Source organism: Saccopteryx leptura, chromosome 3 (assembly GCF_036850995.1).
Source record: "Saccopteryx leptura isolate mSacLep1 chromosome 3, mSacLep1_pri_phased_curated, whole genome shotgun sequence".
Classification (NCBI taxonomy): domain Eukaryota; kingdom Metazoa; phylum Chordata; class Mammalia; order Chiroptera; family Emballonuridae; genus Saccopteryx; species Saccopteryx leptura.
In genome coordinates, this window is record NC_089505.1 from 225,776,875 (window position 1) to 225,921,053 (window position 144,179).

Below are 144,179 nucleotides of genomic sequence, written 5' to 3' on the forward strand. Positions count from 1 at the left end.
GTGGGCCTGCAGGAGGGAGGCCTCCTCTCCTGAGCTGCAGCCTCCAGCTGGGAGCCCTCTCCCCCTTTAGGCCCCTCCCCCCGCCCCCGCAGGCAGACAGGCTCGCTCACCTTTTTTGGCAGCTTCCTCTGAGCTACACGGAGTCTCAGGATCAGAGTGGCAAGCCTAGAGGGCTGCTCCTGCCAGGGTCCAGGACAGGGTCACTGAGGCCGTACTCCCCTCACCCCATTTCCCACCACCAGCCCTGACCTCAGACCCCGGACATCTGACCAGCCAGCTGACACCAGTGCCACTCTGACTCCAGCATGCACTCATACGGAAACACTCCCAGCTCCAACACTCACTCGGCCTGGAACCCTAGGCCTGGGCCCTGGCCTCCCCAACCCGTTTCCTCCTCTGGAAAGTGAGAGGCCGCCACCTAGCTCACAGGTTCTCCTGAGGACTCAGTGTCACATTACTGTCATCATTGTCCTCGCCCTCACTGTCCAGGTGGAACAGGGAAGAAAGCCTTGCAGTCTTTTCCTCCCTGAACCTCATGATCACTCTGTGAGGTCAGCAGCATAGGATGGTCATTCCTCCATTTCCCACAGGAGGAGACAGAAGCCATCAAGGGACAGTGACTGGCGCAGGGCCCACAGAGGAGAGGCCACTGGCCCCTTCCAGCCAGAGGGGCAGAGGCTCGGTCCCATCTGACCTCACCTCACTCCCAGCCCCACGGACCAGAGCCTTGTCCTCTGGGCTCTCTGGTTGTGGCCAGGCGCCCGTCTGGGCCAAACCGTGGATGGACAGATGTCTTAGGAGTCTGGTTGAGCATCTCCTGCTCACCGTACCCCACTGGGGTCTCTGCCCACCAGTTTGGACCCCGGGCCATGCCAAGCCTTCACCTCCCCAAGGAATGCCTCAGGACCTTCCCCTGCCCAGCAGTCTTTCTTCACCCACTCAGGGACAGGACCCCCGAGGTGCCCCATCTGACTGTCCGGGTGGGAGGTGACAGGATCCTTGGCCTCCATGTTGATGTGAAGCTTCTGAGGTCTGTTCAGGGAGGACCTACTAACAATGCATATTCCCTGGATACCTCTCAGAAGCCACCTGGGGCGTGTTATTGCCCACTGGGCCAGGCGAGAATTCTGACTGGGACTGACGCAGAGAGGGCTAGAAGGGCAGTGGGAAGTCACAGACCGCACACTCTCTGTCTCTGGGCCAGCAACTGGGGCCTGAGGCCAAGCAGTCTTTTAGTTCATCTGGCCCTTGGGAATCCCCTACAGTGCTCATCCCTGGGCAAGCAGGGGGCCCAGCCCTTGGAGGTGTGGTGAAGACAGAGGGAGCCACAGGGGCCTGGCTTCCTGAGGACAGGCTGGCTGCTTTAGGGAAGAAAAGTACCCTGCCCACCCCACCCACCAGGAGCCTGGAAGAAGCTAAGTGCCAGTGGGAGGGCCCAGCTTGGGAGCCAGAGACCCACTCAGCCTGCCCGCTATGCTCCCAACCTGGGACAGCTCAGCCACCACCGCTTCATGCCACGACCAGGGCCTCCTGCCCGTTGAACTGCCTCCCACCTGCCCACAGACCAAACAGATCCCTCTACCTGTTAATCGGGACAGACAGGGTGAAAATTCTCAGAGAATCCTCAAGTAACAAACTATCAAAGCCACATCCTGCAAGTCCCCCGTCCCTCCCACCCTCCTCTTTCCAGACCTCCAGCCTCTGCTCTACCTCTATGAGCAGTCCCCTGATCCCTGAGCGGTCTTCTTCCTTACACAGCTTTTGCATTGTATAGCTGTTCCTCCTGGGGAGGGGGGGGAGGGTTGGAGGGAAAGACAGTTTAGAAATACTGCGGAAAGGCAGTGTGTAAGGGTAAATTCCTTTTGGCAGTCTAATGTTTCAAACCGCAGAGGAGGGTTTTCACCTCTGAGCAGGAATGTCTCCGTGGGACTGGGCGGGCTCTCATGTTGGACACCTGGGCCTCCATTCCCATCTCACTGGGAAGCTCTGTTTTGACCAGTTTGGGGTTCACTGGGCACAGGGTTCTGGTGCTATAGACACTTGAAAATCTTCAGTTTGGCTCAGTGCAGTCTCCGACATTTTAGGAAACTGATTTCTGCAGCAGAACTGGAACCCTGAGGTCCCAGGGAGGCTGAGCGACCCCGCCCACCACCCAGTCCTTGTCCCCAGAGCTGGCTGCCCCCCAGCAGGTGTCAGCTGTTGCGGGGACACTGGGAGACATCTGGGGGTTCCTCACCCCCATCCTCCTATGGGGAGAGGCCTACCCACCTGGAAACCTTCTTCCACGTCTTCTGTAGACGATGGACGGACGTGCTCCGCAGGGCTGAGAGAATGGCGTGGAGGGAGGAGAAGTTCCTGAGGGCTCTGCACTCCTGGGGGAGGGGAGAGGAGCTGGGAGGGAGCTCTCGCTTCCGTCCCCCCTCAGTTGACACACCGCCTGCTGGTAGACGGATGCTCAGGGTGGGCTCATTTCAGACCCAAAGACCAACACTCACAGACAGGAGGATTTTAGCTCAACCAAAGGGCAAAGCCAGTAGGAACTGAAATTCCCACGAATGGGACCTGTGGGTCAAGGTCAGCATGCCCCTGGCAGAAAGGACTGGGCGCTCAGAGCTCAGACTTCAGCCCTGGGCACTGGGGAAGCAGCAGTGGCGTTGCTCAAGGCTCCGGATGGGGTCTCCGCCGGGCCGTCCACCACATACCTTGGCCACCTTAATCCAGTGCTCCACCACTTTGGCCCTGTCCCGGGCCTTCATGCTTGGGTCCCCAAGGCAGGTGGTGATCACACAGGTGACCACACAATTAAAATGTTTAACAGTGGCGCACACAGTGGATGTCAGGTGCTCCTTGCCAGGCTTGTTCCTCTGGGACCACATAGATGCCCGGCACTGGTGGGGCACTACCTTCTTGAACAGCTCCTGGGGAGAAAGGGGAGTGTCACCCAACCCTGCCACACCCCAGCTCACTGTCCCCAGTCCCCTGCAGGGGCCACTGGCCAACACTGAAGCTCAGGAAGCTGAGGAAGAGGCCTGAGCCTTGGAGTGCCTGGGATTTATTTTCTGTTCACCAAGGGCACCAGCACTGTGTGACCCAGGACACAAGACAGGTTGGAAAAGGACAGGAGTGTCTTCCCCCAGCCCATCTTCACTAGCTCCAAGCTCCAGGATGCAGCTCCAGGATGCAGCTTCAGTCTGCTCATCCCAAGGGCCCACCCTCCAGCATCCCGATGGCTCCTCTGGTCTGAATCCCCAGTCAGATCACACTCCCCTGTGGTGGCTACAACCACAGGCTTTGTCTGTCTCCCTTGTAGTTAAGTGCGGTACACATCAGGTGCCTAATAAGTGCGAGGCTGTTGAGCCTCCTGGCAGATGGCTGGGAGACCCATGGACCTCGCTGCACACAGTGAGCTCCCCTCCCCACCCAGCAGAACAGGACCCACCCCCAGCTTCCTGTCTGATCTGCCTCCTCTCATCTGCTCAGCCCCTCTGCGCCCACGCATCCTGTGAATGTCCACTTCCACTGTCCGCAGGTGGACAGCGGAGGCATGGGGGTGGAGAAAGTTGCCCAGGACCCATGGGTGGTGATTGGTGGAGCTGCGATTTGTTTCCAGATCGTAGGAGACTGGATCAGGACAAGGCGGCTCGGCAGCTGACTGCAGAAGGAGGCCTGTCCCGCCCCACCCTGAGCGCCCAGGTGCTCACCACGTCCATCGCTGTCAGTTGCTCTGCCACCAGTCCTGGAGGGAAGGTCAGGATGTCACACTTCTCCTCCCTTAGCTGCTCAGTGGTCACAGCACAGGGGTCTTCTGGTGCTGGAGATGGAGCTGGCTCTATTGTTGTAACTGGGATCAGAACTTCTGGTCCCGAAGGCCCCAGCTGGAGAGCTGGCCTGGGGGCTGAAGGTGAGGTCAGTGCGTGCTCCAGATCTGGAGGTGGTGGTAGAGGTGACACTGGCTTCAGCCCTAGCACAGCTGGACCAGGCTCTAGCCTTGGAGCGGGCCCTTCCTCTGGCTCTGTGTTCTGGAACTCTGGAGGTGATTCTGGAGCAGGGTAAAGAGACAGGTTCATACACACGCTTGACTTTCCCATGCTTTCCCAGAGACAGGAAAGATGCCCTTACCTTTAGGGGAGCTGGCCCATGAGTCCGCCGCATTGCACTCCTCCACCCCACCCCACCATCTTCCCAGACTGCAGTCCCCTCACCTTCCAGCTCTGCCTTCAAGGGCTCTAGATGTTCCAGCTCTATGCAAAGAATTCGGACATGGTCCTCACGGAGTGAGATAGGGCAGATGACCTCCACGAAGGCCTGCTTCACCTGGAACCAGGGTGCAAGCAGGGGCTGGCCAAAATGTTGTAGCTGGTCCGGCCAGGTTCCCATCACAGAAGCAATGGCCCTGGGGGAGGCAGGTGGGCAGCAGAGTCAGATACCTGGTCTGTCCTTCCACACTGCTCTCCCACGGCACCCTTCCTTGGAACCGGGCCCTTCTGTAAGCCTGCGGCGGCCTCTCCAGGGAACAGCCCAGTGCCACCCCGACCCTGTGGCTGTCCTGGGAGCAGCAGGCCTACTGATCCCACAGGCTTAACACAGAATCTGTGTGAGTAGTCTCTTCTTCCCACTGCCAGTTCTGAAGGTCCAGTACACTGCCCACCCCAGCCCTCTCTGCGTCTGGGCATCAGGACTGAGGATTGAGACAGCTGTGAGCAGGCTGCTCACCTCAGTTCTGTTCTGAGCCTGGCGAGGGTGGTCAGGTGATGGATGTGGAGGAACTGGCAGAGCGGGATGGGTCTGTGGTGGGCATGGGACTTTAGGGGACAACTCATCCTAGCCTCCCCTCGGGTCTGGGGGCCTTGGCTTCATTCACAATTTCCTTTGACCCTTGTCTTCCTGGAGTGGCAGCTACCAGACCTCAGCCCTCCCTTGGGAATCAGCAGGTGTGTAAGATCACCGTTCTGCCAGGCACTCCCCCCTCCCAGTCCTTGCTCTGTTGTCACAGGAGGCCTCCTTCTGGACCCAAAGACCACTCACTTTTTCATTTGGTCCTGTGGTATGTCACCCCGATCATTATAAGGAGGTATGCCTCCAGATGTATAGAAGAGCCTCATGGCATCAGATCTGAAGGATGGTGGACAGGACCTGCGAATGACGTCTATTGTGACTGTCCGACTCTCTGACTAGCACTGAGGCCCAGGGATTGTGTCTGCTTATTCACCGAGTTGTGCTAAGTGTCGACCAAAGTGCCTGATGATAGTAAGAGCTTACCACACATTGCTGAGGAAGTGAACTCCAGCCAGGGCCCTCCCAGGTGTCTGAGTGGTTCGGGGCCCCTGCGATCCCCAGAGATCCTTAATCTGGCTATACCAAGGACCAGGACAAGAACCAGCTAGGTGAAGTGTCGAACTGCTTAACAGGTTGTTTCCCATGGGCTTTTCCAAACTCAGATGCCACAGGCCACTGACAGGTGAGAGAGGTGACTGTTCTCAGGGGTGGAAAGAACGGCCACAGACAACCGCAGCACGTCCAGCAGCCCTCTCTGCGGAGCCAGACGTCAGGTAGCACCTGCCATGGCTTGTCCCCACAGTGGTCCCTACAGGAACCCTATGAGGTTCGTCCTCTACCACCCCACTTTTCAGAGGAGCACACTGAAGCTCAGACACATGTGGTGACATTTTCAAGACACAGAACTAGCAGTGGGCAGAGTCACCACTGTGCCAAAGAAGGGGGCGTGCGCTCACCTAGTAAACAGCTGGTCCAGGAACTGCTGGGCTCTGGAGAAGGCCGGGTGGATGGACATGAAGGTGGAGATGTGGAAGACGTCTCCCCCTGGGTTACCTGGTACAGATGCCACCACCATCTCCACAGTGCCCTCCTGGAGGGCCCGCATCCTGCAGCACTCACGTAGGTTAAGGGTTACCTCTTCTGCACACTGGGGGGGGGGGGGGCGTGGAGGGACATCCAGTCAGTGGCATCCCTATGAATCACCAGCAGGACTGAGGCTGGAGCTCACCCAGTAACTCCCAGGCCTCGGGGACATTTGTAAGAGGAGGGACAGGAGTGCCCACATGGAACAAGGTTCTGGGTTTTAAAAGTACCATTTAAGTTTAGTGTGACCTTTTAGGCACCTTTTTAGCCGAGAAACATCAGACCTCCTTGTATTGATAGTCTGTATGGAAAACACTGTCCCCACAAGTCCTCAACAGACATCTCCTTATGGAGATGAGAACACAGAGGCTTAGGGATGTAGAAAGGCTGCTCAGGGTCATGCAGGTCAGAACTGAGGGCTGTCCTGCAGGATGTTCCCTCTCAGCTACCTGAGACTTATCTCCGCTGACACAGACAGAAAGGGTGTGGGGAACCTTGTCCCTCCCCAGTTTAGAGAGCATGTACAGGATAGACACAGCCTATGAAAACCACTGCCTCCAGAAAAGACATTTATTTCTCCTCCTTTTATACTAAAAGGTATCCTGAGACCCTCATCATTGAGATCCCAGATTCCACAAAGAAGCAAATGCCTGGAGAGTCCAGACTGGAGAAAGCCGATGACCAGACAGGAATCAGAGCCCATGACTCAGGAAGGAGAAAACCCAGGTGGCGGCTGAGAAGCAGAGGTGCCTCAAAGTACCCACGAGGCAACTGCTAATCAAGGGACACTGTGATTGCTTCGACAGCTTGACGTCAGACAGGTGAACATGGAAAAGGAGGGGAAATCCCTGGGCCAGGCTGGGAGCAAGGCAGCAACTGTCATCAGCAACTGCCGTTGTCAGTGTCATTGCTAGTGCCTTTTTGATTTGGCAGCTGTCTGCAGCTGTGAAAAATTTACATGTCATGTCCTTCCAAGAGCAGTTTCAAACATGGGCAGATATTTCCACCTGAGGACAGTATATATTTTGGGCTGAATTGTGTCACCCAAATTCCAAGACGTCGTAACCTCTCAAATTTTAGACCATGCCTGTATTTGGATATATAGTCTTTTAAGAAGTAATTAAGTTTAAATGAGTTCACTTGGGTGGGTCCTAATCCAATATGACTGGTGTCTTTTGAAGAGGAGGGGCAGTCCATGTGACACAGAGAGAGAAGATGGCCATCTACAAGCCAAGGAGAGACCCCTCAGGAGAAACAGCCCTGCCGACACCCTCATCTGAATTTCCAGTCTCCAGAATGGTGAGAACAAGAATGTCTGGTGTTCACACCACCTGATGGGGCCCTGTGCTATGGCAGCCTGAGCAAACTCACACAGGCCGTTAGGACACACTTAAGTATTTCCGGCAGCACTGCTGAAATGGCACCTCAGCTGAACTATGTCAAGGTCCGGTGGCTTTGAGAGGCTGTGATAAATGTCCTTCCTTATGGAATATTATGAACACAAGAGAAGCCACAGCTCCTGACCTGGCAGGGCCCTGGGATGCGTTTTGAGAAACATAGAGAATAGCTTATCCCGTTCGCACCCTTTATATGTGTGCTGATGTGTAGACTGGGCGAAGGTCTGCAAGAACCGTGGAGCTGACTCCTGGGGCAGGTAGTGAGAACAACAAAACAGCAAAATGCAGGTGTGCTCGTGGTCTACGGTGAAGTGAGACAACATCCTTTTTTCCTATAATGTTCCTACAACATGTGAGAGTGTCTTCCTACTATCCCATGTTGTTGGTGGGAGAAGGGGAGTCCCACATTCCTTTTTGCATGGGGCAATGGGAAAGCCCTGGGGGTCCCCAGGGAAGTCCTCAGATTTGAGTCTGGAGTCCTCCCTGGTCATCTTGGGGTTCTGGTGTGGGCCTGCTCTCACCTCAGACCAGTACTGGTTGGTATTGGGGGCCTGGTGCTTCTGCACCTGGTACCAGGAGTTGGCGTAGGTGAACCCATCAGTCAGCTCCTCCACGCTCTCCTCCTCGGTTGAGCTCTACAAAGACAGAGCCCGGTTCCGGGCCAGGAGGGGTCAGGAGCTGTCTGGGCATTCCCACTGGGGGACACCCACCACAGATTCTGCTGTTCACATCAGACACACAGGGGCCTCTGCAAAGATGTCCAGCCAGGGGGACACGAGATGACAGACACCTCGAGAAAAATAATTAACAAGTGAGTAGAGGAGCTCAGTCCCCAGCACTCAGCCTCCCTTCCTGCCAGCCATGACCTGGGCAATGAACATGACAGACCTGCCAGGCTTCGGACGCCCAACGACCTGCTGCTGCCTGGGACTGGCCCCTCAGCCCACCCTTTCCCTCACCACCTCCAGCACACACACCAGGATAAGGGCTATGGTGTGGGGCTGCCCAGAGAGGATCCCAATTGGGGCCTGTCCTGGACTGGCCTGCCCCGGGTTGCCCTCTATTACCTGAGGTTGCCTCATGCCAAATGGCCAGAAGCATCGGAGCCAAGGTTTGTGCCGAAATCTACGGCAAGAGAAACACCCCTCTCTCGGGGCTTTCCTCAGCCCAGAGCCTCGGAAATGCGGTAGACAGCCACAAAACATCCTGCTCTCTTGACCGTCGCCAGTCAAGTGAGCTGGACAAGGGTGCCTGGTTACTAGATTCTAAATTCTGTTGGGGCCTGTCACCAAGGAAGTGAGGTTGCCCCTCAAGGTTCCATTACCTGGGCCCCTTCCTCCAATCAGAACCACCCAAAGCCCGTGGTGGGCTGCTGACCGCTCAACCACCTTGCCCATGTCATCTCTCTACCTCTACACCGAGATCCAACACAGCCCTCCCCACAGCTCCCTGGGAATGTACCAGGTCCCCAGCTTTGAGGACAGAGCTGAGCTCAGACCTCTGGAACTTCTGCTCTTTGGAAAACTCAGTTTCCTTACAGATGCTCACATTACCTTCCATTTGAACCAAAACCAGATTCTGCTGGTGGCCCAGCTTTCAGGACAGCCACCTTCAGCAGTCACCAGTCTTCCTCCCACCCTATAGGTATCGAAGGGCCCAGAAAACAAGTCGGGATCCTCAAAGATTCCCACAGGCAATTGCAGTCACCCCAGACAATAACTTGGCATTCATCACTACCTGACAACTTATTGTACATTCAATCATCTTATTTATTTTCATCTCTTAATCCCAGTAGACTCATGCTCACCTGTGCCAGGAGCTTAATAAATATTTGGTGAATGAATGATTAAATGAGGCTGGTATTATATTTTCCATCCCAGTTTATAATTGGAAAGATGAAGACTCAGAAACATAATGAGTTGGAGTCACTCAGGGAAGCTGCAGGAGTCACACTCAGGTCCTCTGACCCCCGAGGCGTGCTCTGCGAACCACACCCCGAGCACCGAGTCATTGCGATCACAGAGAGGGTCCTCTGGTGTTCTGGGAACCACTCTGGGTACAGGTGCCTCAGGGCTTAGATCCTGGCTCTTCCAAGTCTAGGCTTTGCATCATATCTCTAACGCTGGCTGGGTTATTCAAAGCCGAGCATGGACTAAAATCCTGTCATGCCTGAATAAAAGTAGCTGAGAAATCAAGGTAATTTGCTCGATCCTTTGTGTCTGCAGCTAATGTTTTCATCATCCTACCCCTTCCAGACCAGACACCTCCCCCTTCCCAAGCCTGCCTTTGATTTCGAGGCCTTTGGGAATTTGCAGAGCAGAGCTCCCTGAGGTCAGTACACCCTTAGAGAAGCCATGTTCCTGGTCGGAGGGTGAGAGCCCACATATGCAGGAGCCTCTCTCTGCTGCATTCTGATTGAGGGTAACCTTGTGGAAAGGGGCATGGTGCCAGAGTGAGGTCCTGGGCTCTGTGGAACTGGCTCCATCTAGTGGTGGGCATGTAAGCTCAGCATCCAGGCAACACTGAGCAGGAGGGAACATTGCTGACTCTGCAGGTTGCTGACTCCCACCCCGGTGTCCCCGGCTGCTTGGAGAAAACCCACTCTCCCAGTGCAGACGCTTCTCACCCATACCGGCACGTTCCATCCATGTCTGCAGCCAGATGATTATGTGGTCACTAGGTGGACAGGGCTGGTGCTGAGGGTTTTGAATTAAAATGAAGTGGCCACTTCGGTCTGGTTCAACTGCATGGGCCTTTAGCAGAGCAATGTCACTGTCCCCCTTGTTTAGCACAAGCCGCTCCTCATTCCTGTCCCTCATCAGCAAACATTTCACTCCTGCTCAGGGCCTACAGGACTCGTCTCTACTTCTTTTGGGAACCAGGCTTACTGTGGTCTCTGGTCTTCTAGGCCTGGTAGTCTCAGCTCCTTCTTGGGAGGGATCCCAGGGCCAGTCCCCTGAGGGCTCATGAGAATGACCTTGCTGAGCAGGAGGGTCCCACCAGGGTAATGTACCTCCGCTCTTCCCACTGAGCGAGGGCTGCTCTAGCCTGGCCCTCCGCATGGCAGCAGGGGCATGGGTTACACCCTTCCCTGTAGTCCTCCCCAGGCTCCCCTATGGATCCGCTGCCCCAGGCAGCCCCAGGGATCCCAGGGAGCACTCACTCTTTCTTTTCTGACCTGGCTTTCATTCTACTGAGCCCTACAAAAAGTTCAGAGCCGGCCTGGGTTCATCTTAGTCTTCAATCTGCGACAAGAAGGCTGCAGATGTTTTTCAAGCCTCAAAACTCTTATTTTACCTAAACATGGGAAGAAAAAGGGAAAGTTGAAAGGAGGAAAAAGAAAACGTGGCAATGAATGTTAGCATCAGAGATTTACCGATTATCTAAATATTACCCTCACCACACTCCCTGTTCTGTGGAATAAAGAAAATAGAGGCACCAATAAGCCTTTGTAAAATTGAGATTTTATTAAAAAGGAACAGAGTTTCAATCACCAAGCCAACTATTTACAAGATATTTTCTGGAATATTGAGAATAATACAAATGATCATTGTGCAGGGGTGGAATCCCTGCCTGGTCCGGGGCTGTGGGTCTAGCATCCATCATCCCTGCCCACCTCATGCACACTTAATATATAGCTCAGGGGACAGGTTCCCAGATGTCTGGGGACTTATCCAAAGTCACAGACTGCGTGAGAGGTGGTTCTGCGGTTCCCACCAAGTCTGGGCAAGTCTGGCACGGCTCCTAGGCTCTCTCGCCATGGAGCCCTACTCAAAGTAAGATAGGCAGCCGGAACGCTGTTATGTGCTAAGACCCTGAAGTGATGTGTTGTCTTATGACTATTGATTTATGTACAGATGGTCTATAGAAAATAACGTTTTGAATGCTTACACTGTTTAAAGCATAGAGCTACAACTCTTTACAATAGAATTGAATCTCCTCCTTGTAACAAGAGTCACATGTGAGCCTCAGTGGGGTTACTAAACTTGCTCAAAGTTTCAAAGTTGACCACTGGGTTGACACCATGCTGAGGTATACCCAGTCTCTCCAGAAGAACTCTCAGCTTCTGTCAGTTCCCAGTCAGTTCAGTGGATAGAGCATCAGCCTGGTGTGCGGATCTTTCAGGTTCCATCCCTAGTCAGGGCACCATGAGAAGCAACCACCTGCTTCTTTTCCCCTCCCTCTCCCCCAACTCTCTATCATTGGGATACTTCAAAAGTAACACAACAATGAGACAGCACTGTATATCTACTAAACCTGCTAAACTCTAAAACAAAGACAGTGACAATTTCTGGAGAATGAGGATCAATAGAAATGCTCATTCCTCGCCGGGAGGATGCAAGTACAGCTACTTTGGAATATAATTTGGCAGTTTTTCTCTGAAGCAACACAAGCCTCACCTTATGATCAATAATCACACCTCTAGTAAAAGAAACTCTGAAAAGCCAGTATTAACCCCATGTGTTTCTTAATTATTATTACAAAACTAATTAATAGAAGTTTTCAGAATTTATCTGTCATTCTACCTTGCATGACAGTGATAGAATTTATGTACTTTGGCAGTCTAACGAGTCTTTTAGAGCATCTTCAGAGAAACGGCAAAATTCACCATGCATGTTCATTTGATCAAAAACATACTTGTCTTAAGCTATCAGTTTACAATAAATCTTTCCATGAAACACAACTAAGATCCAGTCTTGTAAAGGTTTGTTTAGCCATGTCATTGTTGCTGTGTATATTAAGTTTCTTTGATGACGCTTTAGTTCCATGGGATTGAATACTCTGAAAAATCTACCTTCTCATAGTCACATGAAGTTCTTTAATACAGTATTCTATAATGTCATATTTCAAACTGACCATGAGAAAAAAGGAGCTTCGTGCTGCTTCGGGTTTACCATCCTGGAGATGGGTAAAGGCACTGTGAGTACTGCTGGTGGATGGACCAGGCAGAGAGCCTGATTCATGGCTCTCATTCACTGGTATGTGATATTCCAGTTGGGGCTGCCTACACACAGCCACGGGGATTTGAGGGCACAGCTCTTGAAAGAGATCACAGAAACCTAATTGGACCTGTCAGTGCACTTCTTCTCTGCTCATTTTCAGAAAACAAAACTTGTTTATTTCCATAACTGTGCTCTAGAAATTTTATTACGACATGATGCATGCAAAAATTAAGGTAAGCCTACAAGTATTAGTAAGGAAATCTCAACACATTACTAAAAGTTTAAACAGTCCAGTTCTATTTTGCTTGATTTATTCAAAACCTTCTATTTCAAAAGCTCCAGCCCAGAACCTGGAGGTACTCTGTGGAAATGATACCATCCATGTTCTCAAGGTGGCTGAAGGCGTAGTGACCATGAAGGACAATGGGAAGACACACACTTTCATAGGTCTTACCTTCCTGACCCATGAAATCAGAGGATTTGAGCATATGATTTCTAAGGTGTCCTTTACATAAAGAATATTCTGAAGAAGCAAACAAATAACACAACCTCTTGTTCTAGCCATTCCTGACAGCAGAATTAGCTTTACCTTAAGTTGTATATTTTTCAGATAGTTTTAAACTTGAGAGAAAGGCTTATATATGGCACATTATTTAGACCTTTCTGTCATTAGTTCCAGAATTTTGCAGTGTGGCTGTGTATGTGTCCCAATGAGACAGCAGGTGTCTCCTACCTGGAGTTGTGTATGACTCAGCACTCCAGATGGCGCCAGAACCAAAAGCAAGGAGATCACAGGCTAAGCAGAGGTGACTAATGAGCTCTATAAGAGCATTAGAGGTGCACCCCAGGACCGAGAGAAGACAACCCAAATCAAGACAAGACAAGACAATCGGGGAGGTAGGAGTAAACACGAGAAGGCAAAGCAGAATGGGATACGGATATAAACAAAATATTTGTGAACTACCAAAAAATTTTACACAATAAGATGTAAAACCAATGAACATTTATACAACTAGCAGAATAATATCAAAATAAACCAAAATAAAAATGATATTTGAAAAAAGATCAAAAAGTTCATCATTACATCAGAAGACTTGACTCTATACCTTTCAAAAACTGATCAAGTTGAAATGAGAAAAAGGTTAAGTATAAGAAATACATGTAGAAATATAAGGAACGTATCAAGATAAAACATAAAAGAATTAGAAAATAATCAAAACTGGAATTCTTTTTAAATATTTGTTTTTTATTGATTGATTTTAGAGAGAGAGAGAGAAAGACACAAACAATGATTTGTTGAGCCCCTTATTTATGTATTCATTGGTGTGCTACAGGGGGAGTGACAATACCTGAATTCTTGTTTTCTGGAGAGAAAGAGTTCAATCAAGGGACAAAGCGCAGCCAGAAAAGGGAGACTTATTGGTCGCACAGGGAGAAAATCAGAGAAAAGGGGGCCTCGGAGGCAGATTCAAGCGTTAGCCCAGGATGAACTACTGCTGTCCTCTGCTCCCCTGGTCCCAAGTCTTCTGGGGTCCCTTCAAGCTTAGGAGAAAGAGAGGAGCAAGGGAAATGTGCCTGGTGGGGAAGAAGAGAAGAAAAAGGAGGGGAAAGGGACAGGCCAGCATGAATCCCAGAAGGGAGAATACACTGACCTGAGTCCTAAGGCACTTTAAGGGAGATTTTAGGGGAGGTCCCAGAGGAGGTTCTCAATAGAACATTCATCAGCTCTCCGGGTGTGGCTTTTAGGGTTGCATTCTTCACCGATTGGTAGGTGCCAGAGCAGAGGGTCTCTAGTCGATGCAGCTGGTCCTGAAGTCAGCTGTGGCTTTCCTTTGGTTTTGCTGTGTTTCTGGGCCTGGATCTGAAGCACAACTGATGCTTAGATGTTACCTCTAAGGGTTGATGCTTAAGCGTTATTCTCCAGCTTTCTCGTTTGTTCTACCTCTAAGGGGGTCTAAAACCACATGCCAGTGATATGCCAAGGGAGAAAAGGTCAGGGGAGGATCCGAATTCCACCACCAGCTGATAGGAAATCAGGGGATCTAAACTGCATGACTAGCTAAGGGAGGAAAGGTCACCCTGGAAGTAAGGTCCTTGTTTTCCTAGTTTTGTCCATTGCTAGGCTTTTGGGGATTTCTGCCCTGGTGGACTTCTGTGTCTGGCCTATAGTCCTTGCTCTTCTCATGTCTGTCTAACCACCTGCCACATTACATTTGGTTCTTGTATGTACCCTGGCTGGGGATTGAACCAGCAACCTTGGCATATCGGGATGACATGGTAACCAACTGAGCTACCTGGTCAGGGCAAAACTGGTATCTTCATAAATATGATTTAAAATAAAGATAAAAAGAGTTTAGCAAGAAGTATGAATATAACACCAAAACTACAGAATAATTCCCCAAATCAACCGCAAACATAAAACTTAATTTTAACAACCTAATTACTTTAAAAAGGTATACAAATTTTTTTAAAAAATTTCTTTACAGAGAAAATGATAAAACTTTAGTGCAAGCCATCTTGTGGATACACAATAGGGTAGAACAGAGCTGATACGTGATGAGTGGGAGCGCTGCAGGCAACGGAGAGGAGGGGCTGTCCTGACGGGGAGTGAAGGTGTGGAATTCCCGAGTCACGGCACACAAAGGAAACAAACGGATCAATTCCAGGTGATAAAAAAAAAATTATGGAGGAAAAGAAAACCTTTAAGCCTTTAGAGGAACTTATGGGAGACTATTTTTTTGACACTGAAGTAGGAAAGGATTTCTTAAGTGAGGTTTAGAAAGCATTAAATACAAAAGAATGATAAATTTGGCTACATTAACTTGAACTTTTGTTCAAAGGACATCATAAAGGGAGTAAGAGAAAAACCATAAATGAGATTTCATGCATTGTATAAAGACACTGCAATATGTAACTGAAAAAAATATGAATGCATGTCAAGACTGCCTTTGAGGAAATAAAAAACAGAAAAAATGTAGAAACAGGGCAAAAGACATCTCAAGGAATTTCAGGAAAGAGGCAACATGAATGGTGACTAGACATGTAAACTTAATTAGTAAGCAGAGAAATGCAAATTAAAACTATAATAAGAGACTATTTATATCAATCAAATGGGAAAAATTTAAGAAATCGAACAATAATTGGTGTTAAATATGTATACTACTGATAGAAAAATAAGCTTTAACAACCATTTTGGAAAATAATTTGACAGTAAAATTAAAAGTTATATACGAGTATACACTGTGACTCATTAATTTCACTCCATAAATATAACTTAGAGAAATTCTTGCTACTATAAATCACGATGCCTCTATAAGAATATTTACAGGAGCACTGTTCAAAAGAGAGAAGAAATGAAAATATTCCAAATGTCCACTAAGAGAATAAATAATGAGTTATTTGGCAAATGATATAAAACAAAGTAATGAATGAATGATAGCTAGATTAATGAAAGGATTATTCTAAGAAACAAATGTGTAATGATAAAAACAAGCCACCTAAGAAGATATATGGCATAATGTAACTTTTATGAACCTCAAGAATAAGCAAAATTAAACAAGTATGCTGTTTAGAGAGATATATGTGGAGTTCCGCTTTAGTTCGGGAATAATAAATCCAAAATTCAACTAGAGGTGACATAGGCAGGAAAGAAAGTAGAAAAAATGTTTGGTGAATAAAAACCAGGAGCTAACAGTTCATGAGTACATATATTCCTTTGTACATATCAAATATAACAACAACAACAACAACAACAAAACCCTGAATTTTGGTGTTAAAAGAGGTGAAAGTGAGTTCCGTTTTTGATGAGAACCAACTAGGTTGTCTTAGACCTAACTTCTCATTGGAACAAACAGAAAGGCTGGACAAAGTATTTTTAAAACATCAGTGTGGGCCCTGGCCGATTGGCTCAGCGCTAGAGCGTCGGCCTGGCATGCAGGGGACCCGGGTTCTATTCCCGGCCAGGGCACATAGGAGTAGCGCCCATTTGCTTCTCCATCCCCCTCCCTCCTTCCTCTCTGTCTCTCTCTTCCCCTCCCGCAGCCAAGGCTCCATTGGAGCAAAGATGGCCCGGGCGCTGGGGATGGCTCCTTGGCCTCTGCCCCAGGTGCTAGAGTGGCTCTGGTCACGGCAGAGTGACGCCCCGGAGGGGCAGAGCATCGCCCCCTGGTGGGCAGAGCGTCGCCCCTGGTGGGCGTGCCAGGTGGATCCTGGTCAGGCGCATGAGGGAGTCTATCTGACTGTCTCTCCCCATTTCCAACTTCAGAAAAATACAAAAAAAAAAAAAACCAAAAAAACCAAAAAAACAAAAAACAAAACATCAATGTGAAGGCAATAAAGAGCTACCAAAGCTGTAAAAATTGACAAAGTTTCAAAAGGAGAGAGAAATCAGATTTGAGCTGGGTGTTTGGCTGCTCTTCTCATATACACTAGAGCTGACTCTGACAGTGGAAGAGGCTGAGAGGCTGAGCAAAGCCTTCATCCCTGCCACAGGCTAGACCCAATAAGGAGTAGGCCTCTTATTAAATACACTAGCATTTTGGATGAACACAAACAAACACACCCTAAACTAAAGGTGACCAGAAAAAAAATCAGCTTGTCAAAAACTGAAGCCCAGCTTCCAATCATTGCATTCTTTGTAGGAGGAAGGTGATGTAACAATAGCTCAGCTGCCTGTCAGAAATGGAAATAAATCTATTATGGAATTATAAAATTATCCAGAGCTTCAAGTGATCTCTACAATGTTCAGTACACAGAGTCAATGACTCAATCAAAAATAACATGTGTAGTCCCGGGGGGTTGGCTCAGTGGTAGAGCCTTACTCTGGCATGTGGAAGTCTCAGGTTCAATTCCCAGCCAGGGCACACAGGAGAAGTGCTCATCTGCTTCTCCACCCTTCCCCCTCTCTTTTCTCTCTATCTCTCTCTCTCTCCCTCCCACAGCCAAGGCTCCACTGGAGCAAAGTTGGCCCAGGCACTGAGAATAGCTCCATGGCCTCTGCCTCAGACCCTAGAATGGCTCTGGTTGCAACAAAGCAACACTCCAGATGGGCAGAGAATCACCCTCTAGTGGGCTTGCTGGGTACATCCTGGTCAGGTGTATGTGAGGTCTGTCTCTCTGCCTCGCCGCTTCTCACTTCAGAAAGATTCCAAAAAAATAAAAAATAATATGTACAAGACAAGACGACCAAAATCAAGGGGAAAAAAACCCAGGAAATATAGATAATGAAGCTAACAAACAAACTTGAACATAATTAAAGATGTTCAAGGATGAAATGACAAGATACAGAATTCTGGAACGGTAATAAAAGCTATAATAAAAATAAGGAAATGATCAAATTAAAATATATAAGTGCAATTAACAATTCAATACATGGGCTTAAGAGAAGATTAAAGGGGGCGGCAAGATGGTGATGGAGTAGGTGGACCTACCAACTTCCACCTCCCAGAACCAAAGTGGATTACAACTTAATTTTAAGAGCCATCATCTGGGAAAACCAACTTTGGACTAAACTAAGAGGACCATTTAACCAAGGAACACTGAAGAAGCCACACTAAGACTGGTAGGAAAAGTGGAAATGTGGAGAGGGCTGCCCAGCTCCTGGAGCAAATGGCAGCCCAGAGTGACTCGCATGGCAGGAAGCAGAGAGGGGAGGATCCTGGGCCCCAGGAAAAAAGTCCCAGCCTGCAGCCTCAGAGCCTAGAAAAAGCGTATGGACAGCATTCAGCTGTGAAACAAGTCAGAATACTGTTTGTGAGAAAGAGACAGATATTTCAGCACCAGGATTCTTCTTAAAGGGACTGTGCAGAAAACCTCTTTCACAACCACTAACTTTGAGGGACAGCCACCCTAAACCCTGGGCTGAGTAACCCCCCAAATCTAAAGTGAATATTTCCCCTGGAACCAGCAATAGCAGCAAAGGGAAGCAGGACACAAGCCAAACAAGCTCTCCCGCGGCACTCAGAGCAGAGTTGCTTAGAAGGAGGAAGCCTTCAGGAATACAGAATTGAGTGCTGAGGTCTGAGCAGCAGTGCCCCCGTCCAAACTGCTGAGAGCTCACAGTAGGGTGGATGGTGGCGGGACGTGGAAACGTGGTCCCATCGGCAGGGGCAGAAGCCGGGCCAGCTACGACTGAGGCCTGGCGAGAGCTCACTTTCACCTGGCAAGAGCGGAAGGGGTGCATGAAAGTGGTCCAACCGGGCTGCAGGTCGGATGAGCAAGAGTGGTCCTGCCTTCAATCCCACCCACAGGGGAAAGGCGAAAGCCAAGGAACTGCAGAGACCGGCCAGCTGAGTGCAGATGCAGAGCACCGCCCAGCCTATGGAGCTTGCAGCCTATGCACGAGCTCAGCTCTGTCCGTGGGGTGGGGCAAAAACCTGGAAACAGGCAGAGATCCGCAGCTGAGCATAGGTGCATGAGGCCCCACCTGTGGTGCCATGGTTTGCAGCCCTACCCAGGGTGGCGGGGTGAAGGCTGAACCTGCAAGGCTTGTAGATTGGGCACATGAACACAGAGAGGTGGAATCCAGAGCGACTGCCTCAGTGGGCTGGCACCAGAAAGCCCATACCCTAATGCCCAAGGCAGCAGAAGAAGGAGTGGCGGGCCTGCAGATAAACCACACCTAGGGAACACAGAGGCCACACCCATTGGACTCCTGTATTCACACACTTATTATACACAGACATAATGGGAAGGCAGAGAAATACAACTCAAATGAACCAAGAGACATCCCCAGAAAATGACTTGAAAGAGTCAGAAATAACCAAATTACCAGATGCAGAGTTTAAAATAATGATTGTTAGGATGCTCAAAGATCTAAGAACAACAATACATGGACATAACAAACACCTAAATAAAGAGATTTGCAAGTTTAAAAAAGAACATTGAAATAATAAAAAAGAATCAGAAATGACAAATACAATATCAAAATGAAGATCACAATGGAGGGAATTAAAAGCAGGATAGATGAAGCTGAGGATTGAATCAGCAAGTTAGAGGACAAGATAAATGAAGGCATGAAAGCAGAGCAGAAAAAGAAAAGAGACTCATAAAGTCTGAGGAAACTCTAAGAGAGCTCTGTGACAACATGAAGAGAAATAACATCCACATCATAGGGATTCCGGAAGAAGAAGAAGAGAAAGAAGAAGGGATAGAGAATTTGTTCAATCAAATCACAGCTGAAAACTTCCCTAAGCTGATGCAGGAAAAAGTCACAAAAATTCAAGAAGCACAGAGAATTTCTTTAAAGAGAAACCCAAAGAAATTTACACCAAGACACATCATAATTAAGCTACCAAAGCTAAGAGATAAAAAGAAAATATTAAAAGCTGCTAGAGAACAAAAAGCTATCACCTACAAAGGAACCCCCATAAGGATGACATCCGACTTCTCAACAGAAACACTTGAGGCCAGAAGGGAATGGCAAGAAATATTCAAAGTAATGCAGAACAAGAGCCTACAACCAAGACTACTTTGTCCAGCAAGGCTATCATTTAAAATTGAAGGAGAAATAAAAAGCTTCCTAGATAAAAAAACACACAGACACACACAAAAAAACCTCAAAGAATTCATTACAACCAAACCAATGCTGCAGGAAATGTTAAGGACCCTGTTTTAAACAGATCAAAGGGGGAAGAGAATATAGCAAAAGAGAAATACAGCTTTAAAGAATAAAATGGCAAGAAACAACTACATATCAATAATAACCATAATGTAAGTGGATTAACTGATCCAATCAAAAGATATAGGGTAGCTGCGTGGATAAGAAAATAGGACCCACACATATGCTGTCTACAAGAGACATATCTTAAAACAAAAGATGCACATAGACTGAAGGTAAAAGGATGGAAAAAATACTTCATGCAAATGGAAATGAAAAAAAAGCTGAAGTAGCAATACTGATATCAGACAAAATGGACTTTAAAACAAAGGCTATAGTAAGAGATAAAGAAGGCCACTACATAATGATAAAGGGAGCAATCCAACAGGAACATATAATCATTATAAACATCTACTCACCTAATATAGGAGCACCTAAATATATAAAACAGACTTTGGTAAATACAAAGGGCGAGATCTACAGTAATACTATAATAGTAGGGGATTTCAATATTCCACTAACATCACTAGATAGATCCTCAAAAAAGAAAATTAACAAAGAAAGAGCAGACTTAAAAGACACACTAGATCAACTGGATTTAATAGATATCTTCACAACCTTTCAACTTAAAGCAGCAGAATATACATTCTTTTCAAGTGCTCATGGTACATTCTCTAGCATAGACCACATATTAGGGCACAAAAGCAGTCTCAACAAATTTAAGAAGATTGAAATCATATCAAGCATCTTCTCCGATCACAATGGCATGAAACTAGAAATTAACCACAACAGAAAAACTGAAAAATACTCAAACACTTGGAAACTAAACAGCATGTTATTAAATAATGAATGGGTTAACAATGAGATCAAAGAAGAAATAAAAAAAATTCCTAGAAATGACTGATAATGAGCATACAACTCCAAATTTATGGGACACAGCAAAAGAAGTACTGAGAGGGAAGTTCATAGCATTACAGGCATACCTTAAGAAGCTACAAAAGCTCAAATAAACAACTTAACTCTGTGTCAAAAAGAACAGCAAGTAAACCCCAGACATAGTATAAAGAAGGAAATAATGAAGATCAGAGAGGAAATACAAGGTCTACCGGAAAATTCTGTCCGTTTTTGGAATAAAACAAAATACAAATTTTTCTTACCATCAATAAACTTTATTAAATAATATAATTGCCATTATTATTAATGATTTTTTGCCAGCATGAGGGCAATTTGTATATCCCATTTTGGAAAAATGGTTTCATCTTTTGATGTAAAAAATTGAACCAGTGCTTGTTTGATATCTTTTTCATTTTTGAATTTTTTTGCCCTTCAAAAAATTTTGTAAGGACTAAAACAAGTGATAGTCGGAGGGTGCTAAGTCCGGGAAATATGGTGGATGCAACAGACATGCTTCTGTAGCATTTCTTCCTTGTTGCAATTCGTAAAAATTACAGTGGCGTAAATGAACTTTATCAGTAGCCATGGGTACACTATCGGTTCACACATAAGACTAACGTGAATCAACTTTGTTTTAGTTAATTGCTATGTTGGTATGTATACATTAAGTGATAAAAATAGAGAGGCACACATGCGCCAAATAAACATGTGCTTACGTGTCGAAACTTGTTGTGATAGAAATGGACAAAACTTTCAGGTAGACCTTATAAATGACATAGAGGCTAAAGAAACAATACAGAGGGTCAATAAAACCAGGAGCTGGTTCTTTGAAAAGGTAAACAAGATCGATGAACCTTTAGCCAGACTCACCAAGAAAAAAAGAGAGAGGACTCAAATGAATAAAATTAGAAATGAGAGTGGAGAAATAATAACTGACACAGCAGAAATACAAAGGATTGTAAGAAAATACTATGAAGAACTGTATGCCAAAAAATTAGACAACCTAGATAAAATGGACAAATTTCTTGAAACACATAATCTTTTAAAAATCAATCAGGAAGAATCAGAAAACCTAAACAGACCGATTACAGCAAATGAGATCAAAAGAGTTATCAAAAAAACTCCCAACAATCAAAAGCCCAGGGCCCGATGGCTTCATAAGTGAATTCTATCAAATATTTAAAAAAGAACTAACTCCTATCCTTATCAAGCTATTTCAAAAAATTCAAGAGGAAGGAAGACTTCCAAGCTCCTTTTATGAAGCGAGCATTATTCTGATTCAAAAACCAGACAAAGACAACACAAAGAAAGAAAATTGTAGGTCAATATCCCTTAAGAATTTAGATGCTAAAATCCTCAACAAAATATTAGCAAACCAAATCCAGCAATATATGAAAAAAATCATACACCACGATCATGTGGGATTTATTCTGGGGAGGTAAGGCTGGTACAATATTAGCAAATCAATCAATGTGATTCATGACATAAACAGAAGGAAGGAGAAAAACCACATGATAATTTCAATAGATGCAGAAAAAGCATTTGATAAAATCCAGCACCCACTCATGATCAAAACTCTCAGCAAAGTGGAAATACAGGGAACATACCTCAACATGATAAGGCTATCTATGACAAACCCACAGCCAACATCAAATTCAATGGGAAAAAAATAAAAGCAATCTCTTTAAGATCAGAAACAAGGCAGGGGTGCCCCTTTCACCACTCTTATTCAACATAGTATTGGAAGTCCTAGCCACAGCAATCAGACAAGAAGAAGAAATAAAAGAAATCCAAATTGGAAAAGAAAAACTATCATTATTTGCAGATGATATGATATTGTATATAGAAAACCCTAAAGTCTCAGTCAAAAAACTACTTTACCTGATAAATGAATTTAGCAAGGTGGCAGGATATAAAATTAATACTCAGAAATTAGAGGCACTTTTATACACCAACAATGAATTGTCAGAAAGAGAAATTAAGGAAACAATCCCCTTCACTATTGCAACCAAAAAAATAAAGTACCTAGTAGTAAATTTAACCAAGGAGATTAAAGACTTGTACTTGGAAAATTATATAACACTGATAAAAGAAATCAAGGAAGATATAAACAAGTGGAAGCACATACCATGTTCATGGTTAGGAAGAATAAACATTAAAATGTCTATATTACCCAAAGCAATTTATAAATTCAATGCAATACCAATTAAAATACCAATGACATACTTCAAAGATATAGAACACATATTCCAAAAATTTATATGGAACCAAAGAGAACACAAATAGCCTCAGCAATCTTGAAAAAGAAGAATAGAGTGGGAGGTATCACACTTCCAGATATCAAGTTATACTACAAGGCCATAGTACTCAAAACAGACTGGTACTGGCATAAGGACAGGCATATAGATCAATGGAACACAACTGAGAACCCAGAAATACACCCACACTTTTATGGACAACTGATATTTGACAAAGGAGGTAAGAGCATACAATGGAGTAAAGACAGTCTCTTTAAAAAATGGTGTTGGGAAAACTGGACAGCTACCTGAAAAAAAAAAATGAAACTAGACCACCAACTTACACCATTCACAAAAATAAACTCAAAATGGATAAAAGACTTAAATGTAAGCCATGAAACCATAAGCATCTTAGAAGAAAACATATGCAGTAAGCTCTCTGACATCTCTCGCAGCAATATATTCACTGATTTATCTCTATAGGCAAGTGAAATGAATGTCAGGATAAACAAATGGGAGTATATTAAACTAAAAAGCTTTTTCACAGCTAAAGACAATAACCGAATAATAGACAAACTACACAATGGGAGAACATATTCTACAATACTTCTTGTAAGGGGTTAATAATCAAAATTTATAAAGAACTTGTAAAACTCAACACCAGGAAGATAAACAATCCAATCAAAAAATGGGCTAAAGAAATGAATAGACACTTCTCCAAACAGGACAAAAAGCAATGGTACATATATACAATGGAATACTATGGGGCCATGAAAAAGAAGGAAATCTTACCTTTTGCAATAACATGAATGGACATGGAAACTATTATGTTAAGTAAAATAAGCCAGAAAGACAAAGAAAAATATCATATGACCTTACTTATTTGAGGAATCCAATGAACAATGTGAACTGAGGAACGGAATTGAGACAGAGGAGAGATCAAGGGACTAGAGGAAAAGAGGACAGAGGGAAAGCAGATGATAGGATGGGATAAACCTGAAGGGAAGGGGGGAGGGTGCTATCGGGAGGAGGCAAAGGAGATATTGAGGGGAATACAGGGGAGGGGGGATGCATTCAGGGCAACACTAGAATCTATGTAAACACAATAAATTAAGATCAATAAAAATTTTTTTTAAAGAAAGAGAAGATTAGACAGATCAGAAGAGAATTAGTGACTCAAAGGCAGTCCAGATGACAACAAACACTAAAGTATGAGCAGGAAGAACAGCACAGAAAAGACATGTCAGACAGCTGGGTCCCAGCCAAAAAAAAATATGCTGAGCATGTATAATTAAAAATGTAGAGAGAAAAGAGAATATAATAAAATTAGAAACCAACTCATAATAGAAAGAATTAAAAGCATTCATAACATAAAGACAGAAAACCTGCAAAGGAACCAGACTGTCAGCTGACTTCAAGAGAAATGATTTTAAAAGTGCTAATGGGATAATATGTTGAAATCATGGAGGGGAACGTGCTCGCTTCAGCAGCACATATAAAAATTATGGAGGGGAAGAAATATGTCAGTCTAGAATTCTAAATCTGGAAATAATGTCCATCAAAAAATGAAGGCAAAATATACATACTTTCAGACAAACAAAAATAAAGAAATCACTAGCAGCAACCCACACTAAAAGAAATACTATTTTAATTATTTGGGTAGAAATGAAATCACCATATAGACTGAAAGGACTGAGAAACAAGAAAAAGAATCAAATATGTAGTTAAACCTAAATTAATATTAATAGTATAAAATAACAATGACAATGGTCCTGTGTGAACAAGAACATGAAAATCATCAGGAAATAAAGGGAATCAAAGTATTCTAAGGCTCCTTATAACCCTGAATCTGCTGTCCTGAAAGTTGAAAACAGACTAATTATACTGGCCTTCAGTAAATCAACAAAGCATTCTGTAGTCTCTAGAGAAATTGTAAAACAAGCCAGTAAAGAGGAATATAAAAAAATTAATCAAAAATAAGGCAAGGAAGCCTGACCAGGCAATGGCACAGTGGCTAGAGCATCAGCCCGGGATGCTGAGGACCCAGGTTCGGTAACCCCAAAGTTGCCAACTTGAGTGTGGGGGACCATAGACATGACCCCATGGTCGCTGGCTTGAGCCCAAAGGTCATTGGCTTGAGCAATAGGTCACTGGCTCAGCGATAGCCCCCCTTTCGCAGTGAAGTCAATACAACAAAACAATCAATGAACAACTAAGGTGCCACAATGAAGAATTGATGCTTCTCACCTCTCTCCATTTCTATCTGTCTGTCCCTGTCAGTTTCTCTTGTGCACGCATGTGCATAAAAAAAAATAAGGTAAAGAAGAAGAGAAAAATAAATATGAAAATAAGAGAACAAACTGAAAAATAAAAATCACATGACAAATTAACCCAAATGATTATTTACATTACCTGTAAACAGACTATTTCTATTACAAGATGAAGTTGACAGAATATATGTCAGAACTGGGTTCAGTGTATTGTTCTTTATATGCCATTTAGAGAAAGTTTTCAAGTCCTTTCTTAGTTACTATTAGTTCATCTTCCCCGCAATATTGGAAATGAGTTAAAAATGTTCACTGGCAGGCACAACTTCTATCGTTTTGAATGTTTTGGTCAATACATGAGGAAGAAAAAGAAATAAAAAGCATTAAGAATGGAAAAGAAAAAAACGAAGGTGTCATTATGAACAAATGACATGATTGTAAAGGGAGAAAACCCAAAAGAACACAAAAATTAACTAACAGGATGAAAAATTGTTTTAACAAGATTTCAAGATACAAAGTCAATATAAAAATGAAGTAACTTTATATGTATATGCCAACAATATGCAATTAGAAAATGAATAAACACTATGTTACTCACAATAGCATCAAAAAACATAAAATGCCTAGGAACATACTTAAGGAAGATAAGCAACATCTCTATACAAAAATTTAAGAAACATTACCCAAAGAAACTGAATACTGCCTAGGACATATACCATCTTCATGAATTCAAACATTCAGGATTATGATGCCATGTTCATGTAATAGAAGGTGGTATTGAAATGGTGAATATTATCTCCAGTGTATAAATCAACACAATTCCAATCACAATTCCAGCAGGAGTGTGTATATATTGAGGTGGAGAACTGACAAGTTGAATCTAAAATTGAAATAGAAGTGTAAAAGGTTCAGAAAAGCCAAAACAATCTTGAAGAAGAAAATGATGAAGTACTAACACTAGTAGTAGCAGCAGCAGCCACAGCAGCAACAGTTCCAATAATGACATTTGGAGGACTTAAACTACCAGATAGCAAAACTTGTTGCAATGATTAAGACAGTGGGAAACAACAACAACAAAAAAACGTAGAATATGTATATATGGTTTAGAACAAAAGTAATAGAAAAAAGCAGTGGGGAATCTTCATAATCTTGGTATTGGCAATGCATTCTTAGATGCAAAATTAAAAGCACAAGCAATGAAGAAAAAAACAGATAAATTATATTTCATCAACATCTAAAACTTTTGTGCATGAGAGGACATTATCAAGAAAGTGAATCCATCAAAATGAAAAATCAACCCACCAAATGAAAGACAATATTTCCAAATCATGTATCTGATAAGGGGTTAATACACAAAATATATAAAGAACCCATACAGCTACTTCAATTGCAAAAGAAAATAAACAATCTGATTAAAAAATGGGCAGAGTATGTAAATAGACAAAGACAAACAGATGGCCGATGGCCAAGAGGTGCAAAAGAGGAATGATATAGAAAACTTGAAACACATGATTAACAAATACAACCTAAAAAACATATATGAAATATTGTATTTAGGAGGAAAAAGTAAAAGACACAGTTGAAGAACAAAGCCAGAGGAACAAGCAAACACAGGGCTCTGGTCAGCTAAAACTAAGCCACAAACCATTAGGGATCAAATATACACAATTATCTTTTTTTGGAAAAGTTAAAAATTCCTTAACTTTTTATTCCTGGTACCACTACCACAACTTACAGGGCAATATAACTATTGTGATGAAAAGAAAAAGACAAAGCTACAACACATAAAAGATCTCAGGAATGTACATCTAATTGACACTACATCACATTAATCAATAGCTGCAGTTTGTGGCTATGACAGCCATAAACAAGAAGGATTTCCTGTGTAAGCTGCGGTAACTTTTCTGACTATGGGTCATTGTTCCTTCTGTGACATATTTCTACTGTTCCTCTAACGCATTTGGGACGACTGTCTCAAAGTCACCTGAAGCTTTCCTGACAATTCCTCTCTCTCTCTCCTGCTAAGAACTGTAGCCCTTCTCTGCTGAGTTTTTAGAACCTTCTACCACCATCTCCACCACTGCCACCACCAGATCCATACCCAGCACCATAGGGACTGCCTGAGCTCTTCACCAAAACTGCCCTTTTTCATAGGTCCATAATTTGATTCCTGTTGTCCACTGTAATTTCCAAAATTATTATTGTTCCCACCACCACCACCACAGCTACCACCAAAATTCCCCCCTTCATTGTAACCATGATATTTTCTACCACTGCCACCATACCACTTCCTTGGTTTCCAAACCCTGGTCCATCGCCATCAGCACAGCCTCCACTACTATACCCAGGACACCGCCAGAGTTGCCACCATTACCTCCAAACTCAGTAGATCCACCATCACCTCCTCCATAACTAGCTCTGATGCCACCTTTACCACCATAGTGTTCTCCACCACACTTTCCACCACGACCAGTTATACCACCACTTCCTGAGTTTCCTCCACAACCCACAAAGTAGCCAGGTCTACCTTCAAGGCCTCTTTGCATTCAGCAGACCGCGTTTCTTGTTCTGAAAGGACGTTTCACTTCACAATTATGCCCACTCATAATATTGTATTTCTCAACAATGTTATCAACTGTATCGCGATCATCAAATGTTAAAAAAGCAAATCCTCGGCCTGACCTGTGGTGGTGCAATGGATAAAGCGTCGACCTGGAAATGCTGAGGTCCCCGGTTCGTAAACCCTGGGCTTGCCTGGTCAAGGGACACATGGGAGTTGATTCTTTCTGCTCCTCCCCCCTTCTCTCTCTCTCTTTCTGTCTCTTTCTCCTCTCTCTCCCTCTCTGTCTCTCTCTCCTCTCTAAAAAAAAAAAAAGAATAAATAAAATAAATTAAAAAAAAAAAAAAGCAAATCCTCTTTTCCCCCCCACTCTGCCTGTCTTCCTTAACCCCTCTAAGTTTCAATCTTGCCGTACTTTTCAAAGTAGTCTCTCAAGTTGTATTCTTCTGTATCTTCTTTAATACCACCAACAGAAATGCCCTCACTGTCAGATTGGCACCAGCTTTCCAGAATCCTTCCAGAAGCAGCTCTCACTCCCGCTGCCCACCGCCAATACCGAGAGGTCCACGCCCTGCGCCACCGCTTCAACACGACCGGAAGTCACAGACCGGAGACCGGGGACGCTTGGTGTGGGGGCTCTCCTCGCCACCCAGTCTGTGATTGTGCCCCCTGTCTGAAAATGTTCTCTTAAACTCTCATCTTTAGTTTCTCAGCTCAGGCAGCCAATACGCAGCTTTCTCAACTGCTCTGGTTCCTGAGGTCAAGGCCTCCTCCCCTCATGGCGGCCGCTATGGCGGAGCCGGGCTATGCGACCCGGCAGCAGTTCCACCTCGGTTTTGTGACCCGACTCGCTTCTCCCAGCTCAATATGTGTGTACAATTATCTGGACTGTTATACCCACAAGCTATTTTTCATATCCAATTAGTTTAAAAGTATTAATAGCATTAAAATATGTGAAGAACAAAGATGGATATGAAACGTGGTATTCAGCTACACTTTTCAAGAATTAGAACTATTTTAAGAGGAGAAATTTTATCCCATATTTCCTTTAATTCTCCAAAGAACCTAGTACAGTGCTGAGCATACAGTAGACACAAAATCAACGGCTGACTTGAAGGGAGGTATGCCATGCCTGCCCCAAGGCAGGTGACGAATGTGTCTTCTTCATGTCCTTTCTCTTGACTGGCTCAATACTGGGAACCCAGGGCGACTTAAAGGGATGCCATTAGTCAGAGAGTGTGTGTGTGCCTAAGCCACCAATCGGAATGCAGTTCAGGCACCCTACTGGACTATTTTTTTCAGGAGCAAGAAATAAGCTTTTTTTGTTGTTGTATTTTTTCGAAGTTAAAAGTGGGGAGGCAGTCAGACAGACTCCTGCATACACCAGACTAGGAGCCACCCGACATGCCCACCAGGGGGCGATGCTTTGTCCATTTGGGGCGTTGCTCCATTGCTGCCAGAGCCATTCTAGCACCTGAGGCGGAGGCCATGGAGTCGTCCTCAGTGCCTGGGCCAACTTTGCTCCGATGGAGCCTTGGCTGCAGGAGGGGAAGAGAGAGACAGAGAGGAAGGAGAGGAGGAGGGTGGAGAAGCAGATAGGTGCTTCTCCTGTGTGCCCTGACCATGAATCGAACCCAGGACTTGCACAGGCTGGGCCAACGCTCTACCGCTGAGCCAACTGGCCAGGGCCAAGAAATAAGCTTTTATGATGTCTAATTAAAGGCATTTTTTGTGAAGTTTTATAGCATCAAATGTTGAATACTATAATTAATAAAATGATTTTACTATTCTCATAGAATAACTAACCATTAATACGCATTTTGCCATGGCAAAAGAATTAAGCTCCTCACATAGTCATATAGAACAATATCTAAAAGGTATTGTTAATCTTTAAAAATTTCTATTTACTTTAGTGAAAGAGGAAGAAAGAGAGAAACAGGAACATCAATCTGTTCCTGTATGTGCCTTGACCACACATCGAACCAGCAACCTCTGCACTTTTGGAAAAGGCTCCAATCAATTGAGCTCTCTCTTCAGAGTATATTGTTACATCTTTTAAATTGAATAATCAGAAGAGTGACTATAGTATGCTATCACTGGCATAAAGGTAAAAGGACATAATGTGTGGGTGTCTATATTTACACTATTTGCATATGTATACAATCTCTCAGAAAAGTACAGTAGAAACTGATAACATTGGTTGCTTCTGGGAAAGGGAACTGGATAGCTGGGGATACAGGAGTGAAGTGGTGGTACTATTTCTTACATATTTTACTATTTTTTTTGTTGTTTTAGTCATTAAAGAAGCATATATTGAGCATGAACTAATATATACAGTGGTACCTTGTGATACATACAGACCAACATATGATTTTTTTAAAGATACGAGCTGCGACTTGGTCGTATTTTTGTTTGAGATCTGAGCAAAATTCCAAGATATGAGTCGTGATTTAGGAAGCTGCCGCTAGTTGGCTCATTGGCACTTGGGTCCAGTATTGGCAGTTTGATATACAAGGTGACTGACTTATGAGCTCGGTTATAGAACGAATTAAATTCATATTTCAAGGTACCACTGTATATGTCAAGCACTCTTTAAAGCACTTGAGAATCGTTAATAAACAAAACAGAGATTGCCAACTTCATGGAGCTTATGTTCTAGCCAGGGAAAGTATTATTTTACTATTTGGATATTTGTTTTGTATCTTTTGATTGTGAAGCAAGTGAGTATACTAGCTATTAGAAATTTTAATGATACATTTTAATAAAGAAATTATGCTCTAGACTTCCATATTGAACACCTAGAAATCTAGGCTTGAAAAACAATACAAAACTGTTTTTTTCCAAAATGTGAGGGTAATATGAAGTTTCCCTTAATCAAAAGTATATTTAAATGAATTTACTTCTTGCTATTATCGATGACTTCTCTCAATACTTCCATTGCACATTTAAATGCCAGCTTGTTCTTTATAATAGAAACAAAATCTCACAGTGTAAATAGTTGTTTTCAACTAGCTTATTATAATGACTGTGATAATTTTCCACAATAAAATTATAAAATCACTTCTGAACAAGCAAAATTAAAGGTCGGAAACTGGATTAATAGTAACCTCAGGAAAGTCAAACAGCTCTATGAACCCTTTTCTCAGACAGCCCAACAACCTTGTAAGTGATAGTAGGAGGATTATAGGTTAGATTCTTGTAAAGATGAAATAAAATAGTAGACATAATATCAAAATGGAAATAATATTACCTAAAAAGTCAACTTAACATCAGCACTGTCCTCATCATCATTAAAGAGAACAAAAAGGAGATTAAGAAAAACAAAAACTTTCTATAAATCAACATGAATTAATGGAAGTCATTCTCAAATACACACAATTTAAAATAGATTATTTTCTATCTACAACAAAGATTCTGTTTGATAGATTTAAAAAAATGACTTTTCTTTCTACTTTAGGTCTTTAACATAATGTACATAAAAGTATGAAAAATTAGAATAAATGTTTATAAGACAAAGGTCACCAGTCAAAGTGTTTCTAGTAGGTAACTTCAGCATCATTTCCAAGTTTTTTGTTTTGTTTTGTGACAGAGACAGAGAGACAGGATTGCTTTCTCTTATGTGCCTTGATGTGGGAGGCTACAGCCGACCGAGTGATCCCTTGCTCAAGCCAGTGACCTTGGGCTCAAGCTGGTGAGCCTCGCTCAAACCAGATGAGCCTGTGCTCAAGCTGGTGACCTCGGGATTTCAAACCTGGGTCCTTTAGCATCCCAGTCCAATGCTCTCTCCACTGTGCTACGTCCTGGTCAGGCCTTTTGCATCCCTCCTTTGGTGAACCTAACAATGTTAGGTTCGGTCCTGGCCCTCTTACCAAAAAACCTCTACTAAGTAGGTTAAACTTTAAGTAATCTGGCACCAGAACAGTTCTGGTAACTCTCCACGTGAGCAAACTTAATTGATAACCCACATCCCCTCATCTAACCCCCCACTGAGACAACCTCCTCAGGAAGGGATCCCCTTACACAAGCCACCACTGAGACAACCTCCTCAGGAAGGGATCCCCTTACACAAGCCACCACTGAGACAACCTCCTCAGGAAGGGATCCCCTCACCCAACCTCCCACTGAGACAACCTCCTCAGGAAGGGATCCCCTCACCCAACCCCCCACTGAGACAACCTCCTCAGGAAGGGATCCCCTCACCCAACCCCCCACTGAGACAACCTCCTCAGGAAGGGATCCCCTCACCCAACCCCCCACTGAGACAACCTCCTCAGGAAGGGATCCCCTCACCCAACCTCCCACTGAGACAACCTCCTCAGGAAGGGATCCCCTCACCCAACCCCCCACAGAGACAACCTCCTCAGGAAGAGATCCCCTCACCCAACCTCCCACTGAGACAACCTCCTCAGGAAGAGATCCCCTTAGCCAACCTCCCACTGAGACAACCTCCTCAGGAAGGGATCCCCTCACCCAACCCCCCACTGAGACAACCTCCTCAGGAAGAGATCCCCTCACCCAACCTCCCACTGAGACAACCTCCTCAGGAAGGGATCCCCTCACCCAACCCCCCACTGAGACAACCTCCTCAGGAAGGGATCCTCTCACTCAACCCCCCACTGAGACAACCTCCTCAGGAAGAGATCCCCTTAGCCAACCCCCCACTGAGACAACCTCCTCAGGAAGGGATCCCCTCACCCAACCCCCCACTGAGACAACCTCCTCAGGAAGGGATCCTCTCACCCAACCCCCCACTGAGACAACCTCCTCAGGAAGGGATCCCCTCACCCAACCCCCCACTGAGACAACCTCCTCAGGAAGGGATCCCCTCACCCAACCCCCCACTGAGACAACCTCCTCAGGAAGAGATCCCCTCAGCCAACCCCCCACGGAGACAACCTCCTCAGGAAGAGATCCCCTCAGCCAACCCCCCACGGAGACAACTTCCTCAGGAAGGGATACTCTCACCTTACCTCCCAAAATAAAGCATATACCACTGACCCCACCCCAAAAATTCACACCAAAACTAACCTGGTTAAACCTTGCTCACTAACCCTATGAAAGCTTAAATCCCCAGACCCATTGGGCTGATGCCGCCAGGGTCTCAGCCCATCTGTTCACAGATGCATAAAGAAATTTCTTATAAAACTCATCAGGCCTGTGGGTCCCTCCTTTGGTGACCTAACAAACAATACCATCAACTAAAACAAAGACCTGTTTCAGATTTCATCAGTTTCTGTTTTGTTATGTTTGGGGGGGGGTGTAGCTCTATGAAATTTTATTACAGGTTATGTACAGAAAGGGAACTGTTCCTTTACCCAAAAGCAGCTCATTCCTGCTACCCCTTTTAGGAACATCTTCCTCCAACCAAACCCCGCCAGAGCTGGCCTGTCCACCACCACTGTAACGGTGTCATTTTGAAGCTGTTATATAAACGGAATCTTACAGCATGGACCCTTTGAGATTGGTTTGTTGACTCAGAATAATGTCCCTTAGACAAAGGACCTCTTGGTTTGTGTCTCTTAAAAATAACTCTTAAATCAATAGAGGAAAACCTGGTATCAAAGGGACGAAGTGTGTGACCTTTCTGCTAAAAGACCTGTTTGCTCAGAGCAGCCCCCACAAACAGGGCTCTTCAGAGGCTTCTTTAGGTCGCATTCACTCAGTCAGGGGTCAACAAGGTTTACTTGGGGCTTAATTTCAAGACAGAACTGTGCCTACCTGCAAAGATCCCAGCTCTACATCTGCATGTAACCCCCCCACCCCCACCAAAAGGCACCTCAGGTCACAATGGCCTCAGCACTTAGTTCCTGAAACTCGAATTACTGACAGGGCTCAAGAATCACACGAGAGGTCCTCAAAATTAGAAACAAGTATAAGTAAGGATACTGTTTTATGTCATTCTTTTCTGACATTACAAAATTCAGGTGCTTGGGCACAGCCCACAGTGGCTGGTTGGGTTTGACTGACAGCCAGCACAAGTCCTATGTCAGAAGCTGCATTTGGGTCCAGATCTCCCTCTCTGTCTGCAAAAAGGATGTAAAAACCCCTGTTCTATTGATTTCACAGAACTAGTTAGTGATATATATGAGAAAAAGAAATAAGACTTGAAGTGTAAAGATAACCACATGAATGCAAGTTACTGTACAAATGCAAGTCACTGTGTCCCTTTGTTCCAGGGAAAGGACCTAAGACATGGATGGGGCTGTTTGTCATCCGTTTGGGCATCAGTTCCTTCATTCAGTCAGACAGTTCTCTAGTGCCAAGCACTGTGCTGGGTGATGGAGCTAAGCTAATAAATAATTAATGTATGGTAATCACACTGATTAACAACCGAGGGGCAGACAAGAAAATGGCTCTGCCCCAGGTGTCGGGGCGGCACTAGAGTCGTGGAAGAGGCACCCTGGGTGCACAGACAAGGACAGGGTGTCCAGCGAGGTTTTCAGAGAAGTAACACATAAAGGTACAAATACGTCTCCATAAGCAACAGCAAAAAAGTTAAAATAACCTAACTGTTCATCAACAAAGGAATGGTTAAGTAAATTATGGTCCATCCACTCATGACAACTGTCACAAACAATGAGACAGGCCCATGAGTACTGACATTTGGAAAGAGGTATTTGGCTTGGCCACCTGTGTGTGTATGTGCGTGCATGCACACTCACATATATGAGGACATTTTAAGAACTGGGAAGGGCCTGAACGGAGGTGAACCAAAGGTTGATGGTGGATTCTGCTGCACAGGGCAGTGAAAGTATAGAGAAAAACGGGGGTCATAACAATCTGCTTTGTTATGTCTACGGTTTGAATTTACAGTGAACATGTGTTCACATATCAATGGTTATTTTTACCAGAAGGAAAGTCGCTTATATACACACACATATACTTATAGGAAAAATAACAAAGGAAACACATCAGGTTCCTCCTGTTCAGTGAACAAGCAGATGTACCAGGAGGGTGACACACCTTAGTTCCATGAGGTGAGAGCATGGAAACTCTATGCTCAGGACCCTCCCTGTGAGCAATTAACTTTTTTTTATCTTATTAATGATCTTACTATTACTTGGAAAATGCTATTCCTCTGAAAGACAAAATTCTTTCAAAACACGAGGCCCAGCAAATGAACTAATAAAAAGGGTTTGGGCAGTGAAAGTTTTGAGAACATCTGACCTGGTGCCTCTAAGCTCTGTTGTTTGTGTGAGTTTGGGAGGATAGGTATTTGCCAGAGGCAAGGAAGAGAGGCATTTTGTGTTGTTGTCACTCATACTAGAAGGGCAGCATGGACGGGCCACAGCTTGGAGCGTGGGGGACTGGAGTGCATGGGGAAGGGAGAAATGGCCTTGGACTCCTCTCTGGCTCCTTCTCAGCTGCACAGACCGAATGCAGGCTGCAGAATCCAGGGCGCTGCGAAAGCCACTCCAAGGTAGTCCAGCTCATACTCCTGTCACTAAGGTATTCTTTTATTTGGTGACACGGCTGAGATCAAAGCCATTGCCTTAGTAATTATTGTTCCAGGACAAACAGAGGCTTGATGTGGCCAGTTCTGCCTCCTACAGCAATTTACAAAACCAGGCTTAACAACTGCCACTTACTAGTTGCATGCCCCGCAGCAGCTGCCAGGCTCAGCAGCCAAGTCAGCTGCAGGGAGGAAGACCCACCTGGGGACGGTGGTTCCAGGTGATCTGATCTCGTTCAGGGCACTCAATGCCCCTGCCAGCAATGTACAGAGCATCTCAGACACTGGCCCCTTCCTGGACTGAGGAGCTGCTCCTTTGTCTACGTGTCAGCTGGCAATGAGAGCTTTCTGTGCACAGAAGTTTAAAGTAAGAAAAGGGCTGACAGCTGTCTTCCCAGTGTGCAATTTACTTTTAAATAAAAAACTTCTTTGCAATAAAACTGTAATGGTAAGTTTAGCACTTTCCTGACTTCTCTTAGCTGTTCTAGCACGTTACCTAACTGGAGGTGGTCACTGGAACCTCCACATTTACAGTAAAAAGTGCAGGTAGCCTGGGGACACACTGTAAAACTGACTTAGCATTTGAAACACAAATCAATGTAATTTATAACAAAGAAAAACCATAAGAACATCTCAGTAGATGCAGAAAACAAAGTTGATAAAATCTGACACCCCTCATAATAAAAATGAAATTTTCAGCCAACTGGGAATATGAGGTAACTGCTTCACCCCAATGAAGGGCCCTTACAAGAGCCCGCAGTTAACACCCTTCTCTGTGACAGGGAGCAGGTATCCACTGTCACCACTTCCATGTAGCATCTGCAGGATTGGTCCTGGCCAGGAGACAGGACCCAAGCTCCAGAGATAAAGGGCAATAGTAAGACTGTCGCTACTGGCAGGTGATATCACTGTCTACATAGAAAATCCAAGAAATGTACAACAAAAAATTCAGAACTAATAAGTGAACATAGCAAGGATATAGAATATAAGATCAACACAGAAAAATTCATTTATTTTCTATATATTAATAGTGAAAAAATGGGAAATGAAATCAATGTTATTTACCAGCATCAAAAACAGAAAATATTTAAAAATAAATTTCACATATGATACATAAGATCTTTACCTGGAAAACTATAAAAAATTACCAACAGCAATTAAAGAAGACCTAAATAAATGGACAGACCATGTTCATGGATTGGAAGTCTCATTTCCCTCTTCATGGGTCTCCAAACTTTTTACACAGGGGGCCAATTTACTGTCCCTCAGACCGTTGGAGGGCCGTCACATACAGTGCTCCTCTCACTGACCACCAATGAAAGAGGTGCCCCTTCCGGAAGTGTGGGGGGGGGGCGGTTAAATGGCTCAGGGAGCCCCAGGAGGCCAGTGGGCCGTAGTTTGGGGATGCCTGCATTGATCTATAAATTCAATACAATTGCAAACAAAATCACTGCAGAATTTTTATAAAAAATGTCAAGCTGATTCTAAGATTTATACAGAAGCAGATAAAAGACCCAAAGTGACATTTGACCAAAAAGGATATATAATTGATCAATAAGGACAAAAATCCTTTCCAAATCTAATTCAAAATTAGATATCAGGGAAATGAAATTCAAATTAAAACCATAATAATTTACCATTCCATATCGCTCAGAATGTCTAAAATTATAAAGATGAACCACATCAAGTGTTGGCAAGGCTGTGGATGGAGCACCTGGAACACTCCTCCACTGCCGTAGGAAATGCACTGTGCCACGACCCTTTTGGGAAACAGATTCCTGGTGTCTTTAAAAGTTAAACACATGACTTAAATGTTGCTCTTCCAGCTAGCTATTTATCCACGGGAATAAAATATATATCTCCCAAGATACTTGCACATAAATATTCATAGCTGCTTTATTCACGGTAGCCAACAGTCCAAACATTCCAAATGTTCAACAAAAAAATGGATGACAAAATATAGCACCTTCATACCAAAGAGCATTATTGGCAATAACACATAAGGCACTACTGACACAATAACATGGATGAATCTGAAACACTGGACCAAAGAAACGTGATGATACAAGAGAATTTTTTTTTCTTTTTTTATTAAGTGAGAGGTGGGGAGGCAGAGACAGACTCCTGCATGTGCCCCAAATGGGATCCACCTGGCAAGCCCCCTACTGTGGGATGCTCTGCCCATTTGGGGCCACTGCTCCATTGCTCAGCAACCAAGCTACTTTAATGTCTGCAGTGAGGCCACGGAGCCATCCTCAGTACTTAGGGCCAACTTGCTCAAACCATTTGAGCCATGGCTGTGGGAGGAGGAGAGATAGAAAACAGATAAGGGGAAAGGGTGGAGAAGTAGATGGTTACTTCTCCTGTGTGCCCTGACTGGGAATTGAACCCAGGACTTCCACACACTGGGCCAATGCTCTACAGCTGAGCCAACTGGCCAGGGCCACAAAAGAATACTTTACAATTCCTTTTATTTGAAGTATGGAATGAGGCAACACTAATCTGATGACAGACATTTGAACAGTGTTGCCTGTGGGAAATGGGGACTGAGCAGTAGGGAGAATGAGAACCTTCTGAGGTGATATATCTTGATTGACGAGTGGTTACAGGGGTGTTTACATGTTTCAAACTACTGAGTTGTGTCCTTAAGTTCTATGCATTTCCTTGCATGTTGATTTTACCTCAATGAAAATAAATTTTCTTTATGGGACTTTAGAGCAACCATCCTAGAAAGGATGAAGTGTGATTTTAAAATTGACTTTCGAAGTCACTGATGATCAGCTCCTTGGAGAAACTGAACGAAAGCTCAGATAAAGGTAAAAAAAACCCCATAATATTACTGGTGGAATCAGGAATTATAAAACAATTCAAAGACAAAACCTAGGGGCTGGCATTCATGGCTGTTCCATTCTTTCCATAAACATTTAGTGACTAGTACCATGAGTCAGGCAGTGCCTTGGGAGAGACCAAATCCTTGTCCTTACTGAGCACGTTCTCTCTTAAGAAAAGATATAAACAGGTCACTGTACCGATAAGTGCAATAAGGAAGTCCACAAGAGTTCGTGACTCAGCATCAATCAAAAGGTGGGGAAAACCTAAAATAGGTAGGACTGACCAGAGAAAGCTTCACTGAAGAAATAATATTTGAGTTGTGTCATGTAACAAAGGGCAGATGGAAGAACACTGTAGGCAGACAAAGGAGAGAGTGCAAAGGTGCTGAGGCAGGAAGGAGGGCGACGTGCATGAGGAAATGAAGGACAACCAGTGCGACTGGTGCTTAGTAAGCAGATGAGCCAGGGCTGGAAAGTTAGGCGGAGGCAAGAAGGACCCTTGAGTGACAATTTAAAATAACAGGAAGCCATTGAAGGGTTTCCAGCAGGCAAGTGACACGATCTGCCATGAGGAGGAAGGATTAGAGTGAGGACAAGGCTGAAAGCAACAAGAGCAGCTAGGAAACTACTGCAGTGGTGTTGACAAGGGCTAGGAGTGACATGCACCAGGACACTGCAGCAGAGACAGAAAAAGACAGAAATGGATGTGTGTACTGTAGAAGCAAACCTGATGGAACTTGTGGATGCATTCACATGAAAAATGAGAAAAAGAAGGACAGGCAAATGGTGATAATGCTAAGATGAGGAATTTAGGGCAAAACAAGTCTAGAGGAAGATCAAGAGTTTCATTTTAAGACGCCTGCGTACCCAGCAAATGGAAATGCCAAGGAGACAGCTGGCTTCATGAGTGTGAAGCTCAGGAGAGAGGTCTGGCTGTAGGAGCAGTCTGAGGTCAACTTCACACAGATGGTGCTGAAGTCAGCGGCCCAGAAGAACTTTCCCGAAAACATGTCTCAGAGGAAGCAGAAGTGGGTCCAGAACTGAGCCCTGGACGCCACACACTCAGAACTGCCACAGGCAGAGATGGAGCAGTGAGGTGCGGAGAAGTAAAAAGCCCCTTTCCAGGAGACACCACTACTTTCTTAGTGACTAAGACACACTCTGCATATGGAGGAGGTCCAGAGTGCAGGGAACAGGAAGGATTGGGGATGTGCGTTCACAACTAGTCACTCCAAGACGGGCTTCAGGGGTAGGTGGATTGTTCTGAGCCAAAGGCAACTTTAGCCTTGGGATCAAAAGAAACTTTAGCCCCTCCCTTCGCTACCCAGGTAACTTGAATTAGGGGCCCTGCCCATAAGAAGAGATTACCAGAGATAACCTCTTTTGAGTTATCCATATGCCAGGACAAATTTCTATTTTCTGATCATCTGGCTCTTCCAGCTTCCAGCATTAACCTTTTAAAGCCCCCGAGGCCCCTGACCTCATCCCAAGTTCAGTAAATCTTATTTACCCCATTGTTCCCTTTCTGTCTCTGATCTCTCCTGCATGTGGGGCCTCTGACTCTCTCACAGATGCAGGGTCCGTATACATATGTATGCATTAAATTTGGTCATTTTCTCTTACTATTCTGACTCAAGTCTATTTGATTATGAGACCAGCAGGAAGAACTTGAGGACAGAGGAAAGGTTCCTTCTCCCCCACATTGGTGGTACCCTGGCCAGATGTTGCTGAAAGATGCAATGGGAAGAGCCAAGAGGAGCCACCAGCTCTCGCGGCACAGGAACACCAATGCTGTTGGTGCTAGAACACAGCCAGAGCAATGAGAAAATCAGGGCACTTCTATTCGTATGGAAGTGACCAGCAAAGCAGCCACAATCCAACGATGACTCACTAACCACAAAGGCCTCCAGGACCCATGCATCTGCCTTGCTGTCAAACCTCAATGCTCTCTAACATCAGTGGTTCTTGGAGTGTCAGATCTGCCAGGCCTGCTAGATAGGGCCCAGTAGTGACGGGAGGTGGGAGTGGGCTCCACTGCCTCAGCTGGGGCATTCCTGGTGGCTTCCCCACCTGGCCCACGGGCACCCCTGGAGTGCCCTCAGCCACTTCCCAATCCGGACCTGGGAACTCTCACACCCAAAATGCCTGCCTATCACCCCACCTACTGGTCCTTCACCTCAACTGCCACCTGTTTTCATCCTCCTGGCGCACAACAGTGCTCAGCAAGCTGGTGCTCCCTTCCACTGCTCAAAAGGAAATACAGAAACCAGCACAACTCACCAGGAACAGTTAGCACAGACGGGGATTCTTTTGGCCGTTCATTCACACGGCTGCTGTTTCGGACCCAGAAAATGTTGACGGGCTCTGGCGGGCCCACGGCCTGACAAGTAAGGTTGAAGGCAGTGTTTTTGGTGACGTTCATGCTCTCGGGCTGCCTGGTGAAGTGAGGAAGTCCTGCAGGGAAAGTTCAGAGAAGGATTGTTTCAAATCCACAAGCAAAGCCAGATCCCTAAGGAGGATCGAATCTACCAGAACTTGGCTACAGGAGATGTCTTTCTATACCATCTCAGGTCTGAAATGCCCGTCCTCACCTCAAAGCTGGATGAGAAGAAAAACAGGCTAATTTCTACCAGTCTAGCTCCAGCTGACCTTCTAGGACACGTTCCCAAAGGGGCTGTAATGGTGACTCAAGACTGGTTTTACCAGAAGGAAAGCCTGGCCGTTTCAAAATCAGGCGTTGCTTACACTCCAGGGAAGGTTGGCAGGTTTTCAGGATTCCTCATCAAAATAAACAGTAAAAACCAAGCCATGCAATGTCTGCCTGCTTTTGAGGACAATCTATTGTGTGTGAGGCTTTGAAATGAGTGACATGAGTTATAAAATCTGTGCGTGTGTATTGGGCTGAATGCCTTTTAAAGCACATCTCATGAGAACATGGTAGACACAGCTGCACAGTCTCAGTCCTGAGCTCTCTGACTCGAATTCCAGGGTTAAGGCCAGAAAAAAAGGGCACTTTGGGAATGTGTCATAGTAACCCAAACAGCTCGCTAATGTGGGGCACGTGCCAAAAATTCATCAGGTTAAACTAACTGTTGTCACACATTTAAATTGTGTTCTTCTGGGACTGAGAAATCACACACCTGGTGCCTAAAAAATGGGAAAACATTTTTCCTGCTTCAAAGTTTTGAAAAACTCCATTTGGACTTAATGTGTCCCTGCCCTGGGCATTTTTCTGAGATTCTGACAAGTCAAGTGTCTTCTAAATGTTTTCCCCAGATAAACAGCAAAATGTAGGACCCACCGCTCTACCCACAATGCTGACATAACACTAACTGTCCAGTCTGGGGTGGGCCACGAAAGAAGCTCTAAAACAGACCCCCTCAGGCCCGCCGCCCTCAGGCCTCCTGCAGCGTTAGTGTGTATCAGGTTCGCCTTTGCAAAAGAACAGGTAGGAGAGGAGCCTTTTTTTTTTACTAGAAGAAGTTTCCAGTTGAACTTCCCTGAAACGCATTTCACCTGCTCTATAGCCTGTGATGAGGAGGGTCAGGAGAAAGAAAAGAAAGCTGTTCCAATGGTGTACTGATGGGAATCTCAGGAGCTAAGGGGCAGGGACCCTGAGGGCAGCACCTGGGTGGTGGGGAAGGCCCTCCACCCAGGCACCAGGGTGGTTTCTTTCTTGACAGGTACTAGGCATGCAAACCCAGAGACCTCGATACCTGGGCTCACCTGTGCATCAGCTGGAGTTCAAGTTCCTGCAGGGCAGAGATTGCCTTCTCCTCATCCCTCACTCGTCACCTCCACTGAACCCATCTCCTGTCATGCCATGGAACTGCACTGAAGCAAACACCTGACAAATCCTAGGGCCCTGAACAAGCTGCTCACCCTGCCCAGGAAAACCACTCGCCCTCCCTGGTCTCATCATCCACTTACACAGGCAGGAAAAGGTGCAGAATAACAAGCAAATTGTCACCTGACCAGCACTGAGAGCTGGATAATGGAATGCATGTGCTCTCTAAAAAAATGTTAGTAACTTTTGGCTCTCAGATGCTCTCTCACAGATGGAGCCTCATCAGACCCAGCAAAGAAGACCATGACTGGAGAAAAAAGAGAAAGAAGAAAAACATGGAGGGGTCCACCTACCTAGCAACCTGAACCCTGATATAACTTATTTATCCAAAGCAACATAAAACCCACTGCTCAACCTACCAAGTGCTGAGGCCTAAGGCTCAAAAGAGGCAGGAAAAATGACAAGGTTAAAGGGGGCCCCGTTGACCTTGGCAACAGTTGGCAGCCACCAGGGGTAAAGAATGACAGGTAGGAAGTGAACCCCCCAGGTCTTGAAACACGGGACATTTAAAATATATGTTTCCAGTATCATTTTGCAAACTCCTATTAATTAGCCCATGCTAAACAGAGCAACTACATTCCATGTCAGTCAGAACTAGGGGACCAGGCTGCTTGGGTTTTAACATCATTTCCATGTACTTCTAGGATCCAGGAGTGTGACAGTCATCTGTCACCTGCATTTCCTGATGTGCCCATCCAAGCGGTTCCCACTGACTGAGGATACTCTGTCTTCCCTTCTCACCGTTGCCGTGTAGGAGAAAATGAAATCTGGAGCGCATCTGATGAATGAACATTAAACCTGGGGAGGACCCAGGGCCAAGGAAAGGCCAGATCTCTCCATGCTTTAGGGCAGGAGCTGAATGTCACAATGCCTAGAAGTCACCAGGAAAACAGGAAAAGACAGAAAGAGACCTCATAGGACACATATCTCCAAATCAGGGGCAGACCCTCCTCCAATCATCTCTCTGGACGTAATGCTGACAAGGAGCTGAAGTAACAGGCAGAGAAGCTCTGTCTGGAGTGGTGTCCTGCCCACCGTGAGCACTAACGAGCAGCTGATTGGTGTGCCCCAGTTTCAGCGGCTCCTGAAAACTCAGCTGGCTGACTAGTCAGTCTGGCCTTCTTCACATTTCCAAGGGAAACCAGGTCATAGCTACTGCAAAGGGGGTCTTTTCCATGCAGGTCACAAGTTCACGTAAGAAGAGGTGACACTTTTTTCAGGCAAGGCCCGGTATTCCACAAAGTGGAGGATAAGATCTGACAAACTGAGGACACCCTGTGCTTGGAAGACCTGGCTCTGGGCCTGGGAGCCCAGCGATGCAGCACACTTGACAGATGACTCATGGGGCCACAACCAGGGACAACATGACAGCCAAAGACGGATGCTGTGTACGGGCCCAGGAGGCAGCCCGAGGTGCAGGGAGCCCAAGAAACCATCGGGCACAAATGACAGGTTAGCAGAACACCTTGGGCTGCAGAAGTCAGACTGCACAGAAAGTGCAGGAGGACCTGCAGCCAACCAGCGAGGAAAACTGAGACCAGGACCAGAAAGGGGATCCCGAGGGAATGTGGTCAAAACTGTCTGCAGTCATTTGTGGATGAAAAAAGGGTTTCTATGGAACGTGACCTCACAAAATGACCTAATTCTAAATTCCTAACTGGTGTGTCATGGTGGGTAGTCACACCCCAGGCATACAACCTTTTAGTTAAAGCTTTATCTTTGCCTTAAGAAAGCAATGTCCATTGTTTCTGTGTATCTAGGTTAACACACCTTTGAAATAAATTGTACCCAACCCTAAGAGAGAACATAATCTTTTTTAACTACCCTGTAATCCAATCCCTCCTGAATTTCTCTGCCTTCGTGTAATCTTCCTTCCTTCATGTGATCTTCTTTCCGTTCCCCCCTTAATCTTAAGTGCCTAATAGAAGCTGTAACACTTTTATTTTGCGCAGCATCTGAGATTTTGCTCCCCAGAATGTTGTCAGTTTCACTCAAGTAAATTCTTATAAAAATTCTCACAATTCTGGTCAAGATGGTGGCATAGATAAATGAAGTTTCGACTCCTCCCACAACCGTGTAAAAATTACAAATACACTACAGAACAACCATCAGGCAGGAGTGCCTGCAATCTAGCTGGACAGAAGTCCTACAACTAGTGAATTAAAGAAGAAGCCACGTGGAGACTGGCTGGAGGGGCAGAGACATGGAACGAGCTGGCCCCACACCCACGCGTGGCAGATAAAAATTAGGAGGGATGCCCAGGTTGTGGAGGTCCCCCATGAGGAGGAAGGGGTCCCAGCCCCACACCAGGCTCCCAAGCCCATGGTTCCAGTCCTGGGAAGAGAAGTCCTCATAACTTCTCAATGTAAAAACCAGAGGAGGTTGCTGCCGAGTGATATGGAGGCTGTTGGAGTCCCAGGCGTTCCTCTTAAAAACGGCCCACACACAACTTACTGAGACTCACTTGCTCTGAGTTCCAGCGCTGGTACAGCAGGGACATATCTGGGAATTGTCTGGCATCAAGATGAGAGCTGAAAGGACGGCTTTCTCCCAGACACAAGTGCTGGCAGAGGCCATTCCTTCTTTTCCGGGCCCCCCTTCCACAGAACCAGCAGGCAGGCACCATATCTGAGTCTCCATCAACCTGGCTCACACTGTTCTCCCTGCCCAGGTGATATCCTGAGACCCCACTCCACCCAACTTGAAACCCACCTAAGCCATTTCTGCTGTCTTTTCCATATAAATGACCTCTCACAGCTCATGCTTCAAACTTCCCTAAAATCTCTCAAGGAAGTAGCTTCTGGCCTCTGGGTGCCCCGCACACCTCTTGCTAAGCAGCCCCACATCTGGCACTAGCAGCAGCTGGTGTCTGTTTGTCAGTTAGCCTCACCCAGGCACCTCTTAGCCCAGCCCTAGCAGCAGCTGTCTGCAGATATCTTTATAACTTTGCTGGACGGTCCTGGGCAGAACACAGGCAGTGGGAAACCGTGGCCTGCACACCTCCTGGTATGCCCCAGAGACAGTGCACCCAGCAGACAGCTTCGGACCACACCAGATTACAACCCAATCAGCTCCACAAGTGACTCACTCAAGGGGTAGATCTGATGAGCACCAAAGCCCCACTAAAGCAAGTCCTGCTCTGTGAAGTTGGCCCCTGCACAGCAGTTCCTCCGCTAGAGTCCCAGCCAGTCCTTGCAGGGAATCAGCCTGGTGGTCAATCCCCTCCCAGTGATGTGACAACAGTAATCAAGGCTCAACTACAACAGGAGGTTGTGCACAGCACACACAGGGGAAAGGAGACACACCTAGAGCCCCCCAGCTCAGGTTACTATAGATGCTGGCCACCAAGCCCTACAAGACACCTATTACATAAGCCACTCTCTTAAGACTGAAGACTTAGTAGTTCTATCTAATACATGAAACAAACACAGGGAAGCAAGCAAAATGAGGAGACAGAGAAACAAATCCCAAATAAAAGAACAAATGAAATCTCCAGGAAAAGAATGAAATGAAATGGGAGGCAAATAGATACACAGTTCAAAACAATGCTTATAAGGATGCTTAAGCAACTTGGTGATAACTTCAATACCATTAAAAAAAAAAAAAAGAAATAGTCAGAAATGAAGGATACACTAACTGAAATGACAAACACATTACAGGGAACAAACAGTAGAGTTGATGAGTTTTCAGAGATTTGGAAAAGAAGGAAGCAGAAAACATACAATCGGAATAGCAAAAAGAAAAAAGGAGACCAAAAAATGAGGATAGGATAAGGAGTCTCTAAGACAATTTCAAGTGTATCAATATTCACATCATGGGGGTACCAGAAGGGGAAGAGAGAAATTGATTAAAAACCCATTTGAAAAAAGAATGATGGAAAACTTCCCTCACTTGTTGAAGGAAATAGACATAGAAGTCCAGGACGCACAGAAAGTCCCAAACAAGATGAATGCAAAGAGGCCCACACCAAGACATATCATAACTAAAATGCAAAAGGTTACAGAGAGGAAATGTTTTTTTAAATTTTTCTATTGATTTAAGAAAGAGAAGACAGTAAGAGAAAAGCAGTTAGTTGACTATAAGGGAGTGCCCAAAAGACAGTCAGCTGATTTTTCAACAGAAACTTTACAGGCCAGAAGGGATTGGCATGAAATATTTAATGATGAAAAGCAAAGAACTACAACCACGACTATTCTACCCAGCAAAGCTATCATTTAGAATCAAAAGACCTCCCAGACAAGAAAAAGCTAAAGGAGTTCATCACACCAAACCAACATTATAAGAAATGTCAAATGTTTAAATGCCTTTCCTTTAAAAAGGAAAAAAAAGATTAAAAATATGAATAACAGGCCCTGGCCAGCTGTCTCAGTGGTAGAGCGTCAACTGGCATGTGGAAGTTCCATGTTTGATTCCTGGTCAGGACACACAGGAAAGGCGACCATATGCTTCTCCTACCCTCCTCTTCCCCCTTCTCTCTCTCCCACAACTGTGGCTCAACTGATTGGAGTACATTGGCTCTGGGCACTGAGGATGGCTCCATGGAGCCTCTGCCTCAGATACTAAAAATAGCTTGATGGTGAGCATGGCCCCAGATGGGGGTTGCCAGGTGAATCGTGGTTTGGGTCACATGAGGGAGTCTATCTCTCTATCTCCTCTCCTCTCACTTAAAAAGAATATGAATAGGAGGTGACGTCACGGAAATGGCGCCGTGAGCAGCGCGTCCGACAGATCTCCCCAAAATCACAACAAATTTATCAACTAGAAACAGGAAAATTTATCTTCGGAGCAAACTGAAAGCAAAAGGACTGTTATCACTCGTATCTGAGAGACGAGGGTGTGGAGGAAGCTACCGCAGGGACGTTCATTCAAGCCGCGAGAAAGTGCGCCGGTGGTAAGTCATCCCGCACTCGGAAACCCCCGCCGCCGCCGCCGCCGCCGCCGCCGCGAGCAGTGGGTCGGTTGCAGAGCCAGCGGCAAACAGCCGCTGGCGCGCTCCCGGTCTGATTGCAGACCGAGCATTGCAGACCGAGCACCGCTAACGTTCCCAGCGGCCCGCGCACGGGGAGCGGGAGAGGCCCCAGGGCGGTATTCCCTACTTGGGAGATTCTCTCCACGGGCGGGGCACCTCACCCAGCCATTCAAGCTAACAATCAAGCGTTGGGGGAGGGGCGCGCGCAGGCAGCCTGAAATACCTTCGGGAGCACAGCTGCGACCCAATTACTAAAATTAACTTAACCTGTGGAATCTGCGCACCCTCGGTTCTAATTGATAAGATCTCTCTCAGTTCACCGACCCAAGACAAGAGGCGTGATATTTTTTGGTGCCTCTCGCTAAAGGGGCGGGGGCAACTTCTGATTGATAGAGCCTCCATATTCAGGGATAAACGCTAACAAGAAGGACTTGGCAGATAATAAGATCTATACCACACTAGTCGCAAGCAGAGACTAGTGCCTCTTTTTACCGGCCAAAACAGGCTACAAAGTGTGGAAAGCCTGGGTTGAGAGGTCCAACGGAATGCTAGGCGCTGAACAATCACCTTGACAACAATTGACTCCCACCCCCGCCTGATTACACTGGAGGCCCTGACTGTCAGAGCCCTTCCCAGAGCCTTGCACTGAGTGGGGATAGAGTGGGGATTTCCCAGCTCTTTGAGCCTCTTACTCCCCAGGCAGAAGCAGTGGCAGCCTTGGGGCTGGATCGCCAGGCTGCTGGTTCGGGAGGGGGGGACTGGGAGAGAGAATCCACGAAGGTGAACTCTCTCGTCGTTAGACCCTGCAGACGCCGGCAGGCCTTGACTACCAACAAGACTAAAGCCAATTGTGTGACATTGCCATAGAACCCCATCAACTGCAAGTCCCTGCCTGGGTGTGGCGCAGGGGCAGGGCCTGGGGTGCAGAGTCGCCGACCGGGAAGAGGAAGAGAGGAGAAGGAGGAAGAGGTTGACATCTCAAAATCAGGAAAAATCCACAGACTTTGCAGCTTGTTCCACTGTTTGTTGGTTTGTTTTTTTTTTGTAGTTGTTGTTGTTTGTTCCTTCTATCTTATTGCCTTTATTTCCTCCACCTCAGCCCTTCTATTCTCTGCCCATCTTATGCTTCCCTTTTCTTAAACTACACTACCCATAAGTGTTACATTTTATTTCTCTCCTTCATCCTCACCCTCCTTTGGGGTTATACTCCAGGACACTTAATTCTCACTCTCTCCTCTTTTGTTTTTTTTGCCTTATTTTGTTTTTTTCTCTTCCTTTTTTATTTCTTCCTTCGTTTTTCACTTTTTCTTATTTTTTCCTTTCTATTCGTTTTTTCTTTTCTCGTTTTACTTTCCTCCCATTTAATCCTCAATCACGAACAAATTAGTTAATTTGGGACTCAAGGTTTTTTTTTGGCTTTGTCTTTCTTTTTCGGTTTTGTTTTTGTTTTTTTTCTGGTTGGTTTGTTTTTGTGGCATTTTGGGTCCTCCCAACCCAAGGTCTCCATTGTATTTGGTCTTTGCTCCACTTAATACAACGTATTTTTACTTATTATTTTTATTTTTTCTTCTTGATTATTCCTTTTTTTTGTCCTTTTTTCTGGTTCCCTCTTGTCCCTCTCATTATATCTCTTGGTTGACCGTCACCCGCAGGCAGATCAACTTATGCTTGTCTAAGATTTTCTTCCCTTTTTTTTTTTTTTTTTTTATTTATTTATTTATTTATTTTTGCCCCCTTGAACTCTTCACCGCAAACCAGGCCCTCCATTATAGGCACGATATTTCCCTGAGGAGGGGAGAGGAGGGAAGGAGAACAAAGAAAAAAAAAAAAAGGGGGAAATAATAAATTATTACTGCTTTTTTTTTTTTTTGTGGGGTGTTTTACCCTTTGTTTTTTTTTGTTTTTTTTTGTTTTTTTTTTTTGTTTTTTTTTGTTTGTTTTTGTTTTTGTTTTTGTTTTTTACTTTTTACTCTTTATTAATTCTAATTAGTGCTATCAACAAGACCACCCGCAGATGCCAATAAGAAAGAGGAAATCGAATATTATGGATACAAAAGAAAGAGAGGTAACACAAATAGATGTGGAAAAATCTATGGAGAAAAGACTTAACATATTGGAAGCCTTGGAGCTAAATGACAGAGAATTTAAAATAGAAATCTTAAAAATACTCAGAGATATACAAGAAAACACGGAAAGGCAATATAGGGAGATCAGAAAACAACTCAATGAACACAAAGAATATATTACCAAGGAAATTGAAACTATAAAAACAAATCAAACAGAAATGAAAAACTCAATTCACGAGCTGAAAAACGAGGTAACAAGCTTAGCTAGCAGAACAACCCAGATTGAAGATAGGATTAGTGAAATAGAAGACAAACAACTTGAGGCACAACAGAGAGAAGAAGAAAGAGACTCAAAAATAATAAAAAACGAGAAAGCCCTACAGGAATTATCTGACTCCATCAGAAAGAATAACATAAGAATAATAGGTATATCAGAGGGAGAAGAGAAAGAAAATGGAATGGAGAATATACTCAAACAAATAATAGACGAGAACTTCCCAAGCCTGTGGAAAGAACTAAAGCCTCAAGTTCAAGAAGCAAACAGAACACCGAGTTTTCTTAACCCCAACAAACCCACTCCAAGGCACATCATAATAAAGATGACACAAACCAATGACAAAGAAAAAATTCTCAAGGCAGCCAGGGAAAAGAAGAGTACAACATATAAAGGAAGGCCTATTAGATTATCATCATATTTCTCAGCAGAAACTCTACAAGCTAGAAGAGAGTGGACCCCAATATTTAAGGCCCTGAAAGAGAGGAACTTTCAGCCAAGAATACTATACCCATCAAAGCTATCCTTCAAGTATGAAGGAGATATAAAAACATTCACAAATACAGAAAAGATGAGAGAATTTATCACGAGAAAGCCCCCACTCCAGGAAATACTAAAGGGGGTTTTCCAACCAGATTCAAAGAACAAAAGAAAACAACACCACAAGTAACAGCTCCACCAAGAACACAATAAAACCAAACTTAAACTGTGACAACAAAGGAAAAAAAAGGGGGGGGAGAGAATGGAGATTAACAGTAGCAAAGGACGATGAAGTGCAGAAATACTTATAAGATAGGGTACTACAATGAATATGGTAGGTACCCTTTTCATTACTTAATGGTAACCACCCTTGAAAAAACCACCACAAAAACACATGACTTAAAAAAGGTAGCAACAGAGGAAAGAAGTATGGAACACAAACAAACAGAAACAAATGATAGAAAAACAAAAGAGAAGAATCAAACTAGATACAAAACTAACAGAAAGCAATTTATAAAATGGTAGTAGGGAACCCACAAGTGTCAATAATTACACTAAATGTAAATGGATTAAACTTACCAATAAAAAGACACAGAGTAGCAGAATGGATTAAAAAAGAAAATCCAACTATATGCTGCCTACAAGAAACACATCTAAGCAACAAGGATAAAAACAAATTCAAAGTGAAAGGTTGGAAAACAATACTCCAAGCAAACAACACCCAAAAAAAAGCAGGTGTAGCAATACTCATATCTGATAATGCTGACTACAAGACAGAAAAAGTACTCAGAGACAAAAATAGTCACTTCATAATGATTAAGGGGACACTGAATCAAGAAGACATAACAATCCTTAATATATATGCACCAAACCAAGGAGCACCAAAATATATAAGACAGCTACTTATTGACCTTAAAACAAAAACTAACAAAAATACAATCATACTTGGAGACCTCAATACTCCGCTGACGGCTCTAGATCGGTCATCCAAACAGAGAATCAATAAAGATATAGTGGCCTTGAACGAAATACTAGAACACCTGGATATGATAGACATCTACAGGACACTTCATCCCAAAGCGACAGAGTATACATTTTTCTCTAGTGTACATGGAACATTCTCAAGAATTGACCATATGTTGGGCCACAAAGACAATATCAGCAAATTTAGAAAAATTGAAATTGTACCAAGCATATTTTCTGATCATAAAGCCTTGAAACTAGAATTCAACGGCAAAAAAGAGGGGGAAAAACCCACAAAAATGTGGAAACTAAACAACATACTTCTAAAAAATGAATGGGTCAAAGAAGAAATAAGCGCAGAGATCAAAAGATACATACAGACAAATGAAAATGAAAATACGACATATCAGAATCTCTGGGATGCAGCAAAAGCAGTAATAAGAGGAAAGTTCATATCACTTCAGGCCTATATGAACAAACAAGAGAGAGCCGAAGTAAACCACTTAACTTCACACCTTAAGGAACTAGAAAAAGAAGAACAAAGACAACCCAAAACCAGCCGAAGAAAGGAGATAATAAAAATCAGAGCAGAAATAAATGAAATAGAGAACAGAAAAACTATAGAAAAAATCAATAAAACAAGGAGCTGGTTCTTTGAAAAGGTCAACAAAATTGACAAACCCTTGGCAAGACTCACCAAGGAAAAAAGGCACAGGACTCAAATAAATAAAATCCAAAATGAAAGAGGAGAGATCACCACAGACATCATAGATATACAAAGAATTATTGTAGAATACTATGAAAAATTATATGCCACCAAATACAACAATCTAGAAGAAATGGATAAATTCCTAGAACAATACAACCTTCCTAGACTGAGTCATGAAGAAGCAGAAAGCCTAAACAGACCAATCAGCAGGGAGGAAATAGAAAAAACTATTAAAAACCTCCCCAAAAATAAAAGTCCAGGCCCAGACGGTTATACTAGTGAATTCTATCAAACATTCAAAGAAGACTTGGTTCCTATTCTACTCAAAGTCTTCCAAAAAATTGAAGAAGAAGCAATACTTCCAAACACATTTTATGAGGCCAACATAACCCTCATACCAAAACATGGCAAGGATGGCACAAAGAAAGAAAACTACAGACCAATATCTCTAATGAATACAGATGCTAAAATTCTAAACAAAATACTGGCAAACCGAATACAACAACATATTAAAAAAATAATACATCATGATCAAGTGGGATTCATCCCAGAATCTCAAGGATGGTTCAACATACGCAAAACGGTTAACGTAATACACCATATCAACAAAACAAAGAACAAAAACCACATGATCTTATCAATAGATGCAGAAAAGGCTTTTGATAAAATACAACACAATTTTATGTTTAAGACTCTCAACAAAATGGGTATAGAAGGAAAATATCTCAACATGATAAAGGCCATATATGATAAACCATCAGCTAACATCATATTAAATGGCACTAAACTGAAGGCTTTCCCCCTTAAATCAGGAACAAGACAGGGTTGTCCACTCTCTCCACTCTTATTTAACGTGGTGCTAGAAGTTCTGGCCAGAGCAATCAGACAAGACAAAGAAATAAAAGGCATCCATATTGGAAAAGAAGAAGTAAAGGTATCACTTTTTGCTGATGATATGATCCTATACATCGAAAACCCGAAGGACTCCACAAAAAGATTATTAGAAACAATAAACCAATACAGTAAGGTCGCAGGATACAAAATTAACATACAGAAGTCCATAGCCTTTCTCTATGCCAACAATGAAATATTAGAAAACGAACTCAAAAAAATAATCCCCTTCACGATTGCAACAAAAAAAATAAAATACCTAGGAATAAACATAACAAAGAATGTAAAGGACCTATATGATGAAAATTACAAAGCATTGTTAAGGGAAATCGAAAAAGATACAATGAGATGGAAAAATATTCCTTGCTCTTGGATAGGAAGAATAAATATAATCAAAATGGCCATATTACCCAAAGCAATATACAAATTTAATGCAATTCCCATCAAAATTCCTATGAGATTTTTTAAAGAAATGGAACAAAAAATCATCAGATTTATATGGAACTATAAAAAACCCCGAATAGCCAAAACAATCCTAAGGAAAAAGAATGAAGCTGGGGGCATTACAATACCTGACTTTAAACTATATTATAGGGCCACAATAATCAAAACAGCATGGTATTGGCAGAAAAATAGACACTCAGACCAATGGAACAGAATAGAAAGCCCAGAAATAAAACCACATATATATGGTCAAATAATCTTTGATAAAGGGGCCAACAACACACAATGGAGAAAAGAAAGCCTCTTCAACAAATGGTGTTGGGAAAACTGGAAAGCCACATGCAAAAGAATGAAACTCGACTACAGCCTGTCTCCGTGTACTAAAATTAATTCAAAATGGATCAAAGACCTAAATATAAGACCTGAAACAATAAAGTACATAGAAGAAGACATAGGTACTAAACTCATGGACCTAGGTTTTAAAGAACATTTTATGAACTTGACTCCAATGGCAAGAGAAGTGAAGGCAAAGATAAATGAATGGGACTACATCAGAATAAAAAGTTTTTGCTCAGCAAGAGAAACTGATATAAAAATAAACAGACAGCCAACTAAATGGGAAATGATATTTTCAAACAACAGCTCAGATAAGGGCCTAATTTCCAAAATTTACAAAGAACTCATAAAACTCAACAACAAACAAACAAACAATCCAATAAAAAAATGGGAAGAAGACATGAATAGACACTTCTCCCAGGAAGAGATACAAATGGCCAACAGATATATGAAAAAATGCTCAGCTTCATTAGTTATTAGGGAAATGCAAATCAAAACTACAATGAGATACCACCTCACACCTGTTAGATTAGCTATGATCAACAAGACGGGTAATAGCAAATGTTGGAGAGGCTGTGGAGAAAAAGGAACCCTCATTCACTGTTGGTGGGACTGTAAGGTAGTACAACCATTATGGAGGAAAGTATGGTGGTTCCTCAAAAAACTGCAAATAGAACTACCTTATGACCCAGCAATCCCTCTACTGGGTATATACCCCCAAAACTCAGAAACATTGATACGTGAAGACACATGTAGCCCCATGTTCATTGCAGCACTGTTCACAGTGGCCAAGACATGGAAACAACCAAAAAGCCCTTCAATAGAAGACTGGATAAAGAAGATGTGGCACATATACACTATGGAATACTACTCAGCCATAAGAAACGATGACATCAGATCATTTACAGCAAAATGGTGGGATCTTGATAACATTATAAGGAGTGAAATAAGTAAATCAGAAAAAAACAAGAACTACATGATTCCATACATTGGTGGAACATAAAAATGAGACTAAGAGACATGGACAAGAGTGTGGTGGTTACCAGGGGTGGGGGGAGGGAGGACAGGGGGAGAGTTAGGGGGAGGGGGAGGGGCACAGAGAACTAGATAGAGGGTGGCGAAGGACAATCTGACTTTGGGCGAGGGGTATGCAACATAATTTAATGACAAAATAACCTAGACATGTTTTCTTTGAATATATGTACCCTGATTTATTAATGTCATCCCATTACCATTAATAAAAATTTATTTAAAAAAAAAAAAAAAAAAGAATATGAATAATAAAATGGCAATAAATACATGTTTCTCAATAATTACTTTAAATGCAAACAGATTGAAATGTCCCAACCAAAAGATAAAAGGTGACTGAAAGGATAACAAAAGAAGACCCCTACACATGCTGTCTACAAGAGACTCGCTTCAGATTGAAAGACACAAAGACTGAAAGTACAGGGATGGAAAAAGATATTTCATGAAAATGATAACAAACAGCCCTGGCTGCCTAGCTCAGTTGGTTACAGCATCATCCTGAAGCACAGAAGTTGCTAGTTCGATCCCCAGTCAGGGCACATACAGGAATAGATCGATGTTCCTGTCTCTCTCTCTCTCCCTTCCTCTTTCACCAAAATCAATAAATTTTTTTTAAAAAATTAAAAAAAGAAAATGATAACAAACAAACAGAAAGGTGGGGTAACAATACTTGCCCCAGGCAAAGACTTTAAAATCAAGGCTATATCTAGAGACAAAGAAGGACCCAGCAATTTCACTTCCAGGTATTTATCTGAAGAAACCCAAAACACTAAATCAAAAAGACATACATCTGTATGTTCACTGCAGCATATGTACAATAACCAAGATATGGACGTGACCTAAGTGTCCAGCAATGGATGAAAGGATAAAGAAGAAGTGGGGCTTACATTCAGGGGAATGTGACTCAGCCATGAGAAAGAATGAGACCTTGCCATCTGCAACAACATGGATGGAGTTAAGGGTATTATGCTAAACGAAATAAGTCAGACACAGGAAGACTAATGCCATTTGATCTCACTTATATGTGGAATCTAAAAAACAAAGTAAACAACCAAGCAGAACAGAAACAGACTCACAGATACAGAGAACATTTTGATGGTTGCCAGATGGGAGGAGGGTTGATGGGATAGGTGTAAAGGGAAAGAATGAAGACATACAAATTATTAGTTACAGAACAGTCACAGGACGTAAAGTACAGCAGAGGGGATATAGCCCATAATATGTATTATAATAACTGTGTATGGTTGTCAGATAGGTACTAGTAGATTTATCAGGGTGATCACTTAGGAAGTTATATAATGTCTGATCACGGGCTTAAAGACCTGAAACTAAAATAATACTGTATGTCAACTGTAATTGAAAAAGAAAAAATTTATTTAAAGTTTAAAAAAATTTCTCTACAAGTCTGGACATTTCTTTTGTTGACATATTCATGTCAGGAAGAGCTTAGCTGTGGTCTGGGGAGAAGGACTGCATGCCAGCATTAATTAGCAAGTCCACATCCATTGTACCTAAAGCACAGGACATATTTTTCACAAAGAATACTGTGTGTTGTTTCTAGACCTCCAAAGAAAGACTCCCTCACTGAAGGCAGGGTCAGGTGGGCTGAGGAGGATTGCTGTCCCTGACGACCTCACTGTCCCCAGCAGAAGCAGCAGGCAGTCTCCATGCAGGCTCAACAGAAAAAGCTGAGCTCAGAGTAGCAATGGAAGCTTTCCACAACTAAGAAACAGCTCCAGAAAAGACACAGAAGGGAGGAGTATTGATTCAAGAAAATGCCTAGTCCTGGAGACGAAGGTCTTCCCTCACCGAGCCACTCAGTGGGCAGCACAGTGGGAGAGAGAAGACCCACTCAGGGGCTTCCCCAGGTAAAGCACAACTCTGAGGCAAAGTGGACACCCAGAACTTCCAGAGGGAAGAAAAGCAGGTCGCTCCCCATGAGGCAGAATAGCCCTGGATTCCACAAGAACAGACCTGGGAGCGAAAAGGAAGTTATCAATGATTTCCAGTGACAACAGGAAATTACTTTCCTTTCGAATTCTGTATCCAGCCAAACTATCTCAAGGTGAAGGTAGAAAAAAAAAAAAGACATTTTCAGAGATGCAAATCTCTGGAGACTAGTGGAGGATGGGCTTGGTACCGAGTGAGGGAGTGAACACCAGGAAGGGGCCTGGGCTCTGGGAGCAGCAGCTGGGAGTCAGGAGAAGCAAGGGTCCCCACGAGGAGCAGAGATGGCTCAGCTGGACCCCAGTTCAGAGAGGAGAGGGCACGGCTGCAGGACAGATGTTGCCAAGGACAAAGTTAGAGCTGCTAATTTTGTCACTTGGAGAAGAAATGCCTATTTTCCTGTAGAGTTCAGAGGAGAATGCATGGTTGACACTTAGAAAATTAAACAAACTAACAAGCAAAGAGACAATATCAATGCCAGGAAAATTAAAATGCTAAGAAATAAAAGTGATTACCATCTATGACATGATGTAGCTGAAAACAGCATTTCCATAGCCCCCATAATGTGAGCCATGGGTACTGACTCACCACAGCTGGGAGGATCACTCTCCTGGATTAACACACACACTGGGGCCTGGCACACACACAACCTGAGGACTGAATATTGTTGCATCCACTGGGTACAAGAACAAACGTCGGAGACTTTCAGGAGTTTAGATGTTACTTTATTGGCCAGTTTAACCTGCGCAGGGGCAAACTCCCAAGATGTCCAGAGACACCGTACTCACAAGGAGCTGCAAACGGGAGTCACGCCTGGCGCTTACAGCCAGGTCCTTATATATCCTAAGAGAGCAAGCATTAGACAGAAGCAGATGTGGCAGTTAGCTATTCGCTAGGGAGGTTGCACGCAGCATAGCAACAGGGGCCGGCATAGCAACAGGGGCCTGGTTTAGCTTAGTGGTGAATTTCAAACATAAACTTCTGATAAGGGTCTCTGACCTTTTTTGTTCTCAGCTTCACAGGGGCCCTATCAGCACTCCCTGTTCCTTCAATAGTTACACTCTTGACAGCCCCAGCATATCAGCACTCCCTGAATCTAACATTCCCCTATCTCTTTTGGGCATAAGTCAAACCCTTGATTCTTCATCAGTGGGGAGACTGGTGTAAGGTTGGGACAGAACCATTAACTTTACTACATCTATCCTCTCCTTTACGAATGCAAGGAGCTTATTAAGGATTATTGGTCCAAAGGTAAGAGCCAATAATAATAATAGGAGGGGTCCAGCAATTGCGGATATGAGGGTAGTTAACTAAGGAGAAGTCTTGAACATAGAGGCATACCAGCTAGGGCTATCTTCTTCTAGGTTCCTATTCTTTAATCTGTTTGCAAGTATCTTGATATTCTCTCTAATTACTCCAGAGTGGTTAACGTAAAAACAACATTCTTCTCTTAAAGCAGCACACAGTCCTCCTTGCTCAAGGAGGAGGAGGTCTAGCCCCAACTATTCTGAAGGGCTACCTTGGTTAGGGAATCTATTTGCTTCTCGAGGTATATTACCTGGTTTTGGAGAAGCGTAATATCTTTGGAGAATGTCTGGATCTGGTTTAGGTTGACTCCATTGAAATTCACTGACTAGGGTCTCACAACCTTACTTTTTACAAAAATAATCTGAGTGAGACCCGCATATATGATGCTGTCTGGAAGGGGGTTCGGTGCAAGTATAGAGTATACCATAAAGCCCTATTTTTCACATTGGGGTCACACCTATTACCTAAGGTGTATGATAGACCTTAGGTAATCATACCTTGCTGGACCCCTCATATTATTATTATTGGCTCTTACCTTTGGACCAATAATCCTTAATAAGCTCCTTGCATTCGTAAAGGAGAGGATAGATGTAGTAAAGTTAATGGTTCTGTCCCAACCTTACACCAGTCTCCCCACTGATGAAGAATCAAGAGTTTGATTTATGCCCAAAAGAGCTAGGCAAATCATCATTGAGAGAGCTCCTGGCTGAATCAGAATGTCTCCAAGTTGCTGGTGAATCACAGAACTTGTCTTCAAAGAACTTTGATAAGTCAGCTTGGAGAGTTATGGGGTTGTTATTATCCCAGGTGTTATTCTGTGCTATAACTGTGCCATCTGCTGTCCTGATTAAAACCCATTCCTGCAGCTCTAGTCCCTTGCTGGGTAAACAATAAAAAGTCACTAGTCCTAAGTGGAAGAGAAGATAAGCTTTAGAGGCTCTCCAGGGGTCCGCTTGACTTGCCATCTCCGAGATCCTTCATCGGGTGGTTGGGCCGGCTTCACGTGGGAGAGGTGGATCTAGTAGGGCTTTTCAGCTATCTTAATAGCTGTGGGTGTACTCAGGATTACCTGGAACAGTCTGTTCCACCGCGGCTCAAGGTTGCCCCGTCTGTGGTTGAGAATACACACCCACTGTCCAGGCTGCGGTGGCTCCGGTATTCGGGAGCTGTGTTCCGCATTCGATTGGGCTGATCTCTGGAGGGCCTTCACCTCGCTTCTGATGTGTTGCAGGGCCTGCAAGGACTTAAGGAAATTATGATTAGAAATTTCTAGTTCCCCTCTGGTCAGTCGAGGTACAAGGGGCACAGGTTGCCCAAATAAGATTTCATAAGGGGTCTATTTATTGAGATAGGGGGTACATCTGGTTCTAAAAAGGGCGAAAGGGAGGCTCAATCCAGTTTTCGCCGGTCTCCCCTCTCAGCTTAATTATAGTTTCCTTTAGAGTCTAGTTTATTCTTTCTACCTGTCCTGAACTTTAGGGCCTATAAATGCAATGCAATTTCTAATTAATACCTAACTTAGTGGCTAATTCTTGAGATAGCCTGGATATGAATGCAGGTCCATTGTCTGATCCTAGGGCTAGGGGAATGCCATATCTAGGTATGATTTCCCTTAATAAGACTTTGCAGACTCTGGAAGCAGCCTCTCCTTGCGTGGGGAATGCTTCCACCTATCCTGAGAAGGTGTCTAATAATACTAGTAGATACTTATAACCTGACTTCCCAGGGGTCATCTCTGTGAAATCTATTTCCTACAGTTCTCCCAGAGCTTTCCCAAGATACCTCACAAAGGCTTCTTATTCTGTGCATTTACTCTGGCACAGATGCTGCACCTTGAGACAATGGAGTGGACAATATCCCTGATGTTGGGCCCTACATAATACTTCCTGATAAGTTGTTCTAGCTTATTTTGTCCTAGATGGGTACTAGTATGAATATCTCCTACTATTTCTCTTACTATTCTCGGTGGTAAATAGAGCCAGGAGTCAGGAAGCTCTTATCTATCCCTGCTGATTTTTCTTCCCTTTCAACTGCATCCCTTTCTGCTCTTCTTCTGGGGAATATCTAGGATCCGGAGGTAACGTTGGCTTAGGCAGCAATGGCAGAAGGCTTTCTTGTGGCCCAGTGGCTGCCTCTCTTGCAGCTGAGTCTGCCAGGTTGTTACCATTTACAATAGGCGAGTCCCCTCTCTGGTGTCCTTTGCAGTGGATGATGGCAACTTTGGTAGGTAGCCAAATGGCGTTTAGGAGGGCAAGAATTTCATTGCGATTTTTAATGTCTTTCCCCCCTGCTGTCAGTAAGCCTCTCTCCTTGTATATGGCTCCGTGGACATGGGCAGTGGCAAATGCATACCGGCTGTCAATATAGATGTTGGCAATTTTTCCCTCTGCTATCTGTAAGGCTCGGGTTAGTCCTATTAGCTCTGCACTTTGTGCAGATGTTCCTGCGGGTAGTGCTTTCTGCCACAGGACCTTATTTTCCGTGGCCACTGCTGCCCTTGCATGTCGCTGTCCATCCTTAATAAAACTGCTCCCTTCTGTAAAGAGGGTCAGGTCTGCCTTCCCGTATGCTTGATCCCTTAAGTCCGGGCGGGAGCCAGTCACTGTGTCAAGGATTTGTTTGCAACTGTGGACTAAAGTGGAGTCTGGTATTGGCAACAGGGTCGCTGGGTTCAGGGCCGCAGTTTTGAGGAACTGAACAGATGGAGGGTTCAGCAGCTGAGTCTGATACTGCGTTAGCCGCACATTAGATAGCCACCTGTCAGGAGGTGCTCGCAGCACTTGCTCTACATAGTGTTCCCCAATGACTTTGATGTCCTGCCCTAAAGTCAATTTACTAGCCTCCTTGACTAGTATGGATGTGGCAGCAAGTGCCCTCAGACATGTTGGCCTTCTCGAGGCTACAGGATCAAGTTTCTTGGACAGATAGCGACAGGCCTCTTCCATGGCCCAAGTTCCTGGCTCAGTACCCCTAAAGCTACCCCTCCCTTTTCTGCTATAAATAGCTGAAAGGGTTTGGCCAGATCTGGCAGGGCCAAAGCTGGGGCAGTCACCAGGGCCTCTTTAAGCGCTTGGAACGCTTGCTTCTCCTTATCTGTCCGTGTGAACTGCTCTTCCTTACTCCTGGTCAGTTCGTGCAGGGGTTTAGCTAGTTCTGCAAAGCCTAATATCTACAGTCGGCAGTATCCTACTGCACCCAGGAATTCTCGTACCTGCCTCTTGTTAGTAGGCTCGGGGATCTGCAAGACCGTCTGAATTCGCTGGCTGGACAATGTCCTTTGCCCTCCCTGTAAGTTATACCCCAAATAACTTACAGTTTGCGTCACAATCTGGGCCTTCTTGGCGGAGACTCGATACCCTTTCGCCCGAGATCTTGTAGCAGGTCCAAGGTAGCTTCCTCACACCCTCCTTCGTCCTTGGCAGCTATGAGGATGTTATCCACATACTGGAGCAGTACGATCGATGGGTGGGAGGAGTGGAAAGCCTGCAGATCTCTGCTGAGGGCTTCATTAAAAATGGTGGGGGGATTCTTAAACCCTTGTGGTAGGCTGGTCCAAGTGAACTGCCCCACCAGTCAATTATCTGGGTCATTCCATTCAAAGGCAAAGATCCCTTGGCTCTGAGGTGCCAGGGGAATACAAAAAAAGGCATCCTTCAAATCCAGGACAGAACACATCCTTCAAATCCAGGACAGAACAATAGGTATGGGTTGGGGACAATGAGCTCAGTAAGGTATACGGATTGGGCACCGTGGGATGAATAGTCTCTACCTGCGCATTCACTTCCCACAAGTCTTGGACCGGATGATAGTCTTGGCTCCCTGGTTTCTGGACGGGAAGCAGCGGGATGTTCCAGGCTGATTGGCACCTTCGGAGGATGCCTGCCTCCAGCAGGCATTGCAAGTGCCGGGCGATTCCCTGTCTAGCTCGGGCTGGGACCGGGTACTACCTGATCCTAACTGGTCTAGCAGTGCTAAGCAGTTGCACCAGGACAGGCGGTTGGTGAGCGGCCAAACCTGGGGGGTTGGTTTCCGCCCAAACCTCAGGTACCCGGGCACGCAGGGCGTCTGGAACCCCTTCCTTGGCCTCCTTACCTTCTAGGATGGTGTCAAGTAAGTGTTCTTCAGACAGTGGGACAGTTACTTCCATGCTGACCTCTGCCCCTTTGTTCCCCATAGGGCTTTCCTCCCGTCGGAAGGTTATGGTGGCCTGAAGTTTCTGCAATAAGTCTCTTCCAAGCAGTGGGTAAGGGCAGTCTGGAATGACTAGAAAAGAGTGGGTGATGGTGCCTCGACCTAAGTCAGTAATTCTTGCGGTGGCCCATGGGTAGGCTTCTGCTTTGCCCGTTGCCCCTATTATCTTAGTAGTTGCCTTCTGCATCTGATCCTGTGGTTTCTATAGGACTGAGTAGGTGGCTCCCGTGTCGACTAGGAAGTCTATTGGTTTTCCTTTGACTGTTAAGGTGACCATGGGCTCCTGGGAGCTGGCAGGAATGGAGCCCTGGCCCCCCGTCAGTCTAAGGTTTGGAGCAAGACCTCTGGGTCCTGTCTTGGCCCTTGGCTGTCAGCCTTCAACCTTGAACACTCTCTTTTCTAGTGCCTTTTCTCTTTACAATAGGCACATTGATCTTTGGCTATTCGCTGTCCTTGGCCCTTTTGCTGTCCCCTTTGCCCTTTGGGAGGAGTTTTCTGGGCAGCAATCAGAATTTTGGCAACTTCCTTTGCCCTGCCAACCTCCGGATCATCTCTATTGACATACACCTTCTGGGCTATCTCTAATAGCTTGCTTCTATTCTCTCCCTCGAACCACTCAATGTTCTGAAGCTTTTTCCTAATATCTGAAGCGGCCTGAGTCACAAAGGCTATATTTACTAGTCTCCTATTCTCTTCTGCCTCAGGATCTAGAGGAGCATATACTCTATAAGCCTCTATGAGTCTTCCTAGAAAGGCTGCTGGGGATTCCTCTCTTCCCTGAATGACTTCACTAACCTTACTGAAGTTGGTTGACTTTCTAGCTGCTGCCTTGAGCCCCCTCAACGGAGACCGGTGATACTGGAGGAGCATGTTCCTTCCCCTAGCGTTATTAGGGTCCCAGGTAGGAGGTTGAGATGGGAGAGCATCTTCTATTTTTCTTCTTCCCTCCCGAGTTTCCCTTTCTTCTCCTAATACCGCCTTAGCAGCTTCTCTTATTATTCTGTCCCTTTCTTCAGAAGTGAAGAGGGTTTGTAAAATCTGCTGACAATCATCCCATGTGGGCTGATGGGTCCTAAAAATGGTCTCAAGGAGAGATATTAGTCCCTGAGGTTTCTCAGAAAATGGGGGATTCTGATGTTTCCAATTGTATAAATCATTAGTGGAAAAAGGCACATAGATGAGGGAAGGAGGTGCCCGTGGGCCAGCATCTGGTGCCAGCGGTGCCTCCCGGAAAGGCAAAATGGCTGCGCCTCCTGGAGAAGAAGGCAAAATGGCTGCGCCTCCCGGAGGAGGAGGCAAAATGGCTGCGCCTCCCAGAGGAGGAGGCAAAATGGCTGCGCCTCCTGAAGAAGAAGGTAAAATGGCTGCGCCTCCCGAGGAAGGAGGCAAAATGGCTGCGCCTCCTGGAGAAGGAGGTAAAATGGCTGTATCTACCCACACACCTATATACAGGTATTAGTCTGGGTGGGGAGCCCTATAGACCGTGGCTCTGACAGCAAACAAAATTGGAAGGTCAAAAGTGCCCTCTGTGGGCCATCCCACATTAAATGCAGGCCATTCCAGCTGGCTCAAGGTCCGGAGGAAACCTGGACTCAGCTGCGGACCTCCGTACCCCTGAGCCCTCTTCTGGAAATCAGAAAAATTCTTCAACAGGCACTCGAGCGGGGATCCCGGCACAGACACCTGTTGTCCTATCCTAGATGACTCAGGAATAATAAGAAAGAGTAGGATACAGGCAACACACACTATTAACACAAGGAACACACTTGTCTCTCTCACACTCAACTCAGTCATTCGAGCTCAGACAAAACGCAGCACAGCGCTAAAAGGATTCCTAATGTGACCGGTCACTCGTAAAGTTAACAAATCCAAATATCCAAATTTCAGAGAGCAGCGTCCGCTTCTGAAAGCCCTGGGTAGGTTACCGGCAGCGTCCCACCTACTACCTCAGGATTGTGTGCTCCGGAGCCCAAAAGCCAAACCAAATGAGGATCCTCAGTGAATACTTACTCAGCTCGAGCTGTCCTTCCAGTCTCTGACCCAAAACTCCGCCAAGGGAGAATCTCGGACGAACCCCCAAAATGTTGCATCCATCAGGTACGAGAACAAACATCGGAGACTTTCAGGAGTTTAGATGTTACCTTATTGGCCAGTTTAACCTGCGCCGGGGTGAACTCCCAAGATGTCCAGAGACACTGTACTCACAAGGAGCTGCAAACGAGAGTCGCGCCTGGCGCTTACAGCCAGGTCCTTATATATCCTAAGTGAGCAAGCATTATACGGAAGCAGATGTGGCAGTTAGCTATTCGCTAGGGAGGTCGTACACAGCATAGCAACAGGGGCCAAGTTTAGCTTAGTGGCGAATTTCAAACATAAACTGATAAGGGTCTCTGACCTTCTTTGTTCTCAGCCTCACAGGGGCCCTATCAGCACTCCCTGTTCCTTCAATAGTTACACTCTTGGCAGCCCCAGCATATCAGCACTTCCCAAATCTAACAAATATCTCTGAAAAGATGCCACTACCAAAGAGTTGGGGGCTGGAGTGGGGGAGAGAAATTTTGAAGAGTTCATGTGTTCTATAACATGTATGCACTACTTTAAACAAGGTATAAAAATCTGATGAGATTTTGGTCAAGTACAAGCATCTAAACCTGGTAGAACCAAAGGAACCATACAGATCAGTCATGATGTCAAGAAAGGAACCACCTGGACAGACTACAGGGACAGCAGCTGCAGAGCCTGTCACACCAGGACAGCCTCACCTGGACTGGCATCATGATACATTAAAGGGACACGCAGCACCTCTCTTTCCCTGGGACCTCTCCTAATGGGGCTGGACTGCTCAAAAATGGTTCTTACATAGCAGCTAAGCTCTACAGCCTTCTTAAAAGAAATACAACAAGGACAAATACTGTACACTTCCACTTATATGAGGTCCCTAGAATAGAGAAATATATAGAAAAAGAACATAGAATAGCAGTTACCAGGAGCTGGGGAGAAGGATGGGGACTTAAGTGTTTCATGAGCAAGGAGTTTCCGTTTGGGATGATGGAAGAGTTCTGGTGATGATGGTGGTGATGGCTGCAGCCACAATGAGAATGTACTTAATGCCACCAAACTGTACACTTAAAAATGGCTAACATGGTAAGTTTTATTTATGTACCTATTATCATGATAAAAAAACACAATTTTTAAAAGAAATAAAAGGACACACTAATAGGCAAAATGTTTGTACCTGCCACAGATCGAATGGTGCTGGTGGCAAGTCATGGTCACCCACATGCAGAGTCTTGCATAAACTGAGCTGAAAGGAAGTCTTCTGAGTATGACGCAAGTCATGGAGCATCAGTGATGTGCAGCTAATGGTAACTTTTCCAGCTGATAGTTTCACTTAGGAAATTATGTCTTTATTTTCTAAATATTTTGCTTCCTTCTCATGTATGATTCCATTTGGGAGCTACCAGAAGCAGCAGGCGCCAGGCCCCCACAGGACAGCTATGAGCAGGGGGATGTCTTACACCAGCCACTTAGGGCCCAAGGAACCCAGAGGGATACAAATTGACCAATTCACAGCTTCACAAAACAACAACAACAAAAAACTGACTGAAAGCAAAGTCCTTCCACCTTTAGCAATGGGAACCAGCAAAAGTCCCTCAAGTGCACAGAAAACAAACCACAAAAACATTCCCTTCACCAAGAATCACTGATCACTAGGCCTGTGGGCCACCAACTCCCGTTTTGCTGCAAGCTGCCCCCAGTACCTGGACAGGTATCCCCCCACTCCTCTACCCCTTGGACACTTTTCCTGGGACAGAATGTTCCCAGCTCAGCTGAAGAGCTGTCACTATTACACAAGACCTGAGAGCTAATTATATTCTAGTGCAGCTACTATCAACTGAGAAAGATCCACCGTGCAGACCTGCTGAAATTAATCTACACTCTGAATGAACCCATAGAGATGCAAACACAGAAAACAAAAGGCTGTTTTATATTAGGTCACATTTGCTTTTGCATCATCGACAGCATAACATTTAAATAGAGAGGAAGGGCCCTGGCTGGTTGGCTCAGTGGTAGAGCGTTGGCCTGGCATATATACATCCTAGATTTGATTCCAGTCAGGGCACGCAGGAGAAGTGACCATCTGCTTCTCCACCCCTCCCCCTTTCCACCCCCCTCTCTCTACCTCCCACTTCTCTTCCCACAGCCATATCTTGGTTGGAGCAAATTGGCCCTGGGCACCGAGTATGGTTCCATGGCCTCGCCTCAGGTGCTAAAATAGCTTGGTTGCTGAGCAGTGGAGCAACAGCCCCAGATGGACAGAGCATTGCCCTGGTAGGCGGCTTGCTGGGTGAATTCCAGTTCGGGCACATGCAGGAGTCTGTCTCTCTGCCTCTCTGTTTCTCACTTAAGAAAAATTAAAAAAATAATAATAATAGAGAAGAAGAACACCTACCTGAAGGATGCAATCACTGCTGTAACTTCATCATCAGGGTAAAAGTGAGTCACTGCGTGATGTGCCCCAAGCAGTTCCTTCCCATCTTTCCACCAAGAAATATGAGTGTCCTGGTATGTGTTAGGTATACTGATGGAACAATTAAACTTGACGTCCTTGTGTTCAGAAAGTATTATGTGGCCAGCTGTGTGATTAAATGCAAGAGGTGGTTTGAGCTTGGACCTGGCCAAGGTCACGCTGGTAAGTGCTGCAATTTCTCTGCGGGGTCTTCCAGGTGGGCCTGGTGAGGTCAGCACAGGGTCAGCGAGGCCTCCTGGGAATGGCAGGCTAGAACAGGTTTTTTCCTTCACCACGGCAAAAGCTGCAAAACAGAACAGTGATTTTTAGCCTTTTAAATACTAGAAATTTCCAAATAGGTTCTCAATTTATGAGGGCACAACGAGGGAGAAGTGGGGCATCCTCAGCATCCTCAGAACACAAGAGAAAATTTTAACAAACATGTTTCATTCACAAACTCATTCACGTGTTCATTCAACAACTTCTATAGAACCCTAAGAAATAAAATTCCTCCTGTGGGGCACGAGAAGATGTCCTCTATCTATCCTCTAGCCCCGGAGTAGTCAACCTGTTTATTCCTACAGCCCACTTTTGTATATCTGTTAGTAGTAAAATTTTCTAACTGCCCACCAGTTCCACAGTAATGATAATTTATAAAGTAGGGAAGTAACTTCACTTTATGAAATTTATAAAGCTGTTACAGAAAGTTAAAGCATATAATAATAATTACTTACCAAGTACTTTATGTCGGATTTTCACTAAGTTTGGCAGAATAAATCTTTATAAAACAACTTACTATAGTTAAATCTCTTTTTATTTATACTTTGGTTGCTCCGCTACTGCCCATCATGAAAGCTGAAACGCCCACTAGTGGGTGGAGGGACCATGTTGACTACCACTGATATAGATTCTTTCAGTTTAGGCTAATTATCAAATAGACCCGAGGCAGAATAACGAGACAATAACCAAATTTCACACAAATATATGTATGCATGGAAACCCCCTACCTGAGAGAGTCAGAGACCCCACATGCACAAGACGTTCAAAGACAGAAAGGGAAAATGGACATGTAAGGTATCTTGAGCTAGGGATAAGATAAGGTGCCTTGGGGGCTTCCAAGGGCCATTGCAGGATGATAAGCAAGCAGAACACATGTTTAGTAAATAGCGGTGTGTCCTGCCCAACAGACAGGTTAAAAAAGGTTGTGGGCAAGAATCTACTATTATTATGGGCAAGGCCCCTAATTCAAGTTCTTCTAGGTAGTTAAGGGAGAGAAACTGAAGTCTAAAGGGGGCTAAAGTTGCTTTTAGCTTCAAAAAATCCACATACCACAGAGGCACATCTTGGGATGACTCATTCTGAACTGCACACTCTCATCAAAAAAGAGTTTTTTGTGACTCATTTCAAGTCCTTCATACCCAACTCAACAGCATGGTGGGAAGATGATGGCACCTGAAAGCATTTTCTATCTGCCTGGTCACAAGAATGTGCCAAAAATATGGCCACCAGCATGGATGACTGCTACTGGCCACAAAGAGACCCATCCCTAGGTATGGGGCGGGGGATCCAAGTACACTTATGTCACCAGCTACAGAATGACTAGAAGCATCTAGCAAAATGTTCACCAGCTGCAAAGGACCTAGAAAATTTTTCATTTACTCTGTCTCTCAAGTATTTCAAAAACTATATGTTCCCAATGGTAGTACTTTTAAGCTTTTTATTTATTTATTTATTTTTATTTTATTTTATTTTTTTATTTATTTTTGTATTTTTCTGAAGCTGGAAACGGGGAGAGACAGACAGACTCCCGCATGCGCCCTACTGGGATCCACCCGGCACGCCCACCAGGAGCGACGCTCTGCCCACCAGGGGGCGATGCTCTGCCCCTCAGGGCCGTTGCTTTGCCTCGACCAGAGCCACTCTAGCGACTGCGCAGAGGCCAAGGAGCCATCCCCAGTGCCTGGGCCATCTTTGCTCCAATGGAGCCTTGGCTGCGGGAGGGGAAGAGAGAGACAGAGAGGAAGGAGGGGGGTTGGAGAAGCAAATGGGCGCTTCTCCTATGTGCCCTGGCTGGGAATAGAACCCGGGTCTCCCGCACGCCAGGCCGAGGCTCTACCGCTGAGCCAACAGACCAGGGACTTCTAGCTTTTTAAATGGCACTTTTGGAGCATGTGTTCTATGCTGATTGCTATGAATTTAAACATGTTGACCATGATTCTGGTGAGACAGGCAGGTAGGAGAGACACAGGCCTGGCATTCTGCAGGTAGTGACTGGGAGTGCACCGAGGCCCCCATCCCTGCTTGAGGGCTGTGCTTCCTGTTATCTTCAAGCTGTCATAGCCTCCTGGGTTCCCGAATGTGCAGCGTAGGGTGGTCTCTGCCTGGAGTTGTGCCAGATTTAGTAAATAAGAGTGCATGACACCAGACACAACTTTGGGAGATGAACACACAATATATATAATATACAGATGATGTATTATAGAATTGCACACTTGAAACTTATATAATTTTATTAACCAATGTTGCCTCAATAAATTCAGTAAAAAATTAAGAAATAAAACTGTCCTGGCCGGTTGGCTCAGTGGTAGAACATCAGCCTGGCATGTAGATGTCCCAGGTTTGATTCCCAGTCAGGGAACACAGGAAAAGCAACCATCTGCTTATCCATCTCTCCCCCTCTGTCTCTCTCTGTCTCTGTCTCTCTCTCTCTCTTCCCCTCATGTAGCCATGGCTCGATTGGTTGCAGCCAGCTCATTGGTCTGGACGCTGAGGATGGCTCCGTGGAGCCTCCACCTCAGATGCTAAAAATAGTTCAGTTGTGAGCATGCCCTGAGATGGGCAGAGTATCCGCCCCAGGCAGGGGTTTCCAGGTGGATCCAGGTCAGGGCACATGCTGGAGTCTGTCTCTCTATCTTACCTCCTCTCTCTTGGAAAAAGAATAAAAAGAAAAAAAAATGAAACAAAACTAGTAAAACAAACAAAATAAAAAGAATCCATGACACCCACCTGAACTTGAATTTCAGATTGATGGCAAGTAATTTTTAGCATAAGTATCCAGCTAAGCACTTATTTGGCTAATGGAGCTACAAGCAGGAGATCTGGGCACAGAAGGATGGACCTGAATATGTATTTTATTCCTCTGGCCTCCTCTCTGCCTCCTCTGGAGTGCACACATGCTTCAACTGAAGGCCACAACTATGGTCACTGGGTCCTGTCCACATGACTTTCTCCCACACCAAGTCCACTCTCATGGCTGTTGCATTTAGGAATGCCTCAGGCTGAATGCCATGGTGGAGGAGAAGAGATTTCACTGGAAGGAGCCAGGAAAAACTCACTGCTTGTCCTTACACTGAGGTCTCAGTGGCTGCAGGATACAGGGCCCACTGCATGCTTCGGTGGAGGGCTATGTGGGTCAGCCCTGATCAGTCATCCGGACAGATGAGTGTATTAGGGCTGGCATGCTTGTTCCAGGGAGAGCGGTCAGGGTGACTTGACTCACCAAGCCAGCCTGATGCACGAGTGTCGGCCTGTGCTTGTAGGAAGGGGAGGCGAACCCAGTACCTGGGTCCCATCCAGCCCCCATGTCTCTGATCTGAGGTGCTTTCTGCAGTAAAAAATGCTCTGGCTGTCAGTTTTGCCTTATACACTCTTTTTCTGCAGGCTTCGCAGCCCTCCCAGCCCACCTCTGCCTCTTCACTGGCAAACTGACTTCTGTCCTGCCAATTCACTAAGCTCCATGGCCTAGGAAGATGGGTTGTAATCAAATCACTATTTCTTTTCCTTTAATAACTATGTCCCTTTTACAGGAGGCAAAAAGTGTAGCAAGGAGAGCAACCAATACTTTCTTTGGTGTACTTTAGTTGAAAACACTTGATCTTTCTAATTACAAAGATAAAACAGTCTGTTATGGAAAATTCTAATATTTTTAGAAGCATGGAAAGGGTAAAATGAAACCTGTTTTCTAGTCTCAACCCTGAAAGTTAACATCTGATTATAGTTTAGGGCATAATGTTCATTTTAATTATTTTATTTTATTTTATTTATTTTACTATATATTCTCTCCTCCCTCTCTCCCTCCCTCCCTCCCTCCCTGCCTTCCTCCCTCCCTCTCTCCCTCCCTCCCTTTCTTTCTCTTCTGTTTCTTTTTTCTTTCTTTTCGTCCCTCCCTTCCTTCCTTTCATTGATTGCTTCTCATACTGGACTGGCCTTGACCAGGGTCTCTAGCTAGGCACTGGGTTCACCTCCCCCTCCTGAGAGCCAGTGACCCCTTGCTCAAGCCAGTGATCATCGGATCATGTCGATGATCCACGGTCAAGCTGGTGAGCCTGCGCTCAATCCAGCAACCTTGGGGTTTTGAACCTGGGTCCTCAGTGTCCCATGTCGACACTATCCACCGCACCACCAGCACTCAGGCAAACTGTCATATTCTACAAGCTGAGCGAACTGAACAAATTGAGCAAGGCCCCCATTCAGATGAAGTCACTGAAGTTGGGGAGCAGCCACACCCACCCTGTAATCACTATGAACAGTTTAAAAGATACCTAGTCTCCACAATTTGATCTGCCAAACTGTAGAATGATTTAATTGGCAACAAATATTTATGTAGCACCTCCTGGGACTCAGTGTTGCCATGACAGTCTAAAGGGCCACAGAAAAAAACCTGCCCAGGTAAGAGGGGCAGAGGGCCCCAGGATTAAAAGGGAAACAACATGGCTAACTGGGGGGAGGCTTCTCTGATCCCTCTCCATCCCAGATTTGCCAACCCTCCCAAGTGGGTGCTGGGCACCCACCTTTTGTAACACCTGTGATCACCATTCAGTTCCTTCTCCCTGCTGGACCCACTGAAAGCCCTATGAACCTTCTCACACACACCACACCCAGTTCAAGCAGGGGCTCAAACTATAAGTGTTGAATAAGTAAAGGCATGAATGAGGGGTTCCAAGGGCCAGATGTGGCAGGACAATGGAGAGAAAGAAGAGGTCCTCTGGTGGGGAATACCAATTCAGCTGTCAGATGGTGCTGCTGTGAGCCCTGAGTCGTGGCAGAGGCATGACTCCTGAAGGTTTTTGCAGGTGGGGAGGAGGTCAGAACTGTGCTGGTTCAGGGCCCAGGAAGGAGGAGACCGGGGAGCGGAAAACCCGCTGGGAAGTCCCTGAAGATCTAATTTCGGGAATAGTCAAAAAGGGGCAAGGTTGCAGGGGATAGAAGAAAGGCTGACCACATCAGCCTTCTCTCCATCGTCACAATCTCACATAAGACAGGTCAGTCTGACCCAAACACTGAAGAGGGATGTTTTCTAAGAGTACAGGGGAATTCTCAGGAATGGTCATTTGGCAGCTCTATCCTGGTTGCTGCTTGAGAATACAGGGTGTGAGGCTGCTTCAGGTCGTCTGGTCACAGTGAAAATAGGGATGGAATAACTGGACCCCCAGGGCTGCCATTAGAAATAAAAGAAGTTATTGCTATGTCTGGGTCATAGTAAGTGCATAGTTATTGTTTGCTGTTGTTTTCTCATCTTATTATTAATCAGTAAAAACCTGCCATGGCGGAGTCCATGAGAACTGCTGATCTGCAGGGTTGGTGAGGTCCACACTGGACTTCCATGTATGTGTGTGGGGGGGTTACTGTCCACATGGTCACCTGTGTGAAGGGTCCTTGAGAGTTGAATGAGTATGGATCATATGAAAAGAATCAAAACGAAAGTCAATTCTAAAGTTTTGGAACCAAGGGCAACGATTGACTAGGAATTTCATCTTAAACTGCCATTTCTTCACTGTTGGGACTACTTCAATTGTAGGTAGCCCTTCCCCTTGCTTTTCCTTCCAGCAGAGGAATACCTTAACATTACTTCAGGGGGAGTAAAGTAGGAGGAGGTCAGACCAAAAATCTAACAACTTTCCATTTTCATTAATGTTTGTTCTTGTTAACTCATCTTCAAGGTGACAAGAACAAATTTGGTGACAGCCACCATTGTGCGGACAATGTTTAGTCAGTGTGCAAAATGCACGAAAACCCACCATCAGAGACTCTGTGAGCATTTGCTCCTTTCTACAAAGCACGTGGGAAAGTGGGCTGCCTCTGGCATTCACAAGAGACCTTCCCCTTTCCCCTCTCACCTTCTGCCAAGGTTGTTTCCTTGTGTGACCTGAATAGCAGATAAAGTAGAAACTTTAACTTAGAAGCAACCCTGGATAAGGGGCATCCCTCCAGGTCCAATGGCAGCTGTTCAGGTCTTCCAGTAGGCAGAGGCCAACTCTAGGGGACCATGCCCATCCAGTCCTGGAGTAACATGACAGAGCGCCCTGCCTCGTTCCTTTGGGTTTCCACTCATCTCTGAGCCCTTGACCAAATTCCGATGCCAGCTTCTTAAAGACAGATTGCATCTCCATCACATTCCTTCCGCCCATGGGGCATGAGTAGCAAACGTTTATTCATATAACAAAAAAATCAGTTACATATACTACCCACTGTTTCACTTGGCTTTGCCTTGTTCTTCTGAACAGATTTGTAGCTTTCCTGAAAGCTGGAGGTGGCATCCTCTGAATCAGCATGGTGCATGGAATGGAGCTGACATACAGGGAACGTCTGTGCAATAATTGGGTGTGAAGTGGGTGGTGTTCAGAACGGTGTGCCGGGAAGAAAAGTGGTCCAGGCAACGACACTGCTCTAGCTGGGAGGGGACTGTGCTGGGACTGCCTCTGAAGCAGCAGCGCTTCCACCAACCACCAACAGCCACAGTGTGTCAGATGTTTAGGAACTTGGTCTGTTACACTCAACACTGGTCAATTAGAGGCTGCTGGTAAAGAAACTATTTGTAGTGATGAACTCGCATATCCCAAACCCACGAATGTCTGCTGAGCTCGCATGCTGGCAGGTGGGTTGGGGCAGTGTTGGCTGGTGGTTGGCGTATAGCTCTGCATTTTGAGCCCCTTGTCATTCACACTGAGAGGTGCACTCAGGGAAAGTACTTTAACCTGCTTGATCCCTGACCAGAATGATACTCCCTCGGTGGATGGAAGTGATGGGACATACAGGGCACCCTCCCAGCACACTGTGCAGGTCCTGGCTGATGAGGGAGATAGTGCGGGGTCACCAAGGAGGTTTGTTTTAGACAAGGCACAGGGAACGGCAACACTGGAGCAGGACAGCTGCCAGCCACAAATGAGAGGGAAAAAATAGACTTCTAGCCTGTGACCAAAGGGCTCTGTACTCTGAGAGACAGCTCTAAGTCTAGCCTCTACACCCTCACCCAGCATGAGCTCCTTAGGTTCTCCTGAGGCTTTGGATCTCAGCCCAGGGAGAATACAGGAATCGGCAGCTGCTGAACCCGTGGGTCCCAGAGTAGCAGATGCAGTGGCTGCACTGAAATCTCTCCTGGCCCTGGAGGACTGGGCAGCTGGAGAGCTCTGGCTGGCAGCCCAGCAGGTTCCCCTGCCCTCAGGTGTCAGGTGCCCTCAGCCTGCTTTACGTTAACGTCTAGGGAGTGGTGGGAGAAGGGCGGCACTGAAGCACCAGCCTGTGGGACCTCTGCCCTGCTCTTTCTACCTGTTCCCAGATGGGCAGGGACAGGAGCCCAGTAGTCTGAACCCAGCTCCAACATCAGCAGGCTGGGGCGGGAAAGAGTGGGTCCCGCAGGGTGAGGAAGGAGTGTCCTTGAATTCCCGCGGTTTTGCTGCTTCCGCCCGTGGAACATACATGGGCAGGAAGCGGAAGATGACCTGGAGGTAGGCGCTGCCCAGTGCTCCCGGAGCCCACTGCCTGCCAGATGTTGCAATCCAGCTGCCCCTGCAGTGAAGGAGAGGCCCCTTCTGGAGTGGAAATATGGTTTACAGTAAGGCTATAGCCTCCAGAGTCCAGTTTATGTCCCCACCCCTTCCCCCCAGGAGAGAGGACGCGCCTGGACTGGTGCCCTTCATTCTGGCCCATATGTGCTGTTTGCATCCTGTCCCTAGGCCACTTCTCTGCCACAGTTTAAGGACTCTCCCCCACCCAGATCACTGAAGCCAAACCCAGAACAAACAGAAAGTTTCTTGTAGTATTGTTTCACTTTACACGGAAGCCAAGAATTCTCCACCGATAAAGAGCAGCAGCAATAATGAACGAGAAGAAACTTAAAAACAAAAAAAACCTTTAACCTGAAATCCCATGACCAAGTAGTAAACAGCAAACAACTTCTGAAGTGACTGCACTCAGCCACCTAGAGTTAGTGGGAAAGGAATGGTGGGCTGCATGTGCCTGTGGGGTCACAGCTGTCAGGTGGGGGCTGCCCATGAGGGCTGCTAAGATCTGCACAGTGCAGCAGTGAGCCTGGAGATAAAACACGGTCCTGGCATCAAGAAGTCTCCACACGAGCCCCAGCAGGCTCAGGGCAGCCAGATAAAAATCAGGATGCCCCAGTCTTGTCTGCATTTCAGATAAACAACAACTGTGTGCAGAAATAGCCCCAGGGAGTGAGTGCACAGGCAGAGGAAATGTGGATCTGGGGGGTGCTCTCCCAATTCCCAAGTAGACACACACTGGCTCAAAAAGGAGAGCAAAGTCCCACCTGGGTTTCTCCCTGGGCCTCGTGCATACATTTCAGCAGTGGGAGCCCCAAGGGCTTCCAAAGGCTTTAGGCAGTCCCTCATCATAACTTTCAGCCTAAGACCCCCATTTTGATGGGCATTTGACGTTTTCTTGGTAGAATTATGTTGCAGAAAAAGCACCCAAGCAAGCCGCAGCCCCATTTTTTCCATAGGGGCACCAACACAACCAGAGCAGAGTTCTAGAACTTGATCAACGCCCCACCTCCACACTCTACCACACTCTCAAACCAACAGAACACCAGTGTCTCCAGGGAAGGTTTCAAAGCTCTGATCCCTGGGCTTCACCCACAGCTGGAGTTCATTAGCCAGGGGTGCAGCTGGGTATCAGGATTTTAGGAAATCTATTCTCGTGACTCTCACCTGTCACCAGGACCAGATATCCTTCTCTACAGAATAAATCGAATCACCTTGATTACAGTGCTCCTGAGGGTCCGGTCCAAGATTCTCCATGCAGAAGACCCAGGTTGGAATGCAGCTGGCCTGGGAATGCGTGAGTACAAGAACTTGGGGGCAGAGGGGCGAGGTGTAGCCCCAGCTCAGCCCCACTGAGACCGAGGACCTTGTACAGCCACCTGTTCATCTGACATTCAGTCTCCTCATTATAGTCAGACAGGTGACACCTACTTGTCTCAGGAGAGAGCAGAAGACTGCACACAAATCACTGTGCACAGCCCTGCCGGTTGGCTCAGTGGTAGAGCGTCGGCTCAGAAGTCCCGGGTTCGATTCCTTGCCAGGGCACACAAGAGAAGCGCCCATCTGCTTCTCCACCCCTCCCCCTCTCCTTCCTCTCTGACTCTCTCTTCCCCTCCCGCAGCCGAGGCTCCATTGGAGCAAAGATAGCCCGGGCGCTGGGGATGGCTCCTTGGCCTATGACCCAGGCACTAGAGTGGCTCTGGTCACAACAGAGCGATGCCCCGGAGGGGCAGAGCATCGCCCCCTGGTGGGCGTGCCGGGTGGATCCCGGTCGGGCGCATGTGGGAGTCTGTTTGACTGTCTCTCCCCATTTCTAGCTTCAAAAAAAAAAAAAAAACCAAAAAAAAAACAAAACCCCAAAACTGTGCACAACGCTTGTCACGCAAAAATGGCAGTTACTATTTCATAATGTGAAACACCCATCTGTCTTATTTCAAAGGTGCCACTAGTCATGCATGAACCATCAATGCCAACCATATGGAACCGATTATGCCTTACTGTTCAGTCTGTTGCAGTGAAACTGGAATATATGTTTACTTAGCCAAGGACTTCCCATCTCTTCCCCTTTGGCAGCACACCAAGTGTCAGAGAAAGGCACTGGAGGAATACTATCTGGCCAAGGTCCTGCTGCAGCTACCCCACTGAATGTCTGAGACTGGCTCTCCCCGAGGGCCAGACAAGGCTTTCCCAAGACCCAGGAACAACTCTCAGACTCCAAGTTTATTTTCTCCACAACCACCCTCAAACACATATCCCCCAGCTCACCAATACCTAAATTCATCCCCTGTTCTAGGCAATGAATTCAATCACCTGATTACAGCACTCTGGAAGGTCCAATGACCCTCTCTTTTCTTTTTCTTTATTTTAAGTTGATCAACCTTAGAGAAACAGAGAGAGGGAGAGACAGAGAACCAACCATTCATTTGCAGTTCCACTAAGTTGTGCATTCACTGGTTGCTTCCTGTATGTGCCCTGACCAGGGATCAAACCTGCCACCTTGGTGTTTCAGGACGACACTCTAACCAATAGAGCTAACTGGCCAGGGCTAAAATATCATTCTTTTAAAGAACAAATTACTTGTTTTTAAAATGTGACTATCTCGGCCTGACCTGTGGTGGCGCAGTGGATAAAGCGTCAACGTGGAAATGCTGAGGTTGCCGGTTCAAAACCCTGGGCTTGCCTGGTCAAGGTACATATGGGAGTTGATGCTTCCTGCTCCTACCCCCTTCTCTCTCTCTCTATCCCCTCTGTATAATGAATAAATAAAATCTTTAAAAAAAATAAATAAAATGAATAAAAATAGAAAAAATAAAAATAAAATGTGACTATCTCTAGAAGACCAAACACCTTAGCAAGAATAGTTTGTCCTCCCTAAGTAACAGAGGACAAAGAATTACCTCCAGAAAACAGATGTATTTTTCCCAGTTCCTCCCACAAAACATTGGACATTATATATAAAACAAACACTTTTTTAAAAACCCTAACAAGTAGAGAGAAGGCAGACTGACTAAGAACCTCAGAAGTCAAGAACACCAGAAAGATAATTTCCCTGGGTTTCCCTTTGCCCTGGCGTCCCAATTTGGAAATGGTAATGGGCAAAACCCAAAAATCTAACTAACAAGCAAGCAAGCAAACAAACAAACAAAAATCAAGTCTGTTCTCACTAGACCAGGAAAGGGGCAGCTCAACAAGACAAAAGCCTTCCAGACAATAAATGCTGTTTTCCCGGCAAATCACCTATGGCCCCATCCCCACCAAGGCCGGCAAAGGTACAGTGAGGAGCCTGGACCTCACTCTTACCAGGCTTGAAAGAAGCGTCAACAGTTCCACTGTGGTATCAGAGGGCCACGTGGACAGTTGGGACATTCAATCCAACAACAGTAGACTACACATTCTTTCTAAATGATAATGAAATATAAACCACGATAAACTACTTCTGGGACATAAAGCAAATTTCAACAAACTTAAAAGAATTGAAATCATACATTTTGTGTTTTTTACCATAATGAAAATAATAAGAACTTATAACAGAAAGGTAACAGAAAATTCTCCAAATCCCAGCAAACTAAACTTCTAAATAATCTACAGTTCAAAGAGGAAGTCTCAATGGAAATGAAAAACAAAACACTGAACTGAATCAAACTTTGTGGGACACAGTTAACCCAGTGCCGAGAAGAAAATGTATTCTGTAATCTAAACTCAGGACACGAGGAAAGAAGAGCAAAACAAACCCAAAGTAAGCAGATGAGAGAAAAAAATGTAAGAAATGAAATTAAAAAGACACAAATAGAAAAACTCAATGAAATAAAGAGCTGGTTGTTTGAAAAGATCAATAAATCACTTATGAAACAGATAAAAAATGAAGACACAAAGTACTAATATTGAGAGTGAAACAGGGAATATCAATATATACTCTGTAGACTTCAAAAGAATAATAATTCGATACCATGAACAACTCTAAACATAAACTTGACAACAAAGAAATGGACTAATTCTTCAAAATACACAAAGCACCACAACTCACCAAGTATGAAATCGATAATTTGAATAGACCAGTAGCTATTAAGGAAATTGAATTCATAGTTTTTTTTTGTTTGTTTTGTTTTTTTAATAAATAAATTTCTATTTAAATGGGGTGACATCAATAAATTAGGGTACATATATTCAAAGAAAACATTTCCAGGTTATTTTGTCATTTAGTTCTGTTGCATACCCATCACCCAAAGAGAGATCGTCCTCTGTCACCCTCTATCCAGTTTTCTTTGTACCCCTCCCCCTCCCCCCCCTCCCTCCTTCCCTACCCCCACCCCCCGTAACCACCACACTCCTGTCCATGTCTCTTAGTCTCACTTTTATGTCCCACCAATGTATGGAATCCTGCAGTTCTTGTTTTTTTCTGATTCGCTTATTTCACTCCGCATAATGTTATCAAGATTCCACCAATCTGCTGTAAGTGATCCGATGTCATTATTTCTTCTAGCTGACTAGTATACCATGGTGTATATGTGCCCCATCTTCTTTATCCAGCCTTCTATTTTTTTTTTTTACAGTGATTAAAAGCCTTTAAGCAAACTCTTGGCCAATACAGCAAGAATCCATAAAAGAGTAGTGTCCTTAACATGTTCACCAAGTCCAAGTTGGCCCCATCAACATGCTAAATCCCTGAAAAATGCAACCCAACCACAGTTCAGTCTGTTAGGATCTGTCACAGGGAGCAGGAGTCCAGGAAAGGTCCACATCCAGGAAAAGTCTGCATGGCACCGGAATTGTCACCATTCTATACTTTGCAGCTCATGTCCAAGTCCCAGTGACCACTGCTTCTAGCTGGTAATGATTCAGGTAGACTGGAGAAGCCATTTTCAGCATGCGTGGATATGGAGCTTCTGTTCTCCTCTGCCTGGAGAGATGAGACCAGGTAGCTTTTCCCTGGAGCTCTGTGACTGTGGCATGGTAAAGAGAACCTTGGGATACACTAAGCTGAGTGGCAAAGGTAGATTCATAATAGAAGTTGGCAAAAGGGGGAAAGAGAGCTCTAAATTAGGAGTAGGTCCCAGCCTGAAATATGAGTGGGGCATTGAGATAGGAGGGATAAAGGAAACACTATATATTAAGCAAAGCAGCAGAAAATAGGACTATCAACACCCACAACAGAGATCTTTGAGGGAAGAATAAAAAACCTGACTATTCAGGCAAAACATAGTTAAGTGGCCCTTGTGCAAATGAGATCAGTTTACCTGCTTCTTGGAATAAATACCCTAGGCTCGTCCACAGTGTCGTAGATGGGGCTGACGGCCCTGGGCTCCTTCAGCCTTCAGTGGCAAACCCCAGCTTTCTGGGCAAGGTTAGGTCATAGGTGGCTGAAGCAGGGCTGGAAGAGACTGAACCCTCCCTTAGAGGAGTGAGGGGGAAGCCTACCGGGGTCCAGCCCCGGGGGGGATCCAGGGGTCCCACAGGAGGAGATGGCGTCCTTTGGGACGCCGAAAATGGAGTGAGAGAGCCGAATTCTTTTCTTTCTCTTTATTCTCCGGTTAGCATTTACTGCCAGGCATCTCTACCAAATGCTAGTATAGCTCCCTTTTTATACACACACACCAAGTTACAATCACATGGTGTTAATTATTATTTTTGTTTTCACTATGTTTGCATGTTTCCGGGTAACAGTTAATTTACATCTATGAGTCACAAATCAGGTAGCAAATCATTCAAAATAACTTGAATATCGATAACAGCATCAGTAAAAGCTTTTAAAGTATTAGTCTGTTGTGAGTTAAGGGGCAGAGAGAGATTTAGCAGACGACTAACAATGGACCACCGCTTGCTCAGGTAAATGGCCTTGAGTTTATGCAGTGTCCTACTTTTTCTCACAAGATTCTGAAAGGCCTCTAAAGAAATTAACATAACATCAAGAATAGCTTTCATCCAGAGATATGCAGAGTGCACTTGCAAGATAGCCCAGCAGCAACACAAGACATTCCATGGATTTCCCTACATTTTTAAATCTCATGAGAACATCTCATTGAGAAAGCCTAGCAATTGCCTTTAGTCAAAAGACAATTCTCTTAGTAAAACATTCTTTTCTTGCTGACTACGCTCTCATCCTAGGCCACACAATGGGCCATCCTACTATACCTTACCTAAGATACTATTGTCTAATCAAATATTACTTATTTATTATATTTAAACACTAGTTAAGTTCTGACTCTATTCTTCTCAGAATATACCACTATTTGCAGATCAGATAAGCAAGAAGAAAGGAATGTTTCTCTACTTATCACATGAAAAGGCCAGGGAGGAAAAATGTTAAGTGAAGGCAGAAGGGTGCTCTGTGCACAGTCACTGCCCCCTAACCATTCACAAGTCACAATCTATTCTTTTTAACATGATTAAGAAGGAATTCTCCTACAAACTTAACCCTTTACGAGGGATATCATAGCCAGCCTCTTTTGTCTATGAGCCCAGTTCAAGGGGCTTACAGGCTTTTCTGTGGAACTCACACCCTCTGTCTCATTTCCAAAGAAATCACTACGAATCTACAGGGAAAGCACGGTACTATTATCCCTGTGCCACAAATAATAGCACACACCCAGAAAAGGGGGGATATAAGGCCAGATTAATTCAAAAAGTCAAAGGGGGAAGTATCGTTGTGCCTATCCTTTGTGGTGACTTTGTCACCCCGCAGCCATTGGTCTTCACTGCAGTGACTTTGTCACCCCGCAGCCATTGGTCTTCTCTGCTGTGACTTTGTCAATCAGCAGTTTTTGGTCTTCTTCTGCTGTGACCTTGTCAGCCAGCAGTTGTGGGTCTTCTTCTGCTGTGACCTTGTCAGCCAGCAGTTGTGGGTCTTCTCCTGCTGTGACCTTGTCAGCCAGCAGTTGTTGATCACTCCCGACAGAAGCCTACATTCCAGTGTCCCTGTTTCCTCACAGTAGAGGCATGTAAGCCTGGCAGGCTTTAGCTCAATGACCTTCCTTTCCACTATTGAAGCAGGACCCAGATGGCATCCTATGAGACCTCTTTGGGGCGTTGGAGCCCTTAAGGGTGTATCCTAAAAGCTGGTAGTTCCCCTGATCTCTATTGGGCTTTTTCTGCCTCTAGGTATCTTAAAAGCCAAGCTCAGAAGATCTTGCTGAGGGGTTTGAGGATCCCCATCTGCCTATATAAATCTTTTCCATATATCTGGAGCTATTTGGAAAAAGACAAAACAGTGTTATTACTCTCCACCCCTCCCCCTCTCCTTCCTCTCCGTCTCTCTCCTCCCCTTCCACAACCAAGGCTCCACCAGAGCAAAGCCACCCTGGGCCCTAAGGATGGCCCCATGGCCTCTGCCTCAGTTGTTAGAATGGCTCTGGTTGCAACAGAGCAACCCCCCAGATGGGCAGAGCATTCCCTCCTGGTAGGCATGCCAGGTGGATCCCGGTCAGGTGCATGTGGGAGTCTGTCTGACTGCCTCCCCATTTCCATCTTCAGAAAAATACAAAAAATAAATAAATAAAAGAAAAAATACAGCAAAAAAAAAAAAAAAGAAAGAAAAGAGTAAAAAAAAAAAAAAAAAAAAAAAAAGGGCATTCCTTTGTGTTAAAGCTCCAGGGAGCCTGGAGTTAGCTTGAGTATGTCCTATGAAACATGGAGCTCTATGTTGACATATAAGTCTTTGAAGAAGGAGGAACTGTTGAAATAGTTCATCAGCATTTGTCCCTAAGACAGCAGTCTTTATAGAGGAAACACCATAAGTAAATATTTGCTGTCTGTCTATGGATTAAAGGGGAATATGGCAAATGCTGAAAAGCCATGATCTTTGTGCCCCTCCCCTCCCCCAACCCCCTCCCTCTCCTCCCCCCACCCTGTAACCCCAACCCTGTTGTCCATGTCTTTGAGTCTCATCTTTATGTCCCACCTATGTATGGAATCATATAGTTCTTAGTTTTTTCTGATTTACTTCTTTCGCTCAGTATAATGTTATCAAGGCCCATCCATGTTGTTGTAAAAGATCCTATGTCATCATTTCTTATGGCTGAGTAGTATTCCATAGTATATATATATATACCAAAGCTTTTTAATCCACTCGACCTCTGACGGACACTTGGGCTGTTTCCAGATCTTTGCTATTGTGAACAATGCTACCATAAACATGGGGGTGCATTTCTCCTTTTGAAACAGTGCTATGGTGTTCTTGGGGTAAATTCCTAACAGTGGTATAGCTGGGTCAAAAGGCAGTTCGATTTTTAATTTCTTGAGGAATCTCCATACTGTTTTCCACAGTGGCTGCACCAGTCTGCATTCCCACCAGCAGTGCAGGAGGGTTCCCTTTTCTCCACATCCTCGCCAGCAAGTATTCTGTGTTGTTTTATTGATAAGCGCCATTCTGACTGGTGTGAGATGATATCTCATTGTGGTTTTAATTTGCATTTCTCTAATCATTAGTGATGTTGAGCATTTTTTCATATGCCTATTGGCCATCTGTGTGTCCTCTTTGGAGAAGTGTCTATTCATTTCTTTTGCCCATTCTTGGATTGGATTGTTTGTCTTCCTGGTATTAAGTTTTACAAGTTCTTTATAAATTTTGGTTATTAACCCCTTCTCAGACGCATTGTCAAATATATTCTCCCATTGTGTAGTTTGTCTTTTTATTCTGTTCTTATTGTCTTTAGCTGTGCAGAAGCTTTTTAGTTTGATAAAGTCCCATTTGTTTATCCTGTCTTTTATTTCACTTGCCTGTGGAGACCAATCAGCCAATATATTGCTGCGAGAGATGTCAGAGAGCTTACTGCCTATGTTTTCTTCTAAGATGCTTATGGTTTCACGGCTTACATTTAAGTCTTTTATCCATTTTGAGTTTATTTTTGTGAGTGGTGTAAGTTGGTGGTCTAGTTCTAGTTTCATTTTTTTGGAGATAGCTGTCCAATTTTCCCAACACCATTTGTTGAAGAGGCTATCTTTACTCCATTGTATTTCCTTACCTTCTTTGTCAAATATCAGTTGTCCATAGAGCTGTGGGTTTATTTCTGGGTTCTCTGTTCTGTTCCATTGATCTATGTGCCTGTTCTTATGCCAGTACCATGCTGTTTTGAGTACAATGGCCTTATAATATAACTTGATATCCGGAAGTGTGATTCCCTCCTGCTTTATCCTTCCTTTTCAAATTCATAGTTTAAAGAACTCCCAAAAACAAATTTACCGGACAAATGGTTTCATTGGAGAATTACACAAAAAGAATAATTAATACAAATTCTACATAATCTCTTCTAGAAACAAAAAAAGGAGGTCTTTTCCCAATATATTTTATAAAGCTAGTTTGACCTGATACCAAAACTACACAAACACAGTACAAACAAAGAAAACTACAGATCAACATCCTTCATGATTCCTGATGCAAAAAAAGAAAAAAAAATCCTTGTCTGATCAATGGGGGTACAGTGAATAAAGTGTTGACCCAGAATGCTGAGGCCACCAGTTTAAAACCCCAAGGCTACTGGCTCTGAGAACAGGCTCCTCAGCACAGGGTCGCTGGTTTGAGTGGGGAATCATCCACATGATCCCAAAGCTCACCAGCTTGAGCCCAAGTCAGTGATTGAACAAGGGGACACTGGCACAGCTCCGGTCAAAGCACATAAGAGAAGCTCAATGCACAACTCAAATGAAAGCAACTATGAGTTGATGCCTCTCACTCTCTCTCTCTCCTTCCCTGCCTCTCTCTATCTATCTATCTATCTAAAAAAAATAAATCCTTAACAAAACATCAGGAAATAGAATTTGGCAATATACAAAAAGAACTGTATGTCAAGACTAAGTGGAATTTATTCCATGTATACAAAGTTGTTTCAATATCTGAAAATAAATCAGTGTCATCCACTATATTATACAGGCTAAAGAAAAATAAACCATGATCATATTGGTTATAAAACAAAATTTAACAACCATTCAATATCATTCATGATTTAGGAAGAAGACTCTAAGAAAAATAGGAATAAACTGGAACTTCCTCAACTTGATAAAGTGCATCTACAAAATACCAACAGCTGCCATCTTACATTATGATGAAAAACTAAATTTTTTCCCCCTTTAATTAGGGGAACATAGTGCTGAATGTTCTAGCCAATGCAATAAAGCAAGAAAAGCTTAAAGCATCGGAAACAATAATCAGAAAAGAAATAGAAATAAAAATAAAAGTCACTGTAGATTATCTGCACAGAAAACTCCACAGAATTGACAAAAAAATATTCCTTAGAACTAATAAATAATTTCATCAAGGTCACAGGATACAAGATAAACAAACAAAAATTATTTAACTTCTATATATTAAGCAATAAATACATAAGACATCAAAGTTGAATAAGCCAATACCATTTACAGTCACTCACAAATAATGAAACAATTACGTATTGATTTAACAAAGCACACACAGAACTCATCCTGAAATCTTCAAAGCACTTATAGGAGAAATGAAAGAAGATCTACCGTATTTCCTCATGTATAAGATGCTCCCACGTATAAGATACACCTTAATTTGGGGGAGGGAAATTTGAAAAAAAGTGTATTACATACAGTTATTGAACTCAAGTTTAATTCATCATAAAATTGATACAACTCCTCATCATTGTCAAAACTCCCATCCATTAGCTTGTCCTCATCTGTGTCTGATGACGAATCACTGTCTTCCTATATTACCTAGTTCTCAATTCCATCTATGGCATCTGAAATGACACACTTCTTAAGTGACTTGACAATGATCTCAATCTTGATATAATCCCAGTGTCTTTTCACCCAGGTAAAAACTTCTCCTATAGTTGGTTTCTTTACTCTTCCTGATGGTGTCAGAATGACTTGTCCTCAGAAGACTTCATCCACTGGTTCCATTCTTCTCTCAGGGCAGCTTTGAAGGGTTTGTTAATGCTGACATCAAATGGTTGGAGCTGGGATGTCAAGCCTCCAGGTAGGATGGCAAGTTTTGTTTTTTGCTCTGCAGCAATCTTCTGTGTTTTTTGTTATGTGTGCCCTGAACAGATCAAGCACAAATAGTGCAGGTTTGCATAAAAGCCCACCTGGTCTTCTTCTCCAAACTTTCTCAAACCAGATCTTCATCCCATCCTGATCCATTCAACCCTTGTCATGAACGTGGACAATCACTCCTCGAGGAATGTCTTCTTTTGGCATTGTTTTGCGTTTGAAAATCAGCAAAGGAGGCAGCTTGGTTCTATCGGCACAACAAGCTAGAACAACTGTATAATGGCTCTTTTCATGTCCACTTGTCTTCACAGTTACAGTTTCACTCCCTTCTTATCAATAGTTCTGTTACTTGGGACATCAAATTGAAGGGAGACTTTGTCCATATTTGCAATCTGTCCCAACTCAAAATGATGTATCTTCCCACATTGAATGACAAAACGACGACATTCAAGGACCTTCTGCTCAGAGCTTTCAGGCATCTTTTGAGTAAGTCTGGTGCATGCATGCTTAGTTCATTCCATTTCATGAACCTGAAGCACCAATTTTGTCCTTTGAAATCAGTAACTTCTCTTTCATCAGCAAATCTTCTTGCCTCATACTGAACCATTTTTGTGGACACAGGAATTCCAATTGTCCTTTGCTCTTCAATCCGTATCTTCAATTCTCTCTCTAAATCAGGCCATTTTGCTGACTTGCTTCTCCTGGCCATCTTCTGATGTGGCCTTTTCAGTAGGATTTCTTCTTCCTCATAGCCAGACTCAGATTGATTTCTCAGTTGGAGGAGGACAAAACTTATGTTCAACAGCACAATTTCCATTCACTTTTGCAAACTGCATCACTTTTAACTTGAATTTAGCACTGTACAAAAATCTTTTCTGAGCCATTTCTGGGCAGAAAATGGCAAAACATAACCTACCGTAATGTACCAGTAATAAGTGCGAAATAGTGAGCACAAGGACAAGCTTGAAAAAGCGGGAAATGCATGTTAAAAAATCTACAATGAGCACAAAAACAAGCATGTAAAGGCGGGAATGCAAGTAAAAAAATCTACAACCACTGTATAAGACACACTCAGTTTTTAGACTCCAAATTTTTGAAAAATGGTGAGTCATATACATGGGGAAATACAGTAAATAAATGGAGATATACTGTGTTCATAAATTGAAAAACTCAATATACTAAAGTCATTAATTCTCCTCCATGTGATATACACAGATTGTGGTGTAATAAAAATGTGTATATTTGTTTTTTGTCCCCAGTTCCTGGCATAGAGCTTCTAAAACCCTTGAAATTTCCGCAGTGATAGGAATGTCCTTTCTTATTTATAATGAGCCCCCTTGGAACACATTTGAGAACATGCCGATGAGGTGTGCTGTAATATTTTGCTCCCCTCATTCTTTGCCCTCGCCACAGGCTTGCGTGCACTCACACACGCCAGGTTCACAAAATTTCGAGGTAGTCAAGATCACTCTCTAAGACAGTGGTAGTCAACCTGGTCCCTACTGCCCACTAGTGGGTGTTCCAGCTTCATGGTGGGTGGTAGCAGAGCAACCAAAGTATAAATAAAAGGAGAGATTTAACTATATTAAGTTGTTTTAAAAAGATTTATTCTGCCAAACTTAGCAAAAATCCAACATAAAGTACTTGGTAAGTAATTATTATTATTGCTTTAACTTGCTGTAACTGCTTTATAAATTTTATAAAGTAAAGTTACTTCCCTACTTTATAAATCACCATTACTGTGGAACTGGTGGGCAGTTAGAAAATTTTACTACTATCAGAGATACAAAAGTAGGCTGTAGGTATAAAAAGGTTGACTCCCCCTGCTCTAGGGCATGGATTTGCATCAAGCTGCGGATAGGCAGCTGAACCTAGACACATTCGCCACAGGCTCCTCCCTCACTCTTTAAGCTGTTGTGCTAAGAATTCACTTGACCCTCGCTCCAGCTTCCACGATACTGCTTGTTGGGCACCACTTCTGGCATCGAAGAGAATGCCAGAATCTTCGGGAGGGGTTAATCGCAGCCCAGGGAACCTGAGAATGTGAAGCTGTGACAGGTCACACTCTGAGTCTGGGCAAAATACCTAACGAGGGGGATGGCTTGCCCAGTCATCAAGGGACCTGTGCAATGAGGTACCTGGAGGGCAGACATTTGTTCTTGGGCCACCGAAGGGTGGTGACAGACATCTAAAGCCATCCCACTGTGATAGAGCCCGATCTGGTCTGATCTGGGAAGCAAAGCAGGGTCGGCCCTGGTTACAACTTAGATTGGGAGACTGCCTCTGAATGCCCAGTGCTGTTGAATTTTGCCTCCCTTATTCCTTCTGTATTTTTATTTTTTTACCCTTGCCATAGACTCCAGTGTCCTCACACAAGCTGGGGTCACACCTCTTTGAGGTGGTCATGGTAACTTCACAGGGTCTGGCTGTACACTGAGCTGCTGCCTAGGCAACAGAACCCAGCCCCACTAACCTCCAGCCCCAACTCCGCCCATAGAAGCTGCTGTGCTAAGGAGAACCCTGACCCTTGCTCCAGCATTTCCCAACAGGCTCGGTGGGGCCCCTGTTCGGTCCTCAGATGAAATGCCCAGACGCTCAGGAGTAGCTTTTCGTAGCCCGCTGCAACTGGTGGAGGTGACGTTGTGATTCCCAACAATCTGTGCGAGAGAAGATGCCTAATAGGGGACTGGCGCTCCCAGGCAGCAAAGGGGCTTAGAGGTGAGGGTCCTGGAGAGCGGACATTTCTTCTTGGGCTGCTGGGAGCCCACTGTCAGGCATCTAAATCTGTAACACCCAGAGAGCGCCCAACCTCGCATGGTCTCAGAAGCTAAGCAGGGTCAGCCCTGGTGAGTTCTTGGATGCAAGACAGCAAGAATGTTATCTAAGTATTTTATAACAATATTTGAGTATAAAGAAAAAGGGTAGGAGAGAAAGACAAAACATAAGAGTAAAAAGAAAAAGTCAGGCCTCTATGTTTACTGGTTGGTACACCAGATACCAAGAGTAGGATCCCTCCGAGTGGCTCCCATGAGAGACCTCCACCTTTCTTCTACCTGTTGGTCCTAAAATCATAAGGACACTTGGCCAGAGAAACCGTCCAGCCCTGTAGTAGACACCCTTGTCCAAGACTTGCCACCTTCCCTGGATAAATGTAACTATATTATTCCAATCCTCAGTGCCAAGTGCTGAGGGGGAAGGTCTGTGAGGCCTCCCCCTCCCCCCAGGAATCAATGCACTGGGTCTGTGGTGGGTGACGACATGTGAACCCCAAAGGCTGATCCACAGGCCTTGGGTGGGGACGGCACACCTGTGTGGTGAAAAAGCTTCCTACTGACTTTCTCCCCATCCTCCAAGCTAACATCAAAATGGGCTAACGTCAAAAACAGAATGACAACATACTTCTCTAGACTTCTGTAAGGCAGGTTCACCTTGGATTTGGGCAGACAGTAAAGGAACTGCGGAGCCGGAAAGCATCGGGCCATTCTGTTTATTAGATTCTCACAAAGGCGGGCAAGCAAACAGGCGGAGGAAAACCTCTTCTTGTGGCAGCTCCCTTTGTAAGCAAATAGGAAAACCACCCTTCACCGTGCTGGGCAAGCGATCGGCCTCTAGGGAAAGTACTTGTAGCCCTACACAAGCTACATACACACACACGGCTTTTTACCACGTGCTCACATACTAATCATGCAAAGTACAAGCAAGCAAGCCTAACACAGCTGTTTTGCCTACATTCCCCCCTTTAGGGTTGCTCACCTGACAATCTATGCAACAGATACCTTCCACATGGTCCCTGTGAGAGGAGTAAGGTACATTACATAAACAGAAACTATAGCAACAGCACAAGCTATACCAAAAATGTATACAATAATTATAATGGTGCCTTTCACAATGTCTCCCTGAGCACTCTGCCCAGGGAATTAATTGGAGGCCCACCTCTAACTCCCTACCCCACAATGTCAACAAGGCCAACCATCACAGGTGGGCCTGTACAGTCCAGGGCCACGTCCATTGAAAGAAGTGTCCTTGGCGCATCTCTGCAACTAGATGAGAGCAGCTGCCTGGAGCAGGACGTTGCTCCATAGGTGGCACGCGCCCCTATCACGGTCTCTCATTCTGTCCACAAGCAGCGTGTCCATCAAGCAAGGGAGCCGATGCCCCTATCTTGTCACAGATCCTACTTTAACCATCCATTATACTGTTCAGTGGTCAGTCCATGATAGACAGCCCAACTATCTGTGCAAATCACCAAAGCTGAAGGTCCATTACAGGCAACTGGCCGTACAGCTCTTTATTAGCAGACCTCAGCACCTTTCCATAAGCACTCTTGTTTGTTGCCACAAACCCCATCCAAACCCTCAGCAAGCTCACAGGGCCTAGAGTGGTCAAATACATTCAAAGCCTGTTCTCTTAGCTGTTGCAATAAGAATCTATTATCTACTAAGGCCAACACCTGCTACATATTAGAAGGGGAGCAGTGGCCTGACCTGTGGTGGCGCAGTGGATAAAACGTCGACCTGGAAATGCTGAGGTCGTCGGTTCGAAACCCTGGGCTTTCCTGGTCAGGGCACATATGGGAGTTGATGCTTCTAGCTCCTCCCCCCGTTCTCTCTCTCTGTCTCTCTTCTCTCTCTCTCTTTCTGTCTCTCCCTCTCCTCTCTTAAATGAATAAGTAAAAAAAATCTAAAATAAAAAGAAGGGGAGCAGTGGATTGCCAATTTCACATGGGGCCCCTGCCAGCCTGCATTAGACAGATCTCTCAGCCTTCCCCCTACTCAAACTGAAACAATAGATCTTGGGGATCCTCCTCTCCCTCAACTGTCTCCACCACTTAATCTTGCAGCCATGGTGTGCAAATGTCAGCCATTTTCTTGGAGCTGCCGGGGCTCGCTGCCTTCCCTGCATTTTCAGCGTCTGGAACCTCTGTTCTGGCTTAAACTGCCACCAAAGCTCTGACAGGACTCTATTACACCTGCCATCTAATTTCTCTTTATCTGCTCTGGCTGTAATCAAATCTACCCACATCTATGTTCAGGTAAACTTTACAGGCCTATTTCTTTTCCTAGTTGGGCGGGCAGCCCTGGGAGCAGCCAGTACACCAATATGGTGCCATGCTGCTTCTACCTCCCCCAAATCTGACACCGGTCCATGTAACAGTGTTGATGGGCTGCCCCACATAGGGGCTCAAGATAGTCCCTAGTAACCCAGAAAGGACTGATGGGGTTCTAGAGGATAAGATCCCTCATCCTTGCCGTAAATACTGCCTCATCTGGCCCACAGGACCTCAGGTTGAAAGCAGCATTCTTCATACCTAGTTCCCAGAGGACCTACTGCAACTCAGTATATGACTGCCATCGACCCCCAGCCCCTGGCAAGTCTCCAGCATTCTGCCAGATCATACAAATGGCAGCCATCACCCATTCTAATAGGGTATAATTTCTTGGGTTGTCATGGCAATTCTGAAGATGCTGCCTCAGTGGTAATGTGGCTAATTTCTCTATATCTCCTCTATGGAAGCACAATACCATCCAGGCCTATGTCTCACAACCGCAACAACCAAGCTGCTAGGGACTTGGGGAGATTTTGCCTGAATTTTATCCCTAACACCGTCAACTTTGTCTAGGTATAGGACTGGACCACAGAGTGCTCCACTACTTGCAGAGGGCGTTTGTGCCTGCTCCTAAGGCACTTTCTGCTGCTGGGTGACCATCAGCTGGTTTCTGACTGCTGATGGCAGTTTCAGTCCAAACCTCCTCCTCCTTCTCCTCAGAGGATTTGGAAACAACTACTACCGCCAACTCAGAGCCACCCCGCCGGCACAAATGCAGCCCTGCTTCAGCAACCACTTCAGCTCTTGAGGCTGCCGGCTCTCAGCCTGAAACTGAAACTGGAGCTCTTGAACTCACAGCTGTTTCTCTAACTGTGCTGCCAGCATTCAGCTTCTAGTGCAAACTGGAATACTAGACTTGCAGCTACTGTTCTGGCTCCTGCCACTGTTCGTGCTCAGTCTCTGGCTTCCACTGGAGCTCTTGAACTCACACAGCCCCTCACAGAGCTTTCAGTTTATTCTCGCTAGGCTGTAAAAAACACCCAGCTTACACTCTCAACAGGGTAGCCACAGAAAACCATGTGCTCAAGAACTCCTCTATCCTACTCTTTAAGGGTGTTGGTGGCTCCATGCCGATCTGATCCGAATCCTGCCCACTACACTGTAATGCTGGTGGTCGAGGCCAGGCAGGTTCACGTTGGATTCAGGCAGATAGTAGAGGTACTACAGAGCCAGAAAGCTTTGTGTCTTCCTTTTTATTAGATTCTCGCAATGGTGGGCGAGCAAACAGGCAGGGGAAAACCACTTCTCATAGTGTCCAGGAAGTGATCCACCTCTAGGAAAAGTATCTGTAGCCTTATATAGGCCACACACACACACACACACACACACGTATCTTTCTGCCACATGCTCGTATACTAATCATGCAAAGTCCAAGGGAACAAGCCTAACACAGCTGTTTTCCCTACAGCTCTAAAAGTGGTTACCTTTTTTGGTTTTTTTGAGAGGAATGGAGATAATGAGACAGACCCCTGCATCTACCCCGACTGGGAAACACCTGGCAACTCCTCTCTAGGGCCGATGCTTGAATCAAGTGAACTATTATCAGCACCTGAGACTGATGCTCGGACCAATCGAGCTATTTAAGGACCCAGGGCCATCCCTTGAACCAACAGAGCCACTGGCTTCAGAGAGAAAAAGGGAGAGGAGGAGAGGGAAGGGAAGAGAAGCAGATGGTCACTTCTCCTGTTGCCCTGACAGGGAATCAAACCTGAAACATCCATACGCTTCTATCTACTGAGCCAACCTGCCAGGGCCAGTGGTTACTTTTTTAAGTTTGATTTATTAATTTTTAGAGGGGGAGAGAGAGAGAGAGAGAGAGAAAGGGGGGAAGACGTAGCAAGCACCACTCATACTAGTTGTTTCCTGTACGTGCCTGGACCAGGCAAGCCCAAGGTTTTGAACCGGTGACCTCAGTGTTCCAGGTCAACACTTTATCCTCTGTGCCACCACATGTCAGGCCACTTTTTAAAACTAATGCCTCAGACTTAGTGCTACTCCTAATTAAAGCAGGATAGTAAAAAGCTAGAAAAACTCCTTGGGAAGTAGAATGGGAAACCTGAGACAGAAAGCTGAACAGAGAGGCCAAGCAATTTACAATATGATACAGGAGGCCACCTCCCTAGAAATAACATCTAGGCCTCACTTATAGTTCAGCTCCAGGCCCAGAGAAGCAGCCAAACCAGGTGGGGAATGCCTCGTGCCTTTCCCTCTCCTCCCTCCTTCCCCCACAGGTGTGCATCTCCTAAACTTCAAGGGTCCCCATAGATTTGCAGCCAAGGGAGCAATGGGCAGCAGCAGCTCGGTCAGGGCTAATCCCCTGAACTAGTCTCCAAGGCGCCCTTTCCCCTGACTTCCCAGTGGAGGCTCATTTCTTTCCCTTAAGTTTTCTACGGAGCCAAACCAGCCCCACCTAGTCTCTCTCTTGCTGCTTCTTCTATTCTAGGCCCTTCCTTATTTCACTGTCTCCAAATTAATAGATGTACTCTCAAAATTACCTGGACTCGAGTTGTGAAATTGTTCTTGCATGAAGTCAAGAACTGGCCTATCCAAAGGACCACCAGGTCCCCTTTCTGATAACGTAATAAGCTTCTTTTTGTTTCTTTGTTTGCTCTAAACTTTCAAAGAACATTGTTTTCATCACAAATCTGCAAATCATGTGCCAGCGCTGTGAAAGCTTTACAGGCTGGCTCCCCTTCCTGTGTAGGAAACCCAAGTGGAAACCCATCTGCAGGAGCGGCCACAGTGGGAGCCGTGAATATGGACCAGAGGGCTGTGTATGCGGTCAGTGGTCAGTCCTGACAGGAAACCCTTGTCAGTGAGTCTGGGTCCCTGTTCTAACATTCTGAACCAACACAGCCTGTTCTGACTTGTAACAATGGTCATTTTCTAAAACCACGAGTCCAGTCCAATAGAATCTTTAACAAGCCCTAAGGCTTAAAACAACAAAGCAATCGCTTCTCTGCAATAAACCAGGCTTTCTCTTGTGTCTCACAGAGGCAAGACTGCAGCTAAGGCAAAGTCTGAGGTGTTTACTGTTCTTGAATGTGAGGTAACTAGAAACCCCCTCAGAGGGGATCGGTCCCATTTGCTGACTGCGAAGTGCCAACCTGAGACCACAGTCCTGAGGATGGGCCCCTCCTGGAGGGAGCCAGTGCAGGCACTACCCGTGACCACACCTTGCTGGAGCCTTAGATGGCTCCACAGATGCTATGGAGCACCTTTGAAAAGACTAAGAAACACCCAAAGGATAAGACTAGTGACTGAGTACAAGGAGAAACACAACACCATAAAAACCCTACACACTGAGATATGAAACAGGTTTCCTCTAAGGTAAGTCTCTCAAATGGTTTTAGCTTTTGGTGTAAAAACTTTCTTATATGACTTTATCCAAACATAAGGTTAACATCTGTTTCTTTCCATTTCTCGCCCCCCACCCCTGCCACTCCAAGATTCACAGATAATTCATTTTACCACAGAGTGAAGAAAGCCGAACTGACAGTGGATAAAATGACAAAAGGTGAAATAAAATGCTTTAGAATTAAGTGTAGGTTTTTCTCGGTGACATGTTGAGGACACAGTCACCCATTCTTTATCACTTTCTAACTCGGGACCTGAGATCGGGCCCACCGAGTCATGCAGTGTAGCAGAGACTGAGAGAGGGAATGACACAGCCGCCAGAAGGAGAGACTACCCAGCTGTGCAGTCTCACTGAAGTGGGAAGACCCGGGTCTTGGCTGCACTCAAGAATCTTCCACAGGTGCAGTTCCACAGCCATGGTTCCAGCAAAGCCAACTCAGGCCTCCTTGGAGGGACAAAGTGGGGGTTAGCGGGTCCCTCAGGACTCCAGCCCAAGATCCTAATAGGATTCCCAACCTTTGCCAGGCTGGAGGCAAGAAACTGAAACAAAGAAGGGGTAAAGAGAGGGAACAGGTTCCCTTCTGGTCAAGGGTCAGCAAATGCCCAGAGTGCGAGAGGGAGGGTCAGGGCTTCCTCAGGCACATATGGAAGCTGGCCACACCTGCAACCAACAGAAAGTATACGGGCAAGAGAGCGCCTGGGCTCATGAACACCGGGCATACACGCACACCGACTGGCACACGCACACTGGGCATGTGCATACCAGGCACAAACACTGGGCATAAAAACACTAGGAACAGGTTCACGGACACATATACACAGGCACATGCAAACCAGGCACAAGAACACCTTGCAGGTACATAGCAGGCACATGCACACCAAGCACACAGACACCAAGCACATACACACTGGGTAACTGCACACCAAGAACGAAGATTTCAAGCATGTGCACACTGGCAGGTGCTCAGAGGCTGATTAAGAAACAAAGCCTCATTTTCCATCTACTAGAGCCAGAAGACTTCACTTGAAAAAAACTGGTATTGCTGGTAAATACAAGAAGGAATAATTAGGATGTTTACACTCAAAAACCAAAACCAAAACCAAACCACACCCATGTTGGCACAGTTCAATGGGAGAGTTGAGCAGGAATTGGCCTTCATTCTTAACCTTCCAGAGAAGCACATGACAGGAAGCTATTCCTGGGCCAAGTTAAGTCTGAATCCAGCAAGTAAACGTAAGGGGGCGGCTGGGCAGGGGCAGTCAGGACAGGCCCTGCCCCATCCAGACAAGTGTGGGTCCGGATGCTACCAGGAAACAAAGTACTAAAGAGCACAGCCAGGACTCAAAACTCAGGATGGACACCCCACCGCCCTGCCCCACAGGTTAAAAACAGAGGAGCTTGGCCCACAGTCCCATCCTCACAGTTCAAGGTACAATTTAGAAAACAGTTTAGGGGGAGAAGAACCTTACCTTCCAATACCATTTGTCCAGGAAAAACAACCCAAAATTTGAGCTCAGAACAATGGAGGAAACCATTGGTATTAAGAGCTAATATTCTGGAGCACTTACTACATGCCATTTCATTCTCTCCACAATTCTATGAATAACTGAGAGTCCCACTGACCAGAGAGGAAACTGAGGCCAGCCACACAGGACAGGAGCAAGCTTTCTGGCTACCCAGACCTTGCGCCAAGCCCCTGGAAGCACTTCATTCCAGATGAACCACTTTTTTTCAGTTTTTATAATAATTAACCTCCTGCTGATGCATGCCAGCACAGCCCTGTGCTTTGGGGACAACAGGCCAAAGTTAAGCACTCAGGGCCTTCAGGTGGTGGCCCTGAGTCTAAGCATCAGGGAAAACTGCCCTCCCCCAGCGAGGAGCAGCTAAATCTGTGTTTTCAACATTAAAAAGTCAGCTTTTGACTTTCTTTCCAGTTGAAAAAGTTAAGAGAATATAAAATAGGCTAACATTGCTATATTCGGTTGATAGATTCCAAAATTATAACTTCTCTCAATGTTCTAACTTTGCTAGTAATGAAATCACTTTGACATCAGGGTGAAATGAGAGTTGATTTTTCTATTAAGCAAGACCCTCCGACCCCCTGCCCCTGAAAAAGAGCACAGGAGCTGCAGCAATTTTGTTTCTGGAAAAGTCCATAGGGAGAGAGACCAGGAGGAGCACATGTGAGGCTGCGGAGGCCTGGCCCTAATGTATTCAGACAGTCACCCGCTGAGCACCTGAGATGGGCTCAGACTGTGCCATCCACCATCAAATGCTGAGAAGCCTCATTAGGAAATGTACAATGAAGAGAGAGAGAGAGGTATATGATTGGCTGGGGAGGGCGTGAGGAAAGGCTCCTTCAGGACATCTGAGCTGAAGGCCAAACCAGGAGAAGCAGGCAGGGGAAAGATTCAGCCAGAGGGCAAGTCCACAGCAGATGTGGCTGAAGCCCCATGAAATAGAAGAGGAACTGGCAGTGAGTCAACAGGAGTGAGAGGTGTTGTGACGCCTTTTAAACCTGGGGAGGAACGAAAAGCCACCTGAGGATTCTTAACAGGGAACAACACAGACTCATCCTCAAATCTCATTCTGGCTATTACGTGGGAAGTGGCCATTAGGCCTGCGTCCATTTGCAGGTGAGGGGACCAGTTTATCAAGGCCCTGGCCCAGCTTCTCCACCTAGCAACAGGTTTCTAATTCGCAGGCATCAAAAGAGTCAGCCCGTTCAGAACCAACTCTGGCTGCTAACTCACTGACCCTGCTCCTAAGATTATCTGGGTATTATTTATAAAAATATGACTGAAAAACATCATTATTGTTAATATAAAAAAACTTTGTTCCATTCAGCACTTTAAGAAAGCAGATCAGAATAACTTTCTAAAAATTAGTTGTGACATATGCCCAGCTTACTTCCAAAAAGCACTTGAGGGCATTTGTTTGTTTGTTTTGTTTTTAGAGAAAAAGAGAAAAACATTAATTTGTTGTTCCACTTATTTATGCATTCCATGGTTGATTCTTGTCTGTGCCTTGGCTGGGTATCAAAGCAGCAACCTTCCTGTATTGGGACAATGCTCCAACCGAGTTATCCAGCCAGGGCCAACATTTATACCTGACCTGTGGTGGCGCAGTGAATAGAGCGTCAACCTGGATGGTGAGGTTACTGGCTAAAAACGCCAGGCTGCCTGGTCAAGGCTATACCAGAAGCAATCATATGCGTTTATGCTTCTTTCCCTCTTTCTGTAAAAATCAGTAAATAAAATCCTTAAAAAAAATATTTTTTTCAAGCCCAATTGTTGTAAAGGTTGAATTTAGCTACACACGTAGCCTTGTCATGGACTAGGTCTTCATCATGGATCAGGTCCTGGCAATACCTTCACTGTTACCCACTTTCATATTTCTTTCTCCTCTATCCTCTCTGAGTGGTCAAGAGCACCCCTTTGCCTGTTTTTCCTGCTCACTAGCACCCCCAGCAGAGACTGAGGGCACAGGAAGGGTTACAAAGTCCCTGGGTCAGCAGTTTAACTTCTGCCTGTCTGTGGCTTTTGTGGGATGCTGCTGGGGGGAGGGGGTTGTTGGGTAAATGTTAATTATCCATTCTATTACAGTGTGGAGTGTAGGTCTACATACCCACCAATCCTTCATGTTCCCTCTCCTGTCTCATAAGGAAACCACTTGGACTCACCATTCGCACTATGAAAATCTTAAAACTAGACTGAGAATCTAATTTCCATTTTTAATCTCTTCGCACAGCACTCTTACTTCACTCTAATTCTGTCAGTGAGAATCCCACTCTTAGCTTTTAATAAGGTGAGCTCTATACCGTCAGACATCCCCCTGGTAAATTCAAGATAAAAAGCAAAAGGCAGAACAAGAAAAATTGGAGAAATTTCTCATTTTCCCTGCTGGGTGAATTTTAGCACACTTTTTCATTATCAATTACAAAGTTTTTTTTTACTTTAGCAAAAGAAAAACATGCTATATTTTAATATCTTATACCAAAAATATTGTTTCCATTAGTTTTCCTATACTTTTCACCACATTCACTACCTCCAAGACTATTTATGGCCAGCTCTCATTAGGAAAACAAACAAACAAACAAAAAAAAACAGATTGGCCCTGGCCGGTTGGCTCAGCGGTAGAGCGTCGGCCTGTCGTGCGGGGGACCTGGGTTCGATTCCCGGCCAGGGCACATAGGAGAAGCGCCCATTTGCTTCTCCACCCCCCCCCCCTTCCTCTCTGTCTCTCTCTTTCCCTCTGGCAGCCAAGGCTCCATTGGAGCAAAGATGGCCCAGGCGCTGGGGATGGCTCCTTAGCCTCTGCCCCAGGCGCTAGAGTGGCTCTGGTCATGGCCAAGTGAAGCCCGGAGGGGCAGAGCATCGCCCCCTGGTGGGCAGAGCGTCGCCCCTGGTGGGCGTGCAGGGTGGATTCCAGTCGGCGCATGCAGGAGTCTGTCTGACTGTCTCTCCCAGTTTCCAGCTTCAGAAAAATACAAAAAACAAACAAACAAACAAACAAACAAACAAAAAACCCCAGATTGGCAGATTATAAAAAATGGGTTTGGCAGAAATGCTGAGGAATTTTTGAGGGCTTGAGGGTGGAGAACAGGATTGTTTTAGTTCTCTGACTGGTTTTGGCTTTTGACGTTTGTTTCAAATTGCTGTGTTGCCCCAAATTACAATTTGCTTATATGTAATTTCATGAGCAAAAAGAGGCACTGCTTAAGAATTTTTCATTGACCAACTGAGCTTCCAAAGGAAAACCTCAAAAGAAAAAGTTTTAAGTAAAATGCTTAACTGTAACTTGAACTTTGCAGGTATTTTTTTACAAACATCTTTGACTCGAATGGGTGAAAGCTACTCAGCCATATTGAGGGTCAAAAAACCACAGGCTGGATGAAAATAGTTTAGCCAAGGAACAAAGCCTGGGATGTGTTTATTTTAGCATACCTTTCCCCACCCCCACCGCTTTCTTTGTCTTTTTGGTAAAGCCTGGTTAAGTTTCTCCCTGCTTCCAGGAGAAGCGGATAGGCAATAGGACTTCTAATCTGTTTATGCCTCCCTAGCGAAACAGCTATGGGTGCAGAACCGGCCCACTGACCGGCGGGCGCTCGCTCATCCATCCAGCGTCTACATCGGAATGCTTGTGTGCACCCCGGGCAAAGCTGCGATAAACCTAGGCACTGTCCAAGCACCGAAGATCCTGTCCGAAAATAACAGGAGTATGGGATGAGCCCCCTTTCTCCTGGCCTTGCACGACCGCCAAAAGGTGTCCCGCAGAGGGGCGCTAGTACTGCCACCAGGCCCGGTGGGAGCAGAGACGCCACTCCCTGGCTCCGGCCTTGGTTCAACCACCCCAACTCTGCTCGCGCCGCTCCCTCCGGAGATGGGTGTGCGGCCTCCTGATCGCCCGCCACAGCCGGTCCAGCCGCGCAGAGGGGTCCAGGGAAGTTTTCCACGCACTCTCGCTTAGACCTACAACCATTCGGCCGAAATCTTGGGGACTCAAAGAGCGCTCGCGAGCGCGACTTCCTACCCGCGGAGTTGGGGCCCTTGGTGACCCCCGCCCACTTCACGGGACACACCTACACCGCCAGTCCCGGCGCCCTGTCCGCGGGTTGTGGGCGCCCTGCGCTCTGCTCCCCTTACGACTGGTGGCAAAGGCTGGGAGCAGTGGGTGCTGTAAACCTGCCCAGCAGCGGGCCGCCTCCCCCCCCCCCCCCGCCCCCGACACACACACACACGGCGACTGCTGATGCTCCCGCCCCCTCTCCAAATCCCTGGTCCCGCGGACTCACTCCCTCTCCGAAGCCCGGAGACGGAAAACCACGGCAGAGGCGGCAGCAGCACAAGCAGCAGCAGCAGCGGAGCCCGCACCATCCCGGGGCAGCGGGCCTGGAAATCTTTCCCGACCGGCGGGCGGCGCCGCCAGCGGAGCAACACAGCCCGGCGCCCGGGCAGACCGAGCGCGGAATGGAGCTGGGAGGCGCGGAACACTGGAAGGGGCGGGCCCGGGGGAAAAAGGGGACCTGCGGGCCGAGAGCCGAGAGGAAGGGAGGGAATAAGAGAGGGGCGGGAATGGAGGCCTACAGCTGGGAGGCGCGGCCGAGGCGGGGAGGAGAAAGGGGTCAGTCTCTCGCCAACCCCGCGGAGCGTCCAGGGCACCGGCCAAAGGTGCAGTGCCCCCCCAGCCTGAGAAAGCGAGTGACCCGTGTTCTCCAGGGAGACAGAGCTGGACGCTTGTGTGGAAAAAGAACCATCAACGAAAAGTGCAAAGCGGGAGTGTAAAAGTGTAGGTAGGTCCTGACTTCACGTTTTATATCTTGTGGTTTGACACTTGGATGCAAACCTGCCACCTTACAAGCTCCTTGGGCTGTCCACTGCGCTTCTAGTACTTGGCCCATAGGAGGCGCGCAATACATACCTGTTAAAGGAGCGAGTGAAGGAGTTCCCCAAATTCCAAAGGAACTTGATAAAATGATTCAAAATTCATACATACAAAATTTAGAATATGTGTATTCTTTTTTAGGAGAGGAGGGGAGATAGTGAGGCCCACTCCGACATGCACCCCGACAGGGATCCACCTGGCAACCCGCATCTGGGGCTGATGCTCTACCTAGTACCCAGCTATTTTTAGCACCTGAGGCTGATGTGCTCCAATCGAGCTATCTCCCTGGGCTGCGGTGGGGACCCTTGAACCAATGAAGCCAATGACTGTGAGAAGGAGAGAGAGAGAGGAGAGGCAGAGGGAGGGGGTGAGAAACAGATGGTCGCTTCTCCTGTGTGCCCTGACTGGAAATTAAACCCCGACGTCCATACCCTGGCGGTAGCTCTATCCACAGAGCACTCATCCAGCCAGCGTCTACATCGGAATGCCTGTGTGCACCCCTGGCAAAGCTGGAATGAACCTAGACACTGTCCAAGCACAGAAGATCGTGTCCAACAATAACAGGAGTACGGGATGAGCCCCCTTTCTCCGCCATGGCCATGTTTCACGTACAGCTTGAGATGTGCACAAGCATTGAAGACACTCGCCTTGGAAATGCCCCTAACAGCTGCGGCCTCTACTATGTTTTGAATGAAGAACTTCTTAATGGCCTTGTCCTTAAGCTGGTGCAAAGAATAGGCTGCACGTGGCCACAGCCTTTTTTGGCATGACGGTTGTTCCTTCTTTCCTTGGTCATCTTGGAAGTGGGGACCCAAGGGAGCTAGTTCTACCATTACTATCTTTCTAGTTTCTCATCATTTAAACAAGCATTAAAGGTATTCCTACTCTTTCTGTGGAAATGTATGCATACCCAGCAAAAGTATGGTATTTATTGTGCTACTCTTAATATTTTGAAGATTCTTAGTTTAATAAACTTTTACCTAAAAGCTAAGAGTTTCCATGAGGACAGATTTTGTAACCAAGCATGTTTTCCATGAGGATAAAGTTCCTGAAAATGCAAGGGCCGTCAATGAGATTATTTGAAGAATCTTTTCCAACATACGGTTACTTAAGATGGTTTGAGTGTTGGTGGTAGACACACAATGCAATACACAGTTCATGTACTATAGAAATGTACTCTTGAAACCTCTATGGGCCTGTTAACCAATAACACCCCAATAAACTCAATTTCAAGAAATTTCCCTGTTTTCTTTCTGTTCATGTCTATGATGTTTTGACATATGCAGTCTTTAAATCCTTTTAAATAAAATGGAACATTTTTCCTTCTTAATGTCTCCTACTGTTTTGTACATAGAAACATATATCTTGAGGTTTGATATTCAGTGATATTTTTCAGTTTTTTATGGTTGTGTTGTTTTACTGGAAAGACTGGTGAAATTCAAATAAGTTCTATAGTTTGTTTAATAGTATTGTCCTGGGGTTAATTTATTGGTTCAACGACTATGTTATCACTCTTAGTGATATTACATTAAACGTCTGGGGTAAAAAGGAACATGGGAGCATTCTATATTAATTTGCCATTATCTTTTTTATGTAAAAAAATTATTGGTAAATAAATACTTCAAATATCTAAAATGTAAATATTAAATAATAAATAGATAAGTTTAAAGAAAAAAGAATCATTTGCAATTGTGCTTTCAATCTTCTGATGACTTCTTTTCTTCTCAGAATGAAGCTCAACGCCCTTTAGAGTTCTTGGCCTGGAGTGTTCTGCTGGCCGGCTAGGACCGAGGCTCCAGCTGGCAGGACAGGATGTAACTACAGGACAGAATGACACCTGTGACCACCCACCCAGGAGGCACAGCTCAGGTGTCACTCCCAGTGGCAGGTGCCCCAGGACTTGCTACACAACAAGGTGTGGGGCTGGCCAGGGAGCCATGGACACAGATTTTCTGAACTGGTCAGCAGGGGGAGTCCACCCCTGCTCACGCCCAGCTCCTGCTGGGCCTCACCTCTCAGTCTCGCTGAGCTGCTCCTGGGCCTGGAACCAGACCCTGAATTGCTCCTTGGGCTCGAATTTGTATTTTTCGGCCGCCTCCTGCCGCAGGACTATCTCCTCCATGACATTCTGTTCCTGGGGTGGGAGGGAAAGAGAGAGGACACAGATATGGCCTGAGTGGGGGTGGGGAGGGGGGGGAGGGGACTGATCCTGGTTCTTGACACACGTGGGCACCCTCCTATCCCCCTAGTTCCGTCCAGGCCCTACCTGTGCTCAGAGATGAGCATCCTCAGCGCTTCCTCCAGGAAATTATCCTGATGCTGTCCCCTCCCGTTTGTCACCAGTTTGAGGGGCCTCCCACTCTGTTAGGAAACTCTCCCAATAAGTGTAAGATGCTGGGGATGGAGCCCAGGAGAGTACTGGCCAAGGGGTCTCTGACTTCCCTCCCCTCCCTGCCTGCAGGAAGGGCCCCAGCTCTCACCTCCTTCTCTATTTCCAAGCTGACGTGAGTCCCCTGGAAGACAGACGAAGACAGACGGCCAAATTCCATCAGCAGGAGCACCCTGGTCATGACTAGCCCCCATGCCCACCCCTTCTTGTGTTGCACACCCACCAGGTTCCAGGAGGGGGCGGGAATACGGAAAGACAGGACCTGGACCCAGGCCAGGCTCTGGGCTCCAGAGGGTGTGGGGACATAAGCCCTTATAATGGACACAACACCGCAGCACCCAGGGCGGCTCTGCTGGAAACTCAGGGCTCAGTATAGGGGATATCTCTCCCCAAATGCCAATCCTGGTCACCCCAGCCCAGGCCCCAGGTCACCAACCTTCACACAATCCATGGCAGTGCCCAGCTTATCCAGGTCAGACAAAAACGTGCCAAGGAAAGGGACACACTAGGCCAAATAGGTGAGGGTGGGATGAGCCCCTGCTCCAGTTGCCCCCGCAGACCTTCCCTGAAAGCCTCCCCCCTCAGACTCCTGGCCCACCCCTGGGTTCCCACATGGAGCAGCTCAGGACCCTCCACCCTGCCCTCAATTGTCCCTGCCCTCACTCTCCAAGAACTCCACAGAATCACCTCCCAGGGCCTACTCTATGCAAATCACAGGGTCTGTGGTCCTGGGCCCAGCCCCACCTCCTTATCCATCCTGCCCCAGGCCTTCCAGGCCCTGCTCTTGGTCACTTCCAATAAAGGGCTTTGGGTTCTGTGGGAACAGGAGGTGGGCCTGCAGGAGGGAGGCCTCCTCTCCTGAGCTGCAGCCTCCAGCTGGGAGCCCTCTCCCCCTTTACGCCCCCCCCCCCCCCCCCCCCCCGCAGGCAGACAGGCTCGCTCACCTTTTTTGGCAGCTTCCTCTGAGCTCCGCGGAGTCTCAGGATCAGAGTGGCAAGCCTAGAGGGCTGCTCCTGCCAGGGTCCAGGACAGGGACACTGAGGCCGTACTCCCCTCACCCCATTTCCCACCACCAGCCCTGACCTCAGACCCCGGACATCTGACCAGCCAGCTGACACCAGTGCCACTCTGACTCCAGCATGCACTCATACGGAAACACTCCCAGCTCCAACACTCACTCGGCCTGGGACCCTAGGCCTGGGCCCTGGCCTCCCCAACCCGTTTCCTCCTCTGGAAAGTGAGAGGCCGCCACCTAGCTCACAGGTTCTCCTGAGGACTCAGTGTCACATTACTGTCATCATTGTCCTCGCCCTCACTGTCCAGGTGGAACAGGGAAGAAAGCCTTGCAGTCTTTTCCTCCCTGAACCTCATGATCACTCTGTGAGGTCAGCAGCATAGGATGGTCATTCCTCCATTTCCCACAGGAGGAGACAGAAGCCATCAAGGGACAGTGACTGGCGCAGGGCCCACAGAGGAGAGGCCACCAGCCCCTTCCAGCCAGAGGGGCAGAGGCTCGGTCCCATCTGACCTCACCTCACTCCCAGCCCCACGGACCAGAGCCTTGTCCTCTGGGCTCTCTGGTTGTGGCCAGGCGCCTGTCTGGGCCAAACCATGGATGGACAGATGTCTTAGGAGTCTGGTTGAGCATCTCCTGCTCACCGTACCCCACTGGGGTCTCTGCCCACCAGTTTGGACCCCGGGCCATGCCAAGCCTTCACCTCCCCAAGGAATGCCTCAGGACCTTCCCCTGCCCAGCAGTCTTTCTTCACCCACTCAGGGACGGGACCCCCGAGGTGCCCCATCTGACTGTCCGGGTGGGAGGTGACAGGATCCTTGGCCTCCATGTTGATGTGAAGCTTCTGAGGTCTGTTCAGGGAGGACCTACTAACAATGCATATTCCCTGGATACCTCTCAGAAGCCACCTGGGGCGTGTTATTGCCCACTGGGCCAGGCGAGAATTCTGACTGGGACTGACGCAGAGAGGGCTAGAAGGGCAGTGGGAAGTCACAGACCGCACACTCTCTGCCTCTGGGCCAGCAACTGGGGCCTGAGGCCAAGCAGTCTTTTCGTTCACCTGGCCCTTGGGAATCCCCTACAGTGCTCATCCCTGGGCAAGCAGGGGGCCCAGCCCTTGGAGGTGTGGTGAAGAAGAGGGAGCCACAGGGGCCTGGCTTCCTGAGGACAGGCTGGCTGCTTTAGGGAAGAAAAGTACCCTGCCCACCCCACCCACCAGGAGCCTGGAAGAAGCTAAGTGCCAGTGGGAGGGCCCAGCTTGGGAGCCAGAGACCCACTCAGCCTGCCCGCTATGCTCCCGACCTGGGACAGCTCAGCCACCACCGCTTCACGCCACGACCAGGGCCTCCTGCCCGTCGAACTGCCTCCCACCTGCCCACAGACCAAACAGATCCCTCTACCTGTTAATCGGGACAGACAGGGTGAAAATTCTCAGAGAATCCTCAAGTAACAAACTATCAAAGCCACATCCTGCAAGTCCCCCGTCCCTCCCACCCTCCTCTTTCCAGACCTCCAGCCTCTGCTCTACCTCTATGAGCAGTCCCCTGATCCCTGAGCGGTCTTCTTCCTTACACAGCTTTTGCATTGTATAGCTGTTCCTCCTGGGGAGGGGGGGGAGGGTTGGAGGGAAAGACAGTTTAGGAATACTGCGGAAAGGCAGTGTGTAAGGGTAAATTCCTTTTGGCAGTCTAATGTTTCAAACCGCAGAGGAGGGTTTTCACATCTGAGCAGGAATGTCTCCGTGGGACTGGGCGGGCTCTCATGTTGGACACCTGGGCCTCCATTCCCATCTCACTGGGAAGCTCTGTTTTGACCAGTTTGGGGTTCACTGGGCACAGGGTTCTGGTGCTATAGACACTTGAAAATCTTCAGTTTGGCTCAGTGCAGTCTCCGACATTTTAGGAAACTGATTTCTGCAGCAGAACTGGAACCCTGAGGTCCCAGGGAGGCTGAGCGACCCCGCCCACCACCCAGTCCTTGTCCCCAGAGCTGGCTGCCCCCCAGCAGGTGTCAGCTGTTGCGGGGACACTGGGAGACATCTGGGGGTTCCTCACCCCCATCCTTCTATGGGGAGAGGCCTACCCACCTGGAAACCTTCTTCCACGTCTTCTGTAGACGATGGACGGACGTGCTCCGCAGGGCTGAGAGAATGGCGTGGAGGGAGGAGAAGTTCCTGAGGGCTCTGCACTCCTGGGGGAGGGGAGAGGAGCTGGGAGGGAGCTCTCGCTTCCGTCCCCCCTCAGTTGACACACCGCCTGCTGGTAGACGGATGCTCAGGGTGGGCTCATTTCAGACCCAAAGACCAACACTCACAGACAGGAGGATTTTAGCTCAACCAAAGGGCAAAGCCAGTAGGAACTGAAATTCCCACGAATGGGACCTGTGGGTCAAGGTCAGCATGCCCCTGGCAGAAAGGACCAGGTGCTCAGTGCTCAGACTTCAGCCCTGGGCACTGGGGAAGCAGCAGTGGTGTTGCTCAAGGCTCCGGATGGGGTTTCCGCTGGGCCGCCCACCACATACCTTGGCCACCTCAATCCAGTGCTCCACCACTTTGGCCCTGTCCCGGGCCTTCATGCTTGGGTCCCCAAGGCAGGTGGTGATCACACAGGTGACCACACAATTAAAATGTTTAACAGTGGCGCACACAGTAGATGTCAGGTGCTCCTTGCCAGGCTTGTTCCTCTGGGACCACATAGATGCCCGGCACTGGTGGGGCACTACCTTCTTGAACAGCTCCTGGGGAGAAAGGGGAGTGTCACCCAACCCTGCCACACCCCAGCTCACTGTCCCCAGTCCCCTGCAGGGGCCACTGGCCAACACTGAAGCTCAGGAAGCTGAGGAAGAGGTCTGAGCCTTGGAGTGCCTGGGATTTATTTTCTGTTCACCAAGGGCACCAGCACTGTGTGACCCAGGACACAAGACAGGTTGGAAAGGGACAGGAGTGTCTTCCCCCAGCCCATCTTCACTAGCTCCAAGCTCCAGGATGCAGCTCCAGGATGCAGCTTCAGTCTGCTCATCCCTAGGGCCCACCCTCCAGCATCCCGATGGCTCCTCTGGTCTGAATCCCTAGTCAGATCACACTCCCCTGTGGTGGCTACAACCACAGGCTTTGTCTGTCTCCCTTGTAGTTAAGTGCAGTACACATCAGGTGCCTAATAAGTGCGAGGCTGTTGAGCCTCCTGGCAGATGGCTGGGAGACCCATGGACCTGGCTGCACACAGTGAGCTCCCCTCCCCACCCAGCAGAACAGGACCCACCCCCAGCTTCCTGTCTGATCTGCCTCCTCTCATCTGCTCAGCCCCTCTGCACCCATGCATCCTGTGAATGTCCACTTCCACTGTCCGCAGGTGGACAGCGGAGGCGTGGGGGTGGAGAAAGTTGCCCAGGACCCATGGGTGGTGAGTGGTGGAGCTGCGATTTGTTTCCAGATCGTAGGAGACTGGATCAGGACAAGGTGGCTTGACAGCTGACTGCAGAAGGAGGCCTGTCCCGCCCCACCCTGAGAGCCCAGGTGCATACCACGTCCATCGCTGTCAGTTGCTCTGCCACCAGTCCTGGAGGGAAGGTCAGGATGTCACACTTCTCCTCCCTTAGCTGCTCAGTGGTCACAGCACAGGGGTCTTCTGGTGCTGGGGATGGAGCTGGCTCTATTGTTGTAACTGGGAACAGAACTTCTGGTCCCGAAGGCCCCAGCTGGAGAGCTGGCCTGGGGGCTGAAGGTGAGGTCAGTGCGTGCTCCAGATCTGGAAGTGGTGGTAGAGGTGACACTGGCTTCAGCCCTAGCACAGCTGGACCAGGCTCTAGCCTTGGAGCGGGCCCTTCCTCTGGCTCTGTGTTCTGGAACTCTGGAGGTGATTCTGGAGCAGGGTAAAGAGACAGGTTCATACACACGCTTGACTTTCCCATGCTTTCCCAGAGACAGGAAAGATGCCCTTACCTTTAGGGGAGCTGGCCCATGAGCCCGCCGCATTGCACTCCTCCACCCCACCCCACCATCTTCCCAGACTGCAGTCCCCTCACCTTCCAGCTCTGCCTTCAAGGGCTCTAGATGTTCCAGCTCTATGCAAAGAATTCGGACATGGCCCTCACGGAGTGAGATAGGGCAGATGACCTCCACGAAGGCCTGCTTCACCTGGAACCAGGGTGCAAGCAGGGGCTGGCCAAAATGTTGTAGCTGGTCCGGCCAGGTTCCCATCACAGAAGCAATGGCCCTGGGGGAGGCAGGCGGGCAGCAGAGTCAGATACCTGGTCTGTCCTTCCACACTGCTCTCCCACGGCACCCTTCCTTGGAACCGGGCCCTTCTGTAAGCCTGCGGCGGCCTCTCCAGGGGACAGCCCAGTGCCACCCCGACCCTGTGGCTGTCCTGGGAGCAGCAGGCCTACTGATCCCACAGGCTTAACACAGAATCTGTGTGAGTAGTCTCTTCTTCCCACTGCCAGTTCTGAAGGTCCAGTACACTGCCCACCCCAGCCCTCTCTGCATCTGGGCATCAGGACTGAGGATTGAGACAGCTGTGAGCAGGCTGCTCACCTCAGTTCTGTTCTGAGCCTGGCGAGGGTGGTCAGGTGATGGATGTGGAGGAACTGGCAGAGCAGGATGGGTCTGTGGTGGGCATGGGACTTTAGGGGAAAACTCATCCTAGCCTCCCCTCGGGTCTGGGGGCCTTGGCTTCATTCACAATTTCCTTTGACCCTTGTCTTCCTGGAGTGGCAGCTACCAGACCTCAGCCCTCCCTTGGGAATCAGCAGGTGTGTAAGATCACCGTTCTGCCAGGCACTCCCCCCTCCCAGTCCTTGCTCTGTTGTCACAGGAGGCCTCCTTCTGGACCCGAAGACCACTCACTTTTTCATTTGGCCCTGTGGTGTGTCACCCCGATCATTATAAGGAGGTATGCCTCCAGATGTATAGAAGAGCCTCATGGCATCAGATCTGAAGGATGGTGGACAGGACCTGCGAATGACGTCTATTGTGACTGTCCGACTCTCTGACTAGCCCTGAGGCCCAGGGATTGTGTCTGCTTATTCACCGAGTTGTGCTAAGTGTCGACCAAAGTGCCTGATGATAGTAAGAGCTTACCACACATTGCTGAGGAAGTGAACTCCAGCCAGGGCCCTCCCAGGTGTCTGAGTGGCTCGGGGCCCCTGCGATCCCCAGAGATCCTTAATCTGGCTACACCAAGGACCAGGACAAGAACCAGCTAGGTGAAGTGTCGAACTGCTTAACAGGTTGTTTCTCATGGGCTTTTCCAAACTCAGATGCCACAGGCCACTGACGGGTGAGAGAGGTGACTGTTCTCAGGGGTGGAAAGAACGGCCACAGACAACCGCAGCACGTCCAGCAGCCCTCTCTGCGGAGCCAGACGTCAGGTAGCACCTGCCATGGCTTGTCCCCACAGTGGTCCCTACAGGAACCCTATGAGGTTCGTCCTCTACCACCCCACTTTTCAGAGGAGCACACTGAAGCTCAGACACATGTGGTGACATTTTCAAGACACAGAGCTAGCAGTGGGCAGAGTCACCACCGTGCCAAAGAAAGGGGCGTGCGCTCACCTAGTAAACAGCTGGTCCAGGAACTGCTGGGCTCTGGAGAAGGCCGGGTGGATGGACATGAAGGTGGAGATGTGGAAGACGTCTCCCCCTGGGTTACCTGGTACGGATGCCACCACCATCTCCACAGTGCCCTCCTGGAGGGCCCGCATCCTGCAGCACTCACGTAGGTTAAGAGTTAATTCTTCTTCTGCACACTGGGGGGGGGGGGACATGGAGGGACATCCAGTCAGTGGCATCCCTATGAATCACCAGCAGGACTGAGGCTGGAGCTCACCCAGTAACTCCCAGGCCTCGGGGACATTTGTAAGAGGAGGGACAGGAGTGCCCACATGGAACAAGGTTCTGGGTTTTAAAAGTACCATTTAAGTTTGGTGTGACCTTCTAGGCACCTTTTTAGCCAAGAAACATCAGACCTCTTTGTATTGATAGTATGTATGGAAAACACTATCCCCGCAAGTCCTCAACAGACATCTCCTTATGGAGATGAGAACACAGAGGCTTAGGGATGTAGAAAGTCTGCTCAGGGTCATGCAGGTCAGAACTGAGGGCTGTCCTGCAGGATGTTCCCTCTCAGCTACCTGAGACTTATCTCCGCTGACACGGACAGAAAGAGTGTGGGGAACCTTGTCCCTCCCCAGTTTAGAGAGCGTGTACAGGATAGACACAGCCTATGAAAACCACTGCCTTCAGAAAAGACATTTATTTCTCCTCCTTTTATACTAAAAGGTATCCTGAGACCCTCATCATTGAGATCCCAGATTCCACAAAGAAGCAAATGCCTGGAGAGTCCAGACTGGAGAAAGCCGATGACCAGACAGGAATCAGAGCCCATGACTCAGGAAGGAGAAAACCCAGGTGGCGGCTGAGAAGCAGAGGTGCCTCAAAGTACCCACGAGGCAACTGCTAATCAAGGGACACTGTGATTGCTTCGACAGCTTGACGTCAGACAGGTGAACATGGAAAAGGAGGGGAAATCCCTGGGCCAGGCTGGGAGCAAGGCAGCAACTGTCATCAGCAACTGCCGTTGTCAGTGTCATTGCTAGTGCCTTTTTGATTTGGCAGCTGTCTGCAGCTGTGAAAAATTTACATGTCATGTCCTTCCAAGAGCAGTTTCAAACATGGGCAGATATTTCCACCTGAGGACAGTATATATTTTGGGCTGAATTGTGTCACCCAAATTCCAAGACGTCGTAACCTCTCAAATTTTAGACCATGCCTGTATTTGGATATATAGTCTTTTAAGAAGTAATTAAGTTTAAATGAGTTCACTTGGGTGGGTCCTAATCCAATATGACCGGTGTCTTTTGAAGAGGAGGGGCAGTCCATGTGACACAGAGAGAGAAGATGGCCATCTACAAGCCAAGGAGAGACCCCTCAGGAGAAACAGCCCTGCCGACACCCTCATCTGAATTTCCAGTCTCCAGAATGGTGAGAACAAGAATGTCTGGTGTTCACACCACCTGATGGGGCCCTGTGCTATGGCAGCCTGAGCAAACTCACACAGGCCGTTAGGACACACTTAAGTATTTCCGGCAGCACTGCTGAAATGGCACCTCAGCTGAACTATGTCAAGGTCCGGTGGCTTTGAGAGGCTGTGATAAATGTCCTTCCTTATGGAATATTATGAACACAAGAGAAGCCACAGCTCCTGACCTGGCAGGGCCCTGGGATGCGTTTTGAGAAACATAGAGAATAGCTTATCCCGTTCGCACCCTTTATATGTGTGCTGATGTGTAGACTGGGCGAAGGTCTGCAAGAACCGTGGAGCTGACTCCTGGGGCAGGTAGTGAGAACAACAAAACAGCAAAATGCAGGTGTGCTCGTGGTCTACGGTGAAGTGAGACAACATCCTTTTTTCCTCTAACGTTCCCACAACATGTGAGAGTGTCTTCCTACTCTCCTATGTTGTTGGTGGGAGAAGGGGAGTCCCACATTCCTTTTTGCATGGGGCAATGGGAAAGCCCTGGGGGTCCCCAGGGAAGTGTTCAGATTTGAGTCTGGAGTCCTCCCTGGTCATCTTGGGGTTCTGGTGTGGAGACCCCCTGGGCCTGCTCTCACCTCAGACCAGTACTGGTTGGTATTGGGGGCCTGGTGCTTCTGCACCTGGTACCAGGAGTTGGCGTAGGTGAACCCATCAGTCAGCTCCTCCACGCTCTCCTCCTCGGTTGAGCTCTACAAAGACAGAGCCCGGTTCCGGGCCAGGAGGGGTCAGGAGCTGTCTGGGCATTCCCACTGGGGGACACCCACCACAGATTCTGCTGTTCACATCAGACACACAGGGGCCTCTGCAAAGATGTCCAGCCAGGGGGGCACGAGATGACAGACACCTCGAGAAAAATAATTAACAAGTGAGTAGAGGAGCTCAGTCCCCAGCACTCAGCCTCCCTTCCTGCCAGCCATGACCTGGGCAATGAACATGACAGACCTGCCAGGCTTCGGACGCCCAACGACCTGCTGCTGCCTGGGACTGGCCCCTCAGCCCACCCTTTCCCTCACCACCTCCAGCACACACACCAGGATAAGGGCTATGGTGTGGGGCTGCCCAGAGAGGATCCCAGTTGGGGCCTGTCCTGGACTGGCCTGCCCCGGGTTGCCCTCTATTACCTGAGGTTGCCTCATGCCAAATGGCCAGAAGCATCGGAGCCAAGGTTTGTGCCGAAATCTACGGCAGGAGAAACACCCCTCACTCCGGGCTTTCCTCAGCCCAGAGCCTCGGAAATGCGGTAGACAGCCACAAAACATCCTGTTCTCTTGACCGTCGCCAGTCAAGTGAGCTGGACAAGGGTGCCTGGTTACTAGATTCTAAATTCTGTTGGGGCCTGTCACCAATGAAGTGAGGTTGCCCCTCAAGGTTCCATTACCTGGGCCCCTTCCTCCAATCAGAACCACCCAAAGCCCGTGGTGGGCTGCTGACCGCTCAACCACCTTGCCCATGTCATCTCTCTACCTCTACACTGAGATCCAACACAGCCCTCCCCACAGCTCCCTGGGAATGTACCAGGTCCCCAGCTTTGAGGACAGAGCTGAGCTCAGACCTCTGGAACTTCTGCTCTTTGGAAAACTCAGTTTCCTTACAGATGCTCACATTACCTTCCATTTGAACCGAAACCAGATTCTGCTGGTGGCCCTGCTTTCAGGACAGCCACCTTCAGCAGTCACCAGTCTTCCTCCCAACCTATAGGTATCTAAGGGCCCAGAAAACAAGTCGGGATCCTCAAAGATTCCCACAGGCAATTGCAGTCACCCCAGACAATAACTTGGCATTCATCACTACCTGACAACTTATTGTACATTCAATCATCTTATTTATTTTCATCTCTTAATCCCAGTAGACTCATGCTCACCTGTGCCAGGAGCTTAATAAATATTTGGTGAATGAATGATTAAATGAGGCTGGTATTATATTTTCCATCCCAGTTTATAATTGGAAAGATGAAGACTCAGAAACATAATGAGTTGGAGTCACTCAGGGAAGCTGCAGGAGTCACACTCAGGTCCTCTGACCCCCGAGGCGTGCTCTGCGAACCACACCCCGAGCACCGAGTCACTGCGATCACAGAGAGGGTCCTCTGGTGTTCTGGGAACCACTCTGGGTACAGGTGCCTCAGGGCTTAGATCCTGGCTCTTCCAAGTCTAGGCTTTGCATCATGTCTCTAACGCTGGCTGGGTTATTCAAAGCCGAGCATGGACTAAAATCCTGTCATGCCTGAATAAAAGTAGCTGAGAAATCAAGGTAATTTGCTCGATCCTTTGTGTCTGCAGCTAATGTTTTCATCATCCTACCCCTTCCAGACCAGACACCTCCCCCTTCCCAAGCCTGCCTTTGATTTCGAGGCCTTTGGGAATTTGCAGAGCAGAGCTCCCTGAGGTCAGTACACCCTTAGAGAAGCCATGTTCCTGGTCGGAGGGTGAGAGCCCACATATGCAGGAGCCTCTCTCTGCTGCATTCTGATTGAGGGTAACCTTGTGGAAAGGGGCATGGTGCCAGAGTGAGGTCCTGGGCTCTGTGGAACTGGCTCCATCTAGTGGTGGGCATGTAAGCTCAGCATCCAGGCAACACTGAGCAGGAGGGAACATTGCTGACTCTGCAGGTTGCTGACTCCCACCCCGGTGCCCCCGGCTGCTTGGAGAAAACCCACTCTCCCAGTGCAGATGCTTCTCACCCATACCGGCACGTTCCATCCATGTCTGCAGCCAGATGATTATGTGGTCACTAGGTGGATAGGGCTGGTGCTGAGGGTTTTGAATTAAAATGAAGTGGCCACTTCGGTCTGGTTCAACTGCATGGGCCTTTAGCAGAGCAATGTCACTGTCCCCCTTGTTTAGCACAAGCCGCTCCTCATTCCTGTCCCTCATCAGCAAACATTTCACTCCTGCTCAGGGCCTACAGGACTCGTCTCTACTTCTTTTGGGAACCAGGCTTACTGTGGTCTCTGGTCTTCTAGGCCTGGTAGTCTCAGCTCCTTCTTGGGAGGGATCCCAGGGCCAGTCCCCTGAGGGCTCATGAGAATGACCTTGCTGAGCAGGAGGGTCCCACCAGGGTAATGTACCTCCGCTCTTCCCACTGAGCGAGGGCTGCTCTAGCCTGGCCCTCCGCATGGCAGCAGGGGCATGGGTTACACCCTTCCCTGTAGTCCTCCCCAGGCTCCCCTATGGATCCGCTGCCCCAGGCAGCCCCAGGGATCCCAGGGAGCACTCACTCTTTCTTTTCTGACCTGGCTTTCATTCTACTGAGCCCTACAAAAAGTTCAGAGCCGGCCTGGGTTCATCTTAGTCTTCAATCTGCTACAAGAAGGCTGCAGATGTTTTTCAAGCCTCAAAACTCTTATTTTACCTAAACATGGGAAGAAAAAGGGAAAGTTGAAAGGAGGAAAAAGAAAACGTGGCAATGAATGTTAGCATGAGAGATTTGCCGATTATCTAAATATTACCCTCACCACACTCCCTGTTCTGTGGAATAAAGAAAATAGAGGCACCGATAAGCCTTTGTAAAATTGAGATTTTATTAAAAAGGAACAGAGTTTCAATCACCAAGCCAACTATTTACAAGATATTTTCTGGAATATTGAGAATAATACAAATGATCATTGTGCAGGGGTGGAATCCCTGCCTGGTCCGGGGCTGTGGGTCTAGCATCCATCATCCCTGCCCACCTCATGCACACTTAATATATAGCTCAGGGGACAGGTTCCCAGATGTCTGGGGACTTATCCAAAGTCACAGACTGCGTGAGAGGTGGTTCTGCGGTTCCCACCAAGTCTGGGCAAGTCTGGCACGGCTCCTAGGCTCTCTCGCCATGGAGCCCTACTCAAAGTAAGATAGGCAGCCGGAACGCTGTTATGTGCTAAGACCCTGAAGTGATGTGTTGTCTTATGACTATTGATTTATGTACAGATGGTCTATAGAAAATAACGTTTTGAATGCTTACACTGTTTAAAGCATAGAGCTACAACTCTTTACAATAGAATTGAATCTCCTCCTTGTAACAAGAGTCACATGTGAGCCTCAGTGGGGTTACTAAACTTGCTCAAAGTTTCAAAGTTGACCACTGGGTTGACACCATGCTGAGGTATACCCAGTCTCTCCAGAAGAACTCTCAGCTTCTGTCAGTTCCCAGTCAGTTCAGTGGATAGAGCATCAGCCTGGTGTGCGGATCTTTCAGGTTCCATCCCTAGTCAGGGCACCATGAGAAGCAACCACCTGCTTCTTTTCCCCTCCCTCTCCCCCTACTCTCTATCATTGGGATACTTCAAAAGTAACACAACAATGAGATAGCACTGTATACCTACTAAACCTGCTAAACTCTAAAACAATGACAGTGACAATTTCTGGAGAATGAGGATCAATAGAAATGCTCATTCCTCGCCGGGAGGATGCAAGTACAGCTACTTTGGAATATAATTTGGCAGTTTTTCTCTGAAGCAACACAAGCCTCACCTTATGATCAATAATCACACCTCTAGTAAAAGAAACTCTGAAAAGCCAGTATTAACCCCATGTGTTTCTTAATTATTATTACAAAACTAATTAATAGAAGTTTTCAGAATTTATCTGTCATTCTACCTTGCATGACAGTGATAGAATTTATGTACTTTGGCAGTCTAACGAGTCTTTTAGAGCATCCTCAGAGAAACGGCAAAATTCACCATGCATGTTCATTTGATCAAAAACATACTTGTCTTAAGCTATCAGTTTACAATAAATCTTTCCATGAAACACAACTAAGATCCAGTCTTGTAAAGGTTTGTTTAGCCATGTCATTGTTGCCGTGTATATTAAGTTTCTTTGATGACGCTTTAGTTCCATGGGATTGAATACTCTGAAAAATCTACCTTCTCATAGTCACATGAAGTTCTTTAATACAGTATTCTATAATGTCATATTTCAAACTGACCATGAGAAAAAAGGACCTTCGTGCTGCTTCGGGTTTACCATCCTGGAGATGGGTAAAGGCACTGTGAGTATTGCTGGTGGATGGACCAGGCAGAGAGCCTGATTCATGGCTCTCATTCACTGGTATGTGATATTCCAGTTGGGGCTGCCTACACACAGCCACGGGGATTTGAGGGCACAGCTCTTGAAAGAGATCACAGAAACCTAATTGGACCTGTCAGTGCATTTCTTCTCTGCTCATTTTCAGAAAACAAAACTTGTTTATTTCCATAACTGTGCTCTAGAAATTTTATTACGACATGATGCATGCAAAAATTAAGGTAAGCCTACAAGTATTAGTAAGGAAATCTCAACACATTACTAAAAGTTTAAACAGTCCAGTTCTATTTTGCTTGATTTATTCAAAACCTTCTATTTCAAAAGCTCCAGCCCAGAACCTGGAGGTACTCTGTGGAAATGATACCATCCATGTTCTCAAGGTGGCTGAAGGCGTAGTGACCATGAAGGACAATGGGAAGACACACACTTTCATAGGTCTTACCTTCCTGACCCATGAAATCAGAGGATTTGAGCATATGATTTCTAAGGTGTCCTTTACATAAAGAATATTCTGAAGAAGCAAACAAATAACACAACCTCTTGTTCTAGCCATTCCTGACAGCAGAATTAGCTTTACCTTAAGTTGTATATTTTTCAGATAGTTTTAAACTTGAGAGAAAGGCTTATATATGGCACATTATTTAGACCTTTCTGTCATTAGTTCCAGAATTTTGCAGTGTGGCTGTGTATGTGTCCCAATGAGACAGCAGGTGTCTCCTACCTGGAGTTGTGTATGACTCAGCACTCCAGATGGCGCCAGAACCAAAAGCAAGGAGATCACAGGCTAAGCAGAGGTGACTAATGAGCTCTATAAGAGCATTAGAGGTGCACCCCAGGACCGAGAGAAGACAACCCAAATCAAGACAAGACAAGACAATCGGGGAGGTAGGAGTAAACACGAGAAGGCAAAGCAGAATGGGATACGGATATAAACAAAATATTTGTGAACTACCAAAAAATTTTACACAATAAGATGTAAAACCAATGAACATTTATACAACTAGCAGAATAATATCAAAATAAACCAAAATAAAAATATTTGAAAAAGATAAAAAAGTTCATCATTACATCAGAAGACTTGACTCTATACCTTTCAAAAACTGATCAAGTTGAAATGAGAAAAAGGTTAAGTATAAGAAATACATGTAGAAATATAAGGAACGTATCAAGATAAAACATAAAAGAATTAGAAAATAATCAAAACTGGAATTCTTTTTTAAATATTTGTTTTTTATTGATTGATTTTAGAGAGAGAGAGAAAGACACAAACAATGATTTGTTGAGCCCCTTATTTATGTATTCATTGGTTTGCTACAGGGGGAGTGACAATACCTGAATTTTTGTTTTCTGGAGAGAAAGAGTTCAATCAAGGGACAAAGCGCAGCAAGAAAAGGGAGACTTATTGGTCGCACAGGGAGAAAATCAGAGAAAAGGGGGCCTCGGAGGCAGATTCAAGCGTTAGCCCAGGATGAACTACTGCTGTCCTCTGCTCCCCTGGTCCCAAGTCTTCTGGGGTCCCTTCAAGCTTAGGAGAAAGAGAGGAGCAAGGGAAATGTGCCTGGTGGGGAAGAAGAGAAGAAAAAGGAGGGGAAAGGGACAGGCCAGCATGATCCCAGAAGGGAGAATACACTGACCTGAGTCCTAAGGCACTTTAAGGGAGATTTTAGGGGAGGTCCCAGAGGAGGTTCTCAATAGAACATTCATCAGCTCTCCGGGTGTGGCTTTTAGGGTTGCATTCTTCACCGATTGGTAGGTGCCAGAGCAGAGGGTCATTAGTCGATGCAGCTGGTCCTGAAGTCAGCTGTGGCTTTCCTTTGGTTTTGCTGTGTTTCTGGGCCTGAAGCTGAAACACAATTGATGCTTAGATGTTACCTCTAAGGGTTGATGCTTAAGCGTTATTCTCCAGCTTTCTCGTTTGTTCTACCTCTAAGGGGGTCTAAAACCACATGCCAGTGATATGCCAGGGGAGAAAAGATCAGGGGAGGAAACGAATTCCACCACCAGCTGATAGGAAATCAGGGGATCTAAGCTGCATGACCAGCTAAGGGAGGAAAGGTCACCCTGGAAGTAAGGTCCTTGTTTTCCTAGTTTTGTCCATTGCTAGGCTTTTGGGGATTTCTGCCCTGGTGGACTTCTGTGTCTGGCCTATAGTCCTTGCTCTTCTCATGTCTGTCTAACCACCTGCCACATTACATTTGGTTCTTGTATGTGCCCTGGCTGGGGATTGAACCAGCAACCTTGGCATATTGGGATGACGTGGTAACCAACCGAGCTACCTAGTCAGGGAAAAACTGGTATCTTCATAAATATGATTTAAAATAAAGATAAAAGAGTTTAGCAAGAAGGATGAATATAAAACCAAACTACAGAATAATTTCCCAAATCAACCACAAACATAAAACTTAATTTTAACAACCTAAATACTTAACAAAGTTATACAAATTTTTTTAAAAAATTTATTTACAAGAAAATGATAAAACTTTAGTGCAAGTAGTCTTGTGGATACGCAATAGGGTAGAACAGAGCTGATAAGTGATGAGTGGGAGCGCTGCAGGCAACGGAGAGGAGGGGCTGTCCTGACGGGGAGTGAAGGTGTGGAATTCCCAAGTCACGGCACACAAAGGAAACAAACGGATCAATTCCAGGTGATAAAAAAAAAATTAGGGGGGGAAAAGAAAATCTTTAAGTCTTTAGAGGAACTTATGGAGAGTATTTTTTTGACACTGAAGTAGGAAAGGATTTCTTAAGTGAGGTGTAGAAAGCATTAAATACAAAAGAATAATAAATTTGGCTACATTAACTTGAACATTTGTCTAAAGGACACCATAAAGGGAGTAAGAGAACACACCATAAATGAGATTTCATGCATTGTATGAAGACACTGCAATATGTAACTGAAAAAAATATGAATGCATGTCAAGACTGCCTTTGAGGAAATAAAAAACAGAAAAAATGTAGAAACAGGGCAAAAGACATCTCAAGGAATTTCAGGAAAGAGGCAACATGAATGGTGACTAGACATGTAAACTTAATTAGTAAGCAGAGAAATGCAAATTAAAACTATAATAAGAGACTATTTATATCAATCAAATGGGAAAAATTTAAGAAATCGGACAATAATTGGTGTTAAATATGTATACTACTGATAGAAAAATAAGCTTTAACAACCATTTTTGAAAATAATTTGACAGTAAAATTAAAAGTTAAATACGAGTATACCCTGTGACTCATTAATATCACCATGAATATAACCTAGAGAAATTCTTGCTGCTATGAATCAGGATGCCTCTATAAGAATATTTATAGGAGCACTGTTCAAAAGAGAGAAGAAATGAAAATATTCCAGATGTCCACTAAGAGAATAAATAATGAGTTATTTGGCAAATGATATAAAACAAAGTAATGAATGAATGATAGCTAGATTTAATGAAAGGATTATTCTAAGAAACAAATGTGTAATGATAAAAACAAGCCACCCTAAAGATATATGGCATAATGTAACTCTTATGAACCTCAAGAATAAGCAAAACTAAACAAGTATGCTGTTTAGAGAGATATATGTGGAGTTCTGCTTTAGTTCGGAAATAATAAGTCCAGAATTCAACAAGAGGTGACATAGGCAGGAAAGAAAGTAGAAAAAATGTTTGGTGAGTAAAAACCAGGAGCCAATAGTTCATGGGTACATATATTCCTTTGTACATATCAAACATAACAACAACAACAACAAAAAAAAAAACCCTGAATTTTGAAGTTAAAAGAGGTGAAAGTGAGTTCTGTTTTTTATGAGAACCAACTAGGTTGTCTTGGACCTAACCTCTCATTGGAACAAACAGAAAGGCTGGACAAAGTATTTTTAAAACATCAGTGTGAAGGCAATTATGAGCTACAAAAATCTGTAAGAATTGGCAAAGTTTCAAAAGGAGAGAGAAATCAGATTTGAGCTGGGTGTTTGGCTGCTTTTCTCATATACACTAGAGATGACTCTGACAATGGAAGAGGCTGAGAGGCTGAACAAAGCCTTCATCCCTGCCACAGGATGGACCCAATAAGGAGTAGGACTCTTATTAAACACACTAGCCTTTTGGATGAACACAAACAAACACACCCTGGACATAAAGGTGACCAGAAAAAAAATCAGCTTGTCAAAAACTGAAGCCCAGCTTCCAATCATTGCATTCTTTGTAGGAGGAAGGTGATCTAACAATAGCTCAGCTGCCTGTCAGAAATGGAAATAAATCTATTATGGAAGAATTATAAAATTATCCAGAGCTTCAAGTGATCTCTACAATGTTCAGTACACAAAGCCAATGACTCAATCAAAAATAACATGTGTAGCCCCGGGCGGTTGGCTCAGTGGCAGAGCATCAACCTGGCATGTAGAAGTCTCAGGTTCAATTCCCAGCCAGGAAACACAGGAGAAGTGCTCATCTTCTTCTCTACCCTTCCCCCTCTTCTTTCTGTCTATCTCTCTCTTCCCACCCACAGCCAAGGCTCCACTGGAGCAAAGATGGACCAGGCACTGAGAATAGCTCCATGGCCTCTGCCTCACACCCTAGAATGGCTCTGGTTGCAACAAAGCAACACTCCAGATGGGCAGAGAATCACCCCCTAGTGGGCTTGCTGGATACATCCTGGTCAGGCGTATGTGAGGTCTGTCTCTCTGCCTCTCCACTTCTCACTTCAGAGAGATTCCAAAAAAATAAAAAATAATATGTATAAGGCAAGACGACCAAAATCAGGGGAAAAGTGCCCAGGAAATATAGATAATGCAGCTAACAAACAAACTTGAACATAATAAAAGATGATCAAGGATGAAATGACAAGATACAGAATTCTGGAATGGTAATAAAAGCTATAATAAAAATAAGGAAATGATCAAATTAAAATATATAAGTGCAATTACCAATTCAATACATGGGCTTAAGAGAAGATGAAAGGGGGTGGCAAGATGGTGATGGAGTAGGTGGACCTACCAACTTCCACCTCCCAGAACCAAAGTGGATTACAACTTAATTTTAAGAGCCATCATCTGGGAAAACCAACTTTGGACTAAACTAAGAGGACCCTTTAACCAAGGAACACTGAAGAAGCCACACTGAGACTGGTAGGAAAAGTGGAAATGTGGAGAGGGCTGCCCAGGTCCCAGAGCAAACGGCAGCCCAGAGTGACTCGCATAGCGGGAAGCAGAGAGGGGAGGGTCCTGGGACCCAGGAACAAAGCTCCAGCCTGCAGCCTCAGAGCCTAGAAAAAGCATATGGACAGTATTTCACTGTGAAACAAGTCAGGATACTGTTTGTGATAAAGAGACATTTTTCAGAACCAGGATTCTTCTTAAAGGGACTGTGCAGAAAACCTCTTTCACACCACTGACTTTGAGGGACCGCCATCCGAACCCCTGGGAGAGTCACCCCCAAATCTAAAGTGAATATTTCCCCTGGAACCAGCAATACCAGCAAAGGGAAGCAGGACACAAGCCAAACAAGCTCTCCCATGGCACTCAGAGCAGAGTTTCTTAGAAGGAGGAAGACTTCAGGAATACAGAATTGAGTGCTGAGGTCTGAGCAGCAGCACCCCCTTCCAAACTGCTGAGAGCTCACAGGAGGGTAGATGGTGGCAGGACGTGGAAACGTGGTCCCATCGGCAGGGGCAGAAGCTGGGCCAGCTACAACTGAGGCCTGGCGTGAGCTCACTTTTACCTGGCAAGAGTGGAAGGGGTGCATGAAAGTAGTCCAACAGGGCTGCAGATCGGATGAGCAAGAGTGGTCCTGCCTGCAATCCCACCCACAGGGAAAAGGCAAAAGCCAAGGAACTGCAGAGACCAGTCAGCTGAGTACAGATGCAGAGCACCGCCCAGCCTGTAGGGCTTGCAGCCTATGCACGAGCTCAGCTCTGTCTGTGGGGGCGGGGCAAAACCTGGAAACAGGCAGAGACCAGCAGCTAAGCATAGGTGTGTGAGGCCCTACCTGTGGTGCCTAGGCTTGCAGCCCTAACCACGGTGGCGTGGTGAAGGCCAAACCTGTGAGGCTTGTAGATTGCGCACATGAACACAGAGAGGTGGAAACCAGAGCGACTGCCTCAGTGGCTGGCACCAGAAAGAAGGAGTGCCAGCAGCAAAAGAAGGAGTGTAGGGCCTGTAGATAGACCACACCTAGGAAACACAGAGGCCACACCCATTGAACTCCAGTAGCCACACACTTATTATACATAGACAGAATGGAAGGCAGAGAAATACAACTCAAATGAACCAAGATAAATCCCCAGAAAATGACTTGAACGAGTCAGAAATAACCAAATTACCAGATGCAGAGTTTAAAATAATCATTGTTAGGATGCTCAAAGATCTAAGAACAACAATACATGGACATAACAAACACCTAAATAAAGAGATTTGCAAGTTTAAAAAAAACATTGAAATAATACAAAAGAATCAGAAATGACAAATACAATATCAAAATGAAGATCACAATGGAAGGAATTAAAAGCAGGATAGATAAAGCTGAGGATTGAATCAGCGAGTTAGAGGACAAGATAAATGAAGGCATGGAAGCAGAGCAGCAAAAAGAAAAGAGACTCATAAAGTCTGAGGAAACTTTAAGAGAGCTCTGTGACCACATTAAGAGAAATAGCATCTGCATCATAGGGATTCCTGAAGAAGAAGAGAAAGAACAAGGGATAGAGAATTTGTTCAATCAAATCACAGCTAAAAACTTCCCTAAACTGATGCAGGGAAAAGTCACAAAAATTCAAGAAGCACAGAGAATTCCTTTAAAGAGAAACCCAAAGAAATTTACACCAAGACACATCATAATTAAACTACCAAAGCTAAGAGATAAAGAGAAAATATTAAAAGCTGCTAGAGAACAAAAATCTATCACCTACAAAGGAGCCCCCATAAGGATGACATCTGACTTCTCAACAGAAACACTTGAGGCCAGAAGGGAATGGCAAGAAATATTCAAAGTAATGCAGAACAAGAGACTACAACCAAGACTACTTTATCCAGCAAGGCTATCATTTAAAATTGTAGGAGAAATAAAAACCTACCTAGATAAAAAAGCAATAACAACAACAAAAACCCAAACCAATGCTGCAGGAAATGTTAAGGACCCTGTTGTAGACAGATCAAAGGGGGAAGAGAATACAGCAAAAGAGGAATACAGCTTAAAGGAATAAAATGGCAAGAAACAACTACATATCAATAATAACCTTAAATGTAAATGGTTTAAGTGATCCAATCAAAAGACATAGGGTAGCTGCGTGGATAAGAAAATAGGACCCATACACATGCTGTCTACAAGAGACATATCTTAATACAAACGATGCACATAGACTGAAGGTAAAACGATAGAAAAAATAGTTCATGCAAATGGAAATGAAAAAAAAGCTGAGGAAGCAATACTTATATCAGACAAAATGGACTTTAAAACAAAGGCTACAGTAAGAGATAAAGAAGGTCACTACATAATGATAAAGGGAGCAATCCAACAGGAAGATATAACCATTATAAATATCTACCCACCTAATATAGGAGCACCTAAATATATAAAACAGACTTTGATAAATACAAAGGGCGAGATCAACAGCAATACTATAATAGTAGGGGATTTCAATATTCCACTAACATACTAGTTAGATCCTCAAGAAAGAAAATTAACAAAGAAATAGCACACTTAAAAGACACACTAGATCAACTGGATTTAATAGATATCTTCACAACGTTTCAACCTAAAGCAGCAGAATAGACATTCTTTTCAAGTGCTCATGGTACATTCTCTAGCATAGATCACATATTAGGGCACAAAAGCAGTCTCCACAAATTTAAGAAGATTGAAATCATATCAAGCATCTTCTCTGATCACAATGGCATGAAACTAGAAATCAACCACAACAGAAAAACTGAAAAATACTCAAACACTTGGAAACTAAATAGCATGTTATTAAATAATGAATGGGTTAACAATGAGATCAAAGAAGAAATAAAAAAAATTCCTAGAAATAACTGATAATGAGCATACAACAACTCAAAATTTATGGGACACAGCAAAAGCAGTACTGAGAGGGAAGTTCATAGCATTACAGGCATACCTTAAGAAGCTAGAAAAGCTCAAATAAACAACTTAACTCTGCATCTAAAAGAACTAGAAAAAGAACAGCAAGTAAACCCCAGATGTAGTAGAAAGAAGGAAATAATGAAGATCAGAGAGGAAATATAAGGTCTACCAGAAAGTCTGTCTGTTTTTGGAATAAAACAAAATACAAATTTTTCTTACCGTCAATAAACTTTATTAAATAATATAATTGCCATTATTATTAATGATTTTTTTGCCAGCGTGAGGGCAATTTGTATATCCCATTTTTGAAAAATGTTGTATCTTTTGATGTAAAAAATTGAACCAGTGCTTGTTTGATATCTTCTTCAATTTTGAATTTTTTGCCCTTCAAAAAATTTTGTAAGGACAAAAAGAAGTGATAGTCGGAGGGTGCTAAGTCCAGGGAATATGGTGGATGTGACAGACATGCTTCTGTAGCATTTCTTCCTTGTTGAAATTCGTAAAAATTACAGTGGCATAAATGAACTTTATCAGTAGCCATGGGTACACTATCGCTTCACACATAAGACTAACGTGAATCAACTTTGTTTTAGTTAATTTGCTGCAAATTATTTAAAACTTATGCAAGACAAATAAATCCTCTCCATTCAAGAAGAGCTACAAGCCCCAAGTTTGGATAAATATAAAGAAAAACACACCCAGACACATTATAATAAAATTAGAAACCAACTCAAAATAGAAAGAATTAAAAGCATTCATAACATAAAGACAGAAAATCTGCAAAGGAACTAGACTGTCAGCTGACTTCAAGAGAAATGATTTAAAAATGCTAATGGGATAATATGTTTAAATCACAGAAGGGAACGTGCTCGCTTCAGCAGCACATATAAATATTATGGAGGGGAAGAAATATATCAGTCTAGAATTCTAAATCTGGAAATAATATCTGTTGTTGTGAGTCGGGGACGCAGAGAGAGAGATCAGCAGACGAAATCATCAAGGACTAGCAAAGGACCACCTATCGCTCAGGCAAATGGCCCTGAGTTAACGCTGTGCCCTAATTTTATTCACAAGACTTCAAAAAGCTCGTTTACTGAGAAACTGGCATAACATTAAGTGTAACTTTTACTTAAAGATACATGGAGTGCACCTGCAAGATAGCTTAGTAACAACATAATATCAGAAGGCATTAATTGCTATTGTTTCTATGGATCCCATAACATTCCTCTCCTTATCTTAAGGGATAACCTTGGAAAGTACAGAAATCATATGAGAATGTTTTACTGAGAAAAGCCCAGCAACTGCCTTCAGTCACATAGACCTGTTTCAGTGACCCGCCTTCAAGTCACAAAACAATTTTCTTGGCAAAACATTCTTTTCTTGTTGGCTGTGTTCCCATCCAAGGCCATGCAATGGGTTATTCCACTACAAATATCCATCAAAAAATGAAGGCAAAATAAACATACTTTCAGACAAACAAAAATAAAGAAATCACTAGCAGCAACCCACACTAAAAGAAATACTATTTTAATTATTTGGGTAGAAATGAAATCATCACATAGACTAAAGGACTGACAAACAAGAAAAAGAGTCAAATATGTAGGTAAACCTAAATAAATATTAATTGTATAAAATAACAATGACAATGGTCCTGTGTGAACAAGAACATGAAAATCATCAGGAAATAAAGGGAATCAAAGTATTCTAAGGCTCCTTAGAACCCTGAATCTGCTGTCCTGAAAGTTGAAAACAGACTAATTATACTGACCTTCAGTAAATCAACAAAGCATATTGTAATCTCTAGAGAAATTGTAAAACAAGCCAGTAAAGAGGAATATAAAAAAATTAATCAAAAATAAGGCAAGGAAACCTGACCAGGCAGTGACACAGTGGCTAGAGCATCAGCCCGGGATGCTGAGGACCCAGGTTCGGTAACCCCAAAGTTGCCAACTTGAGTGTGGGGTCGCCAGCTTGAGCATGGGACCATAGACATGACCCCATGGTCGCTGGCTTGAGCCCAAAGGTCATTGGCTTGAGCAACAGGTCACTGGCTCAGCGATAGCCCCCGCTCCCAGTGAGGTCAATACGAGAAAACAATCAATGAACAACTAAGGTGCCACAATGAAGAATTGATGCTTCTCACCTCTCTCCATTTCTATCTGTCTGTCCCTGTCAGTTTCTCTTGCACAAGCATGTGCATAAAAAAAAAAATAAGGTAAGGAAGAAGAGAAAAATAAATATGAAAATGAGAACAAACTGAAAAATAAAAATCAGATGACAAATTAACCCAAATGATTATTTACATTACCTGTAAACAGACTATTTCTATTAAAAGATGAAGTTGACAGAATATATGTCAGAACTGGGTTCAGTGTATTGTTCTTTATATGCCATTTAGAGAAAGTTTTCAAGTCCTTTCTTAGTTACTATTAGTTCATCTTCCCCACAATATTGGAAACGAGTTAAAAATGTTCACTGGCAGGCACAACTTCTATCGTTTTCAATGTTTTGGTCAATGCAAGAGGAAGAAAAAGGATAAAAAGCATTAAGAATGGAAAAGAAAAAAACGAAGGTGTCATTATGAACAAATGACATGATTGTAAAGGGAGAAAACCCAAAAGAACACAAAAATTAACTAACAGGATGAAAAATTGTTTTAACAAGATTTCAAGATACAAACTCAATATAAAAAAGAAGTAACTTTATATGTATATGCCAACAATATGCAATTAGAAAATGAATAAACACTATGTTACTCACAATAGCATCAAAAAACATAAAATGCCTAGGAACATACTTAAGGAAGATAAGCAACATCTCTATACAAAAATTTAAGAAACATTACCCAAAGAAACTGAATACTGCCTAGGACATATACCATCTTCATGAATTCAAACATTCAGGATTATGATACCATGTTCATGTAATAGAAGGTGGTATTGAAATGGTGAATATTATCTCCAGTGTATAAATCAACACAATTCCAATCACAATTCCAGCAGGAGTGTGTATATATTGAGGTGGAGAACTGACAAGTTGAATCTAAAATTGAAATAGAAGTGTAAAAGTTAAGAAAAGCCAAAACAATCTTGAAGAAGAAAATGATTAAGTACTAACACTAGTAGTAGCAGCAACAGCCACAGCAGCAACAGTTCCAATAATGACATTTGGAGGACTTAACTACCAGATAGCAAAACTTGTTGCAATGATTAAGACAGTGTGAAACAAAAAAACGTAGAATATGTATATATGGTTTAGAACAAAAGTCATAGAAAAAAGCAGTGTGGAAACTTCATAATATTGGTATTGGCAATGCATTCTTAGATGCAAAATTAAAAGCACAAGCAATGAAGAAAAAAACAGATAAATTATATTTCATCAACATGTAAAACTTTTGTGCATGAGAGCATATTATCAAGAAAGTGAATCCGACTCTGGGTGAGGGGTATGCAACATAATTTAATGACAAAATAACCTAGACATGTTTTCTTTGAATATATGTACCCTGAATTATTAATGTCATCCCATTAACATCAATAAAAATTTATTAAAAAAAAAAAAAAAAAAAAAAAAAAAAAAAAAAAAAAAAAAAGAAAGTGAATCCATCAACAAAATGAAAAGTCAACCCATCAAATGAAAGGCAATATTTCCAAATCATGTATCTGATAAGGGGTTAATATACAAAATATATAAAGAACCCATACAGCTACTTCAATTGCAAAAGAAAATAAACAATCTGATTAAAAAATGGGCAGAGTATGTAAATAAACAAAGACAAACAGATGGCCAAGAGGTACAAAAGAGTAATGATATAGAAAACTTGAAACACATGATTAACAAACACAACCTAAAAAACATATATGAAATATTGTATTTAGGAGGAAAAAGTAAAAGACACAGTTGAAGAACAAAGCCAGAGGAACAAGCAAACAGTGTTAAGACAGGGCTCTGGTCAGCTAAAACTAAGCCACAAACCATTAGGGATCAAATATACACAATTATCTTTTTTGGGAAAAGTTAAAAATGCCTTAACTTTTTATTCCTGGTACCACTACCACAACTTACAGGGCAATATAACTATTGTGATGAAAAGAAAAAGACAAAGCTACAACACATAAAAGATCTCAGGAATGTACATCTAATTGACACTACATCACATTAATCAATAGCTGCAGTTTGTGGCTATGACAGCCATAAACAAGAAGGGTTTCCTGTGTAAGCTGCGGTAACTTTTCTGACTATGGGTCATTGTTCCTTCTGTGACATATTTCTACTGTTCCTCTAACGCATTTGGGACGACTGTCTCAAAGTCATCTGCAGCTTTCCTGACAATTCCTCTCTCTCTCTCCTGCTAAGAACTGTAGCCCTTCTCTGCTGAGTTTTTAGAACCTTCTACCACCATCTCCACCACTGCCACCACCAGATCCATACCCAGCACCATAGGGACGGCCTGAGCTTCTTCACCAAAACTCCTTTTTTCATAGGTCCATAATTTGATTCCTGTTGTCCACTGTAATTTCCAAAATCATTATTGTTCCCACCACCACCACAGCTACCATCAAATTTCCCCCTTCATTGTAACCATGATATTTTCCACCACTGCCACCATACCACTTCCTTGGTTTCCAAACCCTGGTCCATCGCCATCAGCACAGCCTCCTCCACTACTATACCCAGGACTACCGCCATAGTTGCCACCATTTCCTCCAAACTCAGTAGATCCACCATCACCTCCTCCATAACTAGTTCTGATGCCACCTTTACCACCATAGTGTCCTCCACCACACTTTCCACCACGACCAGTTATACCACCATTTCCTGAGTTTCCTCCACAACCCACAAAGTAGCCAGATCTACCTTCAAGGCCTCTTTGCATTCAGCAGACCGCGTTTCTTGTTCTGAAAGGACGTTTTACTTCACAATTATGCCCACTCATAATATTGTATTTCTGAACAATGTTAACTGTATCGCGATCATCAAATGTTAAAAAAGCAAATCCTCTTTTCCCCCCACTCTGCCTGTCTTCCTTAACCCCTCTAGTTTCAATCTTGCCGTACTTTTCAAAGTAGTCTCTCAAATTGTATTCTTCTGTATCTTCTTTAATACCACCAACAGAAATGCCCTCACTGTCAGATTGGCACTTGCTTTCCAGAATCCTCTCCAGAAGCAGCTCTCACTCCCGCTGCCCACCGCCAACCCCGAGCGGTCCTCGCCACCGCTTCAACATGACCGGAAGTCACAGATCGGAGCCCGGGGACGCTTGGTGTGGGGGCTCTCCTCGCCACCCAGTCTGTGATTGTGCCCCCTGTCTGAAAATGTTCTCTTAAACTCTCATCTTTAGTTTCTCAGCTCAGGCAGCCAATACGCAGCTTTCTCAACTGCTCTGGTTCCTGTGGTCAAGGCCTCCTCCCCTCATGGCGGCCGCTATGGTGGAGCCGGGCTAGGCGACCCGGCAGCAGTTCTACCTCGGTTTTGTGACCCGACTCGCCTCTCCCAGCTCAATATGTGTGTACAATTATCTGGACTGTTATATCCACAAGCTATTTTTCATAACCAATTAGTTTAAAAATATTAATAGCATTAAAATATGTTAAAAACAAAGATGGATATGAAATGTGGTATTCAGCTACACTTTTCAAGAATTAGAACTATTTTAAGAGGAGAAATTTTATCCCATATTTCCTTTAATCCTCCAAAGAACCTAGTACAGTGCTGAGCATACAGTAGACACAAAATCGATGGCTGACTTGAAGGGAGGTATGCCATGCCTGCCCCACGGCAGGTGACGAATGTGTCTTCTTCATGTCCTTTCTCTTGACTCACCAGCTGGCTCAATACTGGGAACCCAGGGCGACTTAAAGGGATGCCATTAGTCAGAGAGTGTGTGTGTGTGTGCCTAAGCCACTAATCGGAATGCAATCCAGGCACCCTACTGGACTATTTTTTTCAGGAGCAAGAAATAACCTTTTTTGTTGTTGTTGTATTTTTTCAAAGTTAAAAGTGGGTAGGCAGTCAGACAGACTCCCGCATACACCAGACTAGGAGCCACCCAACATGCCCACCAGGGGGCGATGCTCTGTCCATCTGAGGCGTTGCTCCATTGCTGCCAGAGCCATTCTAGCGCCCGAGGTGGAGGCCATGGAGTCGTCCTCAGTGCCTGGGCCAACTTTGCTCCGATGGAGCCTTGGCTGCAGGAGGGGAAGAGAGAGACAGAGAGGAAGGAGAGGAGGAGGGTGGAGAAGCAGATGGGTGCTTCTCCTGTGTGCCCTGACCATGAATCGAACCTGGGACTTCCACATGCTGGGCCAACGCTCTACTGCTGAACCAACTGGCCAGGGCCAAGAAATAACCTTTTATGATGTCTAATTAAAGGCATTTTTTTGTGAAGTTTTATAGCATCAAGTGTTGAATACTATAATTATTAAAATGATTTTATTATTCTCATAGAATAACTAACCATTAATATGCATTTTGCCATGGCAAAAGAATTAAGCTCCTCACACAGTTATATAGAACAATATCTAAAAGGTATTATTAATCTTTAAAAATTTCTATTTACTTTAGTGAAAGAGGAAGAAAGAGAGAAACAGGAACATCAATCTGTTCCTGTATGTGCCTTGACCACACATCGAACCAGCAACCTCTGCACTTTTGGACAAGGCTCCAATCAATTGAGCTTTCTATCCTGAGTATATTGTTACATCTTTTAAATTGAATAATCAGAAGAGTGACTATAGTATGTTATCACTGGCATAAAGGTAAAAGGACAAAATGTGTGGGTGTCTATATTTGCACTATTTGCATATGTATACAATCTCTCAGAAAAGTACATTAGAAACTGATGACATTGGTTGATTCTGGGAAAGGGAACTGGATGGCTGGGGATACAGGAGTGAAGTGGTGGTACTATTTCTTACATATTTTACTATTTTTTTTGTTTTAGTCATTAAAGAAGCATATATTGAGCTTGAACTAATATATACAGTGGTACCTTGTGATACAAACAGACCAACATATGATTTTTTTTTTAATTTTTATTTTTTTAATGGGGCGACCTCAATAAATCAAGATACATATATTTAAAGATAACAAGTCCAGGTTATCTTGTCGTTCAATTATGTTGCATACCCATCACCCAAAGTCAGATTGTCTTCTGTCACCTTCTATCTAGTTTACTTTGTGCCCCTCCCCCTCCCCTTTTCCCTGTCCCTTTTCCCCCTCCCCCTGTAACCACCACACTCTTATCAATGTCTCTTAGTTTCACTTTTATGTCCCACCTACGTATGGAATAATGCAGTTCCTGTTTTTTTCCGATTTACTTATTTCACTTCGTATAATGTTATCAAGATCCCACCATTTTGCTGTAAATGATCCGATGTCATCATTTCTTATGGCTGAGTAGTATTCTATAGTGTATATGTGCCACATCTTCTTTATCCAGTCATCTATTGACGGGCTTTTTGGTTGTTTCCATGTCCTGGCCACTGTGAACAATGCTGCAATGAACATGGGGCTGCATGTGTCTTTACATATCAAAAACAACATATGATTTTTTAAAGATACGAGCTGTGACTTGGTCGTATTTTTGTTCGAGATCTGAGCAAAATTCTGAGATACGAGTCATAATTCAGAAAGCTGCCACTAGTTGGTTCATTGGCACTTGGGTCCAATATTGGCAGTTTGATATACGAGTTGACTGACTTACGAGCTCGGTTACAGAACGAATTAAATTCATATTTCAAGGTACCACTGTATATGTCAAGCACTCTTTAAAGCACTTGAGAATTGTTAATAAACAAAACAGAGATTGCTAACTTCATGGAGCTTATGTTCTAGCCAGGGAAAGTATGATTTTACTATTTGGACATTTGTTTTGTATCTTTTGATTGTGAAGCAAGTGAGTATATTAGCTATTAGAAATTTTAATGATACATTTTAATAAAGAAATGATGCTCTAGACTTCCATATTGAACACCTAGAAATCTAGGCTTGAAAAACAATACAAAACTGTTTTTTTCCAATATATTATGGCAATATGAAGTTTCCCTTAATCAAAAGTATATTTAAATGAATTTACTTCTTGCTATTTTCGATGACTTCCTTCAATACTTCCATTGCAGATTTAAATGCCAGCTTGTTCTTTATAATAGAAACAAAAATCTCACAGTGTAAATAGTTGTTTTCAACTAGCTTATTATAATGACTGTGATAATTTTCCACAATAAAATTATAAAATCACTTCTGAACAAGCAAAATTAATGGCCAGAGACTGGATTAATCGTAACCTCAGGAAAGTCAAACAGCTCTATGAACCCTTTTCTCAGACAGCCCAACAACCTTGTAAGTGATAGTAGGAGGATTATAGGTTAGATTCTTGTAAAGATGAAATAAAATAGTAGACATAATATCAAAATGGAAATAATATTACCTAAAAAGTCAACTTAACATCAGCACTGTCCTCATCATCATTAAAGAGAACAAAAAGGAGATTAAGAAAAACAAAAACTTTCTATAAATCAACATGAATTAATGGAAGTCATTCTCAAATACACACAATTTAAAATAGATTATTTTCTATCTACAACAAAGATTCTGTTTGATAGATTTTAAAAAATGACTTTTCTTTCTACTTTAGGTCTCTAACATAATGTACATAAAAATATGAAAAAATTAGAATAAATGTTTATAAGACAAAGGTCACAAGTCAAAGTGTTTCTAGTAGGTAACTTCAGCATCATTTCCAAGTTTTTTGTTTTGTTTTGTGACAGAGACAGAAGACAGGATTGCTTTCTCTTATGTGCCTTGATGTGGGGAGGCTACAGCAGACCGAGTAATCCCTTGCTCAAGCCAGTGACCTTGGGCTCAAGCTGGTGAGCCTCACTCAAACCAGATGGGCCTGTGATCAAGCTGGTGACCTTGGGGTTTCGAACCTGGGTCCTCCGCATCCTTGTCCATTCCACTTTCTTATATTTTTTTATTTTTTATTTTTTGTGACAGAGACAGAGAGAGGGACAGATAGGGACAGACAGACAGGTAAGGAGAGAGATGAGAAGCATCAATTCTTCGTTGCAGCACCTTAGTTGTTCACTGATTGCTTTCTCATATGTGCCTTTACCAGAGGGCTCCAGCAGACCAAATGAACCCTTGCTCAAGCCAGCGACCTCATGATTTCGAACCTGGGTCCTCTGTGTCTCAGTCTGATGCTCTATCTACTGCGCTACCTCCTGGTCAGGCTTCCAAGTTGTTCTGACTTCTTCAAGGCTCATGAACTAAAATTATAAGTGAGAATTCTATAGATTTTTTTTTTCTTAGCCTCTGTTTTGAATAAGAATGCTAAAGGTAGCCCTTGGTTACAGTAGGTTGCAATAAAATTTCAATGCTTAGAAAGGGTAACTGCAATATAAAATGTAGAAAAATAATATAAAATATATATATGAAAAATATACACTTTAATCTGACACAAAATTAGGCCAGTCATTAAATTATAAACTAATTTACTTTATATTAACAATTAGTATTTTTTACAAAACACCACAGGTTAGTATCTCGTAAACAGATCCAATTTTCAAAACAGTAAACTGTCAGAATAATTGTCTATTACCTACTATCAATAAGTATGATTTTCTATGTAATTACTGTGTTCTTCTGAAGAATGACTCTTTCTTAAACATTACTGTCATCCTGTCGACTATATGATCAAGAGACTTTAAGCTGTCCTCCCAGGCTTCATACAGAGTCTCTGTGCAGCCTTTTATATGATATATGGTATTATGTTGAACTTACTGGAGAACTGGACATAGAATTGGGGTGAGCTTTGCTGAGCATCCAGCTCAAACGAATCTGGCTTAATGGAAAGTGGCCCTCAGTCATCAGACGGTGGGGGCCAGCTTGGGCCTGAAGCAGCCACTGCCCTAGATGCCTCCAAATGCTCTCTGCTCAGCCCCACATCCACTGTGGATATTCTGATTGATTTGCTTTCTTTCCCACTTCCATTCCTTTAGCTAGTACTTTATGCAGAACGTAGCATCATCTACAATCCTTACCTTGTTCACGGTTACTACCTTCCAGTGACATCATGTATTTTTTTTGTCCTTAAAAGTTTGGTTTTCCCATTGAGACTACTTTAGCTAAAAAGTCAGAAGGGGAAACCTCTGAAAATGTTTGATATTCAGGATTTAAGTAAGCGTGAGGTTTCCAGTTTCTTATATTTTTTTATTTTTTTATTTTTTGTGACAGAGACAGAGAGAGGGACAGATAGGGACAGACAGACAGGTAAGGAGAGAGATGAGAAGCATCAATTCTTTGTTGCAGCACCTTAGTTGTTCACTGATTGCTTTCTCATATGTGCCTTTACCAGAGGGCTCCAGCAGACCAAGTGAACCCTTGCTCAAGCCAGCGACCTCATGATTTCGAACCTGGGTCCTCTGTGTCTCAGTCTGATGCTCTATCCACTGTACTACCACCTGGTCAGGCACATTTTCTTATATCTTAATAGCAGAAAATGGAAAATTCTGAGCCCAATACCAGATGCCACTCATGGTCCCCAGAACCTCCCAGCCCTGTGTCTCCTGGCCCCCACCCTGCAGTGGAGAGTAGCCCAGGGAAGTGCTTCACTCTCTGGGAGACACAGGCCCTACCTGAATGGGCAGCCCTGGGTATAGGCATGGAAGGTGCTACTGGCACCTCCACTTGAACCCACCAGTCCCAGGAAGAACATCCCATTGGGTCGGCACCACAGGGACAGGAATGAGCTCCAGAAGCACTGTGAGAGTGAAGCTGACCAGCACAGCACTGTGAGGGTTCCCCAAATGGTCACTGGAACCACAGCCCATGGAAGTATTCAAGACCTACTCACTAAACCTGAGTAGGTGCATGTCTGACAAAACAACACCCAGAGTTACCCAAGAACCAGGAAAGTCACAATTTGAGTGAGAAAAAAAACAGCCAATAGATGCCCAAATGAAGATGAATTGATGCTGGAATATTCTGACAGGGTTTAAAGCAACCATCATAAAAAAGCTTTAGTGATCAACTTCAAATACACTTGAAACAAATGAAGAAAAAAAAATAAACAGAAAATCTCACCAAAGAGATAGAAAACATTAAAAAAAGAACCAAATGAAAGTTATATAACTGGAAAACATAATAACTAAAATTAAAAACTTTATGAGTAGGTTCAATGTCAGAATGAATATGACAGATAAATTAGTGAATTTGAAGACAGAACAATAGAAAATACCCAATTTGAACACTGGAGAGAAGATATATGGAAACATAAAATGAATGGTCTTAGAAGCCTCTGGGGGAACCACAAATAAGCTAGCACTCACGTCCCTGAAGATTCAGGACAGAAGGGGGCAGGGCTGGAGAGCATTTGAGAAAACAGTGGCTGAATACTTCCCAGACCTGGCAAGAGACACAGCTTACAGATTCAAGAAGCTGGAAAATCCCCAACAGGGTAACCCCAAAGAAATCCTTTCCATAACTAGACTTGAGAAAACTAAAGACAAAGAGCAACTATTGAAAGCAAGATAGAAATGTGTTTCTTAAAGGACCACTAATGCTAATTACAGTGGGTTTCTCATCTAAAACCATGGAGCAGCACAATGTTTTTCAAATACTAAAAGAAATGAACTGTCAACTGTGAATTCTATCTTTAGTAAAAATTTCCTTCAGGAATGAGGGGGAAATAAAGGCAGTCTCACAAAGAAACCTAAGAGAATTTGCCACTAGAAGATGCACCCTGAGAGACTAGCTAAAGACAGCTTCCAGATACAAAGACAACAATAATAGAAAGGGGCCTGGAACTCCAGAAAGGAAATTAGAACACCAGCATGGGCAGAAATCACAGTGTAGTGAACTATCTTTCTCCCCATGATTCTAAATCACATTTGATGGCTGATGAAAAAAAATGTCACCCACTTACTGAGGAAAGGCATGTGAGGACACAGGGAGAAAGAAGACAGTTATCCACAGGAAAAGAAAGGAGTCTCAGGAGAAACCGACCTGTTGACACCTTGATGTGGAACATCTAGCCTCTAGAACATGAGAAGATAAATTTCTATTGTTTAAGAAGAAAACACACACATACACACACACACACAAACACACACACACACACACACACACACACACACACACACACACACACACACACCTGATATCTGACAGTCAATATATACAGAGAAAAAAATTAAGATAATTTTATTTTAAAAGTAGGGAGGACAAAAGGACCTAAATGGAAGTAAGGTTTCTATACTTCTTTCGAAGTAGAGTTGACAAATTATATATGTATATATATTGAAGTATCTAGAATGAATGTGAAGAAAAATATACAGAGTATGTGGCAAAAACACTATAAATAAATCAAATTGGCATTTTACAGAATGTTCAAGTATTCCACAAGAAAGCAAGAAAAGAGAAACAGAGCAATAAGAAAAAAAGAGAACAAACAAAAAACGAATAATAAAATGGCATACTTCAGCCTTAAATGTCAGTAATTTAACTGTAAATAGTCTAATGTCAATTAAAAAACAGTGATTGGAGAGAGAAAATGGTGAATAGGCGGACATTACAACTCCCACCTCCCAGAACCAAAGTAAATTACAACCTAACATAGGAACAATCACCTTGAAAAACTAGCTTTGGACTAAACTAAGAGGAATCTATAACCAAGCATCACCAAAGAAACCACACTGAGACTGGTAGGAAGGGCGGAGACGCAGAAAGGGCTGCCCCGCTTTCAGGAGTGAGAGGCAGCCTAGAGAGTCTCTCACTCTAGGGAGTGTTGCCCAGAGAGTTGTGGGTCCTCAGTCCCAGGACCGGAACCCCAGCCTTGAGCCCCAGACACTAGAGGAGGTATACGGACAGTATTTAGCTGAAAGAAGAGCCGGGTTACAGTTTTCAAAAGGGAGACAGAACTCTCAGACCCAGGCTCTGTCTTAAAGGTACCATGCAGAAAACCTCATTCACAGCCAATTACCCAGGGCTCCAGGAGCAGGGGAGCACTGAGAGGACTGAAGTAGTGAGAAGAGAGTGTAGTCTTAGGGGCACAGGGAGAGACTGTGGGGGACAGCCACCCTGACCTCAGTACTGGGTCACTTCACAAACCTAAAGTGACTATTTTTCCTGGGAGAACTAAGCCAGTAAAAGGAAACAATTACCCTGCCCACCAGAGGCTCTCCTGCTCCAGTCAGTGCAAAGAGATGCTTAGAAGCAGGGTGCACATCAGGAACACAGGTTTTGAGTGCTGAGGTCTGGGCTACACCACCTCCCAAACTGCTGAGTACCTTCCGAAGGGCAGGAGGGCCCAGCTGCAGCAGTGGCTGCAGCACTTAGCCTGCATGTCAGCAGGAGGTGGAGCCTGGAGAGGCAACTCGTGTGCCCGCAGGAAGCACAACCTGGTGGCCTGTGTGGTGACGGTGAGGGGCAGAGCCTAGAGAGGCAGCACAAGAGCCTGCGGGGGGTGGAACCTGGTGAGATGAGGCATCCCCCGTGCCCACGGGCAGCCCGAGTTACGGCCCCAAACCCACACACCTGGCAGTGCCAGTGCCTGAGTGCCCAAGGAGGCAGCGGCAGTGGGGGGCCGGCAGAAAGACTACACCTTGGGAATTGAGAGGTCACACACACTGGCCAAGAATAGATAAAAGGCAGCCTAGAAGTGCATCTGATATTTACAAGGGCATCAGGGCCCAGCAGAGGCAGCCACAAATTCTGGCTCGCCTGTAGCTCCAAGAAGGGTGCTAAGGGTCAGTCATAAGCAATGACGCCCACTGGTCTGCTCCAGGTTCTGACCAGGGAGGTCCAGGCCTGGTACATCCAGTGGCCAGATGTGGAGAGCATCAGCTCAAGATGTAACAACCCTAGTTAGAGTGGTATCTTAAGGAAAGGCTCCTCACACTTGACGTAGCTAAGGCATAGAAAACACTGACACAAATAGCAAAAAGAGCAGTAGTAGCAGACAAGTAGCCCACAGCAGATTATAAACAACAGCTGAGGCCAACCCAAGAAGATCTAGAAATAACACAACTGAAAGCTGGTGGCAGACGACACCAACCCTATACTCAAGTAGCTACACAAACAACACATCCAAAGGAGCAGTCTATACAGAGACAAAATGGGAAGACAGAGAAATGCAATTCAAATGAATCAGCAAGAGAAATCCCCAGAAAAAGAACTGAATGAGATGGAAATAACCAAGATACCAGATACAGAGTTTAGAATAATGATTGTTAGGATGCTCAAGGATCTTAGAGCAACAACAGATGAACATAATGAGCACCTAAACAAAGAGATAATAGGCATCAAAAAGGACATTGAAATCATAAAAAATAATCAGACAGAAATGGCAAACACAATATCAGAAATGAAGACACACTAAAAAGAATTAAAAGCAGGTTAGATGAAGCAGAGGATCTAATCTGCGATTTAGAGGACAAGATAAGCAAAAGCATGAAAGCAGAACAGCAAAAAGAAAAAAGAAACAGAAAGTCTGAGGAAACACTAACAGAGCTCTGTGACAACATAAAGAGAAACAACATCCACATAATAGGGGTTCCTGAAGGAGAAGAAAAAAGCAAGGAATAGAGAACATGACTGAAGAAATCATAGCTGAAAACTTCCCTAAATTGATGAAGGAAAAAGTCACACAAGTTCAAGAAGCACAAAAAATTCCATTAAAGAGGAACCCAAAGAAATCTACACCAAGACACATCATAATCAAAATACCAAAGCTAAGAGATAAAGAAAGAATACTAAAAGCTGCAAGAGAAGAGCAGTCAATCACCTACAAAGGATCCCCCATAAAGATGACATTCAACTTTTCAACAGAAACACTTGAGGTCAGAAAGGAATGGCAAGAAATATTTAAAGTAATGCAAAACAAGAGCCTACAACCAAGACTTCTTTATCCAGCAAGGCTATCTTTAAAAATTGAAGGAAAAATAAAAAGCTTCCCAGACAAAAAGAAACTCAAGAAATTCATTACAACCAAACCAATGCTGCAAGAAATGTTAAGGGTCCTGTTGTAAACAGAACAAAGGGGGGAAAAATCTAGAGAAATGTAGATTCAAAGAATAAAATGGCAATAAACAACTACATATCAATAACAATCATAAATGTAAATGGATTAAATGCTCCAATCAAAAGATGGTAGCTGCGTAGATAAGAAAACAAGACCCATACATATGCTGTCTAAAGGAGACCCACCTCAAAACAAAAATACACATAGACTGAGAGTAAAGGGATGGAAAAAAATATTTAATGGAAATGGAAAAAAAACTGGGGTAGCAAGACTTATATCTGACAAAATAGACTTTAAAACAATGGCTATAGTAAGGGATAAAGAAGGTCACTACATAATGATAAAGGGAGCAATCCAACAGGAAGATATAACCATTATAAATATCTATGCACCTAATATAGGAGTACTTAAATATATAAAGCAGACTTTAATGGACATAAAGGGTGAGATCAACAGCAACACTATAATAGTAGGGGATTTCAATATTCCACTAACGTTACTAGATAGATCCTCAAGAAAGAAAATTAACAAGGAAACAGCAGCCTTAAAAGACACACTAGATCAACTTCATTCAATAGATATCTTCAGAACCTTTCACCCTAAATCAGCAGCATATACATTCTTTTCAAGTGCTCATGCTACATTCTCTAGGATAGACCATATGTTAGGACACAAAACAAGTCTCAACAAATTTAAGAAGATTGAAATCATATCAAGTATCTTCTCAGATCACAATGGCATGAAACTAGAAAGCAACTACAATAGAAAAACATTAAAACATGCAAATACTTGGAAAATAAATAGCATGTTATTAAATAATGACTGGGTTAACAATGAGATCAAAGAAGAAATTAAAAACTTCCTGGAAATCAATGAAAATGAACACACAACAACACAAAATTTATGGGACACAACAAAAGCAGTCCTGAGAGGGAAGTTCATAGCATTACAGGCATACCTTAAGAAGCAAGAAAAAGCTCATATAAACAACCCTGCATCTAAAAGAACTAGAAAAAGAACAGCAAGTAAAGCCCAGAGGAAGTAGAAAGAAGAAAATAATAAAGATCAGAGAAATAAAGGACATAGAGGGTAAAAAACAATACATAGGATCAATGAAACCAAGAGCTGGTTCTTTGAAAAGGTAAGCAAGATCAATGAACCTTTAACCAGACTCACCAAGAAAAAAAAAGAGAGCACTCAAATAAATAAAATTAGAAATAAGAGTGGAGAAATAACAACTGACACAGCAGAAATACAAAGGATTGTAAGAAAATACTATGAAGAACTGTATGCCAAAAATTAGACAACCTAGATGAAATGGAAAAGTTCCTTGAAACATAATCTTTCAAAAATCAATCTGGAAGAATCAGAAAACCTAAACAGACCAATTACAACAAATGAGACTGAAACAGTTATCAAAAAACTTCCAACAAACAAAAGCACTGGGCCAGATGGTTGCACAGGCAAATTCTACCAAATATTCAAAGAAGAACTAACTTCTATCCTTCTTAAACTATTTCAAAAAAGTCAAGTGGAGGGAAGACTTCCAAGCTCCTTTTATGAGGCAAGCATAATTCTCATTCCAAAACCAGGCAAAGGCAATACAAAGAAAGAAAATTATAGGCCAATATCCCTGATGAATTTAGATGCTAAAATTCTCAACAAAATATTAGTAAATCGAATCCAGCAATACATGAAAAAAATCATACATCATGATCAAGTGGGATTTTTCTGGGGAAGCAAGGCTGGTACAATATTCACAAATCAATCAACATGATTTATCACGTATACAAAAGGAAGGAGAAAAACCACATGATAATATCAATAGATGCAGAAAAAGCATTTGATAAAATCCAGCACCCAATTATGATCAAAACACTCAGCAAAGTGGAAATACAAGGAACATACCTCAACATGATAAAGGGCACTATGACAAACCCACAGCCAACATCATACTCAATGGGCAAAAATTAAAAGCAATCTCCTTAAGAACAGGAACAAGCCAGGGGTGCCCCCTTTCACTACTCTTATTCAACATAGTTCTGGAAGTCCTAGCTACAGCAATCAGAACAGAAAAAGAAATAAAAGGCATCCAAATTGGAAAAGAAGTTAAACTATCATTATTTGCTGATGATATAATACTCTACATAGAAAACCCTAAAGTCTCAGTCAAAACACTAGTGGACCTGATAAATGAATTCAGCAAGGTGGCAGGATATAAAATTAATACTTAGAAATTAGAGTAATTTTTATACACCAACAATGAACTGTCAGAAAAAGAAATTAAGAAAATAGTCCCCTTCACTATTGCAACAACAAAAAAAAATAAAGTACCTAGTAGTAAATTTAACCAAGGAGGTTAAATATTTGTACTTGGAAAATTATAAAATATTGATAAAATAAATCAAGGAAGAAACAAACAAGTGGAAGCATATACCGTGCTCATGGTTAGGAAGAATAAACATCATTAAAATGTCTATATTACCCAAAGCAATTTATAAATTCAAAGTAATTCCTATTAATATACCAATGACATACTTCAAAGATATAGAACACATATTCCAAAATTTATATGGAACCAAAAAAGAACACAAATAGCCTCAGCAATCTTGAAAAAGAAGAATAAAGTGGGTGGTATCACACTTCCTGATATCAAGTTATACTACAAGGCCATTGTACTCAAAACAGCTTGGTACTGGCAAAAAAACAGGCTATATGCCTGTTATTCTATATGATGAATGGAACAAAACAGAGAACCCAGAAATAAACCCATAACTTTATGGACAATTGATATTTGACAAAGGAGGTAAGAGCATACAATGGAGTAAAGACAGTCTCTTTAACAAATGGTGTTGGGAAAATTGGACAGCTACCTGCAAAAAAAAATGAAACTAGACCACCAACTTACACCATTCACAAAAATAAACTCAAAATGGGTAAAAGACTTAAATGTAAGTCATGTAACCATAATCATCTTAGAAGAAAACATAGGCAGTAAGCTCTCCAACATCTCTCGCAGCAATATATTTGCTGATTTATCTCCACAGGCAAGTGAAATAAAGGACAGGATGAACAAATGGGACTACATCAAACTAAAAAGCTTTTGCACAGCTAAAGACACCATGAACAAAATAAAAATGGGAGAACATATTCTACAATACATCTGATAAATTTGGTTAATAACCAAAATTTATAAAGAACTGGCAAAACTCAACACTAGGAAGATAAACAATCTAATCAAAAAATGGGCAAAAGAAATGAATAGACACTTCTCCAAAGAGGACATATAGATGGTCAATAGGCATATGAAAAAATGCTCAATATCACTAATCATTAGAGAAATGCAAATTAAAGCCACAATGAGATATCACCTCACACCTGTCACAATGGCACTCATCAACAAAACAACACAGAATAAAGTACTGGTGAGGTGGTGGAGAAAAGGGAACCCTCCTGCACTGCTGGTGGGAATGCAGACTGGTGCAGCCACTGTGGAAAACAGTATGGTGATTCCTCAAAATATTAAAAATCAAACTGCCTTTTGACCCAGTCATACCCCTTTTAGGAATACATCCCAAGAACACCACATCACTGATTCAAAAGAAGAAATGCACCCCCATGTTTATGGGAGCATTGTTTACAATAGCCGAGATCTGGAAACAGCCCAAGTGTCTGTCAGTGGACGAGTGGATTAAAAAGCCATGGCACATATACACAATGGAATACTATGGGGCCATGAAAAAGAAGGAAATCTCACCTTTTGTGACAACATGGATGGACATGGAAACTATTATGTTAAGTGAAATAAGCCAGGCAGAGAAAGAATACCATATGACCTCACTAATTTGAGGAATCCAATGAACAGTTTGAACTGAGGAACAGAATAGAGACAGATGTGGGATTAAAGGGTCCAGAGGGAAAGCGAACAGAGGGAACGGGGATGAGAGGATGGGATCAGAGAAGGGAAAGAAATTGGTGAAATTAAATACACATGACACAGCATTATAGAGAGCAGAAATCAAATCCTGAAGCGAAGGGGGGAGGACGAGGTGGAGAGGGGGGCAAGAGGGATGTTGAGGGGAATACAGGGGAGTGGGAGATGCATTTGGGAGGACACTAGAATCTATGTAAACACAATAAATAAATAAATAAATAAGAGTTAATGGAAATATGATGCTAAAGTTTAATGGAAGCTTGGCTGTTATATGGAAAGGGAAGTAAGTCATGAACTTGTGCAGAGGGAGAAGCTGCAGAACGATCAGACAGATTAACCTGCGATAAGCACTTGACCGTGGTGTTGCCCCAGCTGTCATTCGGTCCTGGGCTGACTTATGTCACATCTGTGTTCCACAGGGCCTGTTCCTCATGACCATTGTAGCTTGGTCTCCCCAGGTCTGACCCTGCGCCCTGGAGGGGTGAGGGCTGAACTCCAGACTGGTGCACCGTGCAGGTCATGTTCCTTGTCCTCTCGTGCTAAGACTCAGCCCACAGGCCTGAGGGCAGTTGAGGGGTTGGGAAGGAGACTGTGATAACTGCTGAAGTGCAGTGACATGCTGAGTGGTGGGTGGGGCTGGGAGTTGCTCCCACTGGAGGAACGGTGCCAACAGTGCTGTCTCCAGAATTCAGAGTGCTCCAGGGAACTGTCTAGTCGCCCAATGTTCTCTGTGCCTGGCCCTACTGTTGTTACTGCTTCCAAGAATATGCAGAGAAAATAATCTTTTGTTGCTCAAAAATGAGGCTTCCACTAATGGAACGTTTTCATGATGACAAACCCTTGCAAAATATTGGCCTCGGGTGACTGTGTATGTGGTGTATGTGTGTGTGTGTGTGTCTGATCATGCAAATGGTTCTGACCTTATTTAAGCAATTTAAAAGCAGGTTAAATCCCTTCTTTCGGAACTCGGTCTTCCTACTGTGTGGGTGCCTGGACAATCCAATTGAATCTAACCATGGTCTGCACTCTGGGGAGGGACAGGGACTTTCTGTGGGGAATGAAGAGCACCAGGTGGTTTGGGCCAGGGAGACAGCCTATAGGAGTGAGCTGCCCTCCACCCTGGGAATGTGGGGTCTGCAGGTGCATCCTCACTCTCTTGTCATCTTATCATTAAGTCTAAGCAGGTCCTTTAATCCTTCTGGAACTTCATAAGTCAGAATTTTACCAATGTAATAGAACTTGATTGACTAGTTTAGTTTGAAACGCCTTTCAGATAGAAAATAATTACTCAAAGGTGAAATCACAGAAGAGTTATTACCTTCATTATTAGATGCATATATACAAAATTTCTTAAACATGAAAGCATATGAAAAATAATGTAATAAACAAAAGAATCTGGTAAATTCCAGGACTGAGTTTATTGTAATGGGGTTATAAATTGGACACCCTATAAGATCCCCTTTAGTAATTATTACATTACACAAATCACTGCTGTGATCATTTATTCATTCATAAAATATTTTTGAGTTTATACTCTGTGGGAGGCAGTTTCAAAGTGCTATAGAGGTACACATGGGCTTGTACACACCCAACATGGTTTGTAAATGTTATTTAGAAATGAGAGCATATTGGGGTTTGGTGGGAGAGCCCTGGTCTCTCAGTGGTGGGCAGAAAGTGTGGTGGAGTTTGCAGTAGGCAGTGGGACATGGAGTAGAGGGGGGAAGGGGAGCAGTGAGGGTGGTGCACTGCATCAAAGCCAGGGCAGTGCCTGAGGAAAGTGCTACAGCTGGGGAGCCCCCCAGGTCCAGGGGCATCACAGGACTTGCGGGTGGGGAAAGGGCTGGGGAGGCTCCAGCCTCAGGCAGAGGCCCGCAAACTCTAGCCCCCCCCATCTACCCACCCTCCACCACACCATGTGCTTGTTACCAATCACCCCACTGGGCTTTCTAGGGGTAACCACTCTCCTGAATTTTGTGGCAATTTTAGTTTGCATTTATTTATAACTGGGCCAGCTGTCTCTGTGTGTGTGTAAATTTAAGCATATTTGGTATAGTTGTTGTACAATATTATATTAGTCTCAGATGTACGGCAGATTGATTCTATATTTATGTATCTTACTGTATGATCATCATGCTAAGTCTAGTAACCGTCTG

At 44.8% G+C, this 144,179-nt stretch overlaps 1 protein-coding gene, 1 non-coding gene and 2 pseudogenes across 3 annotated transcripts; 1 reads left to right on the forward strand and 3 right to left on the reverse strand.

Annotated features, from left to right (window-relative positions):
* Positions 1-27,246: 27,246 nt before the first annotated feature.
* On the reverse strand, positions 27,247-44,511 carry LOC136398424 (heterogeneous nuclear ribonucleoprotein A3-like; annotated as a pseudogene).
* Positions 44,512-65,951: 21,440 nt separating this feature from the next.
* On the reverse strand, positions 65,952-106,591 carry LOC136400668 (ral guanine nucleotide dissociation stimulator-like). Of its 2 annotated transcripts, XM_066377745.1 has the most exons (9): positions 106,497-106,591; positions 105,498-105,713; positions 105,064-105,167; positions 104,506-104,578; positions 102,907-102,975; positions 102,399-102,467; positions 102,054-102,086; positions 101,586-101,707; positions 101,334-101,391 (listed from the first exon to the last, which is right to left on the reverse strand). In XM_066377745.1, the coding sequence occupies exons 1-9, from the start codon at positions 106,503-106,505 to the stop codon at positions 101,355-101,357; spliced, it is 732 nt and encodes a 243-aa protein (XP_066233842.1). In that variant the 5' UTR covers positions 106,506-106,591; the 3' UTR covers positions 101,334-101,354. The 2 variants fall into 2 exon arrangements, 1 of the variants encoding a protein (XP_066233842.1); XR_010750350.1 differs by lacking the exons at positions 101,334-101,391; positions 101,586-101,707; positions 102,054-102,086; ... (4 more) ...; positions 105,498-105,713; positions 106,497-106,591 and adding exons at positions 65,952-66,306; positions 98,984-99,070.
* TRNAD-GUC (transfer RNA aspartic acid (anticodon GUC)) lies at positions 97,303-97,378 on the forward strand. The gene has a single exon. It is a non-coding gene; the product is annotated as a tRNA-Asp (tRNA).
* Positions 106,592-127,452: 20,861 nt separating the features above from the next.
* Positions 127,453-142,547, reverse strand: LOC136398425 (heterogeneous nuclear ribonucleoprotein A3-like; annotated as a pseudogene).
* Between the last annotated feature and the right edge of the window lie 1,632 nt (positions 142,548-144,179).

Coding starts and splice junctions, on each gene's coding strand:
- LOC136400668 (XM_066377745.1), bottom strand. Junction 102,976..104,505: donor TCAGGGGACTGCTCATAGAG/GTAGAGCAGAGG, acceptor GGACCCTGGCAG/GAGCAGCCCTCTAGGCTTGC. Junction 102,468..102,906: donor AGAGGAAGCTGCCAAAAAAG/GTGAGCGAGCCT, acceptor TATTTGGCCTAG/TGTGTCCCTTTCCTTGGCAC.